Source organism: Physella acuta, unplaced genomic scaffold, assembly GCF_028476545.2.
Source record: "Physella acuta isolate Inbredline_101_S28 unplaced genomic scaffold, ASM2847654v3 ptg000969l, whole genome shotgun sequence".
In the NCBI taxonomy this organism is placed as follows: Eukaryota; Metazoa; Mollusca; class Gastropoda; family Physidae; genus Physella; species Physella acuta.
In genome coordinates this window covers 313,927-458,105 of record NW_026732486.1, presented here as the reverse complement: position 1 = coordinate 458,105, position 144,179 = coordinate 313,927, and the positions used below count along the sequence as shown (strand labels likewise).

The 144,179-nt window shown below is 41.2% G+C and overlaps 8 protein-coding genes across 12 annotated transcripts; 4 read left to right on the top strand and 4 right to left on the bottom strand.

The window, feature by feature from the left end:
• Positions 1 to 3,349: 3,349 nt before the first annotated feature.
• Positions 3,350 to 4,429, bottom strand: LOC131954017 (cannabinoid receptor 1-like). The gene has a single exon (XM_059317499.1). It carries the CDS (start codon positions 4,427 to 4,429, stop codon positions 3,350 to 3,352), a length of 1,080 nt encoding a protein of 359 aa, XP_059173482.1.
• A 23,307-nt stretch (positions 4,430 to 27,736) lies between these two features.
• LOC131954015 (protein N-terminal glutamine amidohydrolase) lies at positions 27,737 to 34,033 on the top strand. Of its 4 annotated transcripts, none has more exons than XM_059317496.1 (8): positions 27,966 to 28,052; positions 29,910 to 29,962; positions 30,259 to 30,345; positions 31,632 to 31,734; positions 32,007 to 32,054; positions 32,521 to 32,666; positions 32,844 to 32,968; positions 33,186 to 34,033. In XM_059317496.1, the coding sequence occupies exons 3-8, from the start codon at positions 30,275 to 30,277 to the stop codon at positions 33,281 to 33,283; spliced, it is 591 nt and encodes a 196-aa protein (XP_059173479.1). In that variant the 5' UTR covers positions 27,966 to 28,052; positions 29,910 to 29,962; positions 30,259 to 30,274; the 3' UTR covers positions 33,284 to 34,033. The 4 variants fall into 4 exon arrangements, with proteins under 4 accessions (XP_059173478.1, XP_059173477.1, XP_059173479.1 ...); XM_059317493.1 differs by having other exon boundaries at positions 32,007 to 32,060; XM_059317495.1 differs by lacking the exons at positions 27,966 to 28,052; positions 29,910 to 29,962 and adding an exon at positions 27,737 to 27,777 and having other exon boundaries at positions 32,007 to 32,060.
• A 1,530-nt stretch (positions 34,034 to 35,563) lies between these two features.
• Positions 35,564 to 43,148, top strand: LOC131954000 (coiled-coil domain-containing protein 86-like). The gene is made up of 4 exons (XM_059317462.1): positions 35,564 to 35,716; positions 41,483 to 41,612; positions 41,719 to 41,793; positions 43,006 to 43,148. The coding sequence occupies exons 1-4, from the start codon at positions 35,580 to 35,582 to the stop codon at positions 43,069 to 43,071; spliced, it is 408 nt and encodes a 135-aa protein (XP_059173445.1). The 5' UTR covers positions 35,564 to 35,579; the 3' UTR covers positions 43,072 to 43,148.
• A 568-nt stretch (positions 43,149 to 43,716) lies between these two features.
• Positions 43,717 to 49,223, bottom strand: LOC131953999 (ubiquitin-conjugating enzyme E2 L3). The gene is made up of 4 exons (XM_059317460.1): positions 49,128 to 49,223; positions 45,596 to 45,700; positions 45,198 to 45,384; positions 43,717 to 45,040 (listed from the first exon to the last, which is right to left on the bottom strand). The coding sequence occupies exons 1-4, from the start codon at positions 49,197 to 49,199 to the stop codon at positions 44,886 to 44,888; spliced, it is 519 nt and encodes a 172-aa protein (XP_059173443.1). The 5' UTR covers positions 49,200 to 49,223; the 3' UTR covers positions 43,717 to 44,885.
• A 3,228-nt stretch (positions 49,224 to 52,451) lies between these two features.
• LOC131953998 (syntaxin) lies at positions 52,452 to 96,143 on the top strand. 2 transcript variants are annotated; one of them, XM_059317459.1, is made up of 10 exons: positions 52,452 to 52,673; positions 60,801 to 60,881; positions 61,306 to 61,405; positions 68,542 to 68,616; positions 79,633 to 79,706; positions 83,198 to 83,306; positions 84,405 to 84,478; positions 88,671 to 88,808; positions 89,272 to 89,382; positions 95,750 to 96,143. In XM_059317459.1, exons 1-10 carry the CDS (start codon positions 52,641 to 52,643, stop codon positions 95,825 to 95,827), a joined length of 873 nt encoding a protein of 290 aa, XP_059173442.1. In that variant the 5' UTR covers positions 52,452 to 52,640; the 3' UTR covers positions 95,828 to 96,143. The 2 variants fall into 2 exon arrangements, with proteins under 2 accessions (XP_059173442.1, XP_059173441.1); XM_059317458.1 differs by lacking the exon at positions 95,750 to 96,143 and adding an exon at positions 89,704 to 90,537.
• A 3,936-nt stretch (positions 96,144 to 100,079) lies between these two features.
• LOC131954010 (putative 18S rRNA (guanine-N(7))-methyltransferase) lies at positions 100,080 to 116,290 on the bottom strand. The gene is made up of 11 exons (XM_059317487.1): positions 116,228 to 116,290; positions 108,682 to 108,719; positions 107,859 to 107,954; positions 107,100 to 107,182; positions 106,154 to 106,250; positions 105,825 to 105,921; positions 104,921 to 104,971; positions 103,861 to 103,946; positions 103,671 to 103,772; positions 101,378 to 101,455; positions 100,080 to 100,192 (listed from the first exon to the last, which is right to left on the bottom strand). Exons 1-11 carry the CDS (start codon positions 116,270 to 116,272, stop codon positions 100,135 to 100,137), a joined length of 831 nt encoding a protein of 276 aa, XP_059173470.1. The 5' UTR covers positions 116,273 to 116,290; the 3' UTR covers positions 100,080 to 100,134.
• Positions 116,291 to 117,074: 784 nt separating this feature from the next.
• LOC131954016 (uncharacterized) lies at positions 117,075 to 130,823 on the bottom strand. The gene is made up of 5 exons (XM_059317498.1): positions 130,587 to 130,823; positions 129,466 to 129,570; positions 128,440 to 128,602; positions 118,519 to 125,436; positions 117,075 to 117,743 (listed from the first exon to the last, which is right to left on the bottom strand). The coding sequence occupies exons 2-5, from the start codon at positions 129,550 to 129,552 to the stop codon at positions 117,595 to 117,597; spliced, it is 7,317 nt and encodes a 2,438-aa protein (XP_059173481.1). The 5' UTR covers positions 129,553 to 129,570; positions 130,587 to 130,823; the 3' UTR covers positions 117,075 to 117,594.
• Positions 130,824 to 131,024: 201 nt separating this feature from the next.
• Positions 131,025 to 140,510, top strand: LOC131954009 (glutamate dehydrogenase, mitochondrial). Its single transcript, XM_059317486.1, has 9 exons — positions 131,025 to 131,614; positions 132,965 to 133,165; positions 134,703 to 134,827; positions 135,460 to 135,662; positions 136,774 to 136,908; positions 138,534 to 138,803; positions 139,006 to 139,220; positions 139,595 to 139,695; positions 140,295 to 140,510. The coding sequence occupies exons 1-9, from the start codon at positions 131,280 to 131,282 to the stop codon at positions 140,468 to 140,470; spliced, it is 1,761 nt and encodes a 586-aa protein (XP_059173469.1). The 5' UTR covers positions 131,025 to 131,279; the 3' UTR covers positions 140,471 to 140,510.
• The last annotated feature ends 3,669 nt before the right edge of the window (positions 140,511 to 144,179 follow it).

Genomic DNA, 144,179 nt, shown 5'->3' with positions numbered 1-144,179 from the left:
CAAAATACTGACTGCAGAGTTAAGGGAGGTAATGTTGAAAAACACAGAGAATGTGGCCAGGAAAATATTGGTTTCCCTCCCTTTGATGCTGTACTCTTTAAGAAACAACATGACAATAGTGCCGACAACTTCAGGAAATGAGCAGACGTTAAACACCGCAGATATTTAAGAAACCATTTTAACCAAGACTTTCTCTCGTGTAGATATGCTGCTATTTTTAGAAACAGATGACAGGTTTTTACGCCATTTTGAAATGTCCACAAATTTCTGTATCAAGCCAACAGTAAAGATGACGACAAGAGCAAACACGGCCAGCTCGACAAAATTTGTGATGGCCAAACTGATGTTTTCTATCGCGTCAGTGTTTTCAGATCAATCCAATTAAAGTTAAATTTTGGTCGGTATACAATTTCGGTCCAATTTTATTACATACATATACCGGTATAACACTACAAAACATACAGCCATAAATGGCGCAGGAAACCATGGCTGTTCGCTTTGGTGTGATGAGGGCCTTGACCTTCAGTGGCACAGCTATACAGAGGAATCTTTCCAGACTTATAAAAGCTGTCAGACAACCGGAAATACGGCTAAATATAACAAATAGAAGATAGGTAAAAGCACGGATAATTTTTGTGTTTGACTTATCCTGTGTCATTTCAGGGCTGTAGATGACCACCATAGATGTTGATGGTATCGGTGAAGCCCAGTTTGATGAAGACGATGATGATTGTACTGTTGAAAAGTATACTCAGCGAGTTGATAGCTCCAGATATAATTACAAGCGCCCAGAAAGAAAACAAATTACAAGTTTCATCATCCATCAATCTATGCAGGACTCTGGCAAGTTCTGGAGCTTCAGTTGTTGTTAACCCTGGTCCATCCATGTCTCTAGCCTGACTGCTCTGCTTCCTCACTAACAACTAGTTGTCCGTTAATTGACGGTCATCAAATTCTAATTAATTGACAGTCATCAAATTGTAAATTATTTGCAGCAAACTAAATATTGTAAATTAACTGACCGTCCTCAACTATTATAAATGGATTGTCTCTCAGCAAACTATTTAACATTGGTGGATGAGCAACTGGCGTGCCACAAGCTTCATAAAAAAATTAAATGTTCAGGTGGGTTCTGTGTTCTCCATCACGGTCCAACCTTCAGTCGCTCAAGACGAGTCTCTGACAAGTTCAGTTAACAATGGCCTGTACCACGTGATCTACTGAAGTCACGAGACAGTTGTTTGGTTAGGCTCGACCTCCTACCGTTGGGACTCAACACCTGACTTCTATGTGCCCGTCCAGCAAGCAACTGTGTCAGATAAAACCATGACATCAACTTTTGTCTTATACAAGACGTCCATTAAGGAATATGAGCTTAGATGGAAGAACAAAATTAGGTCACTAGTCAGAGTACCCCCCCCCTTTCCCACCCACTTTGATGAGTTAGGGCTAGAGTTACAAAAGTGGTGGTGGATTAGATCGGCAGTTTTCATTAGAGTCGTCCTTGTGTCTGCTAATTCATCGATTGGAGTAGCCCACCGCATACCTTGTCTATGGCGTTCAATAAAAAAGTAGGCGCAACGTTGTTCATTCGTATACCCGAGGCACTTAGGGTAAGAAGACCGTAGGGGCGTCGGAGGACCCGTTGATGCAGTTTGGGCGCCCAAACAACGGAAACCTGGTGCAATGGAATTGCGGCAGAACTCGGGACGTACAGGCGCACACTTGCGCCGGGCGCCAACCATCCAATATTTTAAATATTGTATGCCCAAAACCTTGGTTGGAACATAGGTATGCTTATCGGACAAAGGGAGATAACTCGATAGTTTTGCTAATTCATGTATTGTTTCTCCATTAAATTAAATTAAGGCCCTTGTTGGGGGGGGGGGGCATACTTTTAAAATGTACACAGACATTCTGCTGGGATATGCTTAAAACCGGATCAATGGTGTAATAATGCATAAAAGACAAAGTGAAACACTAATTTATATATATATATATATATATATATATATATATATATATATATATATATATATATATATATATATATATATATATATATATAATGTTAAGCTTAATGTGTTTTTCATTTCCCGCATATTTTCCTTATTTAGACATCAATACATCTGCAATTTAATGGACATACAGGTGAATAAAAAAATAGAGGTTTAGACGAACATGGCCATAGATTTAAATTTCAAGTAGTCAGCCTGTTGTCTTACTTAACACAAGAATGACCAGAGTCTCTTAGAATAAATTTTCAAGTGGTCAGCCTGTTGTCTTACTTAACACAAGATTGACCAGAGTCTCTTAGAATAAATTTTCAAGTGGTCAGCCTGTTGTCTTACTTAACACAAGAATGACCAGAGTCTCATAGATTTAATTTTCAAGTGGTCAGCCTGTCGTCTTACTTAACACAAGAATGACCAGAGTCTCATAGATTTAATTTTCAAGTGGTCAGCCTGTCGTCTTACTTAACACAAGAATGACCAGAGTCTCATAGATTTAATTTTCAAGTGGTCAGCCTGTCGTCTTATTTAACACAACTCACCAACTACCCCAGGTACATGGGATGTTGAAGAAATAAGTTATATGTTTTTTGTATTATTTTTTTTTAATCTGGCGCGATGTTATTAAAATAGATGCAGTTAAGATAGCCTGACTGTTTGATATTTGACGGACTTCAATTAAAAGTGGATGTTTGTGATATTTTAAGTTTTTTCGGTAACTAAACTCAATTTTACAAAGCCAAACAAAGTATGTATGTTTACATTTTATCAAAAACAAATGTAAAAAAAAAATAGTACAACCACGTCATGCAGTTTTATTTTTTTATTTTATCGACAAAGTTTTAAGAACAAATGACTAAAATGTGCGGTTTTCAGAAGATAGATGGATCACGGAGTTCATGTTGGGGCAATCAATGTATGTCTTACAAAAGTGAAACTTCAGGTTATAACTTAAGATTGATAAAAATAAACAGAAATGTAGACTTAAACTCAAAAACTATTTTTAAGCTCTCCGGATTTGTAATTTCTGAAAGATTGATTCTAAAAGTATTAAATTTCTGAATTACAGGCTTATGTTTTGTTGTATTTTTTTCTGTTTCATTGTTGTTTTCTTTTGTTGTCTTTTTTGTATGTACTTTTTTACCTCCGCTTCGATGGCAAAATGTAAAAAGAAAAGAACACGTTTTTATCCACGTCGACAATGATGCTTGAATCCAACTTATCAAACTCGACCTCCTCCATTGTCTAAAATATTGTAAACCATTGCAATGTGGTTTAACAATTAATCTTTAAGTTGTTAAATTTAAACCATACCAGTATAGTGTAACCATGAATGTTTAAGTCTTAGATTTCGTGTCGAATCTGGCGACTGACCTGAGGTCAAACATAGAGAGAAAGATGTGCCGGTACTTGGAGCTCATGTCCAGGAAGATGAAGATGTTGACGGTCGAGTTGATGGCGCCAATGGGGAAAAACGTGGAGAAGGTGGCGATGTAGATGTTCCTGTAGCGGCCCAGGATGTTGTAGTCTTTGATGAACATCATGAGGAAGGTGGCCACCACGCCAGGGATGGAGCAGGCGATGAAGATGACCGAGATGAAGATGACCATCTTGACCAGCTTCTTGTCCCGGCTGGAGATGGACTTGCTGCCCTGTGAGGACGAGATGGAGTTCCTCCACTCGGACTTCCGCACGTACGTCCGGATGAGGCCCACGGTGAAGACGGTGACGATGATGAAGACGGCCAGCTGCACGGCCACGTTAAACGTCAGGGAGGCGTTCTCCAGGGTGGGCGTGTCCGGGCAGAAGACCAGCCCCACCACGGTTTGGTTGATGCTCGGGTCAAACACCCGGTCAAGTCGTGAGGCCAGGAAGGCTGGGACGACGCTGGCGAACAGAATGACGAAAAACGATGCCGCTATAAGAATGGTTTTCTGTGGCGTCACCAGAGTTTTTATTCTGAGGGGCATCGCTACACACAGAAACCTTTCTACGGTAATAAAGGCCGTCATACAGCCGGCTATACGGCTAAAACAGGCGTACGGCCACCCGAACAGGATGTAACCCACAGAGTCGATGATCTGGGGGGTGGGCACCGCGCCAACCATCGCGGGGTTGTAGATGATGCTGTAGCCCACCAACATCAGCACCACACCCATGTCCGCTAAGGTCAGGCTCAAGAAGGAAATGTTCGTCGTTTCGTGAAAGCCGAGTCTGATGAAGATGATGATGTTGATGATGTTGAAGATGACGCCGATGAAGCTGATGGTGCCCGACAGCGCCACGTAGTTGACGAGTGTAAACCACTGCAGCAGGTCGGCGCTGATCAGGAACGGGTCGTCCTCAGGCTCCGTCACGTTCAAATAGTCGGCGCCCTCCATACGCTCCGTCACGTTCAAATAGTCGGCGCCCTCCATCACGGCGGACTGACAGATAGACAAAATGTTAAGTCCTGGCTGTAGGACGATAAATTCGATCGTACGAAATGTTACATGACAACTACGAGTAGTCTATCTCATCATTATCAGGTTTTTATCGGACCAAAAACAGTCCGCTAAAATGTGCTTGCTACATCTGTGAAGTAGCCTTATGTCAAGACTGTCTCAAGTGTGAAGTAGCCTTATGTCAAGACTGTCTCAAGTGTGAAGTAGCCTTATGTCAAGACTGTCTCAAGTGTGAAGTAGCCTTATGTCAAGACTGTCTCACGTGTGAAGTAGCCTTATGTCAAGACTCTCTCACGTGTGAAGTAGCCTTATGTCAAGACTGTCTCACGTGTGAAGTAGCCTTATGTCAAGACTGTCTCACGTGTGAAGTAGCCTTATGTCAAGACTGTCTCACGTGTGAAGTAGCCTTATGTCAAGACTGTCTCACGTGTGAAGTAGCCTTATGTCAAGACTGTCTCACGTGTGAAGTAGCCTTATGTCAAGACTGTTTCACGTGTGAAGTAGCCTTATGTCAAGACGGTCTCACGTGTGAAGTAGCCTTATGTCAAGACTGTCTCACGTGTGAAGTAGCCTTATATCAAGACTGTCTCACGTGTGAAGCTGTCCTGACTTGTATGAATACAACTGACTCACACCGACCCCGTGTAAACGTCGTGTGGTCTACTGTAACTGTTGGGTCACGTCAAAATGGCGGCATTTAAGAAAAGGAATGTTGAACTCTTGCTGTGGACACTAGTACATGATGTTTTTCTATGAAGACAAAGAGCAATGTAAATGACTGTCTGTGGACAATGTCAGCTGTTGTCTGTAGAAAATGACAGCTACTGTCTATAACGCCGCCCGCCATCACTGGCACCATTTATACTTCAGTGTCGTTAAGTAGAACATTTACCTACATCACGACGTAATGACTGAACATTGCGACCTCATGATGCACCCCTGTATAATCTCTGCCCCCGGCCCCCAGAAAAACATCCGTAACATTTAATCTGAGAGCAGATTTTAATAAGGTTACTCCCCCCCCCCCCTTCCCCCGGGGCTAGTCTCACTGAAGACAGAACCTTGATTAGCCCAACGTCAACGAAATAATTTGACGCTAGAATAATCTCGAGTTTTAAACACAAAGACTGTGCCTGCTCACCTACATAAAATGTTGGTCTAATTGCACAACAAACATTAACTGCACGTGCTCGACTAACGATGACGTACTGTATCGATGAAATTATCGGACAGGTCGATATCGATAAACGGATGTAAATCTCCGGCCATTTGACGTGAAACTCTCAGTCAAATTTGAGTGAAATTAACTTTGGTTCGATTCTCCATTGATACCACATTATTACACGGCACAAGGCTACACAAATTATCAGATAAACTTTTCTCCTATAGTTTGTTTAGTGCAATGTAAATGTTTGAACAGGTCGTTAGCTATTACAGTAGAAATCTGTGTTAAATACCTACAACAAAAATAAAAAACACACCATCTTCTGATTTCTTTGTCTAGGAGAGCTCTTAACTTTAACCCAATGTGACTTCTCTCGCAAAAATATTTTAAATCTGAGTTGGAGTTAAGTGTTCTCTTTGAGATGATTTAGAAGAATATTACATTTTTTCTTTGAGATGATTTAGATAAATTAGAAGAATATAAAGCAGTGGTGTATTGTTCCATTACACGCAGATTCAAGTTCTCTCACACAAAGGTGTCTGTCACTCACGTGAAACTCTCACACAAAGGTGTCTGTCACTCACGTGAAACTCTCACACAAAGGTGTCTGTCACTCACGTGAAACTCTCACACAAAGGTGTCTGTCACTCACGTGAAACTCTCACACAAAGGTGTCTGTCACTCACGTGAAACTCTCACACAAAGGTGTCTGTCACTCACGTGAAACTCTCACACAAAGGTGTCTGTCACTCACGTGAAACTCACGCACTCACACACCGTATGGGGTTTACAGGGATTCAAGCTGTACATTTGATGCGACAAGACCTCGGGGGCGCACGTCAGGGGTGTTTGATGAATACACACAACTTTAGGGGTGTTCGATGAATAATGCATGACGCCAAAAGTAAATTACTGACGCCAAAATTGCATGACGCAAAAATGGCTGACGCCTACTATGATATTACCTGCCGACTACAGTAGCTTCGCCTGAAGCCTAGAATGCCTGACGCAAACATTGACTACATCTTCTTCATGCTCTGCTGGACCTGCCCAGTGCTCGTGGTCTGCACGCTACAGCACGTGCTGACCAACACAGCTCACATGGGCTCGGTGGTCCTCGGGTTCTCCGTGTGTCTGAGACAGCTCCACTCTACTGCGCCCGTCCTACAGAGCTGTGTTCGAATCTCGCTGGCGCTCTGTGTCTCTGTGCGGATTGATGCCGCTAGCTCCGATTACAAACTGAAAATTTCTGTCAACAAAATTCGGCTCAAATCGTTTGTCTGCCTGCGATGTCTGCTAAGACTTTTAATTGGGAGAAACATGTGAAATAATCTTTGCCATACACACTGCTTATAACTGTTTCTCATAGCCGTCCATAGAAATTGTAACATCAGCTTTAAATCGAGAACTTCCATTACGTTTATATCTTCATGACAAAAGTGACACCGACATGTCATCGATACATCTTCAAGACATCATTCTAACATCACTGATGATTGCAATATTTATAATTTATATTTATGTTATATGTTTTGATATTTTTGTTTTCTTAGTTTACAGTGTTACTAAATGTTACGAAGACATTAGTGGTAAAAATATATGTGTGCTGAAACTAGAATATTTTAGCTTTGTGTTTTTCAAATGTGTTAGGATAATTGTCAGGAACTAATTTTTTTTACACCACGACAGTAGAGAGTCAATGTTTAGCTAGAGAGGCACATACTTTATAAGTACACGCCAGTGTAAGCTGAGAGTTTGTGTCACACCTTTTAAAATTGTCACACCTTTTAGTCACACTTTTTAGTCACACTTTTAGTCACACTTTTAGTCACACTTTTAGTCACACTTTTAGTCACACCTTTTAGTCACACCTTTTAGTCACACCTTTTAGTCACTCGTTTAAGTCACACATTGTGGTCACACCCTGCTTTGCACTTTTTAATATATTTTTATATTTTGACGATCACGTGCTAATACTGTATAACTCTGCTTATGCCATTGCTTGTTTGACGTTGATTTATGTGCGATATTAAAACATTAAATACATGTCCTGCACGAGTTGACTTGAATTAATCTCTCCAAAAATATTTAATTTCTTATCTAATTAATTAATTAATGTGTAGTGGATCATCCAGGTCGTATGTTGTCAGCACCAAAAGTTGTAGAGACAAGTTCATCTTAACAGTCCCTACAGTGGCTATATATGAACAGTTTCTACAGTGGCTACATATGAACAGTGCTAGTCCCTACAGTGGCTACATATGAACAGTCCCTACAGTGGCTACATATGAACAGTCCCTACAGTGGCTACATATGAACAGTGCTAGTCCCTACAGTGGCTACATATGAACAGTCCCTACAGTGGCTACATATGAACAGTCCCAGTCCCTACAGTGGCTACACGTGAACAGTCCCAGTCCCTACAGTGGCTACATATGAACAGTCCCTACAGTGGCTACATATGAACAGTCCCTACAGTGGCTACATATGAACAGTCCCTACAGTGGCTACATATGAACAGTCCCTACAGTGGCTACATATGAACAGTCCCTACAGTGGCTACATATGAACAGTCCCAGTCCCTACAGTGGCTACATGTGAACAGTCCCTACAGTGGCTACACGTGAACAGTCCCTACAGTGGCTACATATGAACAGTCCCTACAGTGGCTACATATGAACAGTGCTAGTCCCTACAGTGGCTACATATGAACAGTCCCTACAGTGGCTACATATGAACAGTGCTAGTCCCTACAGTGGCTACACGTGAACAGTCCCTACAGTGGCTACATATGAACAGTCCCTACAGTGGCTACATATGAACAGTGCTAGTCCCTACAGTGGCTACATATGAACAGTCCCTACAGTGGCTACATATGAACAGTCCCAGTCCCTACAGTGGCTACACGTGAACAGTCCCAGTCCCTACAGTGGCTACATATGAACAGTCCCTACAGTGGCTACATATGAACAGTCCCAGTCCCTACAGTGGCTTCACGTGAACAGTCCCTACAGTGGCTACATATGAACAGTCCCTACAGTGGCTACATGTTAACAGTCCCTACAGTGGCTACATATGAACAGTCCCTACAGTGGCTACATATGAACAGTCCCAGTCCCTACAGTGGCTACATGTGAACAGTCCCTACAGTGGCTACATGTGAACAGTCCCTACAGTGGCTACACATGAACAGTCCAGTATCAGAACAAAGACTCGACCCTTCAACTCTACCTCCTTCAGTCTCCCCTCCAAGCTACCCACCACCGTACCCTCCCCTTAAAACAACTCACCAATGACAGAACAATAAGCAACTTAAACCATTTTTAATTCGCTTTTTATAATCCATGAAAGGATATTTTTTTTAGCATTGAACAATTAAATTATATGTTATGCTGTCCCCGCCTTATAATATGTGACATAGTATAAGATTAAAGCAATAAACAAAATCAGAGACTTAAAATTTAAATAATTTCAGTTCATCATTTTTAAACAAGGTATCTCTTGTCTATATTTATTTTTAATCAACGTCCTGCTTAGGTCTGCCGTGTCTATAATTTTATTTTATTGATGATTACAAAATTATAAACTGTCGAGTTTTTCTACAACTTTGTTGAGGGATTTTACTTTTTTTTTCAATTACTACAAAAGAATTTTTTTTTTAAAATTCAATGAAAGAGTTCACTTACAATTTGAAATCATATCTTGAATAAATCATTAACTTTCGAAGGTGTACAAACATTTCATGACAGAGACCTCATATGTTGTACATGCTATTTTATCTGTAGTCTTATCATTTGTCGATAGTGCTATGTTACTGGTCATTTTCTTGAGCTAGTACCACTGGAAGTCACGCCTTTAGAGGAACATCGTGCAGAAGATTAAAGTTGTTTCCGTGCAGGAATGTTCTAGAAGTCTGGACTGCAGGTCCAAACTTCTAGAACATGTCCTGCTCATTGTTAAAGAAAAAACTTTTTGTATCACGTGATCACGTGGCCTATCGTCGACTTGTGACACTACAGTAGCACATAGGTGGACGGTGACACTACAGTAGCACATAGGTGGACGGTGACACTACAGTAGCACATAGGTGGACGGTGACACTACAGTAGCACATAGGTGGACGGTGACATTACAGTAGCACATAGGTGGACGGTGACACTACAGTAGCACATAGGTGGACGGTGACACTACAGTAGCACATAGGTGGACGGTGACACTACAGTAGCACATAGGTGGACGGTGACACTACAGTAGCACATAGGTGGACGGTGACACTACAGTAGCACATAGGTGGACGGTGACACTACAGTAGCACATAGGTGGACGGTGACATTACAGTAGCACATAGGTGGACGGTGACACTACAGTAGCACATAGGTGGACGGTGACACTACAGTAGCACATAGGTGGACGGTGACACTACAGTAGCACATAGGTGGACGGTGACACTACAGTAGCACATAGGTGGACGGTGACACTACAGTAGCACATAGGTGGACGGTGACACTACAGTAGCACATAGGTGGACGGTGACACTACAGTAGCACATAGGTGGACGGTGACACTACAGTAGCACATAGGTGGACGGTGACACTACAGTAGCACATAGGTGGACGGTGACACTACAGTAGCACATAGGTGGACGGTGACACTACAGTAGCACATAGGTGGACGGTGACACTACAGTAGCACATAGGTGGACGGTGACACTACAGTAGCACATAGGTGGACGGTGACACTACAGTAGCACATAGGTGGACGGTGACACTACAGTAGCACATAGGTGGACGGTGACACTACAGTAGCACATAGGTGGACGGTGACACTACAGTAGCACATAGGTGGACGGTGACACTACAGTAGCACATAGGGGGACGGTGACACTACAGTAGCACATAGGGGGACGGTGACACTACAATAGCACATAGGGGGACGGTGACACTACAGTAGCACATAGGTGGACGGTGACACTACAGTAGCACATAGGGGGACGGTGACACTACAGTAGCACATAGGTGGACGGTGACACTAGAGTAGCACATAGGGGGACGGGGTTTAATTTGTTTTTAAATAGATTGACGTCACGTAACCCCCCCCCCCCTCCACACACACACACACACACACACACACAAAGATTCGTTCTGTTCAGAATATTTATTAGTCGTAGACTCCAACAATAACATTCACATAGGTTTTCCAGTTTGCTAGGCTTGCAGTTTCTTGGTTTAAAAGCTTTTGTTGTGAGGAAATACAAAGATAGGAGTGGGTCGTAATGCAAAAGTGATGCCATTTGGATGCCATAATTTAAGTCGAGTCACATTGCAGTCGTGTGGAGGGAGGGAGTATCTGATTGTATTTAAATGTGTGGGTATGACGATTTAAAAAAAAAATTAACAATTGAATCACATCTGACAGAGCCTTGGTATCCAGATATGAAAGGCAATGTTGTAGTTAGATTGTCCTTCACAAGAAAGTTCTTGGTAACTTTACTCACAGTAACCACTAGCATTCAGCTGTGAGGTGTAGACTGCAAGATCCCAGGCTGGCCAGTGGTCAGCCAACAAAAGTTTGGGATGAGCGAACGTAAACTTTGCTGAAACTTGGAGCTCATCTTCAGGTAAATCAAAATACTGACTGCAGAGTTAAGGGAGGTAATGTTGAAAAACACAGAGAAAGTGGCCAGGAAAATATTGATTTCTCTCCCTTTGATACTGTACTCTTTAAGAAAAAACATGACAATGGTGCCGACAACTTCAGGAAATGAGCAGACGATAAACACCGCAAATATCAGTAGAACCATTTTAACCAAGACTTCCTCTCGTGTAAATATGCTGCTATTTTTAGAAACAGATGACGAGTTTTTACGCCACTTGGAAATGTCCACAAATTTCTGTATCAAGCCAACAGTAAAGATGACGACAAGAGCAAACACGGCCAGCTCGACAAAATTTGTGATGGCCAAACTGATGCTAAAGATGACAAGAGCAAACACATTTTCACGACTAGGATTTTTTTTTGCCCGCTAATGTAGGCACACACGAAGTTATAGAAGCTTTAAGATGTAAATGCCAAAATATAGCCGGAGCCACCCTAGCTGTGACGGCTTTAAATCATCCGTCCCGGCTAGGCGTTGCCCCGTCTATATTACAATAGCCTCTCTACTCTCACGGACGGAGCAGATACTTTAAATTTATTTATTAGCTTAAATATTAAGTATTATGTTTCCATAGCTTTAATAATAATGTAGGTATTTAAATGTAGTTCTCGGATGAACGGGTCTAAACTACTTTTAAAGTATCGATTGTTGATATTAGTAGTCACATGGTTATACAGCTTGTAAGTGACGTATTTAGAAATAAAGGTCAGACTGATATAGTGTAGTAGAGGGTGTGCGGTACGGGTGGTTGGGGGGGGGGGGGGGTAGTGGGGGTGTCACAGTCCTGATGTAGGTGGTCAGACAGACATCCGGCGATCTGATGTAGGTGGTCAGACATCCGGCGATCTGATGTAGGTGGTCAGACATCCGGCGATCTGATGTAGGTGGTCAGACATCCGGCGATCTGATGTAGGTGGTCAGACATCCGGCGATCTGATGTAGGTGGTCAGACATCCGGCGATCTGATGTAGGTGGTCAGACATCCGGCGATCTGATGTAGGTGGTCAGACATCCGGCGATCTGATGTAGGTGGTCAGACATCCGGCGATCTGATGTAGGTGGTCAGACATCCGGCGATCTGATGTAGGTGGTCAGACATCCGGCGATCCGGGCCGACATGGTCCAGCCGCAGACGACGGCAAACATGTCGACGTCGGTTAGGGCACGGAGCAGCAGGGGGTTGTAGGAGACCTGTAGTCCAGCATGGTCAGCAGGGGGTTGTAGGAGACCTGTAGTCCAGCATGGTCAGCAGGGGGTTGTAGGAGACCTGTAGTCCAGCATGGTCAGCAGGGGGTTGTAGGAGACCTGTAGTCCAGCATGGTCAGCAGGGGTTGTAGGAGACCTGTAGTCCAGCATGGTCAGCATGGTCAGCAGGATCCTGATGTCTGCCACGGCCAGGAAGACCAGTGAGACGTTGGTGCTCTCGTGAAAGCCGAGCTTGGCGAACACGGCGATGTTAATGAGGTTCAGGGCTATGCCTACCGGGCTAATTATACCAGAACACGGCGATGTTAATGAGGTTCAGGGCTATGCCTATCGGGCTAATTATACCAGAACACGGCGATGTTAATGAGGTTCAGGGCTATGCCTACCGGGCTAATTATACCAGAACACGGCGATGTTAATGAGGTTCAGGGCTATGCCTATCGGGCTAATTATACCAGAACACGGCGATGTTAATGAGGTTCAGGGCTATGCCTATCGGGCTAATTATACCAGAACACGGCGATGTTAATGAGGTTCAGGGCTATGCCTATCGGGCTAAACTTTAAACGAAATCAATTTCAATTTCCCAAGTTCACGGCCGTCCGTGGACACAAGCTCCGCCCACTTTCCTGAGTTAACAAATGTGGGTCTCACCAATTTTCAACTCAAATATCGTTGACAACTTCCCCGACCATTTTAGAGTTACAGATCTTGCCTGTGTCTCAAGAAATTATCCAAAACTGAAAGCAATTACCTCAAAGTTTAGGCCAATTTCTTGTTGCCTCTATCATACCTTTAGGGCAGAACATCCTGTGTCGTCTTTATCCATCCTTGTTGCCAATGATTTTCAACGAGTCACATTAAATTATTCGATATTTCTAAAATTCTTTTCATCCAATCAACGCAAAGGGAAATACATAATTGTTAAGATCTAAATCGTTGACATTATTATTTGTGTATATTTAGTTGACGAATTTATTGAAACATTTAAAAATAAGAATTGTCGAATTTAATTATTATCTACCTACAAACAACACGTATATCTTGGGTTTATGAGTAAGTTCTAAAGTCAACAACAATATTTGAATTATTTATAAAGACCGGCCAGACAGTCAGAAACACGGCGGTTCTCACGTGCGGTCCACAGGGTACAGTGGCAGGACATGAAAACACAGGAAAAATTGTGGGTCGTCAGGTCGACCTATGTCATCGTGACCCGTCAGGTCGGCCTATTACAAATACTACCGCGGTTGTTTTAAAAAGCAAATTATTCGTCTCATATTACACATATGCAACGATGTGAAAACTGTAAGGAATATTTAAAATCATAACCGTGTTTCTACAGACAACCCCAGCAGGACAGACAACCCCAGCAAGACAGACAACCTCGGCAAGACAGACAACAACACCAGACAGAATGGTTTCCCCTAGTTAGCCGAGCTCAACACTTCTACTGTCACTCGTTTCTTGTGATCGTCTGTTTGCGGATTATATCAATGGAAGGCTGGGAAGATTAGGGGTTTTAATCTTGATTTCTTGTCTGACACGTTAAGCTCTTGTGGTGTTAGACAAAGCCACGTGATTACACAATCAGATTTTGTGTGAAACATTTCAATTAGTTGGTGATCATTTATCTTCTGATCTTCGAGTGTTGAGTGAAGCTGTCGAGTAAAGGTGACACAGAGCATTACAGTGGCTAGGAAAAGGCTGAATCTTTTTTTTTTAATAAAATATCATTAATGAATTAGACATATTTGAACTGATTACATTAGAGACGTACATTGGTGTACAGATTGATTTAATACCTACGGTAGATTAGCATAATAAAAACATTTAACATTTAGGCCGAATGTATTTTAAATGGTCGTTGGCCAGAAATAAGCTCTCTCCACCCACACCAATTTATTTTACAGAAATATATTGCGACAAGAAATAATATATCAAGATAAATGGCGCCAATAGTTAATAGTAAAAATAAATATTTCAACATATTTCCTAAACAGCTTTTTTTGCCCAAATGAAATCAATCGAGTATATCAAATATTACATTCCAGATTGTTTTACAGTCTCGACATGAAGCAAAGTAGGAGGTATAGTGAGACCTGTTGGTGTGGTCAGTAAGACATGATGATGTGGTCAGTGTTGGGGTGTCGGGTTTGTGTCACCAACTTGTGTCACCAATTTGTGTCAACAACTGTGCGGTGTTGTCACCACCACCAGAGTCGACACCAGTAAAACTTGACATCATCTGACACTCACAAAATAGCTACACCAGCAGGGTCTAGTAAACTCTGGATGGGCAGGCTCGAACTTGTCCGCCACACCAGCCTTCTAGTTCCCACCCATTAGACCACAGGACCACGCTGGAGGAGATTGTTCAACCCCCGCGAACTTTGTTGCTGTGTGAAGTGAATGTAAACATCGTGAGCAGAGTTTTCCTGAACTTTGAACTCATGTGTGAGTAGATGAAGATGTTGACGGAGCAGTTGATAGAGCCCAGGACAAAGAACGTGGAGAACGTGCCCATCAGCAGATTTTTGAGCCGACCAGAAAAGCTGAAGTCCTCGACGACAAACATGACGACGCTGCCGACGACTGAGGGGAGAGAACAGGCGATGAAAACAACCGAGACCAAAATAATCATCTTCACCAACTTCCTGTCTCGTTTTGAGATGGAGATATAATTAACTGACCCAGATACGGAGATATAATTAAATGACCCAGATACGGAGTTCCTCCACCGGCTTTTTTTCAGGAACTCAACGATGAGACCAACGGTGAAGACAGTCACTGAGGCAAATGACGTCATCTGCGTGAAGACGTTGAAAGACAAGGACAGGTCGTCCATGAAATAGCCGTGCTCTCTGTAGTACAGTCTATGGACGGACCTGTTGGTCAGCGGGTCAATGACCTGCTCGATGCTAGAGGCGCACAGACCAGGAATCGTCCCCGACACCATGGCTGTAAAGATCCCAGCGGCCACATACACGGCTCGTCTGGGGGTCAGTACGGCCTTGACCTTCAGCGGCATGGCCACACAGAGAAACCTCTCCAGGCTGATGAAGGCCGTCAGGCAGCCAGACGTCCGGCTTAGACAGAGCAGCGGCCAGCCGATGACCAGGTAATCTACGGCCTTGACCAGCTCCACGGAGCCGATGGCCTGCACCAGCAGCGGGTTGTAGAGGACGCTGTAGCCCAGCATCATGGTCAGCATGCCCGTGTCCACCACGGTCAAGCTCAGCAAGGACACGGTCGTGGTCTCCGTGAAACCCATTTTGACGAAGACCGAGATGGAGACGATGTTGAGGATGATGCCGATGAAGCTGATGGTCCCAGACAGGATGACGTAACAAATTAAGGTGAACAGCCCCAGCGTCTGCTCACTGAGATCTGCTTGATTGGTTGGCCAACTGGGGCTGAAGGGCTGCGTTGTTGCCATGGTAACAAGCGTTACGGTGCTGAGATGATTCCCCTATTAGGACTAAAACATTTTAGAAGTACTGTTTACACTTTTACACATACATATGTTGATGTTACAGCTACACAGACATATGGGGATGTTACACTGTTAACATATATCTAGTGATACAAAGATATCTTTCAAGTCGGCACTGTCCTGACGATCAAAAAATAACTTTCTAGTGACAGCGCTGGTAAACCTTTACACCGTGACAACGTGTGATCTAATCAAATAGCAGCGGCTTTTGTGGCAAACAACAAGCTTTCCGCTTAACACTGTCGTCATGCTTATAATTAAACAAATTAGTCTGGCCAACCTTAGAGTTAGAAAATTAAATAATTTAATTTCAGACTTTGTAAATATAATCTACTTTAGTAGTGAGAGAATGGTAGATGTAATTGAATGATAAAGAAATCAATATCGTTGTGTACTTAGCTAATGACAGGCATGGAATGCTACGAGTAAATGGAAACTTGAGATTAGTTATACTTTGGTAATTACTTGTTTGTCTTATTTCAGCTATCGATTTGTCTTCTAGGTAGTTCAGAAACATAATGTAGTTTGAAGAATGAATAAAAAATTCATATTGTAGAGCGTGTAAAATAGCAGACTGTGGGGGAGGGGGGAGGGGGGTGATCAAAGTGTGTATTCCGTTTTGTGAACTCGATATTATCACAAGTAAAATGTGTATCTCTTCCATCTGGCTGTTTTTCTTCAATTAATTTTGGTCGTCATTGATTTATACAAGCATGGCCGACTTTTTGGACGTGAGTTGATTTAGATCAGCCAGTATTAAAGAAGTGTTAAGTTAGATTACCAGCGATTAAAGAAGTGTTTCGTTAGATTACCAGGAATTAAAGATTAGCAAAGATTAAATACAAAATAAAATTTGATTTCGAACTTCTATGGTGCAACAAAATTCATTCAAGATTTTTTTCAAATATTCTGACATCTTACAAACACACGACTTACCGTGGTATAAGGTATGTCAAGGTCAATAATGCAAGAGCTAAATGTTATTGTGAAGTAAGTGACCACATGAGTGAAGTAACTGACCATATGAGTGAAGTAACTGACCATATGAGTGAAGTAACTGACCATATGAGTGAAGTAAGTGACCACATGAGTGAAGTAACTGACCACATGAGTGAAGTAACTGACCACATGAGTGAAGTAACTGACCACGTCAGTGCCAAGCGTCCAGCCATCCCTGATATTGACCAAGCCCCCCCCCCCCAAAGAAAATGCTGAAAATGTTTCCCGTGGTCTCTCCTCCTCCTGTTAAGCCAGCTAGTACATCGATTGTGTGATTTTTAAATCGATAAGAAACACTTTAAATTAAATCGATCACGTGTTGGGAACGATACTTGAATCGATCGATATCTTCAAACGGAAATGAAAATTGTCAAGAAAAACAATATGGCGTGGCTAGATTTCAAACACCGGAATGACGTCATACAGCGCAGTGTTATGTTACACGACTCAGTAGTTGTAAGTGATGGAGGGGGGAGGGAGGGGACAGTGGGGTTACTGAGTGCGATGGGTGGATGGAGCGAAAAGTAAAAGGTCAACAGTCGTTTGGAGCGTCCTGTCTAAACTGGGTGTTTTGGCACAGTATTTTACCCCCCCCCCCCCCCCCCCATGATGACACAAGTTTATACAGATGCTTTACCCACAAGTTGACCCACATCTTGACCCACATGTTGACAATTTAACCTGTATGTTATAATTATGGGATTATATTTGACATGATACCGATGGTTTTAAGAGTGGATTCAATGATAACATAGGATATAGAAGGATAGATTTTAGGATATAAATAAAGAGTATCATATAAAAGTAAGATAAGGTTAGAGGATATAAATAAAGAGTATCATATAAAAGTAAGATAAGGTTAGAGGATATAAATAAAGAGTATCATATAAAAGTAAGATATGGTTAGAGGATATAAATAAAGAGTATCATATAAAAGTAAGATAAGGTTAGAGGATATAAATAAAGAGTATCATATAAAAGTAAGATAAGGTTAGAGGATATAAATAAAGAGTATCATATAAAAGTAAGATAAGGTTAGTAAATAATTCTTGGGTTAGTAGAAAACAAAGATGTGGCAATGATGTGCTCAAATGTTGGTCTGTTGATGTCAAATTTTTTATGTGTTGATGTGTTCAAGTCGTGTGTTAATCTGTACATGACGTCTGTGTGTGTTGACGTGTACATGACGTTTGTTGACGTGTGTGTGTGTGTGTGGACGTTTACATGGTGTGTGTGTTGACGTGTGTGTGTGTGGGTGTGTGTGTATGGACGTGTACATGACGTGTGTGTTGACGTGTACATGACGTGTGTTGACGTGTACATGACGTGTGTTGACGCGTACATGACGTGTGTTGACGTGTACATGACGTGTGCTGACGTGTACATGACGTCTGTGTGTTGACGTATACATGAAGTCTGTGTGTTAACGTGTACATGACGTCTGTATGTTGACGTGTACATGACGTGTGTTGATGTGTACATGAAGTCTGTGTGTTAACGTGTACATGACGTCTGTGTGTTGACGTGTACATGACGTGTGTTGACGTGTACATGACGTCTGTGTGTTGACGTGTACATGACGTATGTGTGTGTTGACGTGTACATGACGTCTGTGTGTTGACGTGTACATGACGTGTGCTGGCGTGTGTGTGGACGTGTACATGACGTGTGTGTGTTAACGTGTACATGACGTGTGTTAACGTGTACATGACGTCTGTGTGTGTTGACGTGTACATGACGTGTGTTGACGTGTACATGACGCGTGTTAACGTGTACATGACGTGTACATGACGTGTACATGACGTCTGTGTTGACGTGTACATGACGTCTGTGTGTTGACGTGTACATGACGTATGTGTGTTGACGTGTACATGACGTCTGTGTGTGAACGTGTACATGACGTGTGTGTGTTGACGTGTACATGACGTGTGTGTGTTGACGTGTACATGACGTGTACACGACGTCTGTGTGTTGACGTGTACATGACGTCTGTGTGTGTTGACGTGTACATGACGTGTGTTGACGTGTACATGACGCGTGTTGACGTGTACATGACGTGTGTTGACGTGTACATGGCGTCTGTGTGTTGACGTGTACATGACGTGTGTTAACGTGTACATGACGTGTACATGACGTCTGTGTTGACGTGTACATGACGTCTGTGTGTTGACGTGTACATGACGTATGTGTGTTGACGTGTACATGACGTCTGTGTGTGAACGTGTACATGACGTGTGTGTGTTGACGTGTACATGACGTGTGTGTTGACGTGTACATGACGTGTACATGACGTCTGTGTGTTGACGTGTACATGACGTGTGTTGACGTGTACATGACGTCTGTGTGTGTCGACGTGTACATGACATCTGTGTGTGTTGACGTGTACATGACGTCTGTGTGTTGACGTGTACATGACGTGTGTGCCAGACACAGAAGACAAAAAAAACGTCTTACCTTCTGCCACTTTGAGAACATCCATGTAAAAGTCCTCTCCTCCCCCGGGACAGCCACGAACTTGGTGTGGGCTCTGTGTAGCACCTCCTGACAGTTGGGGCACCTCTCCTCCCGCGGGCCACCACCACCACCCCACTCCACCACTTTAAACATTTCCACGCCAGGTTTCGAACCCTGGCGCACTGCAGCCTCGCTGTAGGGAGAGTCCGAAGTTTGAGGTGGCTTCCCCCTGTGCCACATCGCCTTCTGTGGAAATGCTTCAATAAACTCAGGCACGTCTTCTGATTGGTCGCCTGCCTCGTCCCCTACACTCCCGTATTGGTCACTCTCTGCTGGCTGCGTCCTCTCGGCAAGGTCCTCCATGTCCTGAAGGTCCTCCGTGTCCTTGGCATCTCTGTGGGAGCCGGCGATGTGACTTGTAGAGGAGCCTAGCAGACGACCGTGTGGAGGATTCACGCGTCCCGAAGTTTGAAAAAGTTGTCTGCCTGGTTCGTCCCCCAACCCCTTGCAATCACGTGACGTGCTGTCGTAGGTGTCGACTGGACCAGCGGCGATTCCCGCCTTAAAAGGTAGATCTTTGACCTGACCATCTTGACCGCTATACTGCGAGTGTGGCCGGCGGGGTTGGCCCAGGTAAACAAGACCTTCCGACAGACGGCGCTGCAGTCGCTGGATGTTGCAGGGGACGGAACCCTCGTAGCCTGGCTCTACAGGACAGGTTTCACGAGAAAAGGTGGAGGGTTGGTCAGATCCGAGGGAGATCTCCGGCAAACGAGGGTAAGACCAGGCTAGCGGTTTTTTGGAGCGGTCTACGGCGGTGCTCGGTCTGGGGAGTTTGTTGGATGTGCTGAGGAAGTCTGGGATAGATCCGCCCAGGTCGCTGTTGTAGGCACGTCCTTGACCTCTAGATAAACTCCGTGACCTCTCTTTGGCAGCTTTACGTGTCTGTAGAACGTCCAGCAGGATGTACTCATGTAGACTTGCACTGCGCATGACAGAATCGCTAAATGTAAATAGCGGAAGTTCAACTGATGTTTCTTTGATTGGTTCGGAGTTTTCCCCTCGTGAATGACGACTCATAGGGCCCCCTGTGTCCACCAGTGAATGACGACTCATAGGGCCCCCTGTGTCCACCAGTGAATGACGACTCATAGGGCCCCCTGTGTCCACCAGTGAATGACGGCTCATAGGGCCCCCTGTGTCCACCAGTGAATGACGGCTCATAGGGCCCCCTGTGTCCACCAGTGAATGACGGCTCATAGGGCCCCCTGTGTCCACCAGTGAATGACGGCTCATAGGGCCCCCTGTGTCCACCAGTGAATGACGGCTCATAGGGCCCCCTGTGTCCACCAGTGAATGACGGCTCATAGGGCCCCCTGTGTCCACCAGTGAATGACGGCTCATAGGGCCCCCTGTGTCCACCAGTGAATGACGGCTCATAGGGCCCCCTGTGTCCACCAGTGAATGACGGCTCATAGGGCCCCCTGTGTCCACCAGTGAATGACGGCTCATAGGGCCCCCTGTGTCCACCAGTGAATGACGGCTCATAGGGCCCCCTGTGCTCGAGGGCTCAGTGACAGCATGCAGCGAGTGCGGTCTGACGTACACATCCTCCAACCCATTTTGGACCATGACGTAGACATTACGTGGTCTGGTCTCATACATCTGACGTAACCGAGGGGTGGACATCACCCGCCTGTAAACAGAACTGCCGCCTTCGAGAGGTAAAACAAATATTTAAAAACCTTCACTTAAAATTAGAAATTAAAACTTATTTGCTTTCTTTAATAAAAGCTTTCGTCAGTCGCTAAAATACGTCAAAAAATCTGCTACGTTTGAACAAAATCGCTGCAAGTTAAAAGATGTACTACATCTCACACCAAAAAAAAACATTGTGAACTAAGTAAAAGCTTATAAAAATAGAAGAAAAAAACATTTGCTCAATTCACAAACTAAGATATAATAATGCAGGAGTAATCCCCCCTAAACATTCTCGTACGTTCCTATAAAACATCAACGGTTGGGATAGCACAACTTTGTGACAAAACACATTGGGGCGAAAAGTTCTTAGAAAATGTTACCTTAAAAGTATGACAGAAAACTATCAAATTCTTATGTTTTTTGGAGAAAGTGCAAAATGCGCATTGTACCGGAAATCACTCAAAATTTGAAAGAAACCAGTTAATAAGATGTTATACCTCTGTATGAAATATCGCCCACCTACCTGACAGTTATCGGTATTATAGAAATCCAAAAAAAATAGTAAAGTGGGCTACCAATTCTGGATATTGGAGGTCTCTCTAAATATTGAAAGTAATCCAAGTATAAGATCTTATAATTATTGATGAAATTGTGTCCACCTAACTTAAAGGAAAATAAACTTAAGTACAACTTCCGATTACTGGAAATAGTTCACAATTTAATCGAAACCTGCGTATTCAATATAATACTTATATATGAAATTTCGTCCACCTAACTTAAACGGTACTCAAGTTTTCGGCTTTTAAGAAACCAGAAAGTATCACTGCTGGTTATCGGAAATAGTTTAAACGTTGAAAGCAAACTACGAATGTGATATATGTATGAAATCGGCTAAGAATTTGAGAATTATCAAAATCTCGATTGAGGTATTGTGCACGATTACAATAAGTCCTCTATACTTCGTATAAAGGACTTACTGTAAAACAGCGAAAACTGTCCGAATTTCATTTGATTTGTGTGCTCGATTACAATACTTTCTCTGTATTCTGTAAGCTAAAAATAACAGCAATCTCCGTGGTGCAGATGACAATGTTTGCTTCCATTTGTAACCTTTCTCGTAGAACATTCTACCTCCCCCCTCCCGCTTTTAGATAATGTAATCACCAGTTGTGTTTATGTACGTGTTACCCCTGTGTCACCAGTTGTTAGAGACGTTTTACCCCTGTGTCGTGTCACCAGTTAGAGACGTTTCACCTCTGTGTCACCCTTTAGAGACGTTTTACCCCTGTGTCGTGTCACCAGTTAGAGACGTTTCACCTCTGTGTCACCCTTTAGAGACGTTTTACCCCTGTGTCGTGTCACCAGTTAGAGACGTTTCATCCCTGTGTCACCAGTTAGAGACGTTTTACATATGTATCACCAGTTAGAGACGTTTTACCCCTGTGTCGTGTCACCAGTTAGAGACGTTTCACCTCTGTGTCACCCGTAAGAGACGTTTCACCTGTGTCAACAGTTTTTAATGTTGTATAACCTCTATGTCACCATATTTTAAAAAAATAAATTGTAATTAAAAAATTTTAATGAATCAAAAAATCAGCAACAATATCTGTTTCAAATCTTGTATTTGGGCTCGTGCTGGTGTAGGTTGTATGTATGTGTTGCACGTAGTTCAATGCTGGTGTAAGTTGTATGTATGTGTTGCACGTAGTTCAATGCTGGTGTAAGTTGTATGTATGTGTTGCACGTAGTTCAATGCTGGTGTAAGTTGTATGTATGTGTTGCACGTAGTTCAATGCTGGTGTAAGTTGTATGTATGTGTTGCACGTAGTTCAATGCTGGTGTAAGTTGTATGTATGTGTTGCACGTAGTTCAATGCTGGTGTAAGTTGTATGTATGTGTTGCACGTAGTTCAATGCTGGTGTAAGTTGTATGTATGTGTTGCACGTAGTTCAATGCTGGTGTAAGTTGTATGTATGTGTTGCACGTAGTTCAATGCTGGTGTAAGTTGTATGTATGTGTTGCACGTAGTTCAATGCTGGTGTAAGTTGTATGTATGTGTTGCACGTAGTTCAATGCTGGTGTAAGTTGTATGTATGTGTTGCACGTAGTTCAATGCTGGTGTAAGTTGTATGTATGTGTTGCACGTAGTTCAATGCTGGTGTAAGTTGTATGTATGTGTTGCACGTAGTTCAATGCTGGTGTAAGTTGTATGTATGTGTTGCACGTAGTTCAATGCTGGTGTAAGTTGTATGTATGTGTTGCACGTAGTTCAATGCTGGTGTAAGTTGTATGTATGTGTTGCACGTAGTTCAATGCTGGTGTAAGTTGTATGTATGTGTTGCACGTAGTTCAATGCTGGTGTAAGTTGTATGTATGTGTTGCACGTAGTTCAATGCTGGTGTAAGTTGTATGTATGTGTTGCACGTAGTTCAATGCTGGTGTAAGTTGTATGTATGTGTTGCACGTAGTTCAATGCTGGTGTAAGTTGTATGTATGTGTTGCACGTAGTTCAATGCTGGTGTAAGTTGTATGTATGTGTTGCACGTAGTTCAATGCTGGTGTAAGTTGTATGTATGTGTTGCACGTAGTTCAATGCTGGTGTAAGTTGTATGTATGTGTTGCACGTAGTTCAATGCTGGTGTAAGTTGTATGTATGTGTTGCACGTAGTTCAATGCTGGTGTAAGTTGTACGTATGTGTTGCATGTAGTTCAATGCTGGTGTAGGTTGTATGTATGTGTTGCACATAGTTCAATGCTGGTGTAGGTTGTATGTATGTGTTGCACGTAGTTCAATGCTGGTGTAAGTTGTATGTATGTGTTGCACGTAGTTCAATGCTGGTGTAAGTTGTATGTATGTGTTGCACGTAGTTCAATGCTGGTGTAAGTTGTATGTATGTGTTGCACGTAGTTCAATGCTGGTGTAAGTTGTATGTATGTGTTGCACGTAGTTCAATGCTGGTGTAAGTTGTATGTATGTGTTGCACGTAGTTCAATGGTGGTGTAAGTTGTATGTATGTGTTGCACGTAGTTCAATGCTGGTGTAAGTTGTATGTATGTGTTGCACGTAGTTCAATGCTGGTGTAAGTTGTATGTATGTGTTGCACGTAGTTCAATGCTGGTGTAAGTTGTATGTATGTGTTGCACGTAGTTCAATGCTGGTGTAAGTTGTATGTATGTGTTGCACGTAGTTCAATGCTGGTGTAAGTTGTATGTATGTGTTGCACGTAGTTCAATGCTGGTGTAAGTTGTACGTATGTGTTGCATGTAGTTCAATGCTGGTGTAGGTTGTATGTATGTGTTGCACATAGTTCAATGCTGGTGTAGGTTGTATGTATGTGTTGCACGTAGTTCAATGCTGGTGTAAGTTGTATGTATGTGTTGCACGTAGTTCAATGCTGGTGTAAGTTGTATGTATGTGTTGCACGTAGTTCAATGCTGGTGTAAGTTGTATGTATGTGTTGCACGTAGTTCAATGCTGGTGTAAGTTGTATGTATGTGTTGCACGTAGTTCAATGCTGGTGTAAGTTGTATGTATGTGTTGCACGTAGTTCAATGCTGGTGTAGGTTGTATGTATGTGTTGCACGTAGTTCAATGCTGGTGTAAGTTGTATGTATGTGTTGCACGTAGTTCAATGCTGGTGTAAGTTGTATGTATGTGTTGCACGTAGTTCAATGCTGGTGTAGGTTGTATGTATGTGTTGCACGTAGTTCAATGCTGGTGTAAGTTGTATGTATGTGTTGCACGTAGTTCAATGCTGGTGTAAGTTGTATGTATGTGTTGCACGTAGTTCAATGCTGGTGTAAGTTGTTTGTATGTGTTGCACGTAGTTCAATGCTGGTGTAGGTTGTAGGTATGTGTTGCACGTAGTTCAATGCTGGTGTAGGTTGTATGTATGTGTTGCACGTAGTTCAATGCTGGTGTAAGTTGTATGTATGTGTTGCACGTAGTTCAATGCTGGTGTAAGTTGTATGTATGTGTTGCACGTAGTTCAATGCTGGTGTAGGTTGTATGTATGTGTTGCACGTAGTTCAATGCTGGTGTAAGTTGTATGTATGTGTTGCACGTAGTTCAATGCTGGTGTAAGTTGTATGTATGTGTTGCACGTAGTTCAATGCTGGTGTAAGTTGTTTGTATGTGTTGCACGTAGTTCAATGCTGGTGTAGGTTGTAGGTATGTGTTGCACGTAGTTCAATGCTGGTGTAGGTTGTATGTATGTGTTGCACGTAGTTCAATGCTGGTGTAAGTTGTATGTATGTGTTGCACGTAGTTCAATGCTGGTGTAGGTTGTATGTATGTGTTGCACGTAGTTCAATGCTGGTGTAAGTTGTATGTATGTGTTGCACGTAGTTCAATGCTGGTGTAAGTTGTATGTATGTGTTGCACGTAGTTCAATGCTGGTGTAAGTTGTATGTATGTGTTGCACGTAGTTCAATCTACTCAAATTGTGGCGTCATTTAACTCTGCTGGCCACTTGACCAATTGACCAGACACGCCAGTCGTGTTGATAGTTTTAATATTTATGACGTGTGTTGCCACTGTGTAACATTTTTAATTCGATTTAAAAAAATCGCCCGTTAACTTTTGTTCCTCGTGTCTTAAACCTCTCAGTGAACTTGTCGTGTGTGAAGGGGAGGGGGCGACTAAACAATAAGTCTTCAGCTGTGGTGCCAACAGGGAGAATGGAGATAAACTTTAATAAAACATTGGATCACTTGAACACAAGGAATGTCGCAACAAAACGTCCCGCCGTCACGGCGAACGATCAGCTGAGAGGGGGAGGGTGGGGGTTAACACAGCAGGATTGTCTTTAATTTAAATGTAGAAATCAATAGGACTTAACGGAGGTCAGGGGTCAGCCTGTTGATCACACGGGTTGGATACACATCTGACATTTTGACTGGAAGGGAGGGGGGCTGATGGCGCCCTAAAGTAAAATGTGAGATCAATCTAGTCAAGAGTAAGTGACCACCCCACGGGACACCCCGGGGATAACCCCCGGGTTTTAGCGAATGATTACCAATTTTAGACGACTTTTGGTAATGGATCAAAGTTAGAATTAACTAGAATTAGAATCTCTGCTCCTCCTTTCAGCTCTGCGAAATTTAGCCGGCAGGAATGAGAGGCTTTTTTTTTTTGTTTAAAAAAATGTCAATTTAATCCATTTTTACCTCGGCTAATGTTTATGACAGTTTAAAAATTCCTAAAATAGATCTAGGCCTAAATCGTATCATGAATAACGAAGATGTAGACTACATTAGCACCAAAAAAATAACAAACCTTCAATTTTACGAGGGTTTTTACTCAAAAATAAATCCACAAGCACAGCCTACAAAATGTATCGTGTCTGGTGTCTGCTAGCTCAAAAACAAAACGACTATTCAAAATGATACCAATCACGCGCAAGTAAACGAAACAAACCAAATCAATTCAACACAGGACGGAGCTGTGCTTTTATCGCTGCCTCGGTGCCTTTCAAAGGGCCCTCGGTGGCCCATTGTGCCAAACCTTCAGACTTACCTAACAGACGGCGCTTTGTCTGACAGAAATAAAATTAGATTGTCAAAGATTGCTGCAAAAGTCAGACTTGAGGGCTATAAGATTCTTTTTTTTTTCTCGAATGCCGGTTTTATTGAACCGTTAATTTTGATAGTTGAACTTTTCAGTTCATTAATTACCTGACTACTGAGTACACATCACGTTAATGATTGTTTTTAGACTCGTAGAGGAAAATATATTATAGATACTTCCAGTTTAATCAATATTCTTTGGTTAAAAAATAACAACGTTTGTTTATATTCGTGTGCACTTGGTAGGGGAAGCTTAAGTATCTACAAAATAAATAAATATTTTACCTTGAACTTCGAGATCACCCCCCCCCCCCCCAACATTTCCAATAAAAATTGTCCAAAATTAAGCGAAAGTAACAAAACATGGTACAGTAGCATTAAGTTATACTCAATAACATATAGTTAAGTTATGTTTTAGGAAAAGAAGTAGCATTAATAGTGTAACGAGTAAGTGAATTAAGTGCCCCAACGAGCATTTCAAGGGTGACTAGCAGAAGTGTAGTTCCTCTTACCATCCTCTTCAACCTACACCAACATTTCCCCGGAGCTTAAATCATGCTTTAGCCTAGAAGTCTTGTGTACAGAGTGTACCGGCAAAGGTCGAGAGAGAGAGAGAGAGATCGCAAGGCATGGACAACCCATAACTTCTGGCTAATGACCTGATACTCCACTTGTTTGAGTGCTTCTATTGACTCCCGAGACAAAATGGAGCCCTATACATCCATAGGATACATCTAACCCTAACCCTAACCCTAGGCCCCGAAAACATTTCTTCCATGGCGAACTCATAATTTGACGCCCATCATTATATATATATATATATATATATATATATATATATATATATATATATATATATATATATATATATATATATATATATATATTATAAGCGTACTCTATGTACTCCATGGAAGAAATGTTTTCGGGGCCTAGAGCCGAGATCATTAGTTAGGATGAAACGGGATCATTTATGGCTTTATTTGTAAAAAAAAATTACTTTCGTTATCACAACTAAACTTGGGTTTGTGCTTTTACAGAAGGCGCACTTTACTTTGTTGTGTTAGGGCCGACATGTAGGTCTGGTTTCTGGGGGGGGGAAATGTTAGCTCAGAGTTAGTGTCTCACCTTTATTTTCTTTTATCGCTTAATTTTAGCCTAAAGTTTCATTCATCTAAAATTTCTGGTTTCATCTTTCTTATTTTGGCTTCATTTATGTTAGATTTTAAAACCTGGCATTGTTTTTAAAAACGTATCTGGTCAAGTGTAGCCTAGCAGACTAAACTTATAACTTCTCTAATAGCGATTTAGTTCATAGGCAAAGAAGATCTATTTCTGCATTTAAACAAACGTAACAGGCCGTAGAATAGCTTTATTATCTAGAAATGTCTTGATACAGAAACAGAAATGTCTCCCACAAAATCCAAAAGATAATTAACAACATTTAATAATACGGCTATAGATCTAACTTAGTAACTAAGTACTTGTGTAGTAGATCTAGATCTAGTAGATTATTTCTAGTAACAGTCAGTTAGGGCGGGTTAGGCCCTAACTGACGTAGATCTGCTGTGCTAACTAATTTACTAGATTCTAGACCAGTGGTTCCCAACCTTTTTCGAGTGGCGACCCCCTTTTATAAAAATTAAGTGACCCGCGACCCCCATAGAATTAAAAAGGCGAAATTATTATGGAAATCAATAAGCACTAAACTAAGATTTTTTGGTAGACTTTCAATATGAACTACTCTTAATAACTGTTTTAATACCATGAGTAAAATTGCATACTATTCACTAAACATTCGCGGTTAATTTTTTTTTTAAAGTATCTTTTTTTGTTAACGCTAACATATGTCATTATCATTATCTTAATTTTGTTTTTAATCGAAAATTAGTGTTGAAAATCTATTGTCGAAAATTCAATCAATTTTACGTTTGGGTATGAATGGTGAATACTACACCAAAATTGAGTGTGCAGTTTTTTATCTTACGCGGAATCATTCTACAAATCAAAGAATTCATCTTGTAATTCATCGTGAATGCTGGCAACAGATTTTATATAATTTACCACTTATACCAGCAATGGACTCTTTGTGATGGCGATTGGTGAGGGTTGTGGTTAGGGAGCGAAATCTTTTCTGCTTTCTGAAAGCCCGATTTTGACCTAAACATAGATGGTGCACCATCCGCACAAACCCTCACAGCCGTTTTAACCCATTTTAATCATCCAATTAAAAAAAAAAATTATTTTCTCCATGCTATCTTCACAAAAGAGCAACTCTTCTTTGCTATCATCTGAATGAATATAGACAAAGACCAGCAACTGCGAACACGAACTAACGACTGTTGATTTATCAACTTGAAAAGCAAACAATGGTGAAAGCTTAATTTCAATAAAAATGTGTTATTTAACATCTACGGACATGTAAGAATTAACTTCACCATCTTCAACATGCAGCGTTTGATGAGATTTTCTCCTAATGTGTTTTTTTGCTGGACATTTTCTGTCGCGACTTCATGTGATGCTTGACTAATGCTGTGTTTTCTTGGTGAAAACGTTCTGTTCGATCAAGTCTCTGACGTTTGCAACTAGCTTCATACCGACGAAAGAACTCCATATCTTTTTTGGTGTGTTTCGAATGACTCGTCTCAAATGACGTTTTAGTTTTGAAGATTTCATAAACTCGTGACTGAGAACAACTTTGTACAGTACGCTTTGCTTCTTCTCTATTCCCTTTCCAGTGATGTTAGTAAAGCCGAATTTCAAAAATTCTTCTAAATATTTATGTTTTGTTTCAAATTACTAAGGTTTAGTATACCAGTTGGCGACCCCCCAGAAAGCCTTTCGCGACCCCCAGGGGGGTCGCGACCCCCAGGTTGGGAACCCGTGTTCTAGACAGACTAACACAGTACTTAGTACTTAGATCTAGAGAATCTAGATCTAGTACTTACTAACACTTAAAGCCTAACTGTTAGAATAGATGTTTTCTAGACTAGATCTAGATTCTACTTACTTACTCATTACTGCAGTGTAGTTTGTTAGTTACATAATTTATTTAGATCTAATTAATACATAGGCCCTACATATTATTTTATTATTAACTATATATAGTCTAACTACTAAACTAAGTAAAGTACTAGTCTAGATCTTAGTAGGCCTAACTTTTCTAGTTTAACACTTAGCTTTTTTTAAGCCCTATTTTTTTTAAAAGTCATTTAAAAAGCCAAGAAATTTTTTCACTTCACTACTCATTACCAATTACAAGTAGGTCTACATCTAATTAGTAATTAGTAGAGCTCTGTTACTGTTAGTGTGCTAGACATCTTTTTCAGTATAATAATAATTAATGGGGTAACAGTAACAACCATCATACTGCTTTAGTTGCAATCCTTTTAAAAGTTCCACTAGACCAGAGATATCAGATTACAGATACAGATAAGAATATTAAATTTAAAATAATCCCAAACAAAGTGTAACCAACATTCAAGTGTTGTGATTTTTCTATTTGAATGATACAGCTCTGTCAACAATAGCCTCATGTGTTGTTTTTGTTTCCATAGACCTAATATCACTACTATGACAAGTGATAAAACAGTCGAACAAGTGATCACTGAACCTGCTAAATGTACTTACACAAGCTGTTACTGGTTTGTAGCAATAATAGTTTTAATTTAGTTAGAGATAGCGATAAAAGAAATAGTAAATCAGACTATTTGCACTTGTTCAAAATACATTTGGGATTAGTAAATGTCAGCCGATAGTTACTCAGTAAAGCTCCTGGTTGCTATAAATACTATAATGAATAGTCGTCGTCCCCCCCTCCCCCCCTTGTAGTTTGCTCTTCGTTGGTCAAAGGCTATGGAAGCAAATCCAGAAAGAAAAGTTGGCAGAAATCAGAGTATATGGCTCTTAACAAGTTGACACACAATAGCCTACTTAATTGTGTTGGAGAATATCCCTCCAACATTACAATTAAGAATAAAAAAGAAAAAGAAGATTATTCAGTAAGATTATTGGAGTCACAACAAAAACTGGACATAAACCTCCTCCCCCACCCCAATTTAGTTTTTTTTTACAATTTATTCAACACTGACGACAAGGTAATTTTCACTTACACAATTGTGTGAAAACAAAAAAAAATTGTATTTGAAGGCTGGCACTAAAGCTCTCAGGTTAGAATGTCATCCCAATCTATGGAGATTTATTGACTTCATAAACATGGCAAATTGGCTATACTGAATGCATTATAGATCTATGTATAAAGCTTCAGCCCTTTGTTAATCAAAGATGAACAAATCTTTTGATAGATGCACAGTTTGTATGGAATCAGACACAATCTCATTTTAAAACTTTTGCTTTGATCACAGAAATGATGTGTTCAACTCAATTTTGGACAATTTTTTGTTATTTAACATTTTTATTTTTATTATTTTTTTTTTTTTATTATTTAGCTTAATAAGAACATTTATATGTGTTTTACTTCTTTATTAAATTTAAAAGTTTAATGTTATAAATGTTGTTATACTTGTTTCATAAATAATTACTTTCACTTTAACATAAAGTACGAAAAAATACTACTCATTGAGAACTAATATGTTTTTCTTCTGTTTGTTTTACATTTCCAATTCTTGTGGGTAGTTTTCTTATTTATACCACAAATATTTAGGTCATATATATGTCACAGTTTTTTCAGGGAACCACATATATTTTGTGTGTGGTCACCTTAGTTCTCTTTTGTGTTAAACAAATGTGAAATATGTTAAACACAAATGAAAATCTTTAATATTACTACTAAAATCAGCTAAATGCTATTTGACAATAGTATGCATCCCTAAATAAAGTTTGTAGGTATGTGTATAATTTAATGTTTCAGTGAGGAAAATATTTGGAAACTGTGTGCTCTCATACAAGAATGTATAATTTAATGTTTCAGTGAGGAAAATATTTGGAAACTGTGTGCTCTCATACAAGAAGAATGCCATGAGTCTGAACTTTCAAAGTGCTACTCTGTATTTATCTCAAACAAATCTAAAAAGGTTCTGACATTTCACAGTTTTAGTTGGCTTAAATGTTTTGTTCCTGGTTAAGAAATAAAACCTATAACTGTTTTGTTTGTTTTTCCATTGAGAGTATTTGTATTTTATTCAAATAAATCATTTAACAGTCTTAGGTAACATTTATTGAATCTTGTTCTAAATAAATAAGTCAAAACAACTATTTTTTTAATTAAGATGTCAGGTTTGATTGATGAAAGTTTAAAACTATATTTCTTTACATTTTCTATTTTATTAAATGTATTTGATTTCAGATTCCACTGTGGCATCAAAAAGCTAGCAAAGCAGAAGACAGGCTGATCGTATGGGTTTGTTCCCCTTATAGCTCTTTTCTTCTTGCTTTGTTACTTGAAATATGTTTTTAACCTCTTGTGTATTCATAGTAGAAGTTTATCTTGTATGTTGTCTTGTATATGGATTCAGTTTTGTGAAATTTTTAGTCCAATACTACACAAATTACAAATGTTTAGTCCAATAATACACAAGTTACAAATTTTTAGTCCAATACTACACAAGTTACAAATGTTTAGTTTAGTTATATGAGTTGTAAGGTAGCCTTCTTTTGAATGACTGCTATGTCCTGTAGGACTACCATCAGATAATGTCCTGTAGGACTACCATCAGATAATGTCCTGTAGGACTACCATCAGATAATGTCCTGTAGGACTACCATCAGATAATGTCCTGTAGGACTACCATATGATCTTGTCCTGTAGGACTACTATCAGATAATGTCCTGTAGGACTACCATATGATCTTGTCCTGTAGGACTACCATGTGATTATGTTATACGTTGATGCTGGACGTACGTTGGTGTATGATCTAGACACTGAGCTGGGTTTCCCATGCACTCTCAAGGACTACAACTCTGCATGTCTTGGGGATGAAAGAAACTTTGATGATAAATTCAAAAGGTGAAATTAATTTATCTTTGCAACTACCAAAGTTAAGTTTTCATTTAGTTTTTTTAAAGTGAGGGCCTATATAATTGTTATGTACAGTGTTCTAGCCTACTGGTTGTTTAAGATATGTTTCTCTCTACCAGTGGGCTTGAACATGTTTTAATTCACACTTGAATCCTTTACTGTTAGAATGTTTAGAGTTATCCCTGCTCCTGAGTTCCTAACAACATTTGCCTCAGACCGATCTCATATGCTCAATGATAGAAAGGAGTGGTTGTCACCTCCACCTAACTATCCACAAATCACTTGTCCAGGTAAGTGATGTTTCCTCCTCTAGGGTACTGTCTTTACTTGCTTGTCACATCAAGTTACCTGTTAGTTACAGTAGACTGAGATATTGTTTGAATGTTTACATCAAGTTACCTGTTAGTGTTAGTTACAGTAGACTGAGATATTGTTTGAATGTTTACATCAAGTTACCTGTTAGTTACAGTAGACTGAGATATTGTTTGAATGTTTATTTCACCACAGGCTCGTCCAACAACATTGATGAATTTATCTCTATGGACATCTCAAGCAAACATGGAGAAGTGTATCATCTGCATGAATTTTTAAACAAGTTTCTTTAGTTTTTCATCTGATTGTATTTTAAACAGTAGCTTGCTGAGTTTTCTTTAAATTAGATCATAAAATAAATCTGTGAAAATCAACAAAATCTTTTAGTTTTATATTTTTTTATATTTAAGCAGTTTACTCAGGTGAAAGTATGTTTTATTTTCCTTGTACCCAGCTTTGAAAATTAAAAAAACCACCATTATCATCACATCATTCCATTTTTAATATTATAAATACTGCATTAATTTAGCATTTAAGTTCATATTTTGTGCAGACATATGCTGCTAGTTTTTATTTTTTACTTCGTCTTTGGTTAGAATGAAAGAAACAATAATATGAAAAAAATAAAACATGGCTCCTCTTGCCACAACTTGGCGAGATCCTTGCCAGGGCCCATACCTGGACATTAGATTATGACAACCAGTGACCTACTCATTGTGATCCCTTTCTTGACCTGTGCAGGTATTGGCCAAAGGAGTGCTTGGCATTGAGTTTGGTACCAGTTTTAGTTTCAGCAACTACCAAAAGGAAACAATCCAATCAGCAGGGTTTTTTTTTATTTTGGAGTTGTCTCTCTTAGGTTATTATTCCCCAAGCCTCATCTACCACCCATTATGCAATCCCCTAGTTCTAATACCAGCTATAGTAAACAACTCTCATGGTTCTTAAATGTTGGTTAAAAATGGTTATTATATTTAAATTGAAGTTGGCAACATTTTACACAAAAGTATACCTTAACATGTTATTGAAATAAAACATAATGTTGAAACATTATCCTTCTTGTTACTTTCTGCAGTATGTTGTCTAAATAGCTTTTCTTAGTTTACTATATCAGTCTATATGTAAGAGTTGGATTTGTCAAATTTGGTAACTAAATTTTGAACCATTTCTAATTCAGCACTTTCTTCCCAATGATAGTTCAAGCATGTCAATTTTTCAGTCTGAATGGATACTTAATTAATCATTAGAAAAATAATTTAATAATTGTTATATTCAATTACTAATGGGAATGATAAAAAGTCACTGATAAGTCAATGATAATAATGACTGTACCTGGTGACACCCAACCATGGTGGTGATTACTCAATGAGTCGGGGATAATAATTAGTAGTGATTACTTAATTAGTCCAGTTCTGCTGTATGGAGCAGAGACATGGAGAGTCTCCAAGGCAAGCACAGCAAAGATACAGACCTTCATGAATAGATGCCTTAGACAGATACTGAAATTGAGATGGCAGGACAAAGTGCCGAACTTGGAACTATGGAGGAAAGCTAGGCAGGAGCCTATAGGTGTGCAAATAAGAAGGAGGAAGTGGCGCTGGGTGGGTCACACACTGCGAAAGGCTCACACAAATGTTACACGCCAAGCGCTTGAGTGGAACCCCCAGGAAAAGCGGAAGAGAGGGCGCCCAAGACAGACCTGGAGGCGGAGTCTTCTTGAAGAACTGAAGCCAATAGGGATGTCTTGGGAGATGTCAAAATTAATAGCCGAGGATAGGAAGAAATGGTGGAGGCCCTATGCTCCATAAGGAGCAAAGAGGACTAAGTCAAGTCAAAGTAAGTCACTTAATTAGTCAGGAAGCTGATGTTCATGTTGAATATTTTCGTCATAGCGAAAAGCTACTAAAGCACAGGTAATGGTCATTTAAAGTAATTTTTTAAAGGAAATATTAGATACATTAAGTCACTTGGGTACAAAACAAATTTCTTCCTCAGAAGTCTTGACTCAATATTGATTGCAGGGAAATAATTTTAAATATAAGCTGGGTTTTTTTTTTAACTTAATTTAATGGTTACAATATCTCAATACTAAAATTTTTTAGTAAAAAGTAGAAAATTACTTAAATAAAACAGTTATAAAATCCTTTATGATCATACATTTTTAAATGCATTCAAATAAGTAAATAATAATAAATTATAATAGGAAAAATATGGGCCTAAACATTTTTTACTAAGAAAATTTGTTTATTTTCTTGTTTTTATTGCATTTAAAACCTTATTTTTATTAAGTTCTTTGTGCTTGTTTATTTGATGGCAAATATAGTTATTTGTGTGTGTGTTTGTCGTTACACACAAATGCATAAAAACATTTCTTTTTAAATCAAATGTTTATGATTGTTCAGAAATTATAAATTAACACTCATAATTTATTAATTACCTTTTACTTTTACAATATTTTTTTTTAATCCAGTAGGGCCTATCAAAAAGTGTAATGTGTACGAACTCTTCAAGTTGGCAAATTTATAAATCTTCGATTTGGCAACTTTTAAAGGTTTTAAATCTGGCAATACATGTAAATAATTGAAAACAATGATGGAGAAGCATGGAGCAGGCGATAAGCTGTCTAATAACAAAACAGAAACAGACCCAGTTAAAAAAATCTTCCATGAAATTCCTAGAGGAAAACCAAAATCAGGTCGTATGTGGAAAGAAGTTAGAACCCAGAGGTAAATCGCTTACCTGACCGTAAATGAAAATTTTTGTATGCGTTGTGCTGGGTTATTTGTTGTCAAAATTGTCAACTTTAATAAACTTTAATTAATAATTTAATAATTTTTGGTTGTCAACTTTTAAGACTTTTATTATTTAATTTGCTGAGTTTTATTAATGTGTTGGGGTACTGACTGGTACCACTGATTCTCTACTCTTGAGTCTTTGGAAAATGTGAAATGGTGAGGCAATTTTACATGAGATGGGCTCGAAATCTGCTAGTCTAGTGACAGATTTGGGTAAAACCTTAGTTTAGCGTCGGAAATTATCGAGTAATGTTTGTTGAGTTTCGGTAACTAGAGTTACGGTAAGCCATGGTTTATTTGACCATTGAAATATAAATAAATTGATAGTCGATTGTAGTAAATTAATGTTTTAATTTTTTAAGTTTAATCGACAAAAGGAAACTAGAATAAATATCATAGTAGATTTAAATTAGTAGATCTAAAAATAAAGAAAACATATATTAATATAAGTAATGAAGTCAAATGTAATAATTTAATGTTTTTGGCTTGCAGCGGATTTGCGACCATTAATTATTAATTAATTAAATCTAGATCTAGCTAGATATTAGTTTTTCTCACTAAATCTAGAATTTACGCAATTATCAATTTAAACATGACCACTGAATAATAGACATCCATATTTAATCCATTAGGCACTAACTTTGGAGTTTTTAGTTCGTTTTGAACTAAATTAATTTAATATTTATTGTCAATCACTGCCATGTCCAACACATCTCTCCATGACAACTCTTCTTAAGCTTGAAGCTAAAGAAAACCACAAATCAGGTTAGACTCCATGCACAAGAGTTCCTCACTAGTGATCACCAAATAGCGGTCACGTGGTTTTTAAAAAATAAAAATAAATTGGTTGTGATACGGACGCCGGTCTTATAAAAAAACAGCTCACAATATTTGATTTCTTTTTTCATAGACTGATAAAACTAATAATGCTTTACGTTCTCGCTCATTTCTGTACCTACACTGTTGATATTTTTTAAATTCTATTAATTTTGATGAAACCAACTTTTGAATTTAGCCTCCGTTCTCCAAACCAAATTTTAAAATGCTTTTCTGGCATATCTAACCCTGCCACTTATGGTTTGTTGTTATGACACGGAAATCCCGCCATTTTGCGCGTGGTAAACATTTTTAAATGTAATTAGTTGAAGGTCTCTGGAATTTGGCCGAAAAATCACCGGAAATTAAACGTCCGGTCCGGGCGCCATATTGTTGTTAGCAACCGACCACGCCTCCAAGTTAGCGAGAAATACTACTAGATATCTAGCTGCTAGGCCAAGTTAAAAAAATCTAGATTACAAAAATAGTAAAAATGATTACAAAATGTAAAAATGATTACAAAAATAAATCTATCCGAATCTTAAACATTCTGTATAAAAATAAAACATGACGCCAAATAAAGTATGGTTTACAGTACTTCCTGTGAATTCCGGAAGTGTGTGACAGACTTTGGCATTGTTTTACTGTTTTTTACTGCTATACGATTCCGGAATAATAACCGACGCTAAACTAAGGTTTTACCCAGATTTGTATCGCATTTTACCTCAACCAATTGTCAATTGATGATGCTGGGTGGGAGGTAAAATGCAAAGATGTCTGCCAACATCATTAACATAGGTAAAATCACAATATAGTGTCGGAAATTATCTGGTAATGTTTGTTGTTTTTTGGTAACATTCGTTATTGTAAACCATAGTTTATTTGAGCGTTGAAATAAAAATAGAGTCAAGTACATTAAAATTAAGGCCGCATTTGCTCAGTTCGCGCCGCGGTACACTTAATCTTTACCCTAGGTGGCACTCGATCTAAAAAAATACAGATATCAGGACTGCCCGATTTATTTTTTTTTTTTTTTGGCGGTAACAATTTAATGTTGACATAGATCTAGATCGAGTTTAAGTGTATTTATATTATTTCAACATCTAAGAGTCTATTACTTGTAAAAAAAACAGTACAGTGTAGTGTCAAGGAAAATTTGTGAGGTCAGATGATAATCCTAGATCTAGCAGCAACCTAGCTGTATCAAACTGTCCTTAACCTGTAGGTGATAGTAGATCTAAGTCTATATTATTTATCCTATGTGAACTTAAAAAAAAATTTCAAATTGCTTGAGGAGGGAGGGGGTGGGAGGAAGAGAGAAGTGAAGACAGACGATCTTGTGTGGAACGTCTATGACGTATGCTTTAGGCCTGCTGAACTCACAGTGACCTCGTGGGCCGTGGTGGGATTTTCCACTCACTGGATAGTAAACGTAAGGCAAGCAAGCAATCACGACAGTGACGATGTTTGGAAATTTTATTTAAAAAAAGCATAGTCTACGTCATATTTTCAATATGAAAAAAAAATGTAAAAAAAACTAGTACGGGCTGAGCTAACCCCGGGTTCAAACTCTGAACTCCGGGTCTATGAACTTCAGACTACAGCTGGCACACTGTTGACTTAACCACAGCGAATGTGATAGAGATGTAAAAAGTAAGCATTTTCAATTATAAGATGGCAAATCAAACCTGCGAGACGCGTAGTCTATTCTTTAGGGGCCACGCTCTGCGAGACGCGTAGTTACTTCGTAAAATTAAATTTATGTTTCAACTTAATTTAATGTTTAATTGACATAAAACTAGCAACAATTAGTAAATCTAGGCCTAAATGTTATTAATAAAGTCGAGTGTAGTAAAACAGTATTTAAATTGCAAATAAAATCAATCCTTGTTCATTTTTAAACATTATGTATTAAAAATATTATGGCGGCAAATAAATGATGGTTTACAGTATTTCCAGTGGTTTCCGGAATGGCCTGACAGACTATGCCATATTTTTACTGTTTTTTACTGCTGTACAGTTCCGTAATAATAACCGACGCTATATAATGATTATACCTAACATTATTATACCCAAATTTTAATGTGCCAATCTGTCATCTGATGATTTACTATGATAAGTAAGGGTGTTGGTGAATTGCAAAACTTGAATTGGTGAGGCGGTAAATTGCTGGAAGAAAATGTGTGACATACCTGTGAAATCACTGGTAAATTACTAAATAGGATAGTGAGACAGTTTGTGATTAATTTGTTTTCATGTGGGTGCACAAATCTATCTTCTATCTATCTATCTATCTATATATATAAAAAGCAATGTATGTGTGTTTGTGTGTGTGTTTGTCCTTTATGCATTACTACACCTCTCATCTCATCGCCGTGAAACTTTGGGAAGTTGTTGAGAATATTCCTGGGGAGGTTTCTGCGGGAAAAAAAATTTCAAATTCGCAGGGGTGGCGCCCCGGCAGGGCGCGATTTGTTTTTCTCTATATACGGTATATAAAAATATTAAAAGTAAATTGCAGTGACACCGTTCACACGATCGCCATGAAACTTTAGAAAGATGTTGAGAATACTCCTGGGGAGGTTTTTACGCAAAAACATTTTTAAATTCGTAGGGGTGGCGCCCCGGCAGGGTGCGATTTGTTTTTCTCTATATACCGTATATAAAAATACAAGTCGATTTTGGTTTGGCGTCGTTCATCCGATAGCCATGAGACTTTGGGGAGTTCATTATACCACTCTAGGGAAGGGTTCTGTAAAAAATCATTTTTATTTTCGCAAGGGCGGCGCCACAGGAGGGTGCGATTTTTCTCTATATACGGTATATAAAAATAATAAAAGTGAATTGCAGTGACACCGATCATCTGATAGGCATGAAACTTTGGGGAGTTCATTATAAAACTCTACGAAGGGTTCTGTAAAAAATCATTTTTAATTTCGCAAGGGCGGCGCCAGGGGAGTGTGCAATTTTTCTCTATATACAGTATATAAAAATAAAAGTCGATTTTGGTGTGACACCGTTATCCAATAGCCATGAGACTTTGGGGGAGTTGATTAGAACATTTCAGGGAAGGGTTCTGTAAAAAAAAATATCCTTTTTAAATTTCGCAAGGGCGGCGCCACGGGAGGCTGCGATTTTTCTCTATATGCAGTTTATAAAAATAAAAGTCTATTTCGGTTTCACACCGTTCATCAGTGTACCGTGAAACTTTGAGGAGATGATTAGATAACTCAATAGTAGGGTTCTGCAAAAAAAAAAAATATTGTTTAATATTGCAAGGGCGGCGCCCTCTGGGGGGGGGGGGGGGTGATTTTTTTTTCTCTATACACGGTATATAAAAAATAAAACTCGGATGCGGTTCATCCGAGTACCATGAAACTTTAGGGAGTAGATGAGAATACTCCCGAGAATATTTCTGCGAAAAAGAAAATAAAGTTTCTTATGGGCAGCGCCATATAGGGTACAACTTTCGTCAGTACACTGTTTGGCGCCCATAGTTTTAGAGCGACGATGTTGGCACTTGGCATCCGTTAATCGAGCGTCCTGCATAGCGAGTAAGGGGTACTACTATATTCAGCGGTAAAACTAAAACAGGCTTCTAAAAATAACTTTGTAACGCGAGGAAATCCTTCTGTACAGTTTCGTCACCTTGCGAAAGATGAAAAAATAACTTTTTGTATATGAGGAGCCTACTGTAGAGTTTCGTCACTTTGCGAATGATGCAATAAGCATCTATTATTAGACAATCCAGTCAGAAATTGAGATCGAGCATCTAATAATAGACCATTAGTAACGCTAGCATATTGCATCAGTCACAATGATATTTTAAACACGTCAAATAATTTTTTATATGTTAAAGAAAAAAATCCTGTTCATTTGTGTCACTTTAGCAAATGTCGAAATCTGCATCATTATTAACAGGATGCTATTTGGCACGATGGCGCCTGTTAGTTTTAAGGAGCCAGGGGTAGTACGCCGCGCCTATGCAGTAGTGTAATCGGGGGGTGGGGGCCCTGAGAGCGCCCCTCTACGCTCTGACACAGAGGCGGTCACCGAAGTGTGTTACCATATTATTTCGGTGAGTGATTAATGTACACTCAAGGTTTTCATGCGGTAGTATAGGTATACCCGTGTCCTGATATTTTATGATCCAAGCGCAGGCATTGTTTACATTTAAATAACTCATTTTTAGAAAATAAGGTCACGCGTCTAAGAACATATAATTATAATTGATAACGCGTTGGTGAAATCCTAATATATTTCGTCAAACTTTCTTCTATCCCCGCGGCAACGCGCGGGGGTCGGGTACGCTAGTAAAAGTTATAAACTAAACAAGTAGATCTAGCTAGATATATCATGAGTGTTGAAGGCCTTTGTTGTTCTTAAAAAAAAATTTCTTTTGATCTAATTTAGATTTTTTTTAAATATTAAAAAATCTTAACACCATTGCTCCTATGATCGCTTACTCAGATTTTCTTGTGAGTTCTCTGAGATAAAAAAAAAATTTTAAATCTAGATCTTTATTTATATTTCCAAACATTGTCGCATGCTCACTTCTTCTTGTCTTCACAAGAAAAATACAACTGTTTGACGGGTCACCGTCAGTGCTTTAAAAACTTAATATAGCTCATAGCCTGAGCAATAGCAACATGGGGTCATTGAGAGTTCGTATAATCTTGTCAGAAATATTCAGCCACATTGTTAATGTAAGGCCAATACCCTCTGATCGTTAACACTTTATATTGTTGTAAAGTCCACTTGTAGAAAGCGTATAAATAAACAATGTAAAATGACTCATCTATTTTTTACTAAGTTAATTTAACTCTGTAAAAACACTTAACATTTGAATTCCTGTTACTAGCAATGTGCTCTGTGTTTCAGATCTTCTGTCATTAAACAGGTGAAAGCTATGAAAACGACATGGGAACAGAAAATGGAACTCAGGAATGAAAAAAAAAGGTTAAAGGACATACAGGAACAATTGAAGACAGAAAAAGATAAAGAAAAACAGGTAAGCCTATCATGTGATGCATGCTAGTGGTATTCACATTGTAATTTTATTTTTCCTCTTAGTACCATAACTTAACATATTCAATAATATAATTTTTTTTTTACAGCTTCGGAGACAGAGAATGGAGGCAAACAAGAAGCGCAAGTTAGAGAACCAAAGAAAAGCAGAAATAGTGCAGCCTGTAAGATATACTATATTTAGCTATTTATTAAATAGTTTATTGAGGATAGGATCATCTATTTATGATGTCTCATTTAGAGGGTCCAAAAGGGGGATATTCTGGGTTTTGCTGTGATAGGTAAAAACCATTGGCCTGAAGCATACTAATACCAACTTAAATGCATGGCTAGCATTGAGATTCCAGAAATCTAGGTGCCGACTGCTTTACAAAGTGTGTTGTTAATTAATTAATTAGTGGAGATTTACCAAATGAATTCTGGGACCCAGTTGTGGGTTACAGTAAGATTTTTTAAATCTTGCAAAATGCTATGTACATTTATTTATTTATTTTTTTTTTTTTTGTATTCATAAATACAAAATTTTGGTCAAACCCACTAACATCTTTGTGCATATAAAGTAATCACTAACCTATACTCAAGTAGCTTGTAAGAGATTTTTCTCCAAGCTGAGATACATTTAAAGCAAAGATCAATGCAATAAGTTTTAAAATTTTAAATGAACTGAATGCTGATGCTACCATAGACCATGATGGCAAAATGATACCCAGCTTAACGGCATGGGCGGGAGTACTTTTCTTCATAAATCCACCAAAGCATAAATTTCCCACTTATTTGATCAGTACAGAATAACCATCAATGAATCTAAAAATGACATTGTTAAGACCCTAAAGGCATTATTTATTTATGAAAAACCGGGTTCAAAGTAGTGTGTTCAGCGTCATTTGTTTACTTTTTTGGTAACAGGAGTTCTTTTAACTTAATGCTACATATCACCACAGAAAATGTGTTCAATACAAATAATCAAGCATTTAGAATCCTGCATCAGTTTGTTGTTGCTTTAAAAAGAAAAATTTTATCTTTATACTTTTTTTCTGAATGCATTCTTGTTTCAACTTTTAGTAACAGATTATATAGTATGACCATTGCAGTAGGGAAGTGAGTGGAGGGGGGTCTAAAATTGTAAAAATACATTTTTTGGATGCTTCTAATCTATGGATGACTATGATTTCTTTTAATAATTCCTTTTGGAGATGATTTTTCATCTCATTTCCATGAATACTTGACATGATACTTTACTGGTAAAAAAAAAACTATGTTAAGAATTTGTCATTTTAGTGTATATTATGGCTACATTTAACAATTGCTTTTATTTTTATTGTATTAGAATGAAATTGAATGTATTCATTGATCATCAAGTATTGTTTTATTAACAGATAAAAAACACAGCAAAGATAAAGAAAATGAAGAAGAAACATTTGAGGACAATTGAAGTCAGGTGATGGTTAAATATCAACAATGTTTAGGTAAAAGTAATAAAGTTGTTTTGTTGTAAATAAATAAACTGAAATAAGCAGGATTTGTTCTGTTTATCCTATAAGTTGATTGTTGAGATAAGTAAAGCATTGACATGATTTACAAAATATAACTTTTGTTAGGAACAAGTTTATTTGAAATTGACATTATTCATGACATAGGTTAATTAAACACTTGAAAAACACCAAGACAAATTGCAGTTCTAAACATATGGACATGAGCTTCTCTAGGCAAATGTTTTAATTGAACCAAAAATACGTTTTTCTAGTTAAAAAAAAACCAACAGTGTTAGTACAGTTACTAAACACCAACAGTCGGATATATATGTCAATATAGTTGTGCAGATCAATTTTAGTGAGTGTATACTAGTTTGCTTAGCACTTTAAAATTTACCAAAACTTAACCCAATGGAAAAATTTCTCCTATCACAACAGTGAAACAAACCACAGTTCCAATCACTGCCAATTGCCTAACAAAAATAACTTTCATAACAAAACCAAAAAAAAAAAACAGAAAATAAATTAATGGGTATTTGTTGAATGATGCCAAAATGAGTTTGTAAAATATCTTCTTTTCTATTGTTCCTAATAGATTATGTAGGATTATATTAAGCAGCAAGTTCAAGTTTATTACGTATATAAATAAACATTTAAATAACAATCTAAAAACTGTACATGTAACATGAAAATGGTTAGGACATTCATTAAGGCGTTACCTGGGCTAAAGCACACCTCAGAGATATTCACCTCACATGCACAACAGAATAACAATGACAAGAATGCAGTCATACATGCCTTTCCCCTGTTGACAGCCAAGCTGACAGACAATATGTTTACCATATTGTTTAAACACTGGTGAAACCATTTACGTTAAAAAAACAAGCTCGAACAAGTGGACTAAGAGAAGTCACAAAATAACTAGAAAAAAATGCTTGCTAGTGAGTTGAAACAAGACATGCTATTCGAAAGAAAGGGTCTCATATTTTACTTCCATCCTTTATATTATTCAGATAGTTTTCAAGAAACAAAACTAAGGTTGATAATTAACAGTACTCCGGTACTGTAAATCTGATAAAAATGATTTCCAATACAGCAGTCACAATATTTAAACAAAGAACAACACAATTTAAAAAGCAACCTATTACAAAGCAACCAAAAGGTAACTAAAATTTTTTTAAGCTGGAAAAAATGTATAATTAGGCGTAGTGATTTTCTCAGTTGAAGTTAGGTTTTATTAATAAAGTTCAGCTACAAATTAAGAAAAATAAGCTTGAACACAATAGACACCCATTATTGTTGATTGTAGAGCTAGTCTTAATGCTAAAAACTATTTAGTGTAAAATATATAAAATAATGTCTGTAACATCTAAATTGGCAGTCCATTAAATGTAAACCATTTTCATTTCTATGAAACTAAATGAGAGATGCTAAACAAAATATATGATTAGAACTTATTTTCTCTGAAGGCATGAAATAGCTACCAACGTCTTGGGTCCTGAGAAGTCACAATTGAAATGAGTAAAACAATGAAATGGTCGGTCAGACATAAAGAGATTAAAGCAGTAAATGTGCCAGTGCCTTATACAATACTACATGTTCATCTGAATCAACTCAGCTGGACTGCACACAATTCTTCTACACAACTTGGTCTCATCAGTAGATAGTTTCTTAGGAGAAAGCTCAAGGGAAAATGTACATCACCATAATCAATGTTTCAGTCCAAAAGCATTTTGTCATACTTTAAAAGTTGGCTGGATTTTACAACTGGCATTGAGGAATTACTAATCAGCTGGTCTTTTTTCACTAAACTTTTTTGTGTGCTCTTCAGCATTTTTCATAAACTTTTTCCTGTCCTTGGTATATTCTTCTGCTAGATCTGCTCTGAGAGGATGTTCTGGTTCAGGGTCGTTGATTAAAGCAATCAGAGAACTCACCACTGAAAATAGTCAAATATTGGTCTTTACCTTATCTAGTACTTACTTTAAATCTTAACTAATAAACATTCCCAAACCCAAAAATACAAAAAATCAGTGTTGAGAAAATGATGTATTTGTACTGCATACCTTCAGCCAACAAAAGCTAGAAGGACTCACCTTGGTCTGTTTTTGTAGCTGGCTTCCAGTTTTCTGCATTAATGATAGGTAGACACACTTGGCCTTTTTCATCAATGTTAGGATGATAAATTTTTGTCTTGAAAATCACTTTGGGTGGTTTGAATGGATATTCAGCAGGAAATGCAATTTCTATTTTGAAAGCCCCTTTATTATACGGAGGATTTTCCTGGGGGAAAAATACATTTAAAGGCATGGAACAACGGTTTTCACTCTATAGGAATGCATTTTTAAATAAGAATAAGAGGAAAAGTTATGTAGCTTCTAATAAAATTCTCTTACAGTCAAAAAACTACTTAAAATTACGATTTTATAAGAGAATTAAAAGCATGTTATCATATTTTAGAACAATTTTAGAACTCATAAAAAATAGTACAAACTGGAACTATTAATCCATGCCACAGGAGTATATTAGACTCATCTACACATATGTCTCGAAAAGATTTCTTGAGAACAGAACTTGGTGATTTTAGGTCCCCTAGTTCCTGATGGATCATTTTAAAAATATGCAAATATTAATGTGAAATATAAATTTTATCAAGTAAAAAATATTTATAGAAATGTTTAATAGCATAGCTGTTTGTTTTACTATGGCACTGCTTGTCTGCACTAATATTTCATTGGTGTATTTTAAATAGAAAGCAAAATACATTTTTAAAATAACATGCTCTAATAAGTTTAAGTTTAATAGATAAGTATTTTATTGTTACAATTATGGGAGCACTTATTTATGACATTCACAGCGATGGAAGGGGGAGGGGTCCAATATATTTGACTTTAGTGGATTTATGCAATAATAAAAAATTATGGTAACAGTGGCTTGCTGTTACTAAAAAATAAACAAGTGAGTCCATTTTTCTTCACCAGTGGTGGGTATCTTGTAATAATTTGTTTTCTAGTTGTCTCTGTAAGTGCAATTATTATTGTGCAGCTATTAAGTTATGAACAAATCGAGTTGGCTATTCAGCTTATGTACTTCTTGAAAAAATTCAATTTTTATTTGTTGAAAAACAAAAATTGCAATTACTTCTGTCATACTTAGTACAAGCAACCATTTTTATATAGAAGCTTGTACACATTAAAATATCAATGGTGTTCAGTAAGTTGTTTTTTTTTAAGTTTTTATTCATCCCAGTGAACACACTCTACTGTTCAAGGCCTACAAAAAATCAAGAAAACCATTTTTAGGAAGTTACTAGAATGTTAGTCTTGATTTTCTTTCACCCAGTAACAATACATTGGGATAGAGAAAAGTGATGGTATAAGGGAATAAATGTTTTAGTTTTAGTGGACATATTTTTTAAAATAGTCTATGCGTCTCAGTAATTCTGTTTGTGTTCATATGCACTTGTTGACATTGAGTGGTGGACCATAGTCTCACATTGTATATCAAGATTTTTAGTATCGTTACGCTAGTTGCCTGACAGAAACAACTAGTTTTTGTTTTTTGAGGAATGAATTGTAAAGTCTAAAATTATGGACATTATTATTGTATTAGTAATTTTATTAGTATATTGATTTTTTTCTTCACTCTGGGCCGACTGCAGCTGCATTGAATTTAATTCGTGACCGGTGGTTATCCTCGTCAACGCTGCGTGGCCTATTCGTCTATTTAATTTGTATGAAATACTGTATAGTATTTCTATCAATGCTTTTTCAGTGGCCTTTTTCAGAGCTAGGCGATTTTTAGACTTTATTGATCGGCCGTTAGCCTTTGCCATTGCTGCGTATTTTAAACAATGCTCGTTCAACTTTTCTTTTGCCGCTATAATCTGTTTACTGGCATTTTTAGTGTTTAATTTTTTTTTTTTATAGCTAGGCCTAGATCTAGTTAATTTTTTTTTACACAAGCATTATTTTTGTCTGTTAAAATTACAATTGGTATAAGTACAGGTTGGAGAGCTTGTATCATTTTTTTTTCGTGACAGATTTTATCAAGATAGATCTAGTTGAAATAGAATATTTAAATTACTTCACCTTACTACATTTGCTTTATCTTATAGGAGTTTTAAATTAACATGTGCCTTTTGTGTAGACAAAAAAAAAGTTAAGTTTTAAAAATAGTCTTAGCTTTGTATCCATTCTCCTCTACTCTGTTATAATTTTAAAAATGTATTAACTAGTTTAGGCCGCAAATTGCGTGCTTCGCTCCGCATTATGCTAAATCTTTACCCTAGGTAGCACGGGATATAAAAAAAAGGTATCAGGAAAATAGTCCTAGTAGATTTAGGACTATTTTCCTGAAACAATTTACTAAAGAGCAGTTTGATTTAGATAGATGCTAAATCAAACTGCTCTTTAGTAAATTGTTTTTACAGCTATCTAGCATGCGTGATAGTAGATTATATAGATATAAGTCTATATTATTAAGCCTATGTGAACTTAAAAAAATAACAAGAATTAGCAAAGAAGGTCTGTTTTTCAATTTGGCTAAATGCAGGGGGGGGGGGGAGAGAAGTGAAGACACCGAGCATCTCGTGAACTTGTGCTCTCTCTATGACGTGTACTGCTGAACTCACAGTGACCCTAACGACCGTGGTGGTCATTTTTCACCCACGGGATAGTAAACGTAAGCAAGCGATCACGCAAGTGACGATGTTTTGAAATTGTATTTTTAAAAAATCACACATCATGTTTTCAATATGAAAAAAATTAAATGTAAAAAAGACACTAACCCCGGGTTCAAACTCGGAGCTTCACGTCTACGAACTGTATTTTTTTATAGACTATCATAACTATCATATTATTTTAAGTTTGAATATTCAATATTGTCTTCCCATATTTAAAATTAGAATTTCAAATAAAAATATTTATTAGGGCCTATGGTATTAATAACATCTAGAGTAGAATTTGTAATGTAGGCCTATATTTTCCTTTACCAATTTAGTAAATAGCTAGATTTAGGTTTATTATTAACAAGTTGTTTTTTTTGGGTTTTTTCTGTGAGTAAAATAACCTATGTATGTTTACACAATTACCGTGGCAGCATTTTAAAACCTGTGTACACAAGTTCACAACGTCCTGTTATGCCAGCTGGGAGGCAAAATGTGGTTTTTGGCTTTCATATTTACATTGTGGATAGGGTCTAACTTTTAAATCCTTTTTTTCTTGGCATCTGAGTAAGCTAGATAATTAAGTGGTCTCTAACTCTAATGGTCTGTTAAAGGCCATTAAAGGTAATGGCTTGACATGGTTTATGTAAAATAACAGAATATTTTATTTTAAAATTTCATAATATTAATTATTAATTCAAACTACAATTTAGATCTAGATTCTAGATCTAGAATCTAGTCTAAAATGAGCTAAAACCTTCAAAATTAATACCTAACGGCTAGCGCCACTAATGGATTAAATATATATGGATGCCTAAATTATTCAGTGATCATGTTTAAATTGAAAATTAAGTAAATTTTAGATTTAGCAAGAATATCTAAATAAGCTTTTACTTTTAAGGCTAAAACTAAAATGTTAAAAACAAGTTACTTCAGTTACAAAAGACCTCACAAAAGGGCCTGAAAGTTTGTCCACTCTCAATAAAAATGACTCACGTATTTGAAAGGCCTAGAGATCTAGAATCTAAATTTTATTCAGACTAGTAAGTTATAAGCCTACATAAGTTAGATCTAGCTAAATATAAAATAATAGAGAAGACAACGGTAGAAGAGCCAACGATTGAAGAAAGAGAAGAATCGATCAACTGGAATTCAGCTTCAGTTCACCCTCACCCTAGTTCACAGATCAGTAAAATTTAGATCTCTGCACGAAATTTTTTGTTTCCCATGATAGCAATATATTATAGATTAACTCTTAATGCGAGGCACATTGTGTTTGTAGAACTAAATAAACTAGTGTTACGTTATTATATATCATTATAAAAACATCCAAATTTCTTAGAAACTTGAAATAAAGTACCTTTTGAAGCCGCCTGGTCGCAGCCATTTTCATAGGATTCAACCTTATACGCCCCCTACAATTTATTTTCATTCAAGAGCAGTTAACTAATTGTTGAATTTCCTTGGTAACAAATATTAGAACGAATATTGCCAGATTGCACACTATATAAGCAAAATAATCAGGTTGGTTATGAAAAATTGTGGGGGGGGGGGAGGATATAGCCTAGACTTAGATCTACAGACTTTATAAGAAATAAGTTTTCAATACACTATAGGCCTAACTAAAAAAAAAACTCCTCTAGATATAGATCTAGATCTAATTGTAAAAGCAATGTTTACTGAAAATATGTTCTAACATCTTAGCCCCACCCCCCGAAGAAAGTCTACCCCCCCCCCCCCCGGAGAAAAACTCTGGAAGAAACACTGTCCGTATGCACTTATGAGCTGAATTTAATCCGCTCTCTTTTTGTAGATCCCAAGTAGAGTCTAATCTGAGTTCTGTTTTCAGCTCCCAAAAAGACGCGTCTTAAGGTTAATACCTCTAGAATAAAAACTGTTAAACAACTTCTGTAATAGGGCCTTTTTTAGGGGTTATCCATAAATGACGCCACACTCGTAGGGGGGAGGGGGGTCCGTAATTTTGTGACGGTGTGTGATGAGGGGGGGGGGTCAGATAGTGTGACGTCGCACTTTTGCATTATAAAAAAAGAAATTTTAGAAAACGAATTTTAGTCGTTATTTCGCGTTTTAGAAAACTGTTATAATATATTGTAATAGAAATTGATTAAAATACTCTATGTTGACAGAGTCCAGACAAGATTTTGGAAAAATATCATATTTTAAGAAAAATTCAACTGCAATTTTGAGGGGGGGGGGGGGTTGTAGGCTGAGGTGTGAACGTCATTTTAGAGGGGGGGGGGGTCTGGCTTTTTATAACAATGTGTGACGGAGGGGAGGGGGGAGGTAAAAATCGTTTTAAAAAAGCTTGACGTCATATATGGATGACCCCCTTATACACAAAAACACTGTCAAAGTAAGGATGCACGAGCACTATTTTTTTTAATTTCATATTTATGGTCGAATTTTGTGCCTTGTAAACTGGCACCAAAAACATGGATACTCTCCTGAAATTATAATCATTAATTAGAATAAACCGGGAGTGATCTCCCCTAAACTTTCTCGAATATTCTTATATAAAACAACAGGGGATGGGAACGGGCTATAGACATGATTTTTAATCCATTTTAAATACTTAAAGTTTTAAAAATAGAATAAAATCTCGTAGACAAAAGAATTGCACACCAAGTGAACGCCAAATTAAAAAGTGCATAATAGTGCGCAATATTATTAGTACTTTAAAAATTTACATTAGTTTTTTGAGAAATCGGAAGTAGCGTAAATTACTACTTCGGGTCAACGGAAATTACTCAAAATTTAACAGAAGGTAGAAAATTAGATCTTTTACTCACATGTGAAATTTCATTTACCTATCTGAAATAGTACTCAAGTAATAGGCTTTTGAAAAATTCAAAGTAGAAAAAGTACCACTTCCGGTTATCGGAAATCGCTCAAAAGTTGATACGATCTACGATTTTGATAAAATACTTATATATGAAATGTCATCAACCTAGCTGTAACGGTACTCAAGTAATCGTGTTTACACACACACACACACACAGACACACAGACAGACACACAGACATACGGACAGGATTGCAAAGCCCAATTTTTCAGAATGGATTACGCATAAAACCTCTTAATTTTGATAAATCTGGATTGATAATTTTTGTCCGATTAAAATAAGTCCTCTATACTTCGGATGTGATGAAGGACTGAGGTGTAATACGGTGAAAATTGTTAAAATTTCAAGAGATTTTTTTGCACGATTACAATACTTTCTCTATACTTCGTTTATACGAGAAAGTAAAAAAAGGGAAAAAAAACACCAATAAAAAAATTCAATTATAATCCTAATAAACTAATGGATAATTTAAAGCATAGAGGTAATTCTTTTGAGAGGTTTGACGAGAGCCTATTTCAATCTTGTTTTGGTCTACATTATTTCCCTTTCCATAGGGATCTATAACATTTATGCCCTAACTCTGACCCCCGAAGTTTAACCTAAAGAAATGTACTCATGTTTTTGTTTGAACGAAAACAGCCCAGATTTGAATAGATTAACATGTATCATCCTGATGAGGTGGTGGACGCCCCCTCCCCATCTCTGGGACGAAAGAGAAATCTTTTATAAATTTATATGGAAAATATATACTTTAACCATTGACTCTCTCCCCTCCCTTTCGTTAATTTGTGCCCCCCCCCCCCTTTCTAGAACAAATGTCTGAATGAGACCCTGGAGCTGATTCAAAGACAATGTGTGTGTGTGGGTGTGTGGGGTTTATTTAGGTATTCCTGTGTTTGTAAGAAGAGGCTTTGATTATATTAATAAAAAACAAGATCACAGGAAAGGGGTCATCCAATTCATCCATAAATGACGTCACGCTTTTTTTTTTGACGATTTTTACCTCCTTCTCTACCCTCCGTCACAAAAAGCCAGACCCCCCCCCCCCCCTAAAATGACGTCACGCCTCAGTCTACAACCCCCCTCAAAATTGCAATTGAATATTTCTTAAAACATCGATATTTTTTCCAAAATTTTGTCTGAACTCTGTCAACATAGAGTATTTTAATCAATTCCTATTACAATTTATTAAAACAGTTTTCTAAAACGCGAAATAAAGTCTAAAATTCGTTTTCTAACATTGCTTTTTTATAATGCAAAATCCTTTTTTTTTTTTAAATTACTTTAACTTTTAAAAATAGAATAGAATCTGGTAGAAAAAAAAAATTGCTCACCAAGTGAACGGCAAACAATAGTTGTATAATAGTGCGGAACATTAGTACTTTATAAATTCATATTCGAAAATAGCGTAAATTACTACTTCCACTCAACGGAAATTACTCAAAAGCTCAAGCTTTCTATTAAAACGTTTTTATGCATTTAAAAAAAAAAGTCATGTCTGCTGATTAATGAGTATGCAACCACTCTATCTCAATCCACTAGCTAGATCCATATGTCACACCGCATGAGTTGTTCATATTTTATTGACATTCTGCCTCGAAACATAAGAATCTGCATGAGGTGCTCTTTATAGATTGTGTGTGTGGATGATACTGCTTACTTATTATTAACATTTTAACAAGAAAACGTGATGCTTAGACATAGACTTCTTTTATTACTTCTACAAATGAACTTAATCGAAAGAAGCCGCCGTCGAACTTCTAATAAGCTTATAGATGGCGCTGTTAAAAATTTATTCGTTCACCGGAAGAAGAATACACCAGTCGGTCTTGCGCAGAAAAAGTGGAGAGCGTACTGCTCAATATTACAATTGTGTTGATTTGTTACAACAATTGAGACAATGATATGAGTGGATCTAGATCTAGTTTTAGATTGGAATGAATGGATATCTCTAATTTGATTTGGATATTTTTACCTCTATACTCCTAAGCAGAACAACTGCATGCCATCATGACGAAGGATAGATTGGCTGCATTAAAAGCGGTAGGTTAACTTACAAATAAATAGGAAATCTCTATGGCTTGTTTTTCTATGGGCCCTGCCCACTTTCAGCAACCAGCGGCTGAGACTGATTCACTCATTTCGATGATTACTTATACCAGTGTCTGACAATATGTTCTTCCGGCCAATGATCTGCGTTGTACCGTGAAGTCTAAAAATAAAACGTCAACATAAACAAACTCACTTTGGCCTAAATAGGTCGCGCTAGGCACCGAGAGAACAGAGATGTGTAGTTTTTGTAACATAAATACTTTTTGCATAGTGATTATGAAAATAATAAGATTTGGAGAGGTGCCATAACAAAAAAAAACTATCTCCCTTCATTATCATTAGTGCTAATTAATTAATTAGCTTAATTACAATATGTTAATTATGCTAATTACTTCGTTAATGCACTTGTGGGTTCGTTTATATTATAAGGTGTGTTTTTTTTTAAAGTTTTTTTTTGTCTTGAAAAGACTTCTTAAACTTAAATATTATCATGACCAAATTAATTAATTATGTTAATCCAGTGATTATTTACAATGGTCAACATTTAATTTTTATTCTGTACTTTGTGGGGGGGGGGGAGGGGTAATTTTTATTCTGTACTTTGTGGGGGGGGGGGGGGGGGTTGGATACACCCCCCCCCCCCCCCCCCCCCCACACCAAGCGTGGCCAGGTCTGAGATATTTGTAAACAGTATTATTTTTTAAACAGCCTACCACCCCTCCCCGACCCGAACATAATAGACAACGATCTATAATACTTTATAGAACATACATATATTTTACTAATTCCCCCCCCCCCCCCTTCTACGTGGGACATAGGAATCGTCCATAAACATCGTCACATTTCAGAGACGGGGGGTGGGGGGGTCGCTATTTTTATTGTAAACTGTGGGGAGGAGGAGGTAAACTTCGTCAAAAAAGTGACATCTTTTAAACTTTCCATGACCACTGCGTGTATATTGATTATTAAATTCCAATCCCAATAAAATGTAACAAAAATCGTTTGACCGCGTAGATAATCGTGGTTATAAATATGTCCATGTATTTTCTTTTTTCGTATTAATAACATAAATCAGGCCTTTTTTGGTGCTTGAGAATCTTTACAAAGCAGTACAAGGTCAAGGCCATATGCAAATTTGCTTACGTCACTTTAAGTAGGTGAGAATAAAAAACACACAGCACTTATCAAATTTTAAAAATAAATGCCCTCCTTTTCAAACATGTTTCTTGTTAAACGTATAGCCATACATAAAACAAAATGTGTTCACATTTTCTTAACCCTTACCCACTTTCATTTACAAATAATATTTTAAATAGGTTATCCTTATGTCAGGGCCAACTAATTAGGCATAGGCCCCAAACCAATAAAATATATTATTACTATTAACATCCCGGGCCGAATGTGTGTTACACCTAGAGCCCTAGACCTACACGTCTGAGCCTTCGAGGGTCATGTGGTGATAAAATTGCAGATCTAATTAATATTCATAAATGGCGTTGGAATAATTTTTTCTGCATGGATATGATGTCGTATTTTGTAAGTAGGATATTTTTTTTCTTTTTATTAATTATCTATTATCTATACCTCCATCAAAGCGTTTAATCAATAAATTCAGCCGCTAAGCCGCTTTTCATCGAAATACTAGATTTAGATGTCGGGTGTCCATCTAAACTTTTGAGACATCACGTGACCTCATTTTCCCGCCTTGACCACTTAGCCATCGATCGGTTACAGTTGAAAATAAATAACAGATCTACCAATATCCCCACGTTCTAGATAATGCAAATTTAAAACCCTACAGGGACAGCCATTTAACACCCGTGTCTATAAAGTTAACGTTGCTTTGTCGCTTTACCGTACTTTACGTTAAGAAATTATATTTTGGCATTTAGCTGCGCGGGCTAGCCTAGATCCGTGCTTTGACCTAATTTGGAACACGTGCCGCGCAACTCTCTGCGGTGTGCTGTTGACAACTTTGTTTGCTTGCTTTACTACAATACGCAATAAAATATGATCAAAATAAATTTATTGTCTGTTTTCTTTGTATTATTTACATACTTTCGGCATCGGCCGATGAAACACGCACTTTATAAGCGTTTTGGTAGACTTGACAAAATATTAATGCACGAAAAGGCAAATATTTAACAATGATTGCTTTTTCGGACGGCAATATTTTGAGATTTTGTGGCGTCATCATTGAAAAAAACGACTATCTCCATTTTTAAAAAGGGTCATTTTTCCCTCATTTTGAAAAAACGCGTTGCGATTTGAACTATAAATTAAATTTAGGCTTCAAAACCGCAGTTTTGACACACCGCGCTGATGACGTCACGCCTTACCAAAACGCTTAGAAAGCGCGTATTTCATTGGCCGATGCCGGATGTAGTCAAATCCCGGAGACTGGTATAAGCAATTAACCCTGAATTTCCTCAACACAATTAAGTATTATGTGTCTACATATTATGCACCATATTATGGCATATGGTCTGTTAACGTAATTTCAGCCTTCTTTTCTTGGATTTGCTTCCTTAGCATTTGTCCAACCAAGAACAAACTGCAACGCAGCAGTGTTGAAGTTGTCTCTTCTAGATGGGTTGCTCAACTTGCTGTCCCCAGCTATCAAGCCTCATCTGCCTGGGGGTTGAACTGGGGGGCAGACCCCTAAACAAAACCCTAATCCCAAACATGAAGAAAGATATAGGCCTAATGCAGTAAAAAAAAATTATTAATGCCATTTGCAATAATGACAAATAAAAAAAAAACCACCATATTTCTAACAGGTTCTGAACCCGAAACCTTCTTGATACCCACCATACTATCTCATATAAATACTATCAATTCTCTCATGCAGCACTTGAAACATTTAGTAAAAAATATCAAAAGGCTCTAGGAAATAATACAAAACTTGTGTTAAAAAACTCTAAAAGTATGTGGAGGTAACTGTACCAACCTCAAACACCTGACACTAGCTACCACTTTTTGGCTTCTAGTTTTGTTATTATTTGGCATTAAATGAAAAGAAAAAAAATTGCAAATACTCTTCAGTCAATGGAGTGTAACACTGCCTCTGTCGGGATATGGTGTGATGGTCACCCACTGGCTGACCCTGAGAGATAACAAAAACAATGATGCTTCTTGTTTCTGGATCAGCTTATTGATTGTGTACAGAGAATTACAATTTCCAGTATAATTGCAAGTACATATTGCCCTAAAATAATGTAAACAAAAATTGATTACATTTTGAATATACAACCACGTGTATATTCACCAAACTAGCAGCCACGTCATAAAATACATTAGAATTATTACAGTTAGTATAACAATACAAACGACAATATGTATCATAAATATAATTAACTTCAAATATCTAGTACCCAACATGTGGCACTAATGTGATAATATAAACAGAAGTATTACAAAATCACATTAATACCTTCATTAAGTCTATATACATCACTCTAGTTCAGGTAACACAGGGAAACATTGCTCACCAAAGAGCATGCAAAAAAAAAACAGTTGCGGTCCCACGGGCAGCGCCAAATAAGGTGTAAATTATCCCCCCTGACTGGTAACCCATGGTACGTGTTACTGAAGAATACGGATGTGCATTTAATTCACTTTTCATTTAAACTTTATAACTATTTAATATCTTTCATAAAAAATCAACCTGCCGGTCCCAACTTTAAAACATATTTGAGTCACCTGGGACAATCTTTCATCAACTAGTATAGATATATGTTTTCACTTTTTTGGTAGCTAAATTAACTGAATAACACTATAGTTATACGAGCCGACCCGCTGCATATCATACGCCGCTATTTAGTTGTTGTTTTTTCTACCTTTCAGTAATTCATAATTTGTGAATTCGACAGTACCAATACTACCCCTAAAAATATTTGCTTAAAAACACTAAACCCCCCCTCACCCCCCCCCCCCCCCCCCCCCCCCCCCCCCGTGAAAGCAGCCTCCTCTTTCTTAGTTACCTCCTCTGTGTTTAAAATCTTTTCAAACTAAATTATCTGTCCTTAATAGCCGTCACCAAACCCGTCTCTGTGATTGTAAAATGTAAACAGCGTGAACCACAGCTCACCAGCCCATGTGACTGGGTGGGTGGGGGTGGTAGCGATAGAGAGGAAGAGAGGGGACTGTAAGGCGCGCTTGCAGCTTGTTTTCGAACGGCTCCCAGAAGAGAATTATATATATATAGATTCTTAACATTTTATAATCGTTGTTTTGTGTCTGTGTGCACATTTTAAAAATAAAACAAGATCTCTCTTACATATTTTAACAAACAAGCGTACATAGTTAATTAAGTAATTATTAAAAGCTTGCAAAAGGGTCCTGTGTAATATAATTTATAGGAATGAAAATAAAAAAGAAGAGACACTTTCCCTGCAAAAAGTGCTTTAATGATAATTCAATTGTAGTTTACTATAGGTAGCCTGTCAATTGACCTACTTTTTTTTACCGTCGTCATGGTAATGATGGCTGCAGAAAACAATACTGTAATTCCATTTTTTCACAATGTTTCATGGTCATTTTAGAAGTATAACATATAATCGTTATTTTTTCATATTATTTAACGATACTGATCTATTTTAAACAATGGACAATTAGTGATTGATGCAAACTTGCCTTTTGCACATTTTTTGTTTAATCACTGAGAATATTGCCAGCCCATTTTGTCCTCTGTGTATTTGAATGGGAACAAATGTTGCTAAACGGCAGTGAACGGTCAATCGCGTCACAACACCCCTTATTAACTAACCCAAGGTGTAACTGAGTATCAATCATATCATCATAGCCAATTTCAAACAAACATGTTTTTTCACAAATCATTTTCTAGGCTACCAATTAAACTTGATAAATATAAATGGTATCAAATTAAGTGTAAATAAATGTAGTTTCTAATTGTTAAAGTAATCTTGGACAATAATGAAGTTTAAAAATCTTATTCTGCACCCTAACTGTAGATGTTGAAGAGTATTTGACTGAAAATTTTCAGCCTAACCCAAAGCTCCTCTCTAAAAAAAATATTTCTGGTCAAGGTAACAGATTAGAATATAAACTCTCTCAGGCATTTCATATACAATTTCACTTAGTTTATTATAAAATACACCTAAAATTGTTTGAAATGCTTTCAGGCATTTCATATACAATTTCACTTAGTTTATTATAAAATACACCTAAAATTGTTTGAGATGCTTTCAGGCATTTCATATACAATTTCACTTAGTTTATTATAAAATACACCTAAAATTGTTTGAAAAAGGCTCTAAGCTGGGACGAGTCTCAGGCCATCAGTATGACATAAAAATGGCTGCTGGCACTGTGTTACTTGCAATTACTCATATCCCTCTATTGGCTATTGAATGCAGCAAATTTTGACACTGAAGTTAAGGATGGATATACTCCAGAAAACAGCGCTACTACTATTTAAAGTGAAAGTGTTCTAGCTTGGGGCATGATCGAGGTAGGCACAGTTACTCTATGCCTGTAAATAGGAGCTAAATTTAGTAAACCTCAACAGGATGTGAGAGGATATAAGCACCTTGCATATTTCTTCAAAGAGTCCAACTAGCTCGGCCTCCCATTGTCCTCATGTTTATTTTTTAGACAGTTTTTTCAGAAATTTCCATCTCTTAGTTTGTCAAGACACAGTCATTGTAAATACAATCTAGATGTAATTGATGGCTAACTAGCCTACTGCAAATCTACAGGCTTAAATAGTAAAGTAATTCTATGAAGGTGGTAGCTACACATTTCTTGCATATAGTGCAGTTAGATCTAAATTTAGAATCTAGTTATCTAAGAGTCCATTAGTCTAAAATGAAATGACAAATCAACGATTTTAATCAAGTAGTGATTCTACCAATCTTTGCTTATAAAACACAAACCTTAAGGCTTAAGTCTGAGCTAAATTACTCAGCCTATATGAAATTGATTCTATGATTCACTATGCCTATTGTTTTATCTACTTGCCACTGTCATTTGAAAAACAAAAGATTTTGAACTTGATGTGGTCTTACTACTTAATAGTATTAGGCTTCAGTCTCAAACCTGGGGGGGGGGGGGGGGAAACAAACACTATAACCTGTTGGTCACTATGTTAATATACTGAAATAAAACACTTGATTATTTTTATCACCATCCACCTGGTATTCTGCTGTGATAGTATTGCTAATTTCATTTTTTTTATTATGATCTGAAAGTTTAGACTTGAGGGTATCTAAATGGTTTATCAATTTTTCCCCCAACTAATCTTAAGCATGAGTCACCCTGAGCCACATATCTACTCCATCCATCTGCCAGTATAAAACTATAGGCACATCCAATAAAATAAGCCTCTAGCTTCATCTTAGATTATCTTTCAGATATCAGCACATCAATAGTGAATTTTAATTCACTTAATACAACAACTCTGTTTAAAGGTCATGAATTATGTTGACAGCAAATTAATCAAGTGACTTCATTTTAGATTATTATTAACACCTCCTTTTATATAAAGTAAAGGCATGACATAAAATAAGCAGGAGCATCATTACATGATCAGTTGTGATTTTGTAAACACTGCCATCTAAGTATGGTTGGGCTGTAACAGTTGGCCTATAGATTTCTTGCTGGTTGGGTGGGAGAGCTAACCCAGAAGTCCTGGGTTTGAGCCCCTGTGCAGATGAGATTTGTTAGCTGTTAAACACCAACCCGTATAGGAAGAAAACTAATGAGTCAAATAGGAGATTAGCACTGTTAAGCAGTTTCTACAAGCGCAACTGAAGTTGGAGCAAAAATAAAATGCTTAGCTTTCATTTCGATTAAGTAACTAAGGCAGAGCAAAGGATCAAAACATGTGAAACCCCTGCTACCTGTAATTAATGCCAGGGTATGATCCTAGGCAACCCCTGCTACCTCTAATTAATGCCAGGGTATGATCCTAGGCAACCCCTGTTACCTGTAATTAATGCCAGGGTATGATCCTAGGCAACCCCTGCTACCTCTAATTAATGCCAGGGTATGATCCTAGGCAACCCCTGATACCTGTAATTAATGCCAGGGTATGATCCTAGGCAACCCTTAATTCCTGTAATTAATGCCAGGGTATGATCCTAGGCAACCCCTGCTACCTCTAATTAATGCCAGGGTATGATCCTAGGCAACCCCTGTTACCTGTAATTAATGCCAGGGTATGATCCTAGGCAACCCCTGTTACCTGTAATTAATGCCAGGGTATGATCCTAGGCAACCCCTGTTACCTGTAATTAATGCCAGGGTATGATCCTAGGCAACCCCTGCTACCTATTATTAATGCCAGGGTATGATCCTAGGCAACCCCTGCTACCTATTATTAATGCCAGGGTATGATCCTAGGCAACCCCTGCTACCTGTAATTAATGCCAGGGTATGATCCTAGGCAACCCTTGCTACCTGTAATTAATGCCAGGGTATGATCCTAGGCAACCCCTGCTACCTATTATTAATGCCAGGGTATGATCCTAGGAAACCCCTGTTACCTGTAATTAATGCCAGGGTATGATCCTAGGCAACCCTTGCTACCTGTAATTAATGCCAGGGTATGATCCTAGGCAACCCCTGCTACCTATTATTAATGCCAGGGTATGATCCTAGGAAACCCCTGTTACCTGTAATTAATGCCAGGGTATGATCCTAGGCAACCCTTGCTACCTGTAATTAATGCCAGGGTATGATCCTAGGCAACCCCTGTTACCTGTAATTAATGCCAGGGTATGATCCTAGGCAACCCTTGCTACCTGTAATTAATGCCAGGGTATGATCCTAGGCAACCCCTGTTACCTGTAATTAATGCCAGGGTATGATCCTGAGGATTTCACTTCTTTTGGCTTTCTCATTGTCTGGCAAACAGGAACCATAATTTAATTAGAGAATTGTTTGAGAAAATTGGGCTTGAAATTTGAGGCAAATTGATTAATAAAGAAACATATCAGGATTCTGAAATTTAAAAGAAGTTAATGTAGATGATTTTGTAAGTGGACTCCTTCAATTATTTTATTTTAATAAACCAATCTGTAAAAGAAATCAATAGTTGACTAGCATTATTATTGATGTTATTAGTCAGATTTTCTCTGGTTTCTGTATTTTCAGGCCCAAAGTGATGATGATGAAAATGATGACGTGGCTGTCACAGTTGACAGCAGTGGCTTTATGGAGGAGTTTTTTGAACAGGTAGGCCACAGCTACAATAAAGTTCTGTTACATGGAAATAAGAATCTTAGAAAGATAGTCATTGACAACTTTTCTAATTTGCTGCTTCCAATTGTCTAAGTAACACATATCCAGGAACTGTAATTGAAGGGATCTTGGACTGTCATGAAAAAACAAAAGCCCACTTGTATTACTGATGATCTATTAGGTATGGTACTAAAACAAATCTAGGCTCAGATGGAGCTGAAGATGGCTGATGACCACAAGTAAAGTGTGTGCTATAAATAATGCATGACAACTCATGTGGCCTGCCTCCTTTGCTGTTTTAGGTTCTTCAGTAGTCATTATTTAAGGTATAAGAAGAAATGATGAGGAGGGTAGGGGTCAGGGTACTCTTAGCTAAGTATCCCAGGTTCACAACTCAATGTCCAGCCATTGTTTGCAGGTGGATGAGATCAGAGAGATGATAGACAAGATAGCCTCCAATGTTGATGAGGTCAAGAAAAAACACAGTGCAATATTGTCAGCTCCCAACACAGATGATAGTAAGTATTTTTACATCATCCACATAGACACACCCACCTAGACACTTTTTACATCATCCACATAGACACTGGTTACATCATCCACATAGACACACCCACATAGACACTGTTTACATCATCCACATAGACACACCCACCTAGACACTGTTTACATCATCAACATAGACACACCCGCATAGACACTGTTTACATCATCAACATAGACACACCCACCTAGACACTGTTTACATCATCCACATAGACACACTCACCTAGACACTGTTTACATCATCAACATAGACACACTCACCTAGACACTGTTTACATCATCAACATAGACACACTCACCTAGACACTGTTTACATCATCCACCTAGACACTGTTTACATCATCAACATAGACACACTCACCTAGACACTGTTTACATCATCAACATAGACACACCCACATAGACACTGTTTACATCATCAACATAGACACACCCATCTAGACACTGTTTACATCATCAACATAGACACACTCACCTAGACACTGTTTACATCATCAACATAGACACACCCACCTAGACACTGTTTACATCATCAACATAGACACACCCACCTAGACACTGTTTACATCATCAACATAGACACACTCACCTAGACACTGTTTACATCAACATAGACACACTCACCTAGACACTGTTTACATCATCAACATAGACACACTCACCTAGACACTGTTTACATCATCAACATAGACACACCCACCTAGACACTGTTTACATCATCAACATAGACACTGTTTACATCATCAACATAGACACTGTTTACATCATCAACATAGACACTGTTTACATCATCAACATAGACACTGTTTACATCATCAACATAGACACACTCACCTAGACACTGTTTACATCATCAACATAGACACACTCACCTAGACACTGTTTACATCATCAACATAGACACACCCACCTAGACACTGTTTACATCATCAACATAGACACACCCGCATAGACACTGTTTACATCATCAACATAGACACACTCACCTAGACACTGTTTACATCATCAACATAGACACACCCACCTAGACACTGTTTACATCATCCACATAGACACACTCACATAGACACTGTTTACATCATCAACATAGACACACTCACCTAGACACTGTTTACATCATCCACATAGACACTGTTTACATCATCCACATAGACACTGTTTACATAATCAACATAGACACACCCACCTAGACACTGTTTACATCATCAACATAGACACACTCACCTAGACACTGTTTACATCATCAACATAGACACTGTTTACATCATCAACATAGACACACTCACCTAGACACTGTTTACATCATCCACATAGACACTGTTTACATCATCCACATAGACACACTCACCTAGACACTGTTTACATCATCCACATAGACACACTCACCTAGACACTGTTTACATAATCAACATAGACACACTCACCTAGACACTGTTTACATCATCCACATAGACACTGTTTACATCATCAACATAGACACTGTTTACATCATCCACATAGACACACCCACATAGACACTGTTTACATCATCCACATAGACACTGTTTACATCATCAACATAGACACACTCACCTAGACACTGTTTACATCATCCACATAGACACTGTTTACATCATCAACATAGACACACTCACCTAGACACTGTTTACATCATCAACATAGACACACTCACCTAGACACTGTTTACATCATCCACCTAGACACTGTTTACATCATCAACATAGACACACTCACCTAGACACTGTTTACATCATCAACATAGACACACCCACATAGACACTGTTTACATCATCAACATAGACACACCCATCTAGACACTGTTTACATCATCAACATAGACACACTCACCTAGACACTGTTTACATCATCAACATAGACACACCCACCTAGACACTGTTTACATCATCAACATAGACACACCCACCTAGACACTGTTTACATCATCAACATAGACACACTCACCTAGACACTGTTTACATCATCAACATAGACACACTCACCTAGACACTGTTTACATCATCAACATAGACACACTCACCTAGACACTGTTTACATCATCAACATAGACACACCCACCTAGACACTGTTTACATCATCAACATAGACACTGTTTACATCATCAACATAGACACTGTTTACATCATCAACATAGACACTGTTTACATCATCAACATAGACACTGTTTACATCATCAACATAGACACACTCACCTAGACACTGTTTACATCATCAACATAGACACACTCACCTAGACACTGTTTACATCATCAACATAGACACACCCACCTAGACACTGTTTACATCATCAACATAGACACACCCGCATAGACACTGTTTACATCATCAACATAGACACACTCACCTAGACACTGTTTACATCATCAACATAGACACACCCACCTAGACACTGTTTACATCATCCACATAGACACACTCACATAGACACTGTTTACATCATCAACATAGACACACTCACCTAGACACTGTTTACATCATCCACATAGACACTGTTTACATCATCCACATAGACACTGTTTACATAATCAACATAGACACACCCACCTAGACACTGTTTACATCATCAACATAGACACACTCACCTAGACACTGTTTACATCATCAACATAGACACTGTTTACATCATCAACATAGACACACTCACCTAGACACTGTTTACATCATCCACATAGACACTGTTTACATCATCCACATAGACACACTCACCTAGACACTGTTTACATCATCCACATAGACACACTCACCTAGACACTGTTTACATAATCAACATAGACACACTCACCTAGACACTGTTTACATCATCCACATAGACACTGTTTACATCATCAACATAGACACTGTTTACATCATCCACATAGACACACCCACATAGACACTGTTTACATCATCCACATAGACACTGTTTACATCATCAACATAGACACACTCACCTAGACACTGTTTACATCATCCACATAGACACTGTTTACATCATCCACATAGACACACTCACCTAGACACTGTTTACATCATCCACATAGACACACTCACCTAGACACTGTTTACATCATCCACATAGACACTGTTTACATCATCAACATAGACACTGTTTACATCATCCACATAGACACACCCACATAGACACTGTTTACATCATCCACATAGACACACCCACCTAGACACTGTTTACATCATCAACATAGACACACCCACCTAGACACTGTTTACATCATCAACATAGACACACCCACCTAGACACTGTTTACATCATCAACATAGACACTGTTTACATCATCCACATAGACACACTCACCTAGACACTGTTTACATCATCAACATAGACACACTCACCTAGACACTGTTTACATCATCAACATAGACACACTCACCTAGACACTGTTTACATCATCAACATAGACACACCCACCTAGACACTGTTTACATCATCAACATAGACACACCCACCTAGACACTGTTTACATCATCAACATAGACACACTCACCTAGACACTGTTTACATCATCAACATAGACACACTCACCTAGACACTGTTTACATCATCAACATAGACACACTCACCTAGACACTGTTTACATCATCAACATAGACACACCCACCTAGACACTGTTTACATCATCAACATAGACACTGTTTACATCATCAACATAGACACTGTTTACATCATCAACATAGACACTGTTTACATCATCAACATAGACACTGTTTACATCATCAACATAGACACACTCACCTAGACACTGTTTACATCATCAACATAGACACACTCACCTAGACACTGTTTACATCATCAACATAGACACACCCACCTAGACACTGTTTACATCATCAACATAGACACACCCGCATAGACACTGTTTACATCATCAACATAGACACACTCACCTAGACACTGTTTACATCATCAACATAGACACACCCACCTAGACACTGTTTACATCATCCACATAGACACACTCACATAGACACTGTTTACATCATCAACATAGACACACTCACCTAGACACTGTTTACATCATCCACATAGACACTGTTTACATCATCCACATAGACACTGTTTACATAATCAACATAGACACACCCACCTAGACACTGTTTACATCATCAACATAGACACACTCACCTAGACACTGTTTACATCATCAACATAGACACTGTTTACATCATCAACATAGACACACTCACCTAGACACTGTTTACATCATCCACATAGACACTGTTTACATCATCCACATAGACACACTCACCTAGACACTGTTTACATCATCCACATAGACACACTCACCTAGACACTGTTTACATAATCAACATAGACACACTCACCTAGACACTGTTTACATCATCCACATAGACACTGTTTACATCATCAACATAGACACTGTTTACATCATCCACATAGACACACCCACATAGACACTGTTTACATCATCCACATAGACACTGTTTACATCATCAACATAGACACACTCACCTAGACACTGTTTACATCATCCACATAGACACTGTTTACATCATCCACATAGACACACTCACCTAGACACTGTTTACATCATCCACATAGACACTGTTTACATCATCCACATAGACACTGTTTACATCATCAACATAGACACTGTTTACATCATCCACATAGACACACCCACATAGACACTGTTTACATCATCCACATAGACACACCCACCTAGACACTGTTTACATCATCAACATAGACACACCCACCTAGACACTGTTTACATCATCAACATAGACACACCCACCTAGACACTGTTTACATCATCAACATAGACACTGTTTACATCATCCACATAGACACACTCACCTAGACACTGTTTACATCATCAACATAGACACACTCACCTAGACACTGTTTACATCATCCACATAGACACACCCACCTAGACACTGTTTACATCATCCACCTAGACACTGTTTACATCATCAACATAGACACACTCACCTAGACACTGTTTACATCATCAACATAGACACACCCACATAGACACTGTTTACATCATCAACATAGACACACCCATCTAGACACTGTTTACATCATCAACATAGACACACTCACCTAGACACTGTTTACATCATCAACATAGACACACCCACCTAGACACTGTTTACATCATCAACATAGACACACCCACCTAGACACTGTTTACATCATCAACATAGACACACTCACCTAGACACTGTTTACATCATCAACATAGACACACTCACCTAGACACTGTTTACATCATCAACATAGACACACTCACCTAGACACTGTTTACATCATCAACATAGACACACCCACCTAGACACTGTTTACATCATCAACATAGACACTGTTTACATCATCAACATAGACACTGTTTACATCATCAACATAGACACTGTTTACATCATCAACATAGACACTGTTTACATCATCAACATTGACACACTCACCTAGACACTGTTTACATCATCAACATAGACACACTCACCTAGACACTGTTTACATCATCAACATAGACACACCCACCTAGACACTGTTTACATCATCAACATAGACACACCCGCATAGACACTGTTTACATCATCAACATAGACACACTCACCTAGACACTGTTTACATCATCAACATAGACACACCCACCTAGACACTGTTTACATCATCCACATAGACACACTCACATAGACACTGTTTACATCATCAACATAGACACACTCACCTAGACACTGTTTACATCATCCACATAGACACTGTTTACATCATCCACATAGACACTGTTTACATAATCAACATAGACACACCCACCTAGACACTGTTTACATCATCAACATAGACACACTCACCTAGACACTGTTTACATCATCAACATAGACACTGTTTACATCATCAACATAGACACACTCACCTAGACACTGTTTACATCTTCACATAGACACTGTTTACATCATCCACATAGACACACTCACCTAGACACTGTTTACATCATCCACATAGACACACTCACCTAGACACTGTTTACATAATCAACATAGACACACTCACCTAGACACTGTTTACATCATCCACATAGACACTGTTTACATCATCAACATAGACACTGTTTACATCATCCACATAGACACACCCACATAGACACTGTTTACATCATCCACATAGACACTGTTTACATCATCAACATAGACACACTCACCTAGACACTGTTTACATCATCCACATAGACACTGTTTACATCATCCACATAGACACACTCACTTAGACACTGTTTACATCATCCACATAGACACACTCACCTAGACACTGTTTACATAATCAACATAGACACACTCACCTAGACACTGTTTACATCATCCACATAGACACTGTTTACATCATCAACATAGACACTGTTTACATCATCCACATAGACACACCCACATAGACACTGTTTACATCATCCACATAGACACACCCACCTAGACACTGTTTACATCATCAACATAGACACACCCACCTAGACACTGTTTACATCATCAACATAGACACACCCACCTAGACACTGTTTACATCATCAACATAGACACTGTTTACATCATCCACATAGACACACTCACCTAGACACTGTTTACATCATCAACATAGACACACTCACCTAGACACTGTTTACATCATCCACATAGACACACCCACCTAGACACTGTTTACATCATCCACATAGACACTCAACAGTGTCAACCAGCTGTTGAACTATGTTTTCAATCACTCATCCACTTGTTGAACAATGTTTTCAATCACTCATCCACTTTTGGAATAATTTTTTTCAATCACTCATCCACTTGTTGAACTTTGTTTTCAATCACTCATCCACTTGTTGAATAATTTTTTTCAATCACTCAACCAGCTGTTGAATTATGTTTTCAATCACTCATCCGGCTGTTTAATTATGTTTTCAATCACTCATTCAGTTGTTGAATTATGTTTTCAATCACTCATCCACCTGTTGAATTATGTTTTCATTCACTCAACCTGCTGCATCGAGAGTAAAATAAGTGACAAACCACCCCCTTCACATAATGTAATTGTGGTATTTAAAAAAAAACATCACAACTGAGTTGGATGTGTGTTGTTGTATTTCAGAAATGAAAGAGGAACTGGAAGAGTTGATGTCAGAAATAAAAAAGAATGCAAATAAAGTGAGGGCTAAATTAAAAGGTAATTTTTTTTTACTTTTACCTACTCAGGGTAACATCACATCACAGCAACAGCTATCATCACATCACACAACAACAGCTAATGTCACATCACAAAACAGCTAACATCACATCACACAACAACAGCTAACATCACATCACACAACAACAGCTAACATCACATCACACAACAACAGCTAACATCACATCACACAACAGCTAACATCACACAACAACAGCTAACATCACATCGCACAACAGCTAACATCACATCACACAACAACAGCTAACATCACATCACACAACAGCTAACATCACATCACACAACAGCTAACATTACATCACACAATAATAGCTAACATCACATCACACAACAACAGCTCACATCACACAACAACAGCTAACATCATATCACACAACAGCTAACATCAAATCACACAACAACAGCTAACATCAAATCACACAACAACAGCTAACATCACATCACACAACAACAGCTAACATCACATCACACAACAGCTAACATCAAATCACACAACAACAGCTAACATCATATCACACAACAGCTAACATCAAATCACACAACAACAGCTAACATCAAATCACACAACAACAGCTAACATCAAATCACACAACAACAGCTAACATCACATCACACAACAACAGCTAACATCACATCACACAACAGCTAACATCAAATCACACAACAACAGCTAACATCAAATCACACAACAGCTAACATCACATCACACAACAGCTAACATCACACAACAGCTAACATCAAATCACACAACAACAGCTAACATCAAATCACACAACAGCTAACATCACATCACACAACAACAGCTAACATCACACAACAACAGCTAACATCACATCACACAACAACAGCTAACATCACATCACACAACAGCTAACATCACACAACAACAGCTAACATCACATCGCACAACAGCTAACATCACATCACACAACAACAGATAACATCACATCACACAACAGCTAACATCACATCACACAACAGCTAACATTACATCACACAATAATAGCTAACATCACATCACACAACAACAGCTCACATCACACAACAACAGCTAACATCATATCACACAACAGCTAACATCAAATCACACAACAACAGCTAACATCAAATCACACAACAACAGCTAACATCACATCACACAACAACAGCTAACATCACATCACACAACAGCTAACATCAAATCACACAACAACAGCTAACATCATATCACACAACAGCTAACATCAAATCACACAACAACAGCTAACATCAAATCACACAACAACAGCTAACATCAAATCACACAACAACAGCTAACATCACATCACACAACAACAGCTAACATCACATCACACAACAGCTAACATCAAATCACACAACAACAGCTAACATCAAATCACACAACAGCTAACATCACATCACACAACAGCTAACATCACACAACAGCTAACATCAAATCACACAACAACAGCTAACATCAAATCACACAACAGCTAACATCACATCACACAACAACAGCTAACATCACACAACAACAGCTAACATCACATCACACAACAACAGCTAACATTACATCACACAACAGCTAACATCAAATCACACAACAACAGCTAACATCAAATCACACAACAGCTAACATCACATCACACAACAGCTAACATCACATCACACAACAGCTAACATCACATCACACAACAACAGCTAACATTACATCACACAACAGCTAACATCACATCACACAACAGCTACCATCACAACACACAACAGCTAACATCACATCACACAACAACAGCTAACATCACATCACACAACAGCTAACATCATATCACACAACAGCTAACATCAAATCACACAACAACAGCTAACACCAAGTCACACAACAGCTAACATCAAATCACACAACAACAGCTAACATCACATCACACAACAACAGCTAACATCACATCACACAACAACAGCTAACATTACATCACACAACAGCTAACATCACATCACACAACAACAGCTAACATCACATCACACAACAGCTAACATCAAATCACACAACAGCTAACATCACATCACACAACAGCTAACACCAAGTCACACAACAACAGCTAACATCAAATCACACAACAGCTAACATCACATCACACAACAACAGCTAACATCACATCACACAACAGCTAACATCAAATCACACAACAACAGCTAACATCAAATCACACAACAGCTAACATCACATCACACAACAGCTAACATCACACAACAACAGCTAACATCACATCACACAACAGCTAACATCACATCACACAACAACAGCTAACATCACATCACACAACAGCTAACATCACATCACACCACAACTGCTAACATCACACAACAACAGCTAACATCACACAACAACAGCTAACATCACACAACAGCTAACATCACATCACACAACAGCTAACATCACATCACACAACAACAGCTAACATCACATCACACAACAACAGCTAACATCAAATCACACAACAGCTAACATCACATCACACAACAGCTAACAGCACATCACACAACAACAGCTAACATCACACAACAGCTAACATCACATCACACAACAACAGCTAACATCACATCACACAACAGCTAACATCACATCACACAACAACAGTTAACATCACACAACAGCTAACATCACATCACACAACAACAGCTAACATCACATCACACAACAGCTAACATCACATCACACAACAACAGCTAACATCACATCACACAACAGCTAACAGCACATCACACAACAACAGCTAACATCACACAACAGCTAACATCACATCACACAACAACAGCTAACATCACATCACACAACAGCTAACATCACATCACACAACAGCTAACATCACATCACACAACAACAGCTAACATCACATCACACAACAACTAACATCACATCACACAACAGATAACATCACATCACACAACAACAGCTAACATCACATCACACAACAGCTAACATCACATCACACAACAACAGCTAACATCACATCACACAACAACAGCTACCATCAAATCACACAACAACAGCTAACATTACATCACACAACAACAGCTAACATCACATCACACAACAGCTAACATCACATCACACAACAGCTAACATCAAATCACACAACAACAGCTAACATCAAATCACACAACAGCTAACATTACATCACACAACAACAGCTAACATCACATCACATAACAACAGCTAACATCACATCACACAACAACAGCTAACATTACATCACACAACAACAGCTAACATCACATCACACAACAGCTAACATCACATCACACAACAGCTAACATCACATCACACAACAGCTAACATCACATCACACAACAACAGCTAACATCACATCACACAACAGCTAACATCAAATCACACAACAACAGCTAACATCAAATCACACAACAACAGCTAACATTACATCACACAACAACAGCTAACATCACATCACATAACAACAGCTAACATCACATCACACAACAACAGCTAACATCACATCACACAACAACAGCTAACATCACATCACACAACAGCTAACATTACATCACACAACAGCTAACATCACATCACACAACAACAGCTAACATCAAATCACACAACAACAGCTAACATTACATCACACAACAACAGCTAACATCACATCACATAACAACAGCTAACATCACATCACACAACAACAGCTAACATCACATCACATCACACAACAGCTAACATTACATCACACAACAACAGCTAACATCACATCACACAACAGCTAACATCAAATCACACAACAACAGCTAACATCAAATCACACAACAGCTAACATTACATCACACAACAGCTAACATCACATCACACAACAACAGCTAACATCACATCACACAACAGCTAACATCAAATCACACAACAACAGCTAACATTACATCACACAACAACAGCTAACATCACATCACACAACAACAGCTAACATCACATCACACAACAACAGCTAACATCACATCACACAACAACAGCTAACATCACATCACACAACAGCTAACATTACATCACACAACAGCTAACATCACATCACACAACAACAGCTAACATCACATCACACAACAGCTAACATCAAATCACACAGCAACAGCTAACATCAAATCACACAACAACAGCTAACATTACATCACACAACAACAGCTAACATCACATCACATAACAACAGCTAACATCACATCACACAACAACAGCTAACATCACATCACACAACAACAGCTAACATCACATCACACAACAACAGCTAACATCACATCACACAACAGCTAACATCAAATCACACAACAACAGCTAACATCACATCACACAACAGCTAACATCACATCACACAACAGCTAACATCACATCACACAACAGCTAACAGCACATCACACAACAACAGCTAACATCACATCACACAGCTACAGTTTACATCACCCTCTACCCATTGTTTGATTGTTTTTTTGAGCTGGGGGTCTGTAGTGATTTACTGGCCAAGTGTCAGTCCCTTCATGTGGGTAGTTGTTTAACTCCGACAGAAAGCCAGTCCCTACATTTGGGTAGTTGTTTAACTCCGACAGAAAGCCAGTCCCTACATTTGGGTAGTTGTTTAACTCCGACAGAAAGCCAGTCCCTACACGCCAGGATCCCGCCAGCCACTAAGGGTGTCAGTGGGGAGGTGAAGTTGATGGCTGGCTCACTGCTTGCTGCCACACCCTCGGCCCACCGCTCAGTGACTCGCGTCTCTCAGTGGGTTAAGACGCCTCGCATTGATTTTTCTTTCAGTGGAGGCAAGGTGCAGGGCAGCGCCATTCATTCCTGAGCCGGTCAGTTCTCCTCTACCCCTTTCACCTCCCCCTCCCCCTCTTCTCACCAGGTCAGCACCAGTCATCTGTGACTGGTCTTTGTCGTCTGACGATGCTCTGACATGTCGTGACAGTGTGACAGGGCAGTGGCATGTCACAGCCGTTTGTGACAATGTACCAACATAGGTTGTTGGTACAGCAGTACAGGACACATAGGTTTTTGGTACAGCAGTAGAGGACACAGATTGTTGGTACAACAGTAGAGGACACATAGGTTGTTGGTACAACAGTAGAGGACACATAGGTTGTTGGTACAGCAGGCAGTAGAGGACACATAGGTTGTTGGTACAGCAGTAGAGGACACATAGGTTGTTGGTACAGCAGTAGAGGACACATAGGTTGTTGGTACAACAGTAGAGGACACATAGGTTGTTGGTACAGCAGTAGAGGACACATAGGTTGTTGGTACAGCAGTAGAGGACACATAGGTTGTTGGTACAACAGTAGAGGACACATAGGTTGTTGGTACAACAGTAGAGGACACATAGGTTGTTGGTACAACAGTAGAGGACACATAGGTTGTTGGTACAGCAGTAGAGGACACATAGGTTGTTGGTACAACAGTAGAGGACACATAGGTTGTTGGTACAGCAGTAGAGGACACATAGGTTGTTGGTACAACAGTAGAGAACACATAGGTTGTTGGTACAGCAGTAGAGGACACATAGGTTGTTGGTACAGCAGTAGAGGACACATAGGTTGTTGGTACAGCAGTAGAGGACACATAGGTTGTTGGTACAGCAGTAGAGGACACATAGGTTGTTGGTACAACAGTAGAGGACACATAGGTTGTTGGTACAGCAGTAGAGGACACATAGGTTGTTGGTACAGCAGTAGAGAACACATAGGTTGTTGGTACAACAGTAGAGGACACATAGGTTGTTGGTACAGCAGTAGAGGACACATAGGTTGTTGGTACAGCAGTAGAGGACACATAGGTTGTTGGTACAGCAGTAGAGGACACATAGGTTGTTGGTACAGCAGTAGAGGACACATAGGTTGTTGGTACAACAGTAGAGGACACATAGGTTGTTGGTACAGCAGTAGAGGACACATAGGTTGTTGGTACAACAGTAGAGGACACATAGGTTGTTGGTACAGCAGTAGAGGACACATAGGTTGTTGGTACAGCAGTAGAGGACACATAGGTTGTTGGTACAACAGTAGAGGACACATAGGTTGTTGGTACAGCAGTAGAGGACACATAGGTTGTTGGTACAACAGTAGAGGACACATAGGTTGTTGGTACAGCAGTAGAGGACACATAGGTTGTTGGTACAGCAGGCAGTAGAGGACACATAGGTTGTTGGTACAGCAGGCAGTAGAGGACACATAGGTTGTTGGTACAGCAGTAGAGGACACAAAGGTTGTTGGTACAGCAGTAGAGGACACATAGGTTGTTGGTACAGCAGTAGAGGACACATAGGTTGTTGGTACAGCAGTAGAGGACACATAGGTTGTTGGTACAGCAGTAGAGGACACATAGGTTGTTGGTACAGCAGTAGAGGACACATAGGTTGTTGGTACAACAGTAGAGGACACATAGGTTGTTGGTACAGCAGGCAGTAGAGGACACATAGGTTGTTGGTACAACAGTAGAGGACACATAGGTTGTTGGTACAGCAGTAGAGGACACATAGGTTGTTGGTACAACAGTAGAGGACACATAGGTTGTTGGTACAGCAGTAGAGGACACATAGGTTGTTGGTACAACAGTAGAGGACACATAGGTTGTTGGTACAGCAGTAGAGGACACATAGGTTGTTGGTACAGCAGTAGAGGACACATAGGTTGTTGGTACAACAGTAGAGGACACATAGGTTGTTGGTACAGCAGTAGAGGACACATAGGTTGTTGGTACAGCAGTAGAGGACACATAGGTTGTTGGTACAACAGTAGAGGACACATAGGTTGTTGGTACAACAGTAGAGGACACATAGGTTGTTGGTACAGCAGGCAGTAGAGGACACATAGGTTGTTGGTACAGCAGGCAGTAGAGGACACATAGGTTGTTAGTACAGCAGTAGAGGACACATAGGTTGTTGGTACAACAGTAGAGGACACATAGGTTGTTGGTACAACAGTAGAGGACACATAGGTTGTTGGTACAGCAGGCAGTAGAGGACACATAGGTTGTTGGTACAGCAGGCAGTAGAGGACACATAGGTTGTTAGTACAGCAGTAGAGGACACATAGGTTGTTGGTACAGCAGTAGAGGACACATAGGTTGTTGGTACAGCAGTAGAGGACACATAGGTTGTTGGTACAGCAGTAGAGGACACATAGGTTGTTGGTACAACAGTAGAGGACAGGTTGTTGGTACAGCAGGCAGTAGAGGACACATAGGTTGTTGGTACAGCAGTAGAGGACACATAGGTTGTTGGTACAACAGTAGAGGACACATAGGTTGTTGGTACAGCAGGCAGTAGAGGACACATAGGTTGTTGGTACAGCAGTAAAGGATATATTAGCTGACACTTGTAGTATCACCTTTGACTGCAATAATCCCAGCTCAAATCAATGCGACCATCTGTTATGCTACACGCGACAGCTCATTGTTTACACACACACACAGCTTATCACGTGACTAGAAGCCTAGCACCAAATAGTGTTGTGATGTGAATCAAGCCCTTGAGGCGGATGTTTGGATGAGGCGCCGTACGGGCGGTATCTGTGAGTTCTCCCGTAGACCGAATGCTTCTGTAGGTGTACCGCACGGGATCATGTCCAGTCCTTGAGATCAATCTTTGCTACCTCACTCACTTTACTTACAGCTGACGTTTGAACGTTCTCGTATACGTAGTTTAGGGCAAGGATTGTAATCGTGTACAAAATCGGAAGCCCCCTTCCCCCCGTTACACCTTCCTGAGTTATAAAAACCCAGTTTTGCAATCTTTCTCTCTATATTTGTCTATGCCTGGGTGTGTGTTAACACGTTGAGTACCGATTCAGTTTGTGGGACGACATTTCTAACAAAATTATATGTAGGTTTTCATCTTATTTTGAGCGATTTCCGGTAACAGGAAGAAATATTTTACTCTGTCTGATTTGGCAAAAATCTAGAGAATTCGATACTTTTCAAAATACTGTTCTCATAAAAAATATTTTGTAAGAACTTTTCACCTCTGTATTTTCTGACAGAAAAGTGAGCTCTCATTAACTTAATTGCCGTTACCATCCCCTGAGTGTCATTCAACCCTTACTCTAGGACACGGGGAGACGTTACAATTTAGGGGAGCTCACTTCCGCTTTGTTGTCCTGAGCAAAAAATTAGCCTCTGTCAATGTAGGGTAGAGTAGGACAACAATGATCGCGTGACGATCACACGGTCACGTGATGGTCACACATGACTCGCGTGATGGTCACACATGACTCACGTGATGGTCACACATGACTCACGTGATGGTCACACATGACTCACGTGATGGTCACACATGACTCACGCGGTCACGTGACATCTATTCAAGCTGTTGGTTTGTAGCAAGTGATAAGCGTTCATCCATACATGACGTCACGCCATGGTGGGACTGGCTGACTTCGATTAGTTTCGTCAAGGAGGGGGTGGTGCTTGAGTGATGGGGCGTACAATGTTTCTCTCAACATGATCAAAACTTTGTACGAGTTTTTGGGTGCAGGGTGGATTTTTGTGTGGAGTGGATTTTTTTTGCGTCGTTTTATCTCGGTCTTGCAATTTTTTAACTTTCACGAATACGGAGTGTAGAGAAAATATTGTTAACATGCAGAAAAGTTGTATGAAATTTGAATCCGTTTGGCCGTTTAACACCTCCACGTTCTATCTTATACCGAATAGAACGAATGCGTTGTAATCGTGTCAAAATCTAAATCCAGATTTTGACAGATGTTGACGGGTGAGTTTTCTCATCCTGTCCGTGTGTGTCTTCAAACACAATAACTTGAGTACCATTTCAGTTATGTTAACCTAATTTCCTATTTAAGTATTACATCACATTTGTAGTTTTCTATCAACTTTTGAGCGATTTTCGGTTACCGGAAGTGATACGTATTCTCCTTCTGGTATTTAAAGCTGACAGCATGAGTACCGCTAGAATAGGGAGACAAAATGGCAAGTGTATACAATATATTGTATGCGAAAGCTCATTTCAATTTTTGTATGCTTTCCGGTAACTGGAAGTGGTATGTTGCCTCTAGACCGACTAGACACGTGTGCTGTAGGCCAGTTGTCTCCACTGGACGTTAGTCACCCCCAGAGGTCGAGGGGCGGGCGACCATTGATTTTTACGTCTGTACGGCTCATACCAATATATACAGGGGCCACACTATACCATCACCACATCAACCAACCACATCAACCAACCACAACCACATACCACAACCAATTTATCCTTCCTCATCACATAATTACTTATTGACGCTTGTTTTGTGTACACAACACCCACACACCTTCCCACACACGACCATATCGCGTGGACGTAACTACCACACCCACACAGCTTCCCACACTTTCCCCCACACGACCATATCTTGTGTACGTTACCACCAAGCTAAATATCTGACAAGTATTTTCCTGATCTATTTTTAGCGTATCTGCTATAAATGTTTTTTTAAGACGATCGATATTTTCTTATATCAAATTAGTTTCAAGGAGAAATATCCTGGGCGCTCACACACAACCAGGCACACGATGCATATACACGCACACACTCACTCGAGTGGGAGTCCCACCCCCATTTTTGTAACCCACACAACTGCTGTCCCCCACACCCACACAACTGCTGTCCCCCACACCCACACAACTGCTGTCCCCCACAGCCACACAACTGCTGTCCCCCACACCCACACAACTGCTGTCCCCTACACCCACACAACTGCTGTCCCCTACACCCACACAACTGCTGTCCCCCACACCCACACAACTGCTGTCCCCCACACCCACACAACTGCTGTCACCCACAGCCACACAACTGCTGTCCCCCACAGCCACACAACTGCTGTCCCCCACATCCAAGTGCTGTGATATTTCTCTGTCCTGACCTCGGCCGTCCCAAGCAGTAGTTGAATGACTGACCGCCCGTGTTGCTTGCCGTGTACCGTTGCTTGCCGTGTACCGGGGCTGGTGCTACGGTCTCTCGCTGGTCCTTGGTGGGAACAGCTGCATTTTTACTTACCCTTTTTACGACCCTTGTTTGATGGGGTCCCTGTTTAACATGACCCTTGTTTAATGGGGTCCCTGTTTAACATGACCCTTGTTAAATGAGGTCCCTGTTTAAGGGGGTCCTTGTTTAACACGACCTTTGTTTAATGGGGTCCCTGTTTAACATGACCCTTGTTTAATGTGGTCCCTGTTTAAGGGGGTCCTTTTTTAACATGACCCTTGTTAAATGAGGTCCCTGTTTAAGGGGGTCCTTGTTTAACATGGCCTTTGTTTAATGGGGTCCCTGTTTAACATGACCCTTGTTTAATGGGGTCCCTGTTTAACATGGCCTTTGTTTAATGGGGTCCTTGTTTAACATGACCCTTGTTTAATGGGGTCCCTGTTTAACATGACCCTTGTTTAATGGGGTCCCTGTTTAACATGACCCTTGTTAAATGAGGTCCCTGTTTAAGGGGGTCCTTGTTTAACACGACCTTTGTTTAATGGGGTCCCTGTTTAACATGACCCTTGTTTAATGTGGTCCCTGTTTAAGGGGGTCCTTTTTTAACATGACCCTTGTTAAATGAGGTCCCTGTTTAAGGGGGTCCTTGTTTAACATGGCCTTTGTTTAATGGGGTCCCTGTTTAACATGGCCTTTGTTTAATGGGGTCCTTGTTTAACATGACCCTTGTTTAATGGGGTCCCTGTTTAACATGACCCTTGTTTAATGGGGTCCTTGTTTAACATGACCCTTGTTTAATGGGGTCCTTGTTTAACATGACCCTTGTTTAATGGGGTCCCTGTTTAACATGACCCTTGTTTAACATGACCCCTGTTTAATGGGGTCCTTGTTTAACATGGCCTTTGTTTAATGGGGTCCTTGTTTAACACGACCTTTGTTTAATGGGGTCCCTGATTAACATGACCCCTGTTTAATGGGGTCCTTGTTTAACACGACCTCTGTATAATGTTTAACATGACCCTGGTTTGACATGGTGACATTTTGTTTGAATGGTTTGTTTCAGTGATAGAACAGAACATTGAACAAGAAGAGCACACAAACAAGTCATCTGCTGATCTCAGAATTAGGAAAACTCAAGTAAGTTCTCTAGTCCAATATTGGCAATTACAATAGAACAGAACATTGAACAAGAAGAGCACACAAACAAGTCATCTGCTGATCTCAGAATTAGGAAAACTCAAGTAAGTTCTCTAGTCCAATATTGGCAATTACAATAGAACAGAACATTGAACAAGAAGAGCACACAAACAAGTCATCTGCTGATCTCAGAATTAGGAAAACTCAAGTAAGTTCTCTAGTCCAATATTGGCAATTACAACTGGGGTAGGTACACGATGATAGCTTTAGGTTGGCTCTCATACCTGTAGGTCGCTACATGGGGGGGGGGGGGGGGGGGGGGGGGGCTACATGTGTCGGTTACATGAGGTCTGTAGTTTGGCTACATGGGGTGGCTACATGAGATCTGTAGTTTGGCTACATGGGGTGGCTACATGAGGTCTGTAGTTTGGCTACATGAGGTGGCTACATGGGGTGGCTACATGAGGTCTGTAGTTTGGCTACATGAGGTCTGTAGTTTGGCTACATGAGGTCTGTAGTTTGGCTACATGAGGTCTGTAGTTTGGCTACATGAGGTCTGTAGTTTGGCTACATGAGGTCTGTAGTTTGGCTACATGGGGTGGCTACATGAGATCTGTAGTTTGGCTACATGGGGTGGCTACATGAGGTCTGTAGTTTGGCTACATGAGGTCTGTAGTTTGGCTACATGAGGTCTGTAGTTTGGCTACATGGGGTGGCTACATGAGGTCTGTAGTTTGGCTACATGTGGTCTGTAGTTTGGCTACATGGGGTGGCTACATGAGGTCTGTAGTTTGGCTACATGAGGTCTGTAGTTTGGCTACATGAGGTCTGTAGTTTGGCTACATGAGGTCTGTAGTTTGGCTACATGAGGTCTGTAGTTTGGCTACATGAGGTCTGTAGTTTGGCTACATGAGGTCTGTAGTTTGGCTACATGGGGTGGCTACATGAGATCTGTAGTTTGGCTACATGGGGTGGCTACATGAGGTCTGTAGTTTGGCTACATGAGGTCTGTAGTTTGGCTACATGAGGTCTGTAGTTTGGCTACATGGGGTGGCTACATGAGGTCTGTAGTTTGGCTACATGTGGTCTGTAGTTTGGCTACATGGGGTGGCTACATGAGGTCTGTAGTTTGGCTACATGAGATCTGTAGTTTGGCTACATGGGGTGGCTACATGAGATCTGTAGTTTGGCTACATGAGGTGGCTACATGGGGTGGCTACATGAGTTCTGTAGTTTGGCTACATGAGGTCTGTAGTTTGGCTACATGAGGTCTGTAGTTTGGCTACATGGGGTGGCTACATGAGGTCTGTAGTTTGGCTACATGTGGTCTGTAGTTTGGCTACATGGGGTGGCTACATGAGGTCTGTAGTTTGGCTACATGAGGTCTGTAGTTTGGCTACATGAGGTCTGTAGTTTGGCTACATAAGGTGGCTACATGAGGTCTGTAGTTTGGCTACATGAGGTCTGTAGTTTGGCTACATGGGGTGGCTACATGAGGTCTGTAGTTTGGCTACATGTGGTCTGTAGTTTGGCTACATGGGGTGGCTACATGAGGTCTGTAGTTTGGCTACATGAGGTCTGTAGTTTGGCTACATGAGGTCTGTAGTTTGGCTACATAAGGTGGCTACATGAGGTCTGTAGTTTATCTACATGAGGTCTGTAGTTTGGCTACATGAGATCTGTAGTTTGGCTACATGAGATCTGTAGTTTGGCTACATGGGGTGGCTACATGAGGTCTGTAGTTTATCTACATGAGGTCTGTAGTTTGGCTACATAAGGTGGCTATATAAGGTCTGTAGTTTATCTACATGAGGTCTGTAGTTTGGCTACATAAGGTGGCTATATAAGGTCTGTAGTTTGGCTACATGAGGTCTGTAGTATGGCTACATAAGGTGGCTACATGAGGTCTGTAGTTTGGCTACATAAGGTGGCTACATGAGGTCTGTAGTTTGGCTACATGAGGTCTGTAGTTTGGCTACATGGGGTGGCTTCATGAGGTCTGTAGTTTGGCTACATAAGGTGGCTACATGAGATCTGTAGTTTGGCTACATGAGGTCTGTAGTTTGGCTACATGAGGTCTGTAGTATGGCTACATGGGGTGGCTACATGAGGTCTGTAGTATGGCTACATGGGGTGGCTACATGAGGTCTGTAGTATGGCTACATGGGGTCTGTAGTTTGGCTACATGAGGTCTGTAGTATGGCTACATGAGGTGGCTACATGAGGTCTGTAGTATGGCTACATGGGGTGGCTACATGAGGTCTGTAGTTTGGCTACATGTGGTCTGTAGTTTGGCTACATGGGGTGGCTACATGAGGTCTGTAGTTTGGCTACATGAGGTCTGTAGTTTGGCTACATGAGGTCTGTAGTTTGGCTACATGAGATCTGTAGTTTGGCTACATGGGGTGGCTACATGAGATCTGTAGTTTATTTACATGAGGTCTGTAGTCTGGCTACATGAGGTCTGTAGTTTGGCTACATGAGGTGGCTACATGAGGTCTGTAGTTTGGCTACATGGGGTGGCTACATGAGGTCTGTAGTTTGGCTACATGAGGTCTGTAGTCTGGCTACATGAGGTCTGTAGTTTGGCTACATAAGGTGGCTATATAAGGTCTGTAGTTTATCTACATGAGGTCTGTAGTTTGGCTACATAAGGTGGCTATATAAGGTCTGTAGTTTGGCTACATGAGGTCTGTAGTATGGCTACATAAGGTGGCTACATGAGGTCTGTAGTTTGGCTACATAAGGTGGCTACATGAGGTCTGTAGTTTGGCTACATGAGGTCTGTAGTTTGGCTACATGAGGTGGCTACATGAGGTCTGTAGTTTGGCTACATGAGGTGGCTACATGAGGTCTGTAGTTTGGCTACATAAGGTGGCTACATGAGGTCTGTAGTATGGCTACATAAGGTGGCTACATGAGGTCTGTAGTTTGGCTACATAAGGTGGCTACATGAGGTCTGTAGTTTGGCTACATGAGGTCTGTAGTTTGGCTACATGGGGTGGCTTCATGAGGTCTGTAGTTTGGCTACATAAGGTGGCTACATGAGATCTGTAGTTTGGCTACATGAGGTCTGTAGTTTGGCTACATGAGGTCTGTAGTATGGCTACATGGGGTGGCTACATGAGGTCTGTAGTATGGCTACATGGGGTGGCTACATGAGGTCTGTAGTATGGCTACATGGGGTGGCTACATGAGGTCTGTAGTATGGCTACATGAGGTGGCTACATGAGGTCTGTAGTATGGCTACATGGGGTGGCTACATGAGGTCTGTAGTATGGCTACATGAGGTGGCTACATGAGGTCTGTAGTATGGCTACATGAGGTGGCTACATGAGGTCTGTAGTATGGCTACATGGGGTGGCTACATGAGGTCTGTAGTATGGCTACATGAGGTGGCTACATGAGGTGGCTACATAAGGTGGCTACATGAGGTCTGTAGTTTGGCTACATGAGGTCTGTAGTATGGCTAACCATCTGTTGTGTTTCAGCATGCCACCTTATCCCGTAAGTTTGTGGAGGTGATGAATGACTACAATGCTTGCCAGATTGACTACAGAGAGAGGTGCAAGGGCCGCATCAAACGACAGCTTGCTATCAGTAGGTCATTCTTGTCTCTCAGCTTGCTATCAGTAGGTCATTCTTGCCTCTCAGCTTGCTATCAGTAGGTCATTCTTGTCTCTCAGCTTGCTATCAGTAGGTCATTCTTGTCTCTCAGCTTGCTATCAGTAGGTCATTCTTGTATCTCATCTTGCTATCAGTAGGTCATTCTTGTCTCAGCTTGCTATCAGTAGGCCATTCTTGTCTCTCAGCTTGCTATCAGTAGGTCATTCTTGTATCTCAGCTTGCTATCAGTAGGTCATTCTTGTATCTGTAACCATTTGACAAAACTTAGCCATTGTTGCACACAACTACACATGATCTTTGTATTGTTAAACTTGATGTTATATCAATTGTTTGACCCGCCCTAACTTTATATCAATTGTTTGACCCACCCAACTTTATATTAATTGTTTGACCCACCCTAACTTTATATCAATTGTTTGACCCACCCTAACTTTATATCAATTGTTTGACCCACCCTAACTTTATATCAATTGTTTGACCCACCCTAACTTTATATCAATTGTTTGACCCACCCTAACTTTATATCAATTGTTTGACCCACCCTAACTTTATATCAATTGTTTGACCCACCCTAACTTTATATCAATTGTTTGACCCACCCTAACTTTATATCAATTGTTTGACCCACCCTAACTTTATATCAATTGTTTGACCCACCCTAACTTTATATCAATTGTTTGACCCACCCTAACTTTATATCAAATGTTAGGCCACATTTAACCCACCCTAACTTTATATCAATTGTTTGACCCACCCTAACTTTATATCAATTGTTTGACCCACCCTAACTTTATATCAATTGTTTGACCCACCCTAACTTTATATCAATTGTTTGACCCACCCTAACTTTATATCAATTGTTTGACCCACCCTAACTTTATATCAAATGTTTGACCCACCCTAACTTTATATCAATTGTTTGACCCACCCTAACTTTATATCAATTGTTTGACCCACCCTAACTTTATATCAATTGTTTGACCCACCCTAACTTTATATCAATTGTTTGACCCACCCTAACTTTATATCAAATGTTAGGCCACATTTGACCCACCCTAACTTTTTTTACAGCTGGAAAAACCACAACCAATGAAGAGCTGGAGGACATGATAGAGTCTGGGAACCCAGCCATTTTTACACAGGGGGTACGTACGTACGTCTTGTTGATGGGTGCTGACATTTAATGACATGTTCAGTACACGCTGACATTTGATGACATGTTCAGTACACACAGACATTTGATGACATGTTCAGTACACACTGACATTTGATGACATGTTCAGTACACGCTGACATTTGATGACATGTTCAGTACACACTGACATTTGATGACATGTTCAGTACACACTGACATTTGATGACATGTTCAGTACACACTGACATTTGATGACATGTTCAGTACACACTGACATTTGATGACATGTTGCATACATACTGACATTTGATGACATGTTTAGTACATACTGACATTTGATGACATGTATACTACATGCTGACATTTGATGACATGTTCAGTACATGCTGACATTTGATGACATGTTCAGTACACACTGACATTTGATGACATGTTCAGTACATGCTGACATTTGATGACATGTTCAGTACATGCTGACATTTGATGACATGTTCAGTACATGTTGACATTTGATGACATGTTCAGTACACACTGACATTTGATGACATGTTCAGTACACACTGATATTTGATGACATGTTCAGTACACACTGACATTTGATGACATGTTTAGTACACACTGACATTTGATGACATGTCCAGTACACGCTGACATTTGATGACATGTTCAGTACACACTGACATTTGATGACATGTTCAGTACACACTGACATTTGATGACATGTTCAGTACACACTGACATTTGATGACATGTTCAGTACACACTGACATTTGATGACATGTTCAGTACACACTGACATTTGATGACATGTTCAGTACATGCTGACATTTGATGACATGTTCAGTACACACTGACATTTGATGACATGTTCAGTACACACTGACATTTGATGACATGTTCAGTACACACTGACATTTGATGACATGTTCAGTACACACTGACATTTGATGACATGTTCAGTACATGCTGACATTTGATGACATGTTCAGTACAAGCTGACATTTGATGACATGTTCAGTACATGCTGACATTTGATGACATGTTCAGTACATGTTGACATTTGATGACATGTTCAGTACATGTTGACATTTGATGACATGGTCAGTACACACTGACATTTGATGACATGTTTAGTACATGCTGACATTTGATGACATTTTCAGTACACGCTGACATTTGATGACATGTTCAGTACACACTGACATTTGATGACATGTTCAGTACACACTGACATTTGATGACATGTTGCATACATACTGACATTTGATGACATGTTCAGTACACACTGACATTTGATGACATGTTCAGTACACACTGACATTTGATGACATGTTCAGTACACACTGACATTTGATGACATGTTCAGTACACACTGACATTTGATGACATGTTCAGTACACACTGACATTTGATGACATGTTGCATACATACTGACATTTGATGACATGTTCAGTACACACTGACATTTGATGACATGTTCAGTACATGCTGACATTGGATGACATGTTCAGTACACACTGACATTCGATGACAAGTTCAGTACACACTGACATTTGATGACATGTTCAGTACACACTGACATTTGATGACATGTTCAGTACATGCTGACATTTGATGACATGTTCAGTACATGCTGACATTTGATGACATGTTCAGTACATGCTGACATTTGATGACATGTTCAGTACATGCTGACATTTGATGACATGTTCAGTACATGCTGACATTTGATGACATGTTCAGTACACGCTGACATTTGATGACATGTTCAGTACATGCTGACATTTGATGACATGTTCAGTACATGCTGACATTTGATGACATGTTCAGTACACACTGACATTTGATGACATGTTCAGTACATGCTGACATTTGATGACATGTTCAGTACATGCTGACATTTGATGACATGTTCAGTACATGCTGACATTTGATGACATGTTCAGTACATGCTGACATTTGATGACATGTTCAGTACATGCTGACATTTGATGACATGTTCAGTACACGCTGACATTTGATGACATGTTCAGTACACACTGACATTTGATGACAAGTTCAGTACACACTGACATTTGATGACATGTTCAGTACACACTGACATTTGATGACATGTTCAGTACATGCTGACATTTGATGACATGTTCAGTACATGCTGACATTTGATGACATGTTCAGTACATGCTGACATTTGATGACATGTTCAGTACATGCTGACATTTGATGACATGTTCAGTACATGCTGACATTTGATGACATGTTCAGTACATGCTGACATTTGATGACATGTTCAACACACACTGACATTTGATGACATGTTCAGTACACGCTGACATTTGATGACATGTTCAGTACACACTGACATTTGATGACATGTTCAGTACACACTGACATTTGATGACATGTTGCATACATACTGACATTTGATGACATGTTCAGTACACACTGACATTTGATGACATGTTCAGTACACACTGACATTTGATGACATGTTCAGTACACACTGACATTTGATGACATGTTCAGTACACACTGACATTTGATGACATGTTCAGTACACACTGACATTTGATGACATGTTGCATACATACTGACATTTGATGACATGTTCAGTACACACTGACATTTGATGACATGTTCAGTACATGCTGACATTGGATGACATGTTCAGTACACACTGACATTCGATGACAAGTTCAGTACACACTGACATTTGATGACATGTTCAGTACACACTGACATTTGATGACATGTTCAGTACATGCTGACATTTGATGACATGTTCAGTACATGCTGACATTTGATGACATGTTCAGTACATGCTGACATTTGATGACATGTTCAGTACATGCTGACATTTGATGACATGTTCAGTACATGCTGACATTTGATGACATGTTCAGTACACGCTGACATTTGATGACATGTTCAGTACATGCTGACATTTGATGACATGTTCAGTACATGCTGACATTTGATGACATGTTCAGTACACACTGACATTTGATGACATGTTCAGTACATGCTGACATTTGATGACATGTTCAGTACATGCTGACATTTGATGACATGTTCAGTACATGCTGACATTTGATGACATGTTCAGTACATGCTGACATTTGATGACATGTTCAGTACATGCTGACATTTGATGACATGTTCAGTACACGCTGACATTTGATGACATGTTCAGTACACACTGACATTTGATGACAAGTTCAGTACACACTGACATTTGATGACATGTTCAGTACACACTGACATTTGATGACATGTTCAGTACATGCTGACATTTGATGACATGTTCAGTACATGCTGACATTTGATGACATGTTCAGTACATGCTGACATTTGATGACATGTTCAGTACATGCTGACATTTGATGACATGTTCAGTACATGCTGACATTTGATGACATGTTCAGTACATGCTGACATTTGATGACATGTTCAACACACACTGACATTTGATGACATGTTCAGTACACACTGACATTTGATGACATGTTCAGTACACACTGACATTTGATGACATGTTCAGTACATGCTGACATTTGATGACATGTTCAGTACATGCTGACATTTGATGACATGTTCAGTACATGCTGACATTTGATGACATGTTCAGTACATGCTGACATTTGATGACATGTTCAGTACATGCTGACATTTGATGACATGTTCAGTACATGCTGACATTTGATGACATGTTCAGTACATGCTGACATGACATGTTCAGTACATGCTGACATTTGATGACATGTTCAGTACATGCTGACATTTGATGACATGTTCCGTACATGTTGACATTTGATGACATGTTCAGTACATGCTGACATTTGATGACATGTTCAGTACATGCTGACATTTGATGACATGTTCAGTACATGCTGACATTTGATGACATGTTCAGTACATGCTGACATTTGATGACATGTTCAGTACATGCTGCTGTCCTGTTGATAGATTACTGACCACCATTACATCTTTTATTATTTCAAAATATGGCAAGGGAGACTAGCAAAGAAAAAACAAGAGAAACTCCTTGAATGATGCCAATAAGAGTGCATGGCCTTGCTGTCCAGCAAATGTTTGACTTAGTGTAGGCAAAGATAGTTGCTTGCATCATGCCTTGGGTATATTTGACTCATCAATTTATTGCCATCCTAGCTCTTATGTTTCCTTGAATTTGTTGATCTCAGATTATAATGGAAACACAACAAGCTAAACAAACATTAGCAGATATTGAAGCAAGACATAATGACATCATGAAGCTAGAGACGTCTATACGAGATCTGCATGATATGTTTATGGATATGGCAATGTTGGTGGAGAGCCAGGTAAGATCAGACATTGACCAGTGTAGTGTAAGATGGCCTAGCTGTAGTGTAAGATGGCCAAGCTGTAGTGTAAGATGGCCTAGCTGTAGTGTAAGATGGCCTAGCTGTAGTGTAAGGGCCTAGCTGTAGTGTAAGATGGCCTAGCTGTAGTGTAAGATGGCCTAGCTGTAGTGTAAGATGGCCTAGCTGTAGTGTAAGATGGCCTAGCTGTAGTGTAAGATGGCCTAGCTGTAGTGTAAGATGGCCTAGCTGTAGTGTAAGATGGCCTAGCTGTAGTGTAAGATGGCCTAGCTGTAGTGTAAGGGCCTAGCTGTAGTTTAAGATGGCCTAGCTGTAGTGTAAGATGGCCTAGCTGTAGTGTAAGATGGCCTAGCTGTAGTGTAAGATGGCCTAGCTGTAGTGTAAGATGGCCTAGCTGTAGTGTAAGATGCCCTAGCTGAAATGCCCTAGCTTATTGTTCCAGGGAGAGATGATAGACAGGATTGAATACAATGTGGAGCAAGCTGTAGACTATATAGAGACAGCCAAGATGGACACCAAGAAAGCTGTGAAATACCAGAGCAAAGCTAGGCGGGTAAGTAGACGCGGCTAGTTTGACTTTCAAGCATCTTATATGTTGTCTGTAACTACTGTTAGTAATTAGATAGTGTTTGTAATCAAATCAATGTTTGAACATCCATCTCTGAGTTTAGCATCAATATTTCAACTTAAGACTTGGATAAGTTACCATCTCACTCAAATATAATTAAAAATAAATGTTGTAAACCAATTGCTGTAGTAATGGATGTATCTGTCATGTGCTTTCTATATTTTTATTAGCCAGAATTGTTGTAGCATTCTTATGTTGCCTTCATTTTTGTTGATTGTGTTTTTTATTTCCCTTATTTTATTTCAGAAAAAGATTTTGATAATTGTGTGTATCGTGATCCTACTGGTCATAATAGCCATCATCCTTATTTCAACTCTAGCCTAGTGTAGCATAGAGCAGCCCCAGACAGAACCACTTGCTTGACCGTAGCTTCCATTTTACAAGGCTTGAATTTTTTCTGAGCCCATTGCAGTGGTGCTATGATAAAAAATTCTGTCCATTTTTTTTTTTTACCTTGGGAATATTTTATTTTTATACTAGGTTTTTACTGTAACTTGAATACTGTTGATGTAAGTTGAATTGTCTTTTATAAATCTGTTGATGTTGACAAGAGGCTTAGAAAATGTTGCAGCTAGTCATTGTATTGAGGAGTTTGATGCTCCTGTGGAAGTTATTGTACAGTTTGTATGCATGTTCCCATCATTTGTACACCCTGACCTTTTGCTGTAGAAGCAGATGGGTGGAACCAAACCCCTCCTAAACCTTCTAACAGAAATCCAGTGAGGTGTAGACATCGTCTCCCGCCTCCCCCCACCCACCCATTCTATAAATTCTAGTGAAATGAAGTGGTTGATCTTTGACTTCCATGCCCCAGTCATTGGTTGAACCAGCTGTTCCTTCTATAACTAGCAGCAAGTGGTTTTTGTTAGACACATGTTGATTTGCTTGAGTTCTTTACAGTCCCATGTGGCAGACAGAGAGTTTAGTGTCCATGTTGGCACCAACTAGATGTCTAGTATGTTTATTTACAAGTAGATTCACAACCAGATTTGTAAGATACTCCCAATATAATTTGTGAACATAATATTTATTCAAATGCCTCTGCTGCCTTCACCAGCCTGTGCTTGGGGGGGGGGGGGGGGGGGGGGGGGGGGAGAGAATTGGGCTTTGTTTAGAATGTAACACACAGTGATATTGAAAGAACTTTCAGTGATTATATTACATTATCTTTAGTTCATAAATTTTTGTTTAAAAAAAATTTCTATTTTGAGCATTTTCTGAAAAAAAAATCCCGCTATTTTTATTTATTTATATTATTATTCAGCCAACTAATCACATACATAAAAAACTTCAAACATTTCCTATATATTGCTTTTTGTTTTTCTACCGAATGGAAATATTTTGAAATAATTTTTTCTGTGGTTTTCTTTTTACCTAGCCATACGGGAAATAGTTTCTATGTCAGGCTGTAAAGGGATAAGTAGCACTAATGTATTCAGTCTGTCGGAAATGTTGAATTGCCATTGTGTTCTGTATATAGTAACTGCAGTTTTCTGACTGCTGAATCTGATGAGAAAAGAACAAACTCTTTAGTAGTCTGTAGTGTATGCACAAGTTTGTGTATGCAGTGATAGAACTGCAATATGCACAAGTTTGTGTAGAGTACAGTGATTTCTTTTATAACTTGCTATTGGTTCAAGTGATTTGCTAGTTGATAAAATGTGTACAGTTAGGCCAATCTATTTGCCTAGCTAGTCTTTGGACTTGTTGATGAGATTCTATAGGCCTATACTTCACCCCAAGTTTCAGCATTATTGTGTTCAACCTATCATACAGGTTATCTAATTGAAGATCCAAAAATTGTCAAATTATATTATTTGAAATATCTCAAGCCTAAAGCAAGGTTTGTGTTTCTCTACTTAATCAAGCATTACCTCCCTTACTTAAAAAACCAGAGTTACTGGCCTAAAGGCCTCTTGTATGTGCAATATTCCAGCCTCCATGTTGTGTGCATGCCACTCACTTGATTTCGTTTGTTTACTCTGTCTAGTCTTGACATTTTTATTTACCAAAAATGCACAAAGATTTTTTTTTGTAGGTGGAGTTTCAGTATTAAACCATGTTGTATTTGTTAGGGATAAGTACTAAAGTAGCCTACATGAAATGGGATACTTAGTTTTTAGTCATTCTGTTGAATAAGACCAGTTTGAAAAAAATGCTGGTCATTTGAAAGGACAGAATTTAGGTGTAGGAGGTTGTTGATATTGTTGTATGTTTGAAAGTGAGTTATGGTGGACCACGTATGTCAAGTCTGTGTGATAGAAGTGGACCAAAGCTTGTCATGTCATGTCATACTAGTTGTCATGCCATACAGCTTATCATGCCATGTCATACTAGTTGTCATGCCATACTAGTTGTCATGCCATACAACTGAGGTATTACCAGCTCAAGAATATATTCCATGTTTCTAGTGGGGCTGGCCTTGACATTGTTGTTTTAAGTGTAGCATCAAGGCTGTGAGAGGGCTGGAGACCCTCATGTATTCTTTACTTATTTATCTAAGCAAAATCTGCCCTTTTTTTATACATGTTTTCACCTACACCTCATGTGTATCTACAACCAGTGCAGTCCATACCATATACCATACTAAAGTAAAAACACATTCATTCTTTTGGTCTTCATTGGACCATTTGTGTACATCCCTTATGGTACCATTTGTGTACATCCCTTATGGTACCATTTGTGTACATCCCTTATGGTACCATTTGTGTACATCCCTTATGGTACCATTTGTGTACATCCCTTATAGTACCATTTGTGTACATCCCTTATGGTACCATTTGTGTACATCCCTTATGGTACCATTTGTGTACATCCCTTATGGTACCATTTGTGTACATCCCTTATAGTACCATTTGTGTACATCCCTTATGGTACCATTTGTGTACATCCCTTATGGTACCATTTGTGTACATCCCTTATGGTACCATTTGTGTACATCCCTTATGGTACCATTTGTGTACATCCCTTATAGTACCATTTGTGTACATCCCTTATGGTACCATTTGTGTACATCCCATATGGTACCATTTGTGAACAAAGTACATCCCTTATGGTACCATTTGTGTACGTCCCTTATGGTACCATTTGTGTACGTCCCTTATGGTACCATTTGTGTACATCCCTTATGGTACCATTTGTGTACATCCCTTATGGTACCATTTGTGTACATCCCTTATGGTACCATTTGTGTACATCCCTTATAGTACCATTTGTGTACGTCCCTTATGGTACCATTTGTGTACGTCCCTTATGGTACCATTTGTGTACGTCCCTTATGGTACCATTTGTGTACGTCCCTTATGGTACCATTTGTGTACATCCCTTATGGTACCATTTGTGTACATCCCTTATGGTACCATTTCTTGCATGTTTTAAACTGCTGACTTGACTCTTCCCATGTTTGCTCGATTACAGTGGCCTTATTACATTGACATGACTTAACATTACATTCCTGATGGGTTTTAGTTCATTGACATTAGCCGGGTCTCTAACATATTCCCCCATCCAGTGATTGTAGGACATTCTTCCCCAGTGACAGTAGGACATTCATCCAATGACTAGGACATTCATCCCCAGTGACAGTACGACATTCATCCCCAGTGACAGTAGGACATTCATCCCCAGTGACAGTAGGACATTCATCCCCAGTGACAGTAGGACATTCATCCCCAGTGACAGTAGGACATTCATCCCCAGTGACAGTAGGACATTCATCCCCAGTGACAGTACGACATTCATCCCCAGTGACAGTAGGACATTCATCCCCAGTGACAGTAGGACATTCATCCCCAGTGACAGTAGGACATTCATCCCCAGTGACAGTAGGACATTCATCCCCAGTGACAGTAGGACATTCATCCCCAGTGACAGTAGGACATTCATCCCCAGTGACAGTAGGACATTCATCCCCAGTGACAGTAGGACATTCATCCCCAGTGACAGTACGACATTCATCCCCAGTGACAGTAGGACATTCATCCCCAGTGACAGTAGGACATTCATCCCCAGTGACAGTACGACATTCATCCCCAGTGACAGTACGACATTCATCCCCAGTGACAGTAGGACATTCATCCCCAGTGACAGTAGGACATTCATCCCCAGTGACAGTAGGACATTCATCCCCAGTGACAGTAGGACATTCATCCCCAGTGACAGTAGGACATTCATCCCCAGTGACAGTAGGACATTCATCCCCAGTGACAGTAGGACATTCATCCCCAGTGACAGTAGGACATTCATCCCCAGTGACAGTAGGACATTCATCCCCAGTGACAGTAGGACATTCATCCCCAGTGACAGTAGGACATTCATCCCCAGTGACAGTAGGACATTCATCCCCAGTGACAGTAGGACATTCATCCAATGACTAGGACATTCATCCCCAGTGACAGTAGGACATTCATCCCCAGTGACAGTAGGACATTCATCCCCAGTGACAGTAGGACATTCATCCCCAGTGACAGTAGGACATTCATCCCCAGTGACAGTAGGACATTCATCCAATGACTAGGATATTCATCCAATGACTAGGACATTCATCCCCAGTGACAGTATAATATTCATGACTGTAGATGCCCATAGTCCTCTAGGACCAACACTGTATTCAAGAATACACTGGTAATTTTGTCATTAATACTATTAAATAAATCTAAATAAACACTTTACTCTGGTGTTGTTTTTATTTTTAACTCTAGATGTTTTTGTGTGCATGTGTGTAGTGTCACTCAACTGCCAAGTGTGCCAAGATAACCCACATGCGTGTAGCGTCACTGAGAAGTGTGCCAATATAACACCCACATGCGTGTAGCGTCACTGACAAGTGTGCCAAGACAATAACTGTGGCACACATGACCAACTGTGTGTGTGTGGTATCTAGTGGTAGTTTGAACCAAGACCATGGTGACACTGGTTAGACATGGTGACAGTAGGCAGAGATGGTGACACTGGTTAGACATGGTGACAGTAGGCAGAGATGGTGACACTGGTTAGACATGGTGACAGTAGGCAGAGATGGTGACACTGGTTAGACATGGTGACAGTAGGCAGAGATGGTGACACTGGTTAGACATGGTGACAGTAGGCAGAGATGGTGACACTGGTTAGACATGGTGACAGTAGGCAGAGATGGTGACACTGGTTAGACATGGTGACAGTAGGCAGAGATGGTGACACTGGTTAGACATGGTGACAGTAGGCAGAGATGGTGACACAAGGGTGGTGAGGCAGATGAACCCCCCCCCCCCCTAGTGTTGAGCAGATCCAGTGTGCAGTAGCCTGCTAGCTTAGACTGTTTCATTTGCCTGGCTTTCTTTCCATTTAGTTTTTGATGGATTAACTGTTCAATATTGTAATATGTGTAGCCACTATTTTTAGATGAACTATGACCTGGATGTAAATGTTGTGGTTATGTTTGCAGCAGGAAGGTAACTCATATTTTTCTAGTGACTTTTAGAACATAAACATTCTGAATATTTTAAAGTGTTGCGTTATTTTTTATTTTTTCTCTTCTTTTTAGTGCATAGATCTAGGCCTATATAAAACTAGTTAATCAAATTTTTTTAATTTGACTTAGGACAATATTTTTGTAGGTGGGTTTGTGGTTAAATCTAACTAGATAAATTAATCATTCAAAATTAATCAACTGTAGAGTTAATTCATTGAACCAAAAGAGGAACAACAAGCTTCAACTGTCGAGTTAATTCATTGAGCATTTAAACCTAATTAAGTCACTGAGTGGGTTTTAGAGCAAATATTTTTCTCCTGATTGGTTCTCGTTTAATTATAATTAACCTAACTAAAAGAGTAATAAAGTACTAACTTATCCCACTTTTTGAAACTTATACTCAATTATCTTTACAATATTTAGATTATAAATATTAAAAAGTAGAAAAATTGATTATAAAAACCCTTTAATTAGTGATGTTTAAAATTCACAAAAAATTAGGTGGAAAAGATAAATGATGTTGAGAGATCTCATTGCAAAAAAAATAAAGATTTCTGGAACATGATTTACTAATTTGAACATCATTTTAAAAAACTTTTTTCTTTAATGCATTTAAGTTTAAGAGCTTATCATTATTAATGTTTATGTACTTAATTTTTAGAGATCTATAGATTTAGCAGCAAAGTTTAATGACATGTATATTAATTTAAATTATTACAACAATGTTGAATGTAGACTTAAAATGAAAATAGTTGAATAGCCATAAACAGACCCACAATTCTGTAACTCAAACCAGAATGCTACTACTAAAAAAACTAACTCTACAAACATTTTTTTTTGCAGAAGAAAATTATGATCATCATCTGTGTATGCATCCTCATCATCATCTTGGTGGGCATTTTAGGCGGGACGTTTGGTTAACATCTGCTGTCCTCTAGTCATCTTAACCAATTGTTTGTGCATCACTGCTGCTTACCCAGAATGCCATGGGACTGCAATCAACTAGACAGCTACTAACTGCTCCCACAAAGCATGCAAGCTCACTATTACTGCTAAATTGATTACAAGATCTTGGTAGGGCCACCATTGTAGGTAGGATAGGATGGTGCTGGGTTGGTTTTTGTAAGATATTTCAGTTTGGTTGAATTAGTCAAAATATTTTGTTTCTTAGTAACATAATTCAAATTTATCAAAATATTTGCTATCTTAGTAACAGAATTCAAATTTGTCAAGATATTTGGTATCTTAGTAACAGAATTCAATTTTATCAAAATATTTGGTATCTTAGTAACAGAATTCAAATTTGTCAAGATATTTGGTATCTTAGTAACTAAATTAAAATTTGTGAAAATATTTGGTATCTTAGTAATAAAATTTTACTTTGTGAAGAATTCTTGGTATTAAATAAGAAAATTTAACTTTGTCAAAATATTTATCAAGGTAACAAAATTTAATTTTGCTCCTTAAAAAAAAGTATTTGAAAAGCTGCATCATTAACAATTGAATGACCAGACTTTGACAGTGTGAATCTAGGTGAAAGTTCCTGTGATGATAGCGATCAGGTTTATTCTAATCCACCACACTAGCAGCATGAGGCTTTGAATGAACTAGCTGGGTTTTGTATGGCAAGGATAGGGTAGCTAAGTCAAGAGCTGGAGCCAGTTAGAACATTGGTATCCAGTAGCAATACTGTGATGCACATGGCAACGATTCATTTTATCATTGTTTTATCATATGATGTGTTTTTAAATGGTCAGTTTTGCCTGCCTGTATAGCTTGAACTTTTAAAAAAATCTGGCATAGCTAGAGGTTTGAATATTATTCCAGTATTTCATCATGTTCTGTTCTGATTTGGCCACTGTAATTTCCTAATTTTTATAATTGGTATTTAACCTTTGGTTCTGACCACTTGAGCTGGCCACCTATGGTATTTCCCTCCTATTTGAATTGCATTATGATTGAAATTTTAATTTAGCCCCAGAAATTTACTCTAGCTTTACATGTACTTAACTGTTTAAAAAAAAAATGGAAGCATGAAGTGTAAGCTTGAAAGCATGTAACTTGATAATGGCTTGTATGAGGTGGCTCTTTCCCTTGCCTGCTGTAATGTGCAGGACTGAAGGCCAACAGGAGAAAGTCTAAAATCTGTGTAGGACAGAAGACGTGTTGCTCAGCTGCTGCTCAGATTGAATGATGTCACATGGTTTAATTGGATGTCACTTTCTTTCTGGAGGTTCATAAAAACTCACTTATGCAAATTTTCAAAAGATTGTTACTAATGTTTGTGATATTCTCTTTAGAATGTTTCTGTCAAACCTTCCTGGAAACACATTTGTATCTGGGTCTGTTGTCTACTCCCCCCCCCCCTCCTCCACACAGCAGTTGACAAACCTGCAGATGATGTAGGTAACACACACACTCAACACATAGGTAACATGCATGCAAGTTGGATAAGGTCTGTTGGATGGGTTAGTGTCAGGATAGAAAAGTTGGATGGGTTTATAAGGTCAGGATAGAAAAGTTGGATGGGTTTATAAGGTCTGGATAGAAAAGTTGGATGGGTTTATAAGGTCTGGATAGAAAAGTTGGATGGGTTTATAAGGTCAGGATAGAAAAGTTGGATGGGTTTATAAGGTCAGGATAGAAAAGTTGGATGGGTTTATAAGGTCTGGATAGAAAAGTTGGATGGGTTTATAAGGTCTGGATAGAAAAGTTGGATGGGTTTATAAGGTCAGGATAGAAAAGTTGGATGGGTTTATAAGGTCAGGATAGAAAAGTTGGATGGGTTTATAAGGTCTGGATAGAAAAGTTGGATGGGTTTATAAGGTCAGGATAGAAAAGTTGGATGGGTTTATAAGGTCTGGATAGAAAAGTTGGATGGGTTTATAAGGTCAGGATAGAAAAGTTGGATGGGTTTATAAGGTCTGGATAGAAAAGTTGGATGGGTTTATAAGGTCTGGATAGAAAAGTTGGATGGGTTTATAAGGTCTGGATAGAAAAGTTGGATGGGTTTATAAGGTCAGGATAGAAAAGTTGGATGGGTTTATAAGGTCAGGATAGAAAAGTTGGATGGGTTTATAAGGTCTGGATAGAAAAGTTGGATGGGTTTATAAGGTCAGGATAGAAAAGTTGGATGGGTTTATAAGGTCTGGATAGAAAAGTTGGATGGGTTTATAAGGTCTGGATAGAAAAGTTGGATGGGTTTATAAGGTCTGGATAGAAAAGTTGGATGGGTTTATAAGGTCTGGATAGAAAAGTTGGATGGGTTTATAAAGCATGGACAGTAACAGTTGAATAGAAAAATAGGAATAAAAGCAGACATTCAGTTGACTGGAGTGGTTTCATGAGTTAGAACTTGACATGTGAGGAGGAAGGCTTAAAAAAATAATCTTTTTTTCTTTCTGATTATTAAAGAAAAAATTATGGACTTATGTTTTAGCAGAAAAATTGCTTAGAATGAAAGTTTCTGTTTGTCTTTGCTCAGATGATTGAATTGGGCTTGTGACCAGCATATTTGATGAGTGGAAATACTGGTGGTTTTCTCCACTTGTGCCCATGGTTGAGATACCACTTTATGCATCTGTGTACTTCTCAATGGCAACATTTGTCCATTGCTAGTTCTTGCAAACAGATGGTTGCCAGGTTCTGTCTCCAAGGTGGGTTGGACCAGTGGTAGACAACTATATAGGACACAGTGGCTTTGGTACAGATAGAAAACTGTCTAGAATAAAGACAGTGGTAAACTGGCCTCATTACCTAGCTCCCTGTAAATATACATGGTGGCATGTACAGTTTTTGTTTGTCAACATTCCCTATTCTAGGTGTATAGAACAATTTTAATTATCATTGTATGCAGTATTTCATTATTTCAATTTTCTCAAAGGTCATTCCATTAGATTTTTTGGGCATCCATTTTTTCAAATTCTGTATTGGCTGGGATACCCTGTAATTTTCTGTCAGCGACTACAGACCAAATGTAAGAAAACTTTTTCTCTGCCAGATGGTCTCTCTAAATTATGCAACATTAATTTTTTAACTGGGTAAACTCCATTTGAAAAATATTTCCAGAAGTATTTTCCTCACAATTCATTGGTTGAGTGAGGTATGTACGTAGCTGTTAATTAAACAAGCCAATGAAATACTCTCCTTGACTGTCTTGAAATGGTTGTGTAACAAACTTTAAAAAAGTGGTAGACTGTCATTGTTAGAACGCTTGCTCTGGCTGTTCAAGCACATTTTTATTATATAAAGCACTGTATATATATATATATAAATCTATCTAAGTATATTTGAGTTTTTTCTTATTTCCCTTGAGTGTTTTGACTAGCAATTTGTGATTTGATTGGCCAACTGAAGAAATATCTTGACACCATTTTTTCAAATTTCTCAATGTTTTTTTTCCCCAACATTTTTGAAAACTTGACTGGTTGAGTTGACTAAATGTGGATGAGATGTGTACATTGATCTGTGCTCATCTTGTATTTCTTGCTCTAGCAGGCCAGTGCTGCAACCTTTAACTTTTCTAGCTAGTCTCACCATACATTTGTTGTGTGTAGTTCTAGTCCCACAGTTTTAGAGCCATTTGACTAAACTTGCCTTTTCAACTCCAATGTTGAGAACATTTTGTATATTCCCCTTACTTTAATGTAGAAGAGAGCTGTATTCCATGCAATCAGTACTTGAAATAAAAAAACATTCTTGGTAGCCTGTTAGAATTTTTTGGCCTCAGTGTGTAGAGACATTTTTTACCCTACTGTCATGAATAAATCATTACCTTCAACACTTTGATGCTTGTGCTTTTTTTAAATGACCGCATACATGTAGTGAGCTTAACTCCAAGTGAATGGTGCCTTTACATTTAAAAAACATGCATTATGCCAACCATATCTTCAAGTATTAGAGTCAATGATTTAGTTCAGGGGTCTCCAAACTTTTCAGTCCGAGGGCCGCATTGACTATCAAATTTCAGTTCGGGGGCCAATTTCTTCCAGTCCTGTCTTTGATTTTTCTGGGCAAAGTTCCTCAGCTATCACCAACAAACATTTTTTCCGTGGACAAAAAGATCTCCGCAGGCCGGATGAGAGGACCTCGCGGGCCGCATCCGGCCCGCGGGCCGTAGTTTGGAGACCCCTGATTTAGTTGACAGGTACAAAATAATGTACAACTAGGACAATAAAGGTGTTTTAGTTGCTATTTATAACTATGTACAAGAGACAACACGCACCCAACTAAAAATGGTGCCCACGTCTTTTTCTGCCAGTATATTGTGTGTCTGGTCTAGTTTCTCTGTGGAATAAATGGACAGTAAGGCATCATTAGACACTTGCAGGATTAGTATTTGAACAGATACTTTAATTTTGGTTCAACGCAGTGATACAAACATTTAGACTCAATACAGTTTGGCTGTGGTAAGAAAATGTTTTTTACAAGTAGCTTGAAAAAAAAAATTCTATGAAATACAAAATCAACCAAACCAGGAAAATTTTAACCATTAATGTCCCATTCATTCTACCAAAACTCCACCCATGACGGCCCAATGTAAGGAGCATAACTCTGTATGATCAAGTGAATAGTTTCACAAAATATTTGTTTTTGTCTAAATGAAATTGAAAATTAAGATAAAAACTACTGCTTAATGTTGGGAATAAACCTGGCTTTCCAACAGTATTAAATAGAATATATTATATTCGGTAAAAGTACAGTAAAAAAATAAAAAATGTCGGAGAAAATTCAAAACAGGTCATTTTCGGTAGTCAACTTTATTTATTTTTGTCTAAACAACTAAGCATCGAATTTAACAGTTAAATATCAATTTGGTTATGTTTAAGATAAATAATTCATAAAATACATGCCTAGATACGTTTAGAGGCATTATTTTATTTATTTTTTAACATTAAATCTACTAAAAAAAGGAAAGATGAGTCTAAAATTTCGAGATCGAAAGAAGCTATTATTTTTTATCTTTCAAAAGCGCCATTGAAATTATAAGACCGGAAAAGGATGGTGAAACTATCCGACTTCCTGTTTAGTTAAAAATTAGGATTTGTAGGCCAAATTTTAATGAAACAAATTTAATTTTTCTATGCGTATTTTAAGCGGGCGGCAGCGGGCGTTACGGGACATTAACGGTGTCGGGCGGCAGCGGGCGTTACGGGACATTAATGGTTAAACAGTAAGTAAAACTAAGTTTGACAGCTCTAGCAATATCATGACCTAGATTTACCCTTTAAAAAGTTGGATTCAGCAAAACGGCATATTAAATACAGAAAATATTATTGGATGCTAGAAACAGCTACTGTATGGCAGACTGATTAGTGAGAGCCCTGTACTGTCTTATAGAGTTAAACCTACTTACTTGCCCTGTTTCTGTCTTATAGAGTTAAACCTACTTACTTCCCCTGTTTCTGTCTTATAGAGTTAAAGGCTACTTACTTCCCCTGTTTCTGTCTTATAGAGTTAAAACCTACTTACTTCCCCTGTCTTCGCCTCCTTTCTTTCTTCTCTAACACCCAATCTCTGCCAGTTTTCAAAGGTTTTCTCAGACGGGCCCTGGATCAGAAAATATTAAAGGAAAATTAAACAATCAGTTTTACAGTCAACTGAACAACCAAATCTTACAGCTAATTAAACAATCAGTTTTACAGTCAAATGAACAATCAAATCTAACAGCTAATTAAACAATCAGTTTTACAGTCAAACGAACAATCAAATCTAACAGCTAATTAAACAATCAGTTTTACAGTCAACTGAACAATCAAATCTAACAGCTAATTAAACAATCAGTTTTACAGTCAAATGAACAATCAAATCTTACAGCTAATTAAACAATCAGTTTTACAGTCAACTGAACAATCAAATCCTACAGCTAATTAAACACAAAGATTTAGCAGTAAAATGATTACAGTAAGAACAAAATCAATTACAGGAAAAGTAAAGAAAATTACTGAAGACACAAATGTTTGAAGGGAAAAAAAGTTAGGATAATTTATGTACCCAGCAGATCCATCCATGTCTTACCTTGTCAGGTAACCCAACAGATCCACGACTTACCTTGCCAGGTAACCCAACAGATCCACCTCTTACCTTGTCAGGTAACCCAACAGATCCATGACTTACCTTGTCAGGTAACCCAGCAGATCCATGTCTTACCTTGTCAGGTAACCCAGCAGATCCATGACTTACCTTGTCAGGTAACCCAGCAGATCCATGACTTACCTTGTCAGGTAACCCAACAGATCCATGACTTACCTTGTCAGGTAACCCAGCAGATCCATGTCTTACCTTGTCAGGTAACCCAGCAGATCCATGACTTACCTTGTCAGGTAACCCAACAGATCCATGACTTACCTTGTCAGGTAACCCAACAGATCCATGACTTACCTTGTCAGGTAACCCAGCAGATCCATGACTTACCTTGTCAGGTAACCCAACAGATCCATGACTTACCTTGTCAGGTAACCCAGCAGATCCATGACTTACCTTGCCAGGTAACCCAGCAGATTCATGTCTTACCTTGTCAGGTAACCCAGCAGATCCATGACTTACCTTGTCAGGTAACCCAACAGATCCATGACTTACCTTGTCAGGTAACCCAACAGATCCATGTCTTACCTTGTCAGGTAACCCAACAGATCCACGACTTACCTTGCCAGGTAACCCAACAGATCCACCTCTTACCTTGTCAGGTAACCCAGCAGATCCATATCTTACCTTGTCAGGTAACCCAACAGATCCACCTCTTACCTTGTCAGGTAACCCAACAGATCCATGACTTACCTTGTCAGGTAACCCAACAGATCCACGACTTACCTTGTCAGGTAACCCAACAGATCCATGACTTACCTTGTCAGGTAACCCAACAGATCCATGACTTACCTTGTCAGGTAACCCAGCAGATCCATGACTTACCTTGCCAGGTAACCCAGCAGATCCATATCTTACCTTTTCAGGTAACCCAACAGATCCATGACTTACCTTGTCAGGTAACCCAACAGATCCATGACTTACCTTGTCAGGTAACCCAACAGATCCATGACTTACCTTGTCAGGTAACCCAGCAGATCCATGACTTACCTTGCCAGGTAACCCAACAGATCCATGTCTTACCTTGTCAGGTAACCCAACAGATCCATGACTTACCTTGTCAGGTAACCCAGCAGATCCATGACTTACCTTGTCAGGTAACCCAGCAGATCCATGTCTTACCTTGTCAGGTAACCCAACAGATCCACCTCTTACCTTGTCAGGTAACCCAGCAGATCCATGTCTTACCTTGTCAGGTAACCCAGCAGATCCATGACTTACCTTGCCAGGTAACCCAGCAGATCCATGACTTACCTTGTCAGGTAACCCAGCAGATCCATGACTTACCTTGCCAGGTAACCCAACAGATCCATGTCTTACCTTGTCAGGTAACCCAACAGATCCATGACTTACCTTGTCAGGTAACCCAGCAGATCCATGACTTACCTTGTCAGGTAACCCAGCAGATCCATGTCTTACCTTGTCAGGTAACCCAACAGATCCACCTCTTACCTTGTCAGGTAACCCAGCAGATCCATGACTTACCTTGTCAGGTAACCCAACAGATCCATGACTTACCTTGTCAGGTAACCCAGCAGATCCATGACTTACCTTGCCAGGTAACCCAGCAGATCCATGACTTACCTTGTCAGGTAACCCAACATCCATGACTTACCTTGTCAGGTAACCCAGCAGATCCATGACTTACCTTGTCAGGTAACCCAACAGATCCATGACTTACCTTTTTCCTGCTTTCTGTGCTACGTCTGTGTTGGTCTCTTCTGTCCCAAGGCCTGCTGGGAGAATCTGTGACGTGCCCCCACAAAACAGACACAGGAATATCCTAGAAAATATGGGAATGTAAGATCCTTAACTTCCACTTTCAATAGCCAGCAAGGTAGAGAGAGAGAGAGATGAAAAGCAGTACTCACTTTTTGGCTTTGGTGCTGTTTGGGTAGTCCACAACCAGCCCACCTGTAAATCCTGCCTTCATTGCTTGCTGGGTCAACAGTTCCAACTAGGACAAAATATACAGTCAGGTTAGGGATCAATGACCCCAACAGTATCATCTGAGGTAAGGGATCACTGACCCCCATAATGTCATCTGAGGTAAGGGATCACTGACCCCCATAGTGTCATCTGAGGTAAGGGATCACTGACCCCAATAGTGTCAGGTGAGGTAAAGGATCACTGACCCCAATACTGTCAGGTGAGGTAAAGGATCACTGACCCCAATACTATCAGGTGAGGTAAGGGATCACTGACCCCAATAGTGTCATCTGAGGTAAGGGATCACTGACCCCCATAGTGTCATCTGAGGTAAGGGATCACTGACCCCCATAGTGTCATCTGAGGTAAGGGATCACTGACCCCATAGTGTCATCTGAGGTAAGGGATCACTGACCCCATAGTGTCATCTGAGGTAAGGGATCACTGACCCCAATAGTGTCATCTGAGGTAAGGGATCACTGACCCCCATAGTGTCATCTGAGGTAAGGGATCACTGACCCCATAGTGTCAGCTGAGGTAAGGGATCACTGACCCCAATACTATCAGGTGAGGTAAGGGATCACTGACCCCCATAGTGTCATCTGAGGTAAGGGATCACTGACCCCCATAGTGTCATCTGAGGTAAGGGATCACTGACCCCATAGTGTCATCTGAGGTAAGGGATCACTGACCCCCATAGTGTCATCTGAGGTAAGGGATCACTGACCCCATAGTGTCATCTGAGGTAAGGGATCACTGACCCCCTTAGTGTCTGAGGTTAGGGATCACTGACCCCCATAGTGTCTGAGGTTAGGGATCACTGACCCCTTTAGTGTCTGAGGTTAGGGATCACTGACCCCCTTAGTGTCTGAGGTTAGGGATCACTGACCCCCATAGTGTCTGAGGTAAGGGATCACTGACCCCCATAGTGTCAGGTGAGGTAAGGGATCACTGACCCCATAGTGGGTCACCTCACCTGTCAGACAATGTGCATCACCTCACCTGTTCGCTGTTCTCTGGATACAACTGGAACACTGCCCTTGAGCCACGGCACTTAAAATAGTCAACATAAATTATCCTTAACTAGTCAGCATAAATTATCCTTAATTAGTCAGCATAAATTATCCTTAATTAGTCAGCATAAATTATCCTTAATTAGTCAACATAAATTATCCTTAATTAGTCAGCATAAATTATCCTTAATTAGTCCGCATAAATTATCCTTAATTAGTCAACATAAATTATCCTTAATTAGTCAACATAAATTATCCTTAATTGGTCAACATAAATTATCCTTAATTAGTCAGCATAAATTATTGTTAATTAGTCAACATAAATTATACTTGATTAGTCAACATAAATTATCCTTAATTAGTCAACATAAATTATCCTTAATTAGTCAATATATAATTATTCTTGAATAGGCAACATAAATGAACTCATTTCCACCTGCTGCGTCTAAATGTGTCTGGTCACAACCGTGAACTTTTGTTTCACTCAGATAACAAATTCAAACACACCTTAGATTAGTACAGTAGCGAGGTGTGCGCACTATTTTTTGGTTGGCTATTTATATTGCATGAACAATTTACTTTTTGTAGTTTGAGTTTTTTAATTTTGTTGAGCCAGTATTGTTATAATTCTGAGTGCAATGTTGGTTGTACATTTTACATTCATTACTGTTTAGATAGAACATTTTCTTTGAAATATGTGGTTAAAAAAACAAAGTTGCTTCTCTTTGCTCAGGAATAATGTTGCAAACTGGAACTAAAGATTTAGTAGGGAATGAGTTAACTTTGGTAGAGCTAAACAAATTTCCTATGAATAAAAACTCATCAATCCAACTGAAAATGTCAATGAATATTTTGAATATGCTGATAAATTCAATGATCAAAAAATCATTTACCATGACGGCATACAGAGTTCTGAAGAAAGTTAACATCCTTTTGGCTGGAGAGTGGCACTTTTTGTCTGCATTACACAACCACTGGAGGGCAGAGATGCTGGATAGACAATGGCAGATTTATATATAGGCAACAGGAGGTTTATAACAGAGGCAATAGGATTTGAAAGAGGCAATAGTAGGTTTATAATAGAGGCATTGGTAGGTTTATAGTAGAGGAAATATAAGGTTTATAGCAGAGGCATTAGTAGGTTTATAACAAAGGCAATGGCAGGTTGATAACAGAAGCAATGGGAGGTTTATATTAAATTATATAGGGGTAATGCACCCACCTTATAACCCCATCAAATGTTCCAGGTCTAAAAGGCATCCCATTGCCCATATCAGCCAGTATTAGATCTCCTTCACTCTCTCTCTCCACAGCCACATCTACAACAGAATCAAAACTTTACTCACACAATGGATCAAAGCTGTACACACAAAGCTGTACACACAAAGCTGTACACACAAAGCTGTACACACAAAGCTGTACACACACAGCTGTACACACAAAGCTGTACACACAAAGCTGTACACACAAAGCTGTACACACAAAGCTGTACACACAAAGCTGTACACACAAAGCTGTACACACAAAGCTGTACACACAAAGCTGTACACACAAAGCTGTACACACACAGCTGTGACACACAAAGCTGTACACACAAAGCTGTACACACACAGCTGTGACACACAAAGCTGTACACACAAAGCTGTACACACACAGCTGTGACACACAAAGCTGGACACACAAAGCTGGACACACAAAGCTGGACACACAAAGCTGGACACACAAAGCTGGACACATACAGCTGGACACACAAAGCTGGACACATACAGCTGGACACACAAAGCTGTGACACATTTAAACCTAGTGGTAACAGCTAGTGACACAGCTGTTGCGGCCCACAGCTGGTGAGACAGCTATAGCGGCCCACAGCTGGTGAGACAGCTGTAGCTGCCCACAGCTAGTGACACAGCTGTAGCAGCCCACAGCTGGTGAGACAGCTATAGCAGCCCACAGCTGGTGAGACAGCTATAGCAGCCCACAGCTGGTGAGACAGCTATAGCAGCCCACAGCCGGTGACACAGCTGTAGCAGCCCACAGCTGGTGAGACAGCTATAGCAGCCCACAGCTGGTGAGACAGCTATAGCAGCCCACAGCTGGTGAGACAGCTGTAGCAGCCCACAGCTGGTGACACAGCTGTAGCGGCTATGACCAAAGAAGTTGCTACTGACCCAGCATGCTGGGGCTGATGTCCACGCCCACCCAGACATGGTCGTTGTCTGTCAAGACTTCTCCACTCAAGCCTGAGCCACACCTGCAAATACAACAACAATAAATGGCAGGCAATTTGGTAGCCCACCCACACCAAAACCTGACATGGTAGCCCACCCACATCAAAACCTGACATGGTAGCCCACCCACACCAAAACATGACATGGTAGCCCACCCACACCAAAACCTGACATGGTAGCCCACCCACACCAAAACCTGACATGGTAGCCCACCCACACCAAAACATGACATGGTAGCCCACCCACACCAAAACATGACATGGTAGCCCACCCACACCAAAACCTGACATGGTAGCCCACCCACACCAAAACCTGACATGGTAGCCCATCCGGTGACCAGAGAGAAAGTTTGTTTGACAACAGCGAAGGGTTGTCCAGTAAACCAGGGCTGTGGACTCACAGATGATATGAACAAGTGTGCTTTGCATGACTACCCCTACACCCACACCAACAGACCCACCTGCCTGCCTGTCCCATCTCTCTCCCTTCTGATTTAAAAATATATCTGTCTATGTATACATATAGGCACACATAGACACACGCACATGGCCATAATCCTCATTGGTGAGCGATCTGTGTGTAGTGTTCTGTGTGCAAGAATTTTTTTTTTTTTTTTTTTGCGTGCACTTTTTAAAGCACTTTTTTCCCGTTGCACATCTTTCTAGGAACCAGTCTACCAACACTAAAACCTGAACTCACCCAATATCTAGAATGTAGCAGGACACATCTGGTGGCAATGACAAAAGTTCCAGAGCTCGTTCTGACAATTTCTGTTGGATCTCAATCATACGGGAACTGTGGGGGAAACAACAGCAACATCAGTCACACTACAACAGCAACATCAGTCACATTACAACAGCACTATCAGTCACATTACAACAGCATTATCAGTCACATTACAACAGCATTATCAGTCACATTACAACAGCACTATCAGTCACATTACAACAGCACTATCAGTCACATTACAACAGCACTATCAGTCACATTACAACAGCACTATCAGTCACATTACAACAGCACTATCAGCCACATTACAACAGCACTATCAGTCACATTACAACAGCACTATCAGTCACATTACATTTTAGTTAACCATCTTGACAAACTTTCTTGTTAAAATAACAATCTCGATATACTTGCTAGTTAAAACATCAATCTAGACATACTTGATAGCTAAAACACAATCTAGACATGCTAAAACATCAATCTCGACAAACTTGCTAGTTGAAACAACAATCTAGACATACTTGCTAGTTGAAACAACAATCCAGACAAACTAAAACGTCAATCTCAATAAACTTGCTAGTTAAAACATCAATCTAGACATACTAATACATACTTGCTAGTTGAAACAACAATCTAGACATACTTGCTAGTTAAAACATCAATCTAGACATACTTGTTAGTTAAAACATTAATCTAGACATACTTGCTAGTTGAAATAACTATCTAGACATACTTGCTAGTTGAAATAACAATCTAGACATACTTGCTAGTTGAAATAACAATCTAGACATACTTGCTTGTGTACTTGGCTGCTTCTGTCTCATTGTAAAACTGGAAAAAAAAAAGATTGGTTAGCCAGTCTACTATCAGATAGATGACTGAAACAGCTGCTAACAACTGCTGTCTACTAGCAGTGACCAATGTTTACATCAGTTACTACTTGAATTCCATCTACATTTAAACAGCAAACTAGATCTCTAATCTGTCTGAAATAAATACAAAGCAATGTTTGAGGCTTAGCAGTCACTGACACTAAAAAATTGTATCTTTAAAATGTGCACACTTTATCTGAAGAGCCATCTAATCTAGGAGAAATTTCACTTTTGATTCTAGACTATTTTATTTTTAGCATCTCATTCAAGCATACAATTCATATTCAATCATGAGTCTCCAAAAAATAAAAAAAATTGCTCCTAAATTATTCGAGAAAAAAAACAACTATGCCACTGAAATTATGAATGTTTGTCAATTGTAAAGTAGGTTGTTTCTGTCAGGGAGGAGACAAAAGTCACACGAGAGAAGTCTGTTTCTGGGAAAAGTCACATTGGAAAAACTCTAGGCCAATAGGAAAAAAATTACCAGAACAAAGTCATAAAAATGTTTCAATAATTACTTTGATTTATTTGTTGCAGTTTATTAAACACTGGACTTTAATAAATGTGGGTGTTGTTTTTTTTAGTAAGATATTTATAAACTTTAAAAATCAAGCACAGTGTACAATACTATTCCAACTTCATCTTCTCAATAAGTAAAACATAATATAGGATAATTTCTATAGCAGCCTCAGATTTTGCTACACATTTATTTGAATTCTCTGCAGAAGGATTTATTATAAACAGTATGTAGGTACATGACTGTGTTTTGTATGGCCTATCTGCCTTGTTTGTCCACACTGTGTAGTGATGTTGTGTTCATGACAGCCTTTGTCAAGTTTTTTTCTTCTCATCTGACATGATTGTGTATGAATGAGTGTGGTTCAGTGAGCAATAAGGTGGTTCAACTCTTGCTGGGATAAGCTAGGGACATTCAATCATAGAAACAGCTAGGGAAAATCCAATAATTTTGCCAGATTTATGTCATGTCACGCCTTAACTAAAAATAGAATGCACTGCGCTTTCCTCCATTAATGATCGTTTTTATAATTTTTTAAAGTGAAAATATGACTTATTAGTTAGGATTGCAGTTTTTTTATATTTCCCCTCTGTCAATTTAAAAAGCATGGCATGTTAATTGTGTACAAATATTGTCATAAAACACAAAAATGTAAAGGTAAATTTCTTGTACTACCATTATCTGACACCCACACGCCCTATAGGACTACATTAATATTTTTACTTTCTCGTATATACGAAATATAGAGAAAGTCTTGTAATCGTGCAAAAAAAAAAATCCAGATTTTTACAGATCTCGACGTTTTACACCTCACTGATACGGAAAAACATAATTTTGCAATCTTGTCCGTATGTCTGTGTGTGTCTGTCTGTAAACACGATAACTTGAGTACCGTTATAGCTAAGTTGATGAAATTTCATAAATAAGTATTTTATCAAAATCGTAGATCCTGATCAACTTTTGAGCGATTTCCGATAACCGGAAGTGGTACTTTTTCTACTTTGAATTTTTGAGTACTATTTCAGATAGATGAATGAAATTTCACATTTAGTAAACGATCTAATTCTCTACCTTCTGTCAAATTTTGAGTAATTTTCGTTGACCGGAAGTACTAATTTACGCTATTTCCGATTTCTCAAAACGCATGTAAATTTATAAAGTACTAATAATATCCCGCACTATTATGCACATTTTATTAGGCGTTCACTTGGTGTGCAATTCTTTTTTTTTACGAGATTCTATTCTATTATAAAAAGTTTAAGTAATTAAAAATGGATTACAAATATTGTCTATGTCCTGAGTTGCTCTCCCTTGTAGTTTTATATTAGAATATTCGAGAAAGTTTAGGGGAGATCACTCCAGGTTTATTTAAAAATGTGTTTATTAATCTAGGTAGCTTTTAGCTATCTAAATTCATTTTTAAGAAATTTTAATATGCTTTTGTGAAGTTTTATTTAAAAATGTTTAAAAATAATTGAGAAATTCACTCATTAATCAGGTCACCGGATGTAATTTTTTTTCTAAAGGCCTAGTTACTAGTAACTCAAAACATAATAGTAGCGATGCTCACAAATCTAAAGGGAGTGGTCTGTTGCTGACAACAATATGGCTATCTAACCTGGCTTAGGATTGGCCAATTTTTTTTCACTTTGTTTTTAGCCTTGGGCCTAGGCTTACATTACTAATTAGTAAATGAAGTACATAGTACAATACAGTACATGGATTAGGACACGCAATGTGCTGTGGCGGCGATGCTACATTTGCTGACATAACACAGCTAGAGAGCGAGCCTTATGCCATGCGTGGCCATGCTCTAGGGTGATTAATTTTAATGCGATGACTTTTAAAAAAGAAAAATCTAGGCCTTTTTAAATAAAAATTTTAACAAAATATGTTATAGGCCAACTCTACTAAGTAGACCTAAATATTAATTTGGGCCTCAATAGAGATAGGGTAATGAAATCAAATGTGCTGTACATTGTTAAATTCAAATGGACGAGACTGCACAGTTTGCATTTTCAGACTGAACTAACTGCCCGAAGCGCAAATGCTCGATCACATGGTACAGATAGTTTCATCAGAAGAATAAAGCTAAAAGAGTCGGCCTAATAGATCCCATTGTGCTGGTATAAAAGAATAAGTTGAGTCCAGTGGGTAGCTATTCATTTTAATAGTATTAAATTTGAGCTCATTGCGCAGATATTTAGGTCATTGCGTTTTGCATCTTTTGCCGGCAAGCTCTTGGGGGGAAAAAGCTTTTTCCAAGCAGTCACTTCATAATTAATAATACGACCTGACTTTTTTTTGCACTAAAAGTCAATATAGATCTCTCTTAACTGTTGTGCTAGGCTATTATTATTATTGAAACTTTTTAAATAAAAAATCTAAAAATAATTTTAATATTTCCATCATCAAAATGCTTTTTTAAAATTTTTTTTTTAGATAGAGTGAAGTTCCACGCACGGTTAAAACGCTGGTGCGGCCATCGCGTGTTTATCGCTTCATATAATATTTGTTTGGATGTTTTATACAAAACTACCGATATCTGCTGTACACATGTCCATTTCAAAATATATCCAGGTCAAATTCGTTGTTTTTTTTTCTGGAAGACAAGTTTTTAAATTTTTAAATTTCGAAGTATGACGTCGTAGGCAATTCTAGATCCCCCTGTGAAAAGCACTAGGTCCAGGATGAATAAAACCAACCAATTAAAGCTTTTTTTATAGCTAGGTTAACTATAAATAGCTTCTACAATATGTGCGGGACACTGTACATACGATAGAGGTGAATAGGGGTGGCCACATCTTGGGTAACGATTAGGGTGGTTTTACCTCGCTACGTAACCAAGGACTTGAGCTAGACTAGCCTAATTCTAGATGCTCTATATTTCAAGCTGTCTAGAATCTAGATATATATAATTTCTATTTTTTTCTGTTTTTTTTAAATTATTTCGATCATCTACTTCTTCTAAACCTAGTTTGTGTATCTACATACAAGCATATCTAAGCAAATGTTACATTGTTATGTCTTGATAGTGATTGTTATGTCCCTCTGTTATGATTATTATAGTTGCGTCCCTTGAGTCATCACTGGGTCATCCGTAATGTGTAGTTAATAAATTTGGATGATATTTCGAGTCATCCCTTTGAATCCTGGTCAGAACGTCCCCCCGTCGTGGCCTCAACCAACCGGCGGGCTTGTTGCATTGAGTTAAATATAAACTCAAAACAATAATATAAACAATCTCGTTTCAGTAGGTCAGGCCACATACCAGGCACGCACAGTGTTGTGTGTCGTGCCATAACCAAAATAAACTATCTCCCTTCATTATCATTAGATATATTTAATTAGTTAATTACTTAATTAATTTGCTAATTTCTAAAATTATGTATGATGCTATAGCAGTAGGTAACTATGTATTTTTACTATAAAGAAACAGCTTCGTTGTTTCAATACCACCCTCTCCCCTTCTTGAACTCAAAGTTAAACTTTTAACCCCGTTCGTAGAGACATGCGGTATGCTGTAAGGCGGCGGGTGGGTAGGGTATATACTCATTGAAGAAAAAATCCACTGTGGTGCGTGTTATTGGCCTTGGGCCTTCTGTGACGTTGTTGGCGTTTGCTGTGAGGGGGAGAGGGGTGTGTATTATATCCGTTAAAAAAAATCGCAATATGGTATTGGCCTTTGATGACGTCGGCACAAGCGGGGAGAGGGAGGAGACACTTTTTAAAAAAAAAAACAAGAACTAGGTGTTTAAAGGCTGTAATGAAAATCAAGGACTGGTATAGCAATAAGGTCGAATTTAACCAGTGATGCTTGCTGGGTCTATGGCGATGGGAATCTCGTCAAGCTCAGTTTATATTTACAGTGAACTATTGGGATGTTGTCATACCAAATGTAGCACTTAAAACATCGAGTGCATCCCGCTCATTATAAATTTGAAATACAAGTTATGGATAGTCCAAAATCTTGAAGGACTGTCAGAATATATGCATTGTATTATAACATTAATCATTAGGATATAACTAAAATGTGTATCTGTATTTAAATAAACAAGACATATTTGGCTACTTTTGCATGGTAGCACAACTACATTTTTAGATTTCATAATGAGTAGCCTAGTCGTGCATTAAAGGGCTGTACTCAATAACAATGAAAAAAATGAAATGCCGGCTTCAAACTTCAAGCTATGATTTCCCTGTATTCTTCTACTAGAAATATAGCTCCGTTGTTTAAATGACCTCACCCTCCTCCTCTCACCTAGTTCAATTTAAAGTTACACTTTCAACCCCGTTAGGATGCGTGAGCTACTGATGACCTAACTATTGGGAAAAAAAAACTGTTCTGGTGTTAAATTGCCCTCCCCTACTCGCAGCACTTAACTTTGGTCTAGGAAGGTCTAGGTCGGTGTTGTATCTCATGCAAATTTACTTACAACACGACTACACACTATGATTGTATCCTGGACTAAAGCTGCGACACCTGCATAGAGTTGGATTTATTCGTTAGATCATTGTGCTTCAAATTCTGTTTCAATATTGGGATAAGATGGATATAATGTTGGAATTCAGTTAGTTTGTTATATTATATTTATGTAAATGTCGTGTACCATCAGAAACTAAATTGGTTGACAAGACACATGTGTAGGCTAAAGAATGACCTCTAGATCGAGCCAAAGATGGCTGGTTGACATACTATGGTTTTCAAATTTCACGGTGATGCTTTTCTAAAGGATTTTATTTTGTGCTTTCTTTGGGATTATTTTGTGTGATGTGATTATTCAGAAGTAATTTGTAAGTAGAAGCTTTTCACATCCAACCATTTTAACAGTTTGCGATTGATCTGCGGGCGGGCTGATTAATTTACATTTAGCGAAACTACACACTACACTGCGCCCTCAGGCAGTTGTTTAAGCATGCCCTACTAGTCAATTATAGACAACTTAAGAATCAACACAAGAAGCCAATACACTGATTTTTATTTAATAATAATAAAAGCCTCTAGGGTCGATATTTTCACGAAATTGTCATTTTGTTGTCAAGAAACTGGTATTTAGTTCTCGAGAACGTATGAAAACCACTCATGCATGACCGAAATCGTCGATTGGGTGCCTTCACGTGGTTTGACCTAGGCCGTTGTTTACACCCAAAACGGTGTCATTTTCGGGCCCATTTTAAAAAACGTAAAAAAATCCGAACTACACATAGAAAAAATGGCTTTTTCTGCCCTTTATAGCTCCAAAAACGCATTGCGTGACGTCAGCCGCCAACCAAAACGCTGAGAAAGCGCGCGTTTGATTGGTTGGCGGCTGACATTATGAAATCCTCTAGGGACGATTCGAATGGTATAGGCCTACCATAAATTTAATTAACGTGTTTTTTATTTGGTTTTGCAATCTATTAATTAATAATACAATCAGCAACACGTTTAAAAGTGTAAAATATTTATTTTAGTTATTAAAATTGGATTAAAACGTATAAAATACGATCGTTAAGCTAGCCGGTTCAGGTGGCCGCAGGAAAAAAAAAAGGGGAAAAAATATCGCAAGTAGCACATCACTAAAACATGAATATCTTAAATTCTATGCGTAGGAATATAAAATGATTGATACATATTAGAGTTGTATGGCAGTACTTTTGGTTTGTTTCTGTGTAAACGGTTACAAAATACTAAAATAGCGCCCGATGAAAGTCGGGAGTTGGGAAATTTCCACTAGAGGAGCTTACACTTTTCGGACACACATAGCGAAAAAACGCAACGTAAAAATTCCATGCGGTCTCATTCAGTAACCGCTTAACATAGAAAACAAAAAAAAGTATCATATCTATCCGCAACCATTCTACTTTAATAATGTGTGTGTCATTTTGTATTCATACGCATAGAACTTAAGCTATTCTTGTTATAGTGACTGGGGGGTCTTAACGTGTGTTCGAACACATGTAATACAGTTTTACATGTGTTCGGACACCTTTACCCGTCATCGGACATAGCACTTTTTGTTCATTTAGAATAATTTAAAGTCAATTTAATGAATAAAAACATATATTATATGCATTTATATTGTGTTATTGATTGTTTGTGAGGTAATTTTAATAGTATAAAACCTTTTTCCCACACTCCCAAAGTTCATCCCATTCAGCCATTGCGGCTCGCGCAGTACGCTGCTAAGCCAGCCAGGTCACATGATTCCCCCTCCTCTTTCGCATTCCACTGCCTTCTTGACCTTATTTTGACCCTTTCCCTTCAATAATCAGCCCCTTTTATGCTCTAAATTCTTATTTAATAATATTTTTGTGTTGCTGTCCGATCCCATGTAAGGTCAAAAAAGTTAGCGAACACCCCTTTTTTATTGTTCAAGCACAAAAAAACCCATTAACCTTGACATTTACGATGTTCCATACATATATAGAAGCTATTTATAGTGTAACCTTTTAGCTAAGCATTGATTGGTTCAAGTTTTGCCCCTAAGTCCAACCCTAGGTCACTTCATCCGGCTGGTGTAAAAATAGAAATGTGCGTACCATGCAACGTTAAAAAATTTCTAAAAATAATTCTTGAGAAAGGAAACGGAAGTACTTGACACGGAAGTGTTCATAAATGAACAGTTTACGTGCAGGCGCCGTGGTTTCGCGTGAGACATGCTAATTAAAGTTTCTATGAGCCAAAAACCGACGAAGTGTTCGGTCCTACGTAATTTTTGGTGTGTCCGAAAAGTGTAAACTCCTCTAGATTATTTCTAGAGTAGAGATCTAGAATCTAGATCTAATCACTAATCTATCTAGATCTATGTGAATGTGTGATCGGCTGTGGAACTTTGCTCTAGATCTAATCGCTGCTAGAGAAAAGTTGAATATTGAATTATTTAGGCTAATTTTTAGGCCTAAATATTTTATAAGAAGGTGGTTTAAATCTAGATCTAATTAAACCGACGAAAAAAAGTGTTTACAATTTCAGGAGGTGCTTGATGTTCAGGTCTGCCGGAGGCTGCCATTTTGTTTACTAAAAAGTTGTAAAGAAAATAAAAACTGAACTGCATTGAAACGAAAAAAATTTCTTTTTCAAATATTCTACATTGGCTCCAGCCACAATGTTTTTATTGTGCTTATATCTGTCGGTGGCAGTGGGTCTGTCACACAGGCTACAGACTGTCACACAGACTTTTTTCCTTTGGGGAGGGGGGAGCTAAATTTTCCGGGGGGGGGGGGGCAGTGTTTCTTCCAGGCATATCTTCGGGGGGCGGGGGAACCCCCGTGGAAAGCCAACCGCCCCCCGAACGAAATTGAAATTTGTATAGAAAATATATACTTTTACAGTCCACCCCCCCCCCCCGGAGAAAAAAGTCTGGAAGAAACACTGGGGGGGGGTTGCTGCTTCCCCACAAGAGTTGCCTGGAAGAACCTCTGGTCACACAGGCTAAAGTGGTGTTACTTCCAGACTTTGTTCTCCGGGGGGGGGGGGGGGGGGCACTTGATAGATATTTTCGGAGGGGGGGGGGGAGGTGTCAACATTTTTCGGGGGGGGGGGGCGGACACTAGTAAAAGTGTATGTTTACTATATAAATCCCCTCCCCCCCCCCCCCCCCCCCCCCCCCCCGAAGAGATGCCGGGAAGAAACTCTGGTCTAAAGACTACATAATGTCATACACAGTAATACACAGTATGTCCCGTATGTCCCAAATAGCACTAAACTCCCTGGTATAGTTTAAAATTGAAACATTTTATTGGTTAAACCTATAGATCTAGAAAATTTAACAAAACAAAAGCATTACACTTTAAAACATAAAAAATGCATCTAAATTTTAAAATATTACAATTTGTATAAATACTGAAGTAACAACTCGGGATATTGACTTGACGGGGTAGCCGTGTAGCAATGTAATTTGTAACACGGTAGGCTACCATAACTGTAGGCTACCATCACGGTAGGCTACCATCACGGTAGGCTACCATCACGGTAGCTACACAACAAATGTGGACGTGTTCTTCCAGTGGCTTGACAGTTCTGGGTCTTCGCCATCAGCCACACAGGGAATATGGTCACCACGAGAGGTGTGTCACCACGAGAGGTGTGTCACCACGTGAGGTGTGTCACCACGTGAGGTGTGTCACCACGAGAGGTGTGTCACCACGAGAGGTGTGTCACCACGAGAGGTGTGTCACCACGAGAGGTGTGTCACCACGAGAGGTGTGTCACCACGAGAGGTGTGTCACCAGGAGAGGTGTGTCACCACGAGAGGTGTGTCACTTCGAGAGGTGTGTCACCACCATAGACGCGCCCATCTGGACGTGTATCCCCGTGAGCCCCGTGACTCTGCTAGCAGTCCCTATCGGAGCAGACTTCTATCTCTTCACTGGCCAGTTTCCCCATGCACGGGGCACCGTTGGGACAGCGGTTAAACCGGAAGCGCTGCCCGACCCCACAGGTGGCGCTACATGCGCTCCAGTCTGCCCAGGAGTAGGTCACTAAAAATAGAACAAAAACAATATTACACGCTCATCATAGACAGAGCAACCTGAACTCGTGACCTGTAAATTAAGAAGGTTTCAACGTGTTGACATCGCCCCAGTGTCCCCCCCCCCCCCCCCCCCACATAAGTGACATGTTCAATATCACAGCATGCTCGATATGACAGCCCCCCCCCCCCCCCCTGTGTACCACGTTAAAAAGGACAGGGTCAACATTTAACAAACAAGTTAATAAAAAGTCTAGTGACAATTTAAGCGCAATTTCCTTATGTTATCTAAAAATAGCTCTGTCGTGGCGTAAAGCACACACGGGGACAAAACACAAGACGTATAATGCTGGGGTGCGTTCAAGCTAGGAGAACGATCGGTTTGTAGGTGTTTATGTAATTTTTTAAAACATTTTGTGACCGAACGAAAGGATATTTTTGAAAACTTTCTTCGGCAATATTGTTCTAAATTATGGCAGAAATCGATTGGTAAATGTTTCAAGTCGCTAAGTGGTCTGGTTGCCGAGATATGGGCCAAAAACTGCATTTTTTCCGAGGTTTTTTGGCTTTTCCGGGAAATCCAGGATATTGCTTCGTTGAGGAGGAGATACGACTTAAAGCTGCGCACATCCATCCAGAAATGACGAGTTAATAATCGCAATTCCTATAAGGAAATTGCGCTAAAAAGTACTGGGGCCCCCATGTAAAACAAAAAGACAGGCCCCCATGTAAAACAAAAAGACAGGGCCCCATGTTACACAAAAGGACAGGACCCCGTTCTATACCTGTCTTTTTGGTCGTCAGATCTTCTTCAAGGAAAGCGACTTCGTCTTCCACCTCTTTCTTTCCATTTTTGTCGTCCAACTCTATCCCATCCTCATCTTCCTCACTGTTGGTCTGTGGTGTGTCCTCAGCTTCATCTCTGCTGTCGTCTGCCACGTCCTCCTCCACCCGCCCTCTGTCGTCCTTGACCTCCAGTTCTATGTCAGCCTCCTCATCACGGTAGTCCTCAATGCCAGGCGGCCTCGGTTTGACGTCATGGCTCACGTGCTTCATGTCACGTGATGGGATCTCCCCATCCTCACCATCCCCAGTGACGTCAACTGTGCTCGTGACTTCAGCAGCAGATTTGGTCGTGACGTCAGCAGCAGGTTTGGTCGTGACGTTAGCCAACGTCTCAAATAAATTCTCGTCATCGCTGGTGTTGGCCTGAATGACGTCACTGTCCATCCGCCATGTTGTATTGACCCTCTCCTCCTTGAGGGCCTCCAGTTTTTGAGCCTCCTCCATCCTCCTCACCTCCTCCTCTGCCTCTATCAGCATTTCTCTCTCAGCCTCCAACTTCTCTTCCTCTTCCAGCAGCATCGCCTTTCTCTCCATCTCTTCCCTCATCTCTGGCGACATGCCCGTGTCCTCCACAACTTTTTCTCTCTCTGTTTCGTCGCCGTTCTCCTCCACTTGCTTCTCATCATCTTCACCCAGGGGTGTCGGCTCCGTGACGTCATCCATCAAAATGGCCTCAATATTCCTCGCTTTGCTCTCAACATCTTCTTGTGCTGTCACAGGGGGTGGCCCGGGGGGTGGGGTGTACCTCCCTGGGTGTGTCTCACGTCGTCGCCTCAAGCTTGGATTCTTGGGGCTGGCATCCTCGTCTGTCGGGAACTTCTTGACGACCGGCACGTCAAAGACTTTGCCGTACTGCGCCATCTCGTACTTGTCCCCCACGTAGTCCTCGACCGTCTCACCCTCAATCAGCCTGGCCTCGGAATTTTCGCCCGTGGGGTCGTCCCCAAACTCCTCCACCCCCTCGTCTATGTAGCCGTCCTCCCCCTCGTCGATGTAGTCCTCTACATCTACTTTAATCTCCTCGTGGTCCCGCAGGTCCTGGTCGTAATGTAAAACTGCCAAATCTTCGGCGGCCTCGTCATCCTTCTGTGCGTCCTCCATCTCCACACGGGACACCTTGAGGTCAGTCTCTGACGTCAGCAGACCCCGGGGCATGGCGGAGATCCCTGACTCAGACAGGTCCCTCAGGTCCTTTGTCTTGTCCTCGCTGTTGTATATGAAGGAGATGGGGTCGTCAGTCTCTGCTAGGACCTGCGCTAGTTTCTGCGAGACGATGCTCTCCTTCTCCAGGAGGTAAGGAATTTTGTTGAAGAAAGCTGGCTCCCCGTCAAAGTCGCTCTTGACGCTCATGTCGGCGCTCCATTTGTCCAGGATTTCGTTCCGGACTGCCACGTCTTTCTCTGGCTCCTCGCTCTCTACCAGAGGAGTGAATCGTCTGCTCCTGGTGGCACTACTGGGCGGCCCTCCACCCGAGGGCTGAGGCTTGGCGCTAATGTGAGTGGACTGGTTCCCTGTAGATGGTTGGTTCCCTGTAGATGGTTGGTTCCCTGTAGATGGTTGGTTCCCTGTAGATGGTTGGTTCCCTGTAGATGGTTTGTTCCCTGTAGATGGTTGGTTCCCTGTAGATGGTTGGTTCCCTGTAGATGGTTGGTTCCCTGTAGATGGTTGGTTCCCTGTAGATGGTTGGTTCCCTGTAGATGGTTGGTTCCCTGTAGATGGTTGACCGCTGTATCTAGACGACAATAAATCGGTTTTAAAAGTTCTATTAAAGTTAGCCTCACCTGTATTCTTCTGTTCGATATTTCGTTTGCTGTGGTGCTTGTTGCCGACGTTTCGTCTGATGCGGTGCTTCTGGGCAAAAAGGTCGCCGGCATCCGCCGTGTCTATGAAGGGCGTGTTGTCCTGGCTGTCCAGCCTGGCGATGGTCTGGCTCAGGTCCGACTGCTCCAGCTCCTGTTGGTCCTGCTGCTCTAGCCTGTCCTCCGCCGCCCGCTCGGCGCCCGACTCGGGGAACATCTTGAGCATGTCCATCATCTGATGCTTCAGCTCAACTTCTTTCGCGGTCTCCGGGTCCTTCTTGTTTACAAGTTTGCTCGCTGACCTGCGCAGCCGCCGGTCAATTCTGATCTCAATGGGGAAGTCCATGATGTCGTTGACAAGCTGGGCGTACTGCTGGTTGGAGAGGTTGTCCAGGTTAAAGCCAGAAACGTGGGCCAGGCGAGTCGTGCTGTTGTCTCTGTGTACTGGCCGGTGGCCTCTGGCTCTGAGCACTGGCCGGTGGCCCCTGGCTCTGAGCACGGGCCGGTGGCCACTGTGGCCTGGCTCTCTGTGCACTGGCTGGTGGCCCCTGGCTCTGTATACTGGCCGGTGGCCCCTGGCTCTCGAGTCACCTTGACGTTTGTATGAAGGCGGAAACAGCTGCTCCACGTCTGCTGCTGTTTGTTTCCCCAAGTGGGGGAGTGTGTCCTGCCCATGTTGGTTGTCAAGGTTACCGTAAAGTACATCCATCATGGGCAGACGATGTTGTCTCGGCAACATGGCGTCTGCTGGTGTTTGCAATAACTTTTCAAGCATGACGTTATCTTCGTTTGTGTTTGATGGGAAATCAGAATTTGGTTGTCTATTTTTAGATTGTCCTTGGTATTCCAGAACCGGCAGATGATTTTCGGGCACACGAATATCTAATATGTGCGACTGAGGCCGATATTTTCCGGCAAACTCAGGAAACTTTCTCCCCTCAACATTGGGAGACCTTCTGGTGCCCTGATAACGGTGCCGGTTTTGAAAGTTGGCCGGGTTGACCTGATGACCTTGAGGGTTGACCTGATGACCCTGGGAGTTCACCTGATGACCCTGAGGGTTGACCAGATGACCCTGGGGGTTGACCTGATGACCTTTGGGGTTGATCTGATGACCCTGGGAGTTCTCCTGATGACCCTGAGGGTTGACCTGATGACCTTGGGGGTTGACCTGATGACCCTGAGGGTTGACCTGATGACCTTGGGGGTTGACCTGATGACCCTGAGGGTTGACCTGATTACCCTGAGGGTTGACCTGATGACCTTGGGGGTTGACCTGATGACCCTGGGCGCCGCCCTGATGGTGGGTCTCGCTGGTCACGTGGTTTGGGACACCTGTGCTCAGGTGACTGACCGACTGATAGGACTCGATCGTGTTCTTGGGTCGGTTCAACGTTCGCCCCGCCCCTAGCTTCCTCAAGACTTGCTTCTCCATGTACAGCTGACCTTTCTTTGACGTCTGCTGAGCCACGCGCTCAAGGTCAGGACGTTTTCTCACGTGACCGTGTTGATGCATGTTGAGACTGTGAGCTGGTTCTGTCCGGTTTTTTCCCGCCCTCTGCTGGGGAGTCTGTCTGTCAGCCAGAACATTTGGCGCGGGGGAGGTGACAGCCGACAGGTGGCTCATTTGGTCAGTTTCAACATTTGGCGCGGGGGAGGTGACAGCCGACAGGTGGCTCATTTGGTCCGTTTCAACATTTGGCGCGGGGGAGGTGGCAGCCGACAGGTGGCTCATTTGGTCAGTTTCAACATTTGGCGCGGGGGAGGTGACAGCCGACAGGTGGCTCATTTGGTCAGTTTCAACATTTGATGGCTCGTCATTAAACGGTTCGTCGTTAAACGGTTCGTCGTTTGATGGATGGACGTTTGACCGTTCGTCGTTAAATGATTCGTCATTAAACGGTTCGTCAGGTTGCTTAAGTTGACCATGCTCATCAAAAAGAACTTGAATAAGGTCTTCGTAATCCATGTTTCTTGGCATGTCCATGTTTCTTGACATGTCCATGTTCCTGTCCATTTCTAGGTTTCTGTCCATATTTCCAGGCATGTCTAGGTTTCTAGATGTGTCCATATTCCTGTCCATGTTTCTGTCTATATTTCTAGATGTGTCCATGTTTCTAGATGTGTCCATGTTTCTAGATGTGTCCATGTTTCTAGATGTGTCCATGTTTCTAGATGTGTCCATGTTTCTAGATGTGTCCATGTTTCTAGATGTGTCCATGTTTCTGTCCATGTTTCTAGATGTGTCCATGTTTCTAGATGTGTCCATGTTTCTAGATGTGTCCATGTTTCTAGATGTGTCCATGTTTCTAGATGTGTCCATGTTTCTGTCCATGTTTCTAGATGTGTCCATGTTTCTAGATGTGTCCATGTTTCTAGATGTGTCCATGTTTCTAGATGTGTCCATGTTTCTAGATGTGTCCATGTTTCTAGATGTGTCCATGTTTCTAGATGTGTCCATGTTTCTAGATGTGTCCATGTTTCTAGATGTGTCCATGTTTCTAGATGTGTCCATGTTTCTAGATGTGTCCATGTTTCTAGATGTGTCCATGTTTCTAGATGTGTCCATGTTTCTGTCCATGTTTCTAGATGTGTCCATGTTTCTAGATGTGTCCATGTTTATAGATGTGTCCATGTTTCTAGATGTGTCCATGTTTCTAGATGTGTCCATGTTTCTGTCCATGTTTCTAGATGTGTCCATGTTTCTAGATGTGTCCATGTTTCTAGATGTGTCCATGTTTCTGTCCATGTTTCTAGATGTGTCCATGTTTCTAGATGTGTCCATGTTTCTAGATGTGTCCATGTTGACTTCTATCCCATGTACTCTAGGACTTGCCCTTGTATCAAACACACGACGATCACCTTTTGGCTTGAGATGTGGGCGCACAACTCGACCACGTGACCTCCCTCCAACTTTGCTCCAGTTGTTTCCCTTGCCACTAACCGCCAACGTGTGTGTCAAGTTGGGGGCTTGTTCCTCCCTCAGTAACGGTTTTTTTATGGTCGAGTTTAAGCTCTGAGCTTGTTGCCTACGAAGAGATTGAATACGAGCTAAGATTTGAGCTAAAGACAACTGGTCATGTGACGCTGCCCCCTCTGCTCGCTTATACCGGGTCCGCTTAAAGTCGTGACTCATCCTTTTTTTCCGACGTTTTTTATCACCTCCTCCGTCCCCCTCACTGCCCCCGCCGCCATCACCTCTCTCGTTCCCCTCACCACCATCACCGACCTCATCTTCTACATCTTCAAGTGCTGCCTTGATTTTTCTGAAACTTTTTTTCTTTTTTAGCGACGCCCTTTTCATGACGTCACCAACTTGACCAGTCTCCATCCCCTTCTGGATCATTTGTTCCGCTTGAATGATTTCAGCCGTGGACAGCCCCGTGTCCTCCTCCAACGTCCTCTCCTCTGGCTTCAGGTCAGCCGGTGGGGAATCTCCTGGCGTGCTTCTGTCCTCGTCACTTCCTGTGTCGTCACTTCCGTCATCGTACACAACTTCCGGTGCTGCGCGATGCTTGCCGGTCGTCTGATTGACCGGCTGGGCCTCGACCTGCCTCAGTTGACGCTCCAGGGCCGTGTCGGTCTTGCCAAACTTTGGGGCACCCAGCACGGGGCCGCCGATAAGAGGGGCCTCTATCTCCTCCTTCTTGCGAATGTCCTCTTCAATCTTCTCCAGCTTGTGCTCGAGGTCACGAAACGCTTTCGGGTCAAAGGTCTTTTTCTTGAGGACCGGCAGCCCAGGGGCGGGCGTAACCATGGCAACGTCCACAATGTCCTGCAGCTCGTTGGAAACGTCCTTGACCTCACTCGGTGTTTCAGCGATTGGACCAGTTGAAGGCTCGTCATCATCTACCAAGCCATCAACGCTATCGGAATCGACCACGGCGACGGTTTCATCATCGTCGTTGTCGTTATCGTCGACACTGGGGTCATCCGGTGAAGGGTCGTCTGCTGCATCTGATGACGTAATGCCTGGGCTGTTATCATCATCATCATCGTCGTCATCATCAACCGTATCGCCGCCATCTTCAGCGCCGTCGTCGTCCACGCTGTCGTTGACGATGTCGTCATCGTCATCGTCGTCATCATCGTCACCATCGTCTACCGCCTGCCTGGCGACCCTCCCGTGGTCTCTGGTGGATGTCGCGTTGCCTTTGTCGCTCACCTTGACCTTCTTTTGTCTGGCGCCCAAGGTCAGCGTGTGTCCGTCTGTTGGCCACTCACTCAAGTTTGTCGTCATCCCATTTGGCGCCACCTCAGGAAAGTTGGCGGACAATGCCGTTTTTCTATTCGTTTTCCTGTCGGCGCCGTGCTGGTTATGTGACTGGACTAAGTCATGTGACTGGACTAAGTCATGTGACTGGACTAAGTCACGTGACTGGAGATCTCCCCCCACAGACCCCAGCAGAAGATGGGCCACGTGTTCCAGATTGTTTCTGGTAGAAAGTAAAACTTTTCTCAGCCGGTCGATGTCCTCGTCCTCCTGACGCGTCTGTTTCTCCCCCCTTCCTATGTTCCCCGGCAGCTTCCTGTACACGTGATCTGATGACGTAGTGTGGCTCGAGTTGATTGGTTGAGACTTTCTATTTTTAGCTTTTCTCATTCCACGGGCGTACATTAGCATCCGGGCAAAAGGGTTGGCAGGGTTGGCAGGGTTGGCCACTTTGGGTGCGTGTTTCCCGACTGTTGTATCTTCATGTTTCCCGACTGCTGTAGCGTTGGTTGGACCAGATGACCACTTGACCCCCGAACTTTCTAAAATTTGCCGCTTCATGAAACGGCTACGGTGATTGCCATTTGTGTCTTCATTATGACCACTTCCGGTGATGCTTACTTCCGGTGACGTCATCGTGTTGTGTGTTTTCTCTTTTGCCGGAAGCCGTGACCGGTCTCGTCGCCTCCTCCTGAGTTCGCTGCTCTTAGTGTCGGCCGCTATGGGCATCTGGTCCCTCCACATGACCCCCGGGCCAGGCCTCATGGCCTTGAGCTCGTCCAGCGGGTGGAAGATTCCATCAGGGTCGTCCGTGTCAGTCTCTACCCCGGGCTGGAAGTCGTCAGCTGGGGGGGGGGGGAGGTTCAACGGTTAGGACACGCTCAGTACTGGCTAGTGGGTAGTGGGGAGGTGGTAGTGGGGAGGTGGTAGTGGGGAGGTGGTAGTGGGGAGGTGGTAGTGGGGAGGTGGTAGTGGGGAGGTGGTAGTGGGGAGGTGGTAGTGGGGAGGTGGTAGTGGGGAGGTGGTAGTTGAGAGGTGGTAGTGGGGAGGTGGTAGTGGAGAGGTGGTAGTGGGGAGGTGGTAGTGGGGAGGTGGTAGTGGGGAGGTGGTAGTGGGGAGGTGGTAGTGGGGAGGTGGTAGTGGGGAGGTGGTAGTGGAGAGGTGGTAGTGGGGAGGTGGTAGTGGAGAGGTGGTAGTGGAGAGGTGGTAGTGGGGAGGTGGTAGTGGAGAGGTGGTAGTGGGTGGTTGGTAGTGGGTGGTTGGTAGTGGGGAGGTGGTAGTGGAGAGGTGGTAGTGGAGAGGTGGTAGTGGGTGGTTGGTAGTGGGTGGTTGGTAGTGGGGAGGTGGTAGTGGGGAGGAGGTGGTGTGGAGGTGGTAGTGGGGAGGTGGTAGTGGGGAGGTGGTAGTGGAGAGGTGGTAGTGGGTGGTTAATAGTGGGTGGTTGGTAGTGGGGAGGTGGTAGTGGAGAGGTGGTAGTGGAGAGGTGGTAGTGGAGAGGTGGTAGTGGAGAGGTGGTAGTGGGGAGGTGGTAGTGGGTAGTTGGTAGTGGAGAGGTGGTAGTGGAGAGGTGGTAGTGGGGAGGTGGTAGTGGGGAGGTGGTAGTGGGGAGGTGGTAGTGGGGAGGTGGTAGTGGGGAGGTGGTAGTGGAGAGGTGGTAGTGGGTGGTTGGTAGTGGAGAGGTGGTAGTGGAGAGGTGATAGTGGAGAGGTGGTAGTGGGGAGGTGGTAGTGGGGAGGTGGTAGTGGAGAGGTGGTAGTGGGTGGTTGGTAGTGTGGAGGTGGTAGTGGGGAGGTGGTAGTGGAGAGGTGGTAGTGGGAAGGTGGTAGTGGGAAGGTGGTAGTGGGGAGGTGGTAGTGGGGAGGTGGTAGTGGGGAGGTGGTAGTGGGGAGGTGGTAGTGGGGAGGTGGTCGTGGGGAGGTGGTAGTGGGGAGGTGGTAGTGGAGAGGTGGTAGTGGAGAGGTGGTAGTGGGTGGTTGGTAGTGGAGAGGTGGTAGTGGAGAGGTGGTAGTGGAGAGGTGGTAGTGGAGAGGTGGTAGTGGAGAGGTGGTAGTGAGTAGTGGGTAGTGGGTAGTGGGTAGTTGGAAGTGGGTAGTTGGTAGTTGATAGTGGGTAGTGGGTAGTTGGAAGTGGGTAGTTGGAAGTGGGTAGTTGGTAGTGGAGAGGTGGTAGTGGAGAGGTGGTAGTGGAGAGGTGGTAGTGGGTGGTTGGTAGTGTGGAGTTGGTAGTGTGGAGGTGGTAGTGGGGAGGTGGTAGTGGAGAGGTGGTAGTGGAGAGGTGGTAGTGGAGAGGTGGTAGTGGGTGGTTGGTAGTGTGGAGTTGGTAGTGTGGAGGTGGTAGTGGGGAGGTGGTAGTGGAGAGGTGGTAGTGGAGAGGTGGTAGTGGAGAGGTGGTAGTGGAGAGGTGGTAGTGGGGAGGTGGTAGTGGAGAGGTGGTAGTGGAGAGGTGGTAGTGGAGAGGTGGTAGTGAGTAGTGAGTAGTGGGTAGTTGGTAGTGGGTAGTGGGTAGTTGGAAGTGGGTAGTTGGAAGTGGGTAGTTGGTAGTGGAGAGGTGGTAGTGGAGAGGTGGTAGTGGAGAGGTGGTAGTGGAGAGGTGGTAGTGGAGAGGTGGTAGTGGAGAGGTGGTAGTGGAGAGGTGGTAGTGGAGAGGTGGTAGTGGGGAGGTGGTAGTGGGGAGGTGGTAGTGGGGAGGTGGTAGTGGGGAGGTGGTAGTGGGGGAGGTGGTAGTGGGGAGGTGGTAGTGGGGAGGTGGTAGTGGAGAGGTGGTAGTGGGTGGTTGGTAGTGGAGAGGTGGTAGTGGAGAGGTGGTAGTGAGTAGTGGGTAGTGGGTAGTTGGTAGTGGGTAGTTGGAAGTGGGTAGTTGATAGTTGATAGTGGGTAGTGGGTAGTTGGAAGTGGGTAGTTGGAAGTTGGTAGTGGAGAGGTGGTAGTGGAGAGGTGGTAGTGGAGAGGTGGTAGTGGAGAGGTGGTAGTGGAGAGGTGGTAGTGAGTAGTGGGTAGTTGGTAGTGGGTAGTGGGTAGTTGGTAGTGGGTAGTTGGAAGTGGGTAGTTGGTAGTGGAGAGGTGGTAGTGGAGAGGTGGTAGTGGATAGGTGGTAGTGGATAGGTGGTAGTGGAGAGGTGGTAGTGGAGAGGTGGTAGTGGAGAGGTGGTAGTGGAGAGGTGGTAGTGGAGAGGTGGTAGTGGGGAGGTGGTAGTGGAGAGGTGGTAGTGGAGAGGTGGTAGTGGGTAGTTGGTAGTGGGTAGTGGGTAGTTGGAAGTGGGTAGTTGATAGTGGAGAGGTGGTAGTGGAGAGGTGGTAGTGGAGAGGTGGTAGTGGAGAGGTGGTAGTGGAGAGGTGGTAGTGGGGAGGTGGTAGTGGAGAGGTGGTAGTGGAGAGGTGGTAGTGGGTAGTTGGTAATGGGTAGTGGGTAGTTGGAAGTGGGTAGTTGATAGTGGAGAGGTGGTAGTGGAGAGGTGGTAGTGGAGAGGTGGTAGTGGAGAGGTGGTAGTGGAGAGGTGGTAGTGGAGAGGTGGTAGTGGAGAGGTGGTAGTGGGTAGTTGGTAGTGGGTAGTTGGAAGTGGGTAGTTGATAGTGGGTAGTAGGTAGTGGGTAGTTGGTAATGGGTAGTTGGTAGTGGGTAGTTGGTAGTGGAGATGTAGTTGTGGGTAGTTGAGAGGTGGTAGTGAGTAGTTGGTAGTGGGTATTTGATAGTGGGTAGTGGGTAGTTGGTACAGGCTAGTTAGTTGTGGGTAGTTGGTAATGGGTAGTGGGTAGTGGAAAGGTGGTAGTTAGTATTGTGTAGTTGGGAGTGTCCTGGCGTATTTGGCCAGGTTTCAGTGGCCAAGCTGGCAAGAAATCGACACAACTTACCTGGCACGTTGGCTAGCCTGACCACCTCCAGTTTCTCGGCCAGTTTTCGTCCAACTTTTGGTTGGCCTTGGTAGTCGTAGCTGGACTGGGCCTCAACTTTGGGCCGCTGGCCATGCTCCCCAGCTAACTGCGGGCCACGTCTCGCCTTTAGAACTGGCCCAGTCTATGGAGAGACATTGCCTATTTTAGTTTCAGTCAGTTCTACAAGTCACACAAGACTTTACAACACACCCAGACGACAGAGATCAGACATCCAACAAATGTACTTGGGGTTAACAAAACATTCACACCATCACACAAGACAGTGCCGAGCCCACACATATGGCCTAACTTAGAGCCCACACACAAGACAAGGCCTAGCTTAGAGCCCACACACAAGACAGGGCCAACACACAAGACAGGGCCTAGCTTAGAGCCCACACACAAGACAGGGCCAACACACAAGACAGGGCCTAGCTTAGAGCCCACACACAAGACAGGGCCAACACACAAGACAGGGCCTAGCTTAGAGCCCACACTCATGGCCTAGCTTAGAGCCCACACACAAGACAGGGCCAACACACAAGACAGGGCCTAGCTTAGAGCCCACACACAAGACAGGGCCAACACACAAGACAGGGCCTAGCTTAGAGCCCACACACAAGACAGGGCCAACACACAAGACAGGGCATAGCTTAGAGCCCACACACAAGACAGGGCCTAGCTTAGAGCCCACACACAGGGCCTAGCTTAGAGCCCACACACAAGACAGGGCCAACACACAAGACAGGGCCTAGCTTAGAGCCCACACACAGGGCCTAGCTTAGAGCCCACACACAAGACAAGGCCAACACACAAGACAGGGCATAGCTTAGAGCCCACACACAAGACAGGGCCTAGCTTAGAGCCCACACACAGGGCCTAGCTTAGAGCCCACACACAAGACAGGGCCAACACACAAGACAGGGCCTAGCTTAGAGCCCACACACAGGGCCTAGCTTAGAGCCCACACACAAGACAGAGCCACACACAACAACCCACACTCACCGTGTGTTCTGGAATTCCCTGACTCTCCTTCAGGCCGTAGGACGCCCACACCAGCGCCAGCAGACCGCAGCAGGTCAGTCGTTTCATTCAGGTCACGTGATCAAACTATACAGACATTCAGGTCACGTGATCAATCTATACAGACATTCAGGTCACGTGATCAAACTATGCAGACATTCAGGTCACGTGATCAAACTATACAGACATTCATGTCACGTGATCAATCTATACAGACATTCAGGTCACGTGATCAATCTATACAGACATTCAGGTCACGTGATCAAACTACAGACATTCAGGTCAAGTGATCAAACTATACAGACATTCAGGTCACGTGATCAAATTATACAGACATTCAGGTCACGTAATCAAACTATACAGACATTCAGGTCACGTGATCAATCTATACAGACATTCAGGTCACGTGATCAAACTATACAGACATTCAGGTCACGTGATCAAACTATACAGACATTCAGGTCACGTGATCAATCTATACAGACATTCAGGTCACGTGATCAGACTATACAGACATTCATGTGATCAAATTATACAGACATTCAGGTCACGTGATCAAACTATACAGACATTCAGGTCACGTGATCAATCTATACAGACATTCAGGTCACGTGATCAAACTATACAGACATTCAAGTGATCAAATTATACAGACATTCAGGTCACGTGATCAAACTATACAGACATTCAGGTCACGTGATCAAACTATACAGACATTCAGGTTAAGTTGTTTGTTTGTATTTTGTGAGTTTTTAGTTCGTGTAGGAATGTGACTGTAGGTAACGGTTTAATCTGATGGCTAATCTGATGGCTAATCTCTGCTCTAATCCTCAGTTTTAGGCCACTAACACCAGGCCTTAAAACTAACACCCGGCTTAAAGCTACCAACAGGCAAATACAAGAACACCAGGCTAATTCTTATATAGACTACATCATTTTTAGGCTAATATATGAACATTAAGTATAGAAATGTCTCGCCCCACCCCTAACTCGTAACGCAAATTTCAATTCCCCCCCCCCCCCCCCCAGCAAATGTTATACAAGGAATTCCAGTATCGGAAGTTGAAGTATGAGATCATTGTTTTACCGCTAGAAAGCCAAACCTTGTAACGTATCCACAATCCGGTTGTTCAAAACACAGATCTAGATTTAGAGGCCAATCTAGATCTAGATGATTCTAGAGAAATAAACTCGCTGCTTTCAACTACAACTGAGAGATTATGTTCCGACGCTTTGTTTAGCTCTGTATTACCGTGTGTGGTTTCTTTGACAATATCTGACCCTGAACGCGTTCAGCAGGCATGCGCACCGCTCAAACATGCAGACAAATCTTCAGCTAAAGCGCACCTAAATCCGCCTTGATATGCAACATTTGTCTAGATATTTTAAAAATCTTGTCACGAAGTTTGTCAATATATTCACAGGAAACGTACAACCTGTTATATGTTACCATAAAGTAATGAAACAGAATTTAGACTCAAGATATGCACCCCGTGCTTGTATGTTATAAAATTATTGTGTGCTGTTGACAAGGACAATACTCAAGTTATCGTGACGTAGTCAGCACTTTTCTAATCCGGACATGTTTCACATTGAAGATCGCGTTCATGTGTTATCTGACAGAGATTCTCAGCCTAGGGTAGGTTAGAGGATTAAGAAATGCTAGAATCCAAGCTCAACTTTCCATTTCTGTACTGTCATCGAAACTTTGAGACTATTCGTAAGAGAACAAAACGTAAGATCTAAGCTCGACATTTTCTTGACGTAAGTTTTGTGTTGTGTTGAGCAAGTCAGCCATGTTGTCACGTCTACTACAGCAACATCAGCCCAACAGGTGGCACTTGGCATCCACATCTGGGTACAGAGGTCGTCTGCTCAAATCAGTTTGTAGCCACTTGAGTAAATGTTCGGCTTTCAGTGGCCAGGCTTTTCTAGTCGAGGGGACCAAACGTCCCAGAGCTCTCGGTAGGCCAGTTTGGACAAACCTGTTGTCCGGCAGGCGCCACAGCAGACGACACCACTCGAATGAGAGCCCGGCAGACGATGAGAATGTCAAGTTTTCCCAGCTCATTGACAAGTTTGTTGATCGAGCAGTCATACTATGGGAAGAAAAACTTGCCGAAGGATATCGGTCAGTTAAGTTTCGTTTCTGTTTGGCAAGTTTCATGTCTATGGTCAGGGCTAGGGCCAGGATTAGGATTAGGATTAGGCTTATGATCAGGGCTAGGGTTAGGATTAGGCTTATGATCAGGGCTAGGGTTAGGCTTATGATCAGGGCTAGGGTTAGGATTATGACCAGGGCTAGGGTTAGGATTATGATCAGGGCTAGGGTTAGGCTTATGATCAGGGCTAGGGTTAGGATTATGACCAGGGCTAGGGTTAGGATTATGATCAGGGCTAGGGTTAGGCTTATGATCAGGGCGAAGACTAGGATTAGGCTTAGATCAGGGCTAGGGTTAGGATTATGACCAGGGCTAGGGTTATGATTATGATCAGGGCTAGGGTTAGGCTTATGATCAGGGCTAGGGTTAGGATTATGACCAGGGCTAGGGTTAGGATTATGATCAGGGCTAGGGTTAGGCTTATGATCAGGGCGAAGACTAGGATTAGGCTTAGATCAGGGCTAGGGTTAGGATTATGACCAGGGCTAGGGTTAGGTTTATGATCAGGGCTAGGGTTAGGATTATGACCAGGGCTAGGGTTAGGATTATGACCAGGGCTAGGGTTAGGATTATGATCAGGGCTAGGGTTAGGCTTATGATCAGGGCTAGGGTTAGGATTATGACCAGGGCTAGGGTTAGGATTATGATCAGGGCTAGGGTTAGGCTTATGATCAGGGCTAGGGTTAGGATTATGACCAGGGCTAGGGTTAGGATTATGATCAGGGCTAGGGTTAGGCTTATGATCAGGGCGAAGACTAGGATTAGGCTTAGATCAGGGCTAGGGTTAGGATTATGACCAGGGCTAGGGTTATGATTATGATCAGGGCTAGGGTTAGGCTTATGATCAGGGCTAGGGTTAGGATTATGACCAGGGCTAGGGTTAGGCTTATGATCAGGGCTAGGGTTAGGCTTATGATCAGGGCGAAGACTAGGATTAGGCTTAGATCAGGGCTAGGGTTAGGATTATGACCAGGGCTAGGGTTAGGTTTATGATCAGGGCTAGGGTTAGGATTATGACCAGGGCTAGGGTTAGGATTATGACCAAGGCTAGGATTAGGCTTATGATCAGGGCGAGGACTAGGATTAGGATTATGATCAGGGCTAGGTTAGGATTAGGCTTATGAACAGGGCGAGAGCTAGGATTAGGCTTATGATCAGGGTTAGGATTAGGCTTATGACCAGGGTTAGGATAAGGCTTATGACCAGGGCTAGGGTTAGGATTATGACCAGGGCTAGGGTTAGGATAAGGCTTATGACCAGGGCTAAGATTAGGATTATGACCAGCCAATCGTCTGTTCTGACCACTATTGTATCAACAGAAAACGTAACCTTGACCCTATAACCTTGGAGCGCAAGATGAAGCAAGTGCGTGGCATCATGTCTGTCATCAAACCCTGCTCGCACGTGCTGTCCATCACATTCCCTCTACAGCGTGACGACGGCAGCACAGAGCTGGTCCACGCCTTCAGGGCACAGCACAAGCAGCACCGCACCCCCAGCAAGGGCGGCATTCGCTTTAGGTAAGTCTACAGGTGAGTCTCTAGGTGAGTCTCCAGGTGAGTCTCCACGTGAGTCTCCACGTGAGTCTCCAGGTGAGTCTCTAGGTGAGTCTCCAGGTGAGTCTCCAGGTGAGTCTCCAGGTGAGTCTCCAGATGGGTCTCCAGGTGAGTCTACAGGTGAGTCTCCAGGTGAGTCTCCAGGTGGGTCTCCATGTGAGTCTCTAGGTGAGTCTCTAGGTGAGTCTCCAGGTGAGTCTCCAGGTGAGTCTCCAGGTGAGTCTCAAGGTGGGTCTCCATGTGAGTCTCCAGGTGAGTCTCTAGGTGAGTCTCCAGGTGAGTCTCCACGTGAGTCTCCACGTGAGTCTCCAGGTGAGTCTCCACGTGAGTCTCCACGTGAGTCTCCAGGTGAGTCTCTAGGTGAGTCTCCAGGTGAGTCTCCAGGTGAGTCTCCAGGTGAGTCTCCAGATGGGTCTCCATGTGAGTCTACAGGTGAGTCTCCAGGTGAGTCTCCAGGTGGGTCTCCATGTGAGTCTCTAGGTGAGTCTCTAGGTGAGTCTCTAGGTGAGTCTCCACGTGAGTCTCCAGGTGAGTCTCCAGGTGAGTCTCCACGTGAGTCTCCACGTGAGTCTCCAGGTGAGTCTCCACGTGAGTCTCCAGGTGAGTCTCCAGGTGAGTCTCCAGGTGAGTCTCTAGGTGGGTCTCCAGGTGGGTCTCCAGGTGAGTCTCCACGTGAGTCTCCAGGTGAGTCTCCAGGTGAGTCTCCAGGTGAGTCTCCAGGTGAGTCTCAAGGTGAGTCTCCAGGTGAGTCTCCAGGTGAGTCTCCAGGTGAGTCTCCAGGTGAGTCTCCACGTGAGTCTCCAGGTGAGTCTCCAGGTGAGTCTCCAGGTGAGTCTCTAGGTGAGTCTCCAGGTGAGTCTCCAGGTGAGTCTCTAGGTGAGTCTCCAGGTGGGTCTCCAGGTGAGTCTCCACGTGAGTCTCCAGGTGAGTCTCCAGGTGAGTCTCCAGGTGAGTCTCCAGGTGAGTCTCAAGGTGGGTCTCCACGTGAGTCTCCAGGTGAGTCTCAAGGTGGGTCTCCACGTGAGTCTCCAGGTGAGTCTCCAGGTGAGTCTCCAGGTGAGTCTCCATGTGAGTCTCCACGTGAGTCTCCAGGTGAGTCTCCAGGTGAGTCTCCACGTGGGTCTCCAGGTGAGTCTCCAGGTGAGTCTCCACGTGGGTCTCCAGGTGAGTCTCCAGGTGGGTCTCCAGGTGAGTCTCCAGGTGGGTCTCCAGGTGAGTCTCCAGGTGGGTCTCCAGGTGAGTCTCCACGTGAGTTTCCAGGTGAGTCTCCAGGTGAGTCTCCATGTGAGTCTCCACGTGAGTCTCCAGGTGAGTCTCCACGTGAGTCTCCAGGTGAGTCTCCAGGTGAGTCTCCACGTGAGTCTCCAGGTGAGTCTCCAGGTGAGTCTCCAGGTGAGTCTCCAGATGTCTTTGTGTGAGTCTGGATCTTTAGGTGAGAAGAAAGAAGCGTTAGATAACGATGACGTGTAACATCAGATCTGACGTCTGCCTTTTGTTTCAGCCCAAACGTCAACTATGACGAGGTTTGTGCCCTCGCCTCCCTGATGACGTACAAGTGTGCCCTGGTCAACGTTCCGTTCGGTGGCGCTAAAGCCGGGGTCAGGATCGACCCCAAACTATATTCAGGTGGGTCCTTACACCATCAACCCGCTACACCACCCTAACCCAGCAACCCGCCCACCCTAACCCAGCAAACCGCCCACACAACCCTACAACCCACCCACACCACCCTAACCCAGCAACCCGCCCACCCTAACCCAGCAAACCGCCCACACAACCCTACAACCCACCCACACCACCCTAACCCAGCAACCCGCCCACCCTAACCCAGCAAACCGCCCACACAACCCTACAACCCACCCACACCACCCTAACCCAGCAACCCGCCCACCCTAACCCAGCAAACCGCCCACACAACCCTACAACCCACCCACACCACCCTAACCCAGCAACCCGCCCACCCTAACCCAGCAAACCGCCCACACAACCCTACAACCCGCCCACACAACCCTAACCCTACAACCCGCCCACCCTAACCCAGCAAACCGCCCACACAACCCTACAACCCGCCCACACAACCCTAACCCTACAACCCGCCCACACAACCCTAACCCTACAACCCGCCCACACAACCCTACAACCCGCCCACACAACCCTAACCCTACAACCCGCCCACCCTAACCCAGCAACCCGCCCACACAACCCTAACCCTACAACCCGCCCACACAACCCTAACCCTACAACCCGCCTGTCCCCAGTGTCGGAGCTAGAGCGGATCACCCGCCGCTTGACCACCGAGCTAGCCAAGAAAGGTTTCCTCCACCCCGGGATAGACGTGCCCGCCCCCGACATGGGCACCAGCGAGAGGGAGATGAGCTGGATAGCCGACACCTACGCCACCACTCTCGGCTACAGCGACATCAACGCCAGAGCCTGCGTCACAGGCAAGCCCATCACGCAGGTGAGTGACGTCACAGGTAAGCCCATCACGCAGGTGAGTGACGTCACAGACAAGCCCATCACGCAGGTGAGTGACGTCACAGGCAAGCCCATCACGCAGGTGAGTGACGTCACAGGCAAGCCCATTACGCAGGTGAGTGACGTCACAGGCAAGCCCATCACGCAGGTGAGTGACGTCACAGACAAGCCCATCACGCAGGTGAGTGACGTCACAGGCAAGCCCATCACGCAGGTGAGTGACGTCACAGGCAAGCCCATCACGCAGGTGAGTGACGTCACAGGCAAGCCCATCACGCAGGTGAGTGACGTCACAGGCAAGCCCATCAAGCAGGTGAGTGACGTCACAGGCAAGCCCATCACGCAGGTGAGTGACGTCACAGGCAAGCCCATCACGCAGGTGAGTGACGTCACAGGCAAGCCCATCACGCAGGTGAGTGACTTCACAGGCAAGCCCATCAAGCAGGTGAGTGACTTCAACTGCTTTCGTTTTCCACCTGTCCAAAATGCCAATTGAATTGAGAGTGCAGTAGATCTGTGAAGGTCGCATGTTTACCTGTAGGAATATTACAGGGACGCTACTAGTTTAGACACTAGAAATGGATGAACTGTTCAAACAAATGGGAAATATTCACACAAAAACATTGGCTCAATAATTGTGTTCATGTCGCCATCAATGTTCTTCTTTCATACAAATAATAAATAGCTGTAGCTCTGGAATATTTGCATACACCACCTACCGCCGCCTACCCAGAGTTTCTTCCAGGCATCTCTTCGGGGGGGGCGAAGCCCCCCCGAAAAAATTTTACCGCCCCCCCGAACGAAATGAAATTTATATAATTTATATAGAAAATATATACTTTTAACAGTGTCCGCCCCCCCGAAGAAAGTTTACCGCCCCCCCGAAGATTTCAAGTGCCCCCCCGGAGAAAAAAGTCTGGAAGAAACACTGCGCCTACCGTGCACTCAAATAAGTTTCTGGAGCTTGTATGCAAATCTTCCCGCCTTGGCTGGGTGACCGGCAGAGATCCTGAGTGATCGATAACTCTTGTTACAATGCGGGCTACACTCTTCATCTTGTTACAGGGCGGGCTACACTCTTCATCTTGTTACAGGGCGGTCTACACGGGCGAATCTCGGCGACTGGGAAAGGCGTTTTCTTTGGCATCAAAAACTTCATCATGAACGCGGACTATATGGAAAGTATTGGACTAGCACCTGGGTTTCATCAGAAGGAATTTATAGTTCAGGTATGTCAGCTCATGACAGCTCATGACAGCTCATGTCAGCTAATGTTTCCATCCACAGGGTCTAGGGAATGTGGGTTTTCATCTTCCATCCACAGGGTCTAGGGAATGTGGGTTTTCATCTTCCATCCACAGGGTCTAGGGAATGTGGGTTTTCATCTTCCATCCAGTCTAGTGAATGTGGGTTTTCATCTTCCATCCACAGGGTCTAGGGAATGTGGGTTTTCATCTTCCATCCACAGGGTCTAGGGAATGTGGGTTTTCATCTTCCATCCACAGGGTCTAGGGAATGTGGGTTTTCATCTTCCATCCACAGGGTCTAGGGAATGTGGGTTTTCATCTTCCATCCACAGGGTCTAGGGAATGTGGGTTTTCATCTTCCATCCACAGGGTCTTGGGAATGTGGGTTTTTATCTTCCATCCACAGGGTCTAGGGAATGTGGGTTTTCATCTTCCATCCACAGGGTCTAGGGAATGTGGGTTTTCATCTTCAATCCACAGGGTCTAGGGAATGTGGGTTTTCATCTTCCATCCACAGGGTCTAGGGAATGTGGGTTTTCATCTTCCATCCACAGGGTCTAGGGAATGTGGGTTTTCATCTTCCATCCACAGGGTCTAGGGAATGTGGGTTTTCATCTTCCATCCACAGGGTCTAGGGAATGTGGGTTTTCATCTTCCATCCACAGGGTCTAGGGAATGTGGGTTTTCATCTTCCATCCACAGGGTCTAGGGAATGTGGGTTTTCATCTTCCATCCAGTCTAGGGAATGTGGGTTTTCATCTTCCATCCACAGGGTCTAGGGAATGTGGGTTTTCATCTTCCATCCACAGGGTCTAGGGAATGTGGGTTTTCATCTTCCATCCACAGGGTCTAGGGAATGTGGGTTTTCATCTTCCATCCACAGGGTCTAGGGAATGTGGGTTTTCATCTTCCATCCAGTCTAGGGAATGTGGGTTTTCATCTTCCATCCACGGGGTCTAGGGAATGTGGGTTTTTATCTTCCATCCACAGGGTCTAGGGAATGTGGGTTTTCATCTTCCATCCACAAGGTCTAGGGAATGTGGGTTTTCATCTTCCATCCAGTCTAGGGAATGTGGGTTTTCATCTTCCATCCACAGGGTCTAGGGAATGTGGGTTTTCATCTTCCATCCAGTCTAGGGAATGTGGGTTTTCATCTTCCATCCACAGGGTCTAGAGAATGTGGGTTTTCATCTTCCATCCACAGGGTCTAGGGAATGTGGGTTTTCATCTTCCATCCAGTCTAGGGAATGTGGGTTTTCATCTTCCATCCACGGGGTCTAGGGAATGTGGGTTTTCATCTTCCATCCACAGGGTCTAGGGAATGTGGGTTTTCATCTTCCATCCACGGGGTCTAGGGAATGTGGGTTTTCATCTTCCATCCACAGGGTCTAGGGAATGTGGGTTTTCATCTTCCATCCACAGGTTCTAGGGAATGTGGGTTTTCATCTTCCATCCACAGGGTCTAGGGAATGTGTGTTTTCATCTTCCATCCACAGGGTCTAGGGAATGTGGGTTTTCATCTTCCATCCACAGGGTCTAGGGAATGTGGGTTTTCATCTTCCATCCACAGGGTCTAGGGAATGTGGGTTTTCATCTTCCATCCACAGGGTCTAGGGAATGTGGGTTTTCACACCATGCGATACCTTCACAGGGCGGGGTCTGTGTGCACGGGGGTGGCTGAAATTGACGGCAACATTTACAACCCGGATGGGATCGACCCCCAGGCCCTCATGAGGTACAAGAAGGAACACGGCACCATCGTGGGGTTCCCGGGAGCCCAGCCCTACCCCGGGAATCTGCTGACCCACAAGTGTGACATCTTGGTGCCTGCGGCCAACGAGAAGCAGATCACAGCCAAGGTCGCCAGCGAGTTGAAGGTCAGTTGGTGCATGGGTCAGTTGATGCATGTGTCAGTTGGTGTACGGGTCAGTTGGTGCATGGGTCAATTGCTGCATGGGTCAGTTGGTGTACGGGTCAGTTGGTGCATGGGTCAGTTGGTGCTTAGTATGGCCCCATGTACTTGACTAAATTCCATCAACCTATGGCCATTTCTACTGAAACATAACGTGATCTGTGCAGGCCAAGATTGTGGCCGAGGGGGCCAACGGGCCGACCACGCCCACCGCTGACGCCATTTTGCTCGAGCGCAAGGTGCTGGTCATCCCTGACCTCTACATCAACGCCGGCGGGGTGACGGTCTCCTACTTCGAGTGGTTGAAAAACTTGAACCACGTCAGCTTTGGACGCCTCACCTTCAAGTACGAGCGTGACGCCAACTTTCACCTGCTCAACAGGTGAGTCTCGTGACTCTCTCAGCCGGGTGGCCTGTGATCACGTGATTGTCCTGTGCCGTCATTGTCCTATGTCAGGGGTCTCCACACTACGGCCCGCGGGCCGGATGCGGCCCGCAAGGTCCTCTTATCCGGCCCGCGGAGATCATTTTGTCCACGGAAAAAAAGTTGATGATGGCTGAGGAACTTTGCCCAGAAAAATCAGACAATTTTGGAATTAAATGGCCACCGAACTGAAATTTGATAGTTAATGTGGCCCTCTGACTGAAAAGTTTGGAGACCCCTGTCCTATGTCGTCATTGTCCTTAGCCGTCATTGTCCTGTTGTCACGTGATTGTCCTATGTTCACATGATTGTCCTATACCTGAATTGACCAGTGTCCAGAAGTCCATCAACAGCTGGGTGGGCGATGACTCCGTGCAGGGTGTCCGCAAGATCAACATCCTCCCTAGTGAGGAGTTCCAGGCTCGGATCACAGGTAAGTTTCTCATAGGTAGGTTTCTCATAGGTAGGTTTCTCATAGGTAGGTTTCTCATAGGTAGGTTTCTCATAGGTAGGTTTCTCATAGGTAGGTTTCTCATAGGTAGGTTTCTCATAGGTAGGTTTTGGTAGGTTTCTCATAGGTAGGTTTCTCATAGGTAGGTTTCTCATAGGTAGGTTTTGGTAGGTTTCTCATAGGTAGGTTTCTCATAGGTAGGTTTCTCATAGGTAGGTTTTGGTAGGTTTCTCATAGGTAGGTTTCTCATAGATAGGTTTCTCATAGATAGGTTTCGGTAGGTTTCTCATAGATAGGTTTCGGTAGGTTTCTCATAGATAGGTTTCTCATAGATAGGTTTCTCATAGATAGGTTTCGGTAGGTTTCTCATAGATAGGTTTCGGTAGGTTTCTCATAGATAGGTTTCTCATAGATAGGTTTCTCATAAGTAGGTTTCTCATAGATAGGTTTCGGTAGGTTTCTCATAGATAGGTTTCTCATAGATAGGTTTCTCATAAGTAGGTTTCTCATAGATAGGTTTCTCGTAGGTAGGTTTAGGCCCACACATTCCTCCATAAATCTAATGTTGTGTTTTGCATCAGGAGCGTCAGAGAAGGACATTGTCCACTCTGGTCTGGAGCAGACGATGGAGAGGGCAGCAGCCGACATCATGGCCACGGCCAAAAGCTTCAACCTCGGCCTTGACCTCCGCACGGCCGCCTACATTGTGGCCATCAGCAAACTCTACAACTTCTACAAGCAATCGGGTTTCTCCTGACTGGCTCTCACAGCTGGGGTATCAGTCTTTGATGGAGTCGTCTCAATCTTTGACGTCATTTGATATTAATATTTGACGTCATTTGATATTAGAGTCGTCTCAATCTTTGACGTCATTTAATATTAGAGTCGTCTCAATCTTTGACGTCATTTGATATTAGAGTCGTCTCTATCTTTGACGTCATTTGATATTAGAGTCGTCTCAATCTTTGACGTCATTTGTTATTAGAGTCGTCTCAATCTTTGACGTCATTTGATATTAATAGTTGACGTCATTTGATATTAGAGTCGTCTCAATCTTTGACGTCATTTAATATTAGAGTCGTCTCAATCTTTGACGTCATTTGATATTAGAGTCGTCTCTATCTTTGACGTCATTTGATATTAGAGTCGTCTCAATCTTTGACGTCATTTGTTATTAGAGTCGTCTCAATCTTTGACGTCATTTGATATTAATATTTGACGTCATTTGATATTAGAGTCGTCTCAATCTTTGACGTCATTTAATATTAGAGTCGTCTCAATCTTTGACGTCATTTGATATTAGAGTCGTCTCTATCTTTGACGTCATTTGATATTAGAGTCGTCTCAATCTTTGACGTCATTTGTTATTAGAGTCGTCTCAATCTTTGACGTCATTTGATATTAATAGTTGACGTCATTTGATATTAGAGTCGTCTCAATCTTTGACGTCATTTAATATTAGAGTCGTCTCAATCTTTGACGTCATTTGATATTAGAGTCGTCTCTATCTTTGACGTCATTTGATATTAGAGTCGTCTCAATCTTTGACGTCATTTGTTATTAGAGTCGTCTCAATCTTTGACGTCATTTGATATTAATATTTGACGTCATTTGATATTAGAGTCGTCTCAATCTTTGACGTCATTTAATATTAGAGTCGTCTCAATCTTTGACGTCATTTGATATTAGAGTCGTCTCTATCTTTGACGTCATTTGATATTAGAGTCGTCTCAATCTTTGACGTCATTTGTTATTAGAGTCGTCTCAATCTTTGACGTCATTTGATATTAGAGTCGTCTCAATCGTTGACGTCATTTGATATTAGAGTCATCTCAATCTTTGACGTCATTTGATATTAGAGTCGTCTCTATCTTTGACGTCATTTGATATTAGAGTCGTCTCAATCTTTGACGTCATTTGTTATTAGAGTCGTCTCAATCTTTGACGTCATTTGATATTAGAGTCGTCTCAATCGTTGACGTCATTTGATATTAGAGTCATCTCAATCTTTGACGTCATTTGATATTAGAGTCATCTCAATCTTTGACGTCATTTGATATTAGAGTCGTCTCAATCTTTGACGTCATTTAATATTAGAGTCGTCTCAATCTTTGACGTCATTTGATATTAGAGTCGTCTCAATCTTTGACGTCATTTGATATTAGAGTCGTCTCAATCTTTGACGTCATTTGATATTAGGCGTCTCAATCTTTGAGTGACGTCATTTGATATTAACGCTGTAATTTCATCGTGTGAATCTTGTTCATCTTGAAGCACATTTTTAGGTGTGTGATGTGATCTGTGATAATAAAAGCCATCAATAAGCATCAATTAGAGGTGGGGGTGGGGGTTGTCCCACCAAGCGAAAGTTTCATCAGATAAAAACGGTGTGTAAGATCAGAGACAGATGAGGGGTGAAATGGACGCAGCCATTTTTTTTAATCTCACTGGATAATTGAACTCATGTACATCATTTCAAAACTGATTAGTCTATTTTTTAAAAGCCACTTGATTATAAATTGGTCAGTTGATTTTGAAGCGGTCAGTCTATTTTAAATGGGTCAGTCTGTTGTGTTGGTGTATTTGGAAAAGATGATAGAGGGTAGATTGTTGGTGGTGTGTGTGGAGTCAGGTGACTCGCCCCGACAGTTTGGTGGTCTGTGTGGAGTCAGGTGACTCACCCCGACTGTTTGGTGGTCTGTACATTAATGAGTGAGTTAAATTTTAAAATAAAACAATGCTGTCCTGCCACTTGTGTTGTCTAACTGCTATCTTAGTAGTGTTGTCTTTACATTGTGTGGGCGGGTGTGAGGGTGGGGAGACCGCTGCTACATTGTGTGGGTGGGTGTGAGGGTGGAGAGACCGCTGCTACATTGTGTGGGTGGGTGTGAGGGTGGAGAGACCGCTGCTACATTGTGTGGGTGGGTGTGAGGGTGGAGAGACCGCTGCTACATTGTGTGAGGGTGGAGAGACCGCTGCTACATTGTGTGGGTGGGTGTGAGGGTGGAGAGACCGCTGCTACATTGTGTGAGGGTGGAGAGACCGCTGCTACATTGTGTGGGTGGGTGTGAGGGTGGAGAGACCGCTGCTACATTGTGTGGGCGGGTGGAGAGACCGCTGCTACATTGTGTGGGTGGGTGTGAGGGTGGAGAGACCGCTGCTACATTGTGTGAGGGTGGAGAGACCGCTGCTACATTGTGTGGGTGGGTGTGAGGGTGGAGAGACCGCTGCTACATTGTGTGGGTGGGTGTGAGGGTGGAGAGACCGCTGCTACATTGTGTGGGTGGGTGTGAGGGTGGAGAGACAACTGCTACATTGTGTGGGCGGGTGTGAGGGTGGAGAGACCGCTGCTACATTGTGTGGGTGGGTGTGAGGGTGGAGAGACCGCTGCTACATTGTGTGGGCGGGTGTGAGGGTGGAGAGACCGCTGCTACATTGTGTGGGTGGGTGTGAGGGTGGAGAGACCGCTGCTACATTGTGTGGGCGGGTGTGAGGGTGGAGAGACCGCTGCTACATTGTGTGGGTGGGTGTGAGGGTGGAGAGACCGCTGCTACATTGTGTGAGGGTGGAGAGACCGCTGCTACATTGTGTGGGCGGGTGTGAGGGTGGAGAGACCGCTGCTACATTGTGTGAGGGTGGAGAGACCGCTGCTACATTGTGTGGGCGGGTGGAGAGACCGCTGCTACATTGTGTGAGGGTGGAGAGACCGCTGCTACATTGTGTGGGCGGGTGGAGAGACCGCTGCTACATTGTGTGGGTGGGTGTGAGGGTGGAGAGACCGCTGCTACATTGTGTGGGCGGGTGGAGAGACCGCTGCTACATTGTGTGGGTGGGTGTGAGGGTGGAGAGACCGCTGCTACATTGTGTGAGGGTGGAGAGACCGCTGCTACATTGTGTGGGCGGGTGTGAGGGTGGAGAGACCGCTGCTACATTGTGTGGGTGGGTGTGAGGGTGGAGAGACCGCTGCTACATTGTGTGAGGGTGGAGAGACCGCTGCTACATTGTGTGGGCGGGTGGAGAGACCGCTGCTACATTGTGTGGGTGGGTGTGAGGGTGGAGAGACCGCTGCTACATTGTGTGGGCGGGTGGAGAGACCGCTGCTACATTGTGTGGGTGGGTGTGAGGGTGGAGAGACCGCTGCTACATTGTGTGGGTGGGTGTGAGGGTGGAGAGACCGCTGCTACATTGTGTGAGGGTGGAGAGACCGCTGCTACATTGTGTGGGTGGGTGTGAGGGTGGAGAGACAACTGCTACATTGTGTGGGTGGGTGTGAGGGTGGAGAGACCGCTGCTACATTGTGTGGGTGGGTGTGAGGGTGGAGAGACCGCTGCTACATTGTGTGGGCGGGTGTGAGGGTGGAGAGACCGCTGCTACATTGTGTGGGCGGGTGTGAGGGTGGAGAGACCGCTGCTACATTGTGTGGGTGGGTGTGAGGGTGGAGAGACCGCTGCTACATTGTGTGGGTG

Coding starts and splice junctions, on each gene's coding strand:
- LOC131954016 (XM_059317498.1), bottom strand. CDS start 129,552: ATGAAACGACTGACCTGCTGCGGTCTGCTGGCGCTGGTGTGGGCGTCC. Junction 128,603..129,465: donor AGGGAATTCCAGAACACACG/GTGAGTGTGGGT, acceptor GTCTCTCCATAG/ACTGGGCCAGTTCTAAAGGC. Junction 125,437..128,439: donor CAGGCTAGCCAACGTGCCAG/GTAAGTTGTGTC, acceptor CCCCCCCCCCAG/CTGACGACTTCCAGCCCGGG.
- LOC131953999 (XM_059317460.1), bottom strand. CDS start 49,199: ATGAAAATAAATTGTAGGGGGCGTATAAGGTTGAATCCTATGAAAATG. Junction 45,385..45,595: donor GGCATGGATTAATAGTTCCA/GTTTGTACTATT, acceptor TTTTTCCCCCAG/GAAAATCCTCCGTATAATAA. Junction 45,041..45,197: donor AGCTACAAAAACAGACCAAG/GTGAGTCCTTCT, acceptor GACTATTTTCAG/TGGTGAGTTCTCTGATTGCT.
- LOC131954000 (XM_059317462.1), top strand. CDS start 35,580: ATGATGGAGAAGCATGGAGCAGGCGATAAGCTGTCTAATAACAAAACA. Junction 35,717..41,482: donor AAAGAAGTTAGAACCCAGAG/GTAAATCGCTTA, acceptor TCTGTGTTTCAG/ATCTTCTGTCATTAAACAGG. Junction 41,613..41,718: donor AAAAAGATAAAGAAAAACAG/GTAAGCCTATCA, acceptor TTTTTTTTACAG/CTTCGGAGACAGAGAATGGA.
- LOC131954010 (XM_059317487.1), bottom strand. CDS start 116,272: ATGGCAGCCTCCGGCAGACCTGAACATCAAGCACCTCCTGAAATT. Junction 105,922..106,153: donor ACATTTGATGGGGTTATAAG/GTGGGTGCATTA, acceptor TTGTCTATCCAG/CATCTCTGCCCTCCAGTGGT. Junction 104,972..105,824: donor GAACTCTGTATGCCGTCATG/GTAAATGATTTT, acceptor GACTATTTTAAG/TGCCGTGGCTCAAGGGCAGT.
- LOC131953998 (XM_059317459.1), top strand. CDS start 52,641: ATGACGAAGGATAGATTGGCTGCATTAAAAGCG. Junction 68,617..79,632: donor AGTGAGGGCTAAATTAAAAG/GTAATTTTTTTT, acceptor GGTTTGTTTCAG/TGATAGAACAGAACATTGAA. Junction 83,307..84,404: donor CAAACGACAGCTTGCTATCA/GTAGGTCATTCT, acceptor CTTTTTTTACAG/CTGGAAAAACCACAACCAAT.
- LOC131954015 (XM_059317495.1), top strand. CDS start 30,275: ATGACAAGTGATAAAACAGTCGAACAAGTGATCACTGAACCTGCTAAA. Junction 31,735..32,006: donor TCTCAAACAAATCTAAAAAG/GTTCTGACATTT, acceptor ATTTGATTTCAG/ATTCCACTGTGGCATCAAAA. Junction 32,061..32,520: donor AAGACAGGCTGATCGTATGG/GTTTGTTCCCCT, acceptor CTTGTCCTGTAG/GACTACCATGTGATTATGTT.
- LOC131954009 (XM_059317486.1), top strand. CDS start 131,280: ATGTTGTCACGTCTACTACAGCAACATCAGCCCAACAGGTGGCACTTG. Junction 131,615..132,964: donor AAACTTGCCGAAGGATATCG/GTCAGTTAAGTT, acceptor TTGTATCAACAG/AAAACGTAACCTTGACCCTA. Junction 136,909..138,533: donor AGAAGGAATTTATAGTTCAG/GTATGTCAGCTC, acceptor TTCCATCCACAG/GGTCTAGGGAATGTGGGTTT.
- LOC131954017 (XM_059317499.1), bottom strand. CDS start 4,429: ATGGAGGGCGCCGACTATTTGAACGTGACGGAGCGTATGGAGGGCGCC.